Here is a 144179-nt window from a genome sequence, read left to right as displayed (position 1 = left end):
ACATATCTGTCTATCACTAATGCTGGGCATACACTATACACTTATCTGTCACATATCTGTCTATCACTAATGCTGGGCATACACTATACACTTATCTGTCACATATCTGTCTATCACTAATGCTGGGCATACACTATACACTTATCTGTCACATATCTGTCTATCACTAATGCTGGGCATACACTATACACTTATCTGTCACATATCTGTCTGTCTATCACTAATGCTGGGTATACACTATACACTTATCTCTCACATATCTGTCTATCACTAATGCTGGGTATACAATATACACTTATCCATCATATATCTGTCTATCACTAATGCTGGGCATACACTATACACTTATCTGTCACATATCTGTCTGTCTATCACTAATGCTGGGCATACACTATACACTTATCTGTCACATATCTGTCTATCACTAATGCTGGGTATACACTATACACTTATCTGTCACATATCTGTCTGTCACTAAAGCTGGGCATACACTATACACTTATCTGTCACATATCTGTCTATCACTAATGCTGGGTATACACTATACACTTATCTGTCACATATCTGTCTATCACTAATGCTGGGCATACACTATACACTTATCTGTCACATATCTGTCTATCACTAATGCTGGGCATACACTATACACTTATCTGTCACATATCTGTCTATCACTAATGCTGGGCATACACTATACACTTATCTGTCACATATCTGTCTGTCTATCACTAATGCTGGGCATACACTATACACTTATCTGTCACATATCTGTCTGTCTATCACTAATGCTGGGTATACACTATACACTTATCTGTCACATATCTGTCTGTCTATCACTAATGCTGGATATACACTATACACTTATCCATCATATATCTGTCTATCACTAATGCTGGGCATACACTATACACTTATCTGTCACATATCTGTCTGTCTATCACTAATGCTGGGTATACACTATACACTTATCTCTCACATATCTGTCTATCACTAATGCTGGGCATACACTATACACTTATCTCTCACATATCTGTCTATCACTAATGCTGGGCATACACTATACACTTATCTCTCACATATCTGTCTATCACTAATGCAGGGCATACACTATACACTTATCTGTCACATATCTGTCTATCACTAATGCTGGGCATACACTATATACTTATCTGTCACATATCTGTCTCTCACTAATGCTGGGCATACACTATACACTTATCTGTCACATATCTGTCTATCACTAATGCTGGGCATACACTATATACTTATCTGTCACATATCTGTCTCTCACTAATGCTGGGCATACACTATACACTTATCTGTCACATATCTGTCTATGACTAATGCTGGGTATACACTTATACTTATCTGTCACATATCTGTCTCTCACTAATTCTGGGCATACACTATACACTTATCTGTCACATATCTGTCTATCACTAAAGCTGGGCATACACTATACACTTATCTGTCACATATCTGTCTATCACTAATGCTGGGTATACACTATACACTTATCTGTTACATATCTGTCTATCACTAATGCTGGGCATACACTATACACTTATCTGTTACATATCTGTCTGTCTATCACTAATGCTGGGCATACACTATACACTTATCTGTTACATATCTGTCTGTCACTATAGCTGGGCATACACTATACACTTATCTGTCACATATCTGTCTGTCACTAATGCTGGGAATACACTATACACTTATCTGTTACATATCTGTCTGTCACTAATGCTGGGCATACACTATACACTTACCTGTCACATATCTATCTGTCACTAATGCTGGGCATACACTATACACTTATCTGTCACATATCTGTCTGTCACTAATGCTGGGTATACACTATACACTTATCTGTCACATATCTGTCTATCACTAATGCTGGGCATACACTATACACTTATCTGTCACTTATCTGTCTATCACTAATGCTGGGCATACACTATACACTTATCTGTCACTTATCTGTCTATCACTAATGCTGGGTATACAATATACACTTATCCATCATATATCTGTCTATCACTAATGCTGGGCATACACTATACACTTATCTGTCACATATCTGTCTGTCTATCACTAATGCTGGGCATACACTATACACTTATCTGTCACATATCTGTCTATCACTAATGCTGGGTATACACTATACACTTATCTGTCACATATCTGTCTGTCACTAAAGCTGGGCATACACTATACACTTATCTGTCACATATCTGTCTATCACTAATGCTGGGCATACACTATACACTTATCTGTCACATATCTGTCTATCACTAATGCTGGGCATACACTATACACTTATCTGTCACATATCTGTCTATCACTAATGCTGGGCATACACTATACACTTATCTGTCACATATCTGTCTATCACTAATGCTGGGCATACACTATACACTTATCTGTCACATATCTGTCTATCACTAATGCTGGGCATACACTATACACTTATCTGTCACATATCTGTCTGTCTATCACTAATGCTGGGCATACACTATACACTTATCTGTCACATATCTGTCTGTCTATCACTAATGCTGGGTATACACTATACACTTATCTGTCACATATCTGTCTGTCTATCACTAATGCTGGATATACACTATACACTTATCCATCATATATCTGTCTATCACTAATGCTGGGCATACACTATACACTTATCTGTCACATATCTGTCTGTCTATCACTAATGCTGGGTATACACTATAAACTTATCTCTCACATATCTGTCTATCACTAATGCTGGGCATACACTATACACTTATCTCTCACATATCTGTCTATCACTAATGCTGGGCATACACTATACACTTATCTCTCACATATCTGTCTATCACTAATGCAGGGCATACACTATACACTTATCTGTCACATATCTGTCTATCACTAATGCTGGGCATACACTATATACTTATCTGTCACATATCTGTCTCTCACTAATGCTGGGCATACACTATACACTTATACTTATCTGTCACATATCTGTCTCTCACTAATTCTGGGCATACACTATACACTTATCTGTCACATATCTGTCTATCACTAAAGCTGGGCATACACTATACACTTATCTGTCACATATCTGTCTATCACTAATGCTGGGTATACACTATACACTTATCTGTTACATATCTGTCTATCACTAATGCTGGGCATACACTTATCTATTACATATCTGTCTATCATTAATGCTGGGCATACACTATACACTTATCTGTTACATATCTGTCTATCACTAATGCTGGGCATACACTATACACTTATCTGTTACATATCTGTCTGTCTATCACTAATGCTGGGCATACACTATACACTTATCTGTTACATATCTGTCTGTCACTATAGCTGGGCATACACTATACACTTATCTGTCACATATCTGTCTGTCACTAATGCTGGGCATACACTATACACTTATCTGTTACATATCTGTCTGTCACTAATGCTGGGCATACACTATACACTTACCTGTTACATATCTATCTGTCACTAATGCTGGGCATACACTATACACTTATCTGTCACATATCTGTCTGTCAATAATGCTGGGTATACACTATACACTTATCTGTCACATATCTGTCTGTCTATCACTAATGCTGGGCATACACTATACACTTATCTGTCACTTATCTGTCTATCACTAATGCTGGGCATACACTATACACTTATCTGTCACATATCTGTCTGTCACTAATGCTGGGTATACACTATACACTTATCTGTCACATATCTGTCTGTCACTAATGCTGGGCATACACTATACACTTATCTATCACATATCTGTCTATCACTAATGCTGTGCATACACTATACACTTATCTGTCACATATCTGTCTATCACTAATGCTGGGCATACACTATACACTTATCTGTCACATATCTGTCTGTCACTAATGCTGGGCATACACTTTACACTTATCTGTCACATATCTGTCTATCACTAAAGCTGGGCATACACTATACACTTATCTGTCACATATCTGTCTGTCACTAATGCTGGGTATACACTATACACTCATCTGTCACATATCTGTCTATCACTAATGCTGGGCATACACTATACACTTATCTGTCACATATCTGTCTATCACTAATGCTGGGTATACACTATACACTTATCTGTCACATATCTGTCTGTCACTAATGCTGGGCATACACTATACACTTATCTGTCACATATCTGTCTATCACTAATGCTGGGTATACACTATACACTCATCTGTCACATATCTGTCTATCACTAATGCTGGGCATACACTATACACTTATCCATCATATATCTGTCTATCACTAATGCTGGGCATACACTATACACTTATCTGTCACATATCTGTCTATCACTAATGCTGGGCATACACTATACACTTATCTGTCACATATCTGTCTATCACTAATGCTGGGCATACACTATACACTTATCTGTCACATATCTGTCTGTCTATCACTAATGCTGGGTATACACTATACACTTATCTCTCACATATCTGTCTATCACTAATGCTGGGTATACAATATACACTTATCTGTCACATATCTGTCTGTCTATCACTAATGCTGGGCATACACTATACACTTATCTGTCACATATCTGTCTATCACTAATGCTGGGTATACACTATACACTTATCTGTCACATATCTGTCTGTCTATCACTAATGCTGGGCATACACTATACACTTATCTGTCACATATCTGTCTGTCTATCACTAATGCTGGGCATACACTATACACTTATCTGTCACATATCTGTCTATCACTAATGCTGGGTATACACTATACACTTATCTGTCACATATCTGTCTGTCTATCACTAATGCTGGGCATACACTATACACTTATCTGTCACATATCTGTCTGTCTATCACTAATGCTGGGTATACACTATACACTTATCTGTCACATATCTGTCTGTCTATCACTAATGCTGGATATACACTATACACTTATCCATCATATATCTGTCTATCACTAATGCTGGGCATACACTATACACTTATCTGTCACATATCTGTCTGTCTATCACTAATGCTGGGTATACACTATACACTTATCTCTCACATATCTGTCTATCACTAATGCTGGGCATACACTATACACTTATCTCTCACATATCTGTCTATCACTAATGCTGGGCATACACTATACACTTATCTGTCACATATCTGTCTATCACTAATGCTGGGCATACACTATATACTTATCTGTCACATATCTGTCTCTCACTAATGCTGGGCATACACTATACACTTATACTTATCTGTCACATATCTGTCTCTCACTAATTCTGGGCATACACTATACACTTATCTGTCACATATCTGTCTATCACTAATGCTGGGCATACACTATACACTTATCTGTCACATATCTGTCTATCACTAATGCTGGGCATACACTATACACTTATCTGTCACATATCTGTCTATCACTAATGCTGGGCATACACTATACACTTATCTGTCACATATCTGTCTGTCACTAATGCTGGGCATACACTATACACTTATCTGTTACATATCTGTCTATCACTAATGCTGGGCATACACTTATCTGTTACATATCTGTCTATCATTAATGCTGGGCATACACTATACACTTATCTGTTACATATCTGTCTATCACTAATGCTGGGCATACACTATACACTTATCTGTCACATATCTCTCTATCACTAATGCTGGGCATACACTATACACTTATCTGTCACATATCTGTCTATCACTAATGCTGGGTATACACTATACACTTATCTGTTACATATCTGTCTGTCACTATAGCTGGGCATACACTATACACTTATCTGTCACATATCTGTCTGTCACTAATGCTGGGCATACACTATACACTTATCTGTTACATATCTGTCTGTCACTAATGCTGGGCATACACTATACACTTACCTGTCACATATCTATCTGTCACTAATGCTGGGCATACACTATACACTTATCTGTCACATATCTGTCTGTCACTAATGCTGGGTATACACTATACACTTATCTGTCACATATCTGTCTGTCTATCACTAATGCTGGGCATACACTATACACTTATCTGTCACTTATCTGTCTATCACTAATGCTGGGCATACACTATACACTTATCTGTCACATATCTGTCTGTCACTAATGCTGGGTATACACTATACACTTATCTGTCACATATCTGTCTGTCACTAATGCTGGGCATACACTATACACTTATCTATCACATATCTGTCTATCACTAATGCTGTGCATACACTATACACTTATCTGTCACATATCTGTCTGTCACTAATGCTGGGCATACACTTTACACTTATCTGTCACATATCTGTCTATCACTAATACTGGGCATACACTATACACTTATCTGTCACATATCTGTCTATCACTAATGCTGGGCATACACTATACACTTATCTGTCACATATTTGTCTATCACTAATGCTGGGTATACACTATACACTTATCTGTCACATATCTGTCTATCACTAATGCTGGGCATACACTATACACTTATCTGTCACATATTTGTCTATCACTAATGCTGGGTATACACTATACACTTATCTGTCACATATCTGTCTGTCACTAATGCTGGGCATACACTATACACTTATCTGTCACATATCTGTCTATCACTAATGCTGGGTATACACTATACACTCATCTGTCACATATCTGTCTATCACTAATGCTGGGCATACACTATACACTTATCTGTCACATATCTGTCTGTCACTAATGCTGGGCATACACTATACACTTATCTGTCACATATCTGTCTATCACTAATACTGGGCATACACTATACACTTATCTGTCACATATCTGTCTATCACTAATGCTGGGCATACACTATACACTTATCTGTCACATATTTGTCTATCACTAATGCTGGGTATACACTATACACTTATCTGTCACATATCTGTCTGTCACTAATGCTGGGCATACACTATACACTTATCTGTCACATATCTGTCTGTCACTAATGCTGGGCATACACTATACACTTATCTGTCACATATCTGTCTATCACTAATACTGGGCATACACTATACACTTATCTGTCACATATCTGTCTATCACTAATGCTGGGCATACACTATACACTTATCTGTCACATATTTGTCTATCACTAATGCTGGGTATACACTATACACTTATCTGTCACATATTTGTCTATCACTAATGCTGGGTATACACTATACACTTATCTGTCACATATCTGTCTGTCACTAATGCTGGGCATACACTATACACTTATCTGTCACATATCTGTCTATCACTAATGCTGGGTATACACTATACACTCATCTGTCACATATCTGTCTATCACTAATGCTGGGCATACACTATACACTTATCCATCATATATCTGTCTATCACTAATGCTGGGCATACACTATACACTTATCTGTCACATATCTATCACTAATGCTGGGTATACACTATACACTTATCTGTCGCATATCTGTCTGTCACTAATGCTGGGCATACACTATACACTTATCTGTCAGATATCTGTCTATCAGTAATGCTGGGTATACACTATACACTTATCTGTCACATATCTGTCTATCACTAATGCTGGGCATACACTATACACTTATCTGTCACATATCTGTCTGTCACTAATGCTGGGCATACACTATACACTTATCTGTCACATATCTGTCTATCACTAATACTGGGCATACACTATACACTTATCTGTCACATATCTGTCTATCACTAATGCTGGGCATACACTATACACTTATCTGTCACATATATGTCTGTCACTAATGCTGGGTATACACTATACACTTATCTGTCACATATCTGTCTATCACTAATGCTGGGCATACACTATACACTTATCTGTCACATATCTGTCTATCACTAATGCTGGGCATACACTATACACTTATCTGTCACATATCTATCTATCACTAATGCTGGGCATACACTATACACTTATCTGTCACATATCTGTCTCTCTATCACTAATGCTGGGTATACACTATACACTTATCTCTCACATATCTGTCTATCACTAATGCTGGGTATACAATATACACTTATCCATCATATATCTGTCTATCACTAATGCTGGGCATACACTATACACTTATCTGTCACATATCTGTCTGTCTATCACTAATGCTGGGCATACACTATACACTTATTTGTCACATATCTGTCTATCACTAATGCTGGGTATACACTATACACTTATCTGTCACATATCTGTCTGTCTATCACTAATGCTGGGCATACACTATACACTTATCTGTCACATATCTGTCTATCACTAATGCTGGGCATACACTATACACTTATCTGTCACATATCTGTCTATCACTAATGCTGGGCATACACTATACACTTATCTGTCACATATCTGTCTGTCTATCACTAATGCTGGGCATACACTATACACTTATCTGTCACATATCTGTCTGTCTATCACTAATGCTGGGTATACACTATACACTTATCTGTCACATATCTGTCTGTCTATCACTAATGCTGGATATACACTATACACTTATCCATCATATATCTGTCTATCACTAATGCTGGGCATACACTATACACTTATCTGTCACATATCTGTCTGTCTATCACTAATGCTGGGTATACACTATACACTTATCTGTCACATATCTGTCTATCACTAATGCTGGGCATACACTATACACTTATCTATCACATATCTGTCTATCACTAATGCTGGGCATACACTATACACTTATCTCTCACATATCTGTCTATCACTAATGCTGGGCATACACTATACACTTATCTGTCACATATCTGTCTATCACTAATGCTGGGCATACACTATATACTTATCTGTCACATATCTGTCTCTCACTAATGCTGGGCATACACTATACACTTATACTTATCTGTCACATATCTGTCTCTCACTAATTCTGGGCATACACTATACACTTATCTGTCACATATCTGTCTATCACTAATGCTGGGCATACACTATACACTTATCTGTCACATATCTGTCTATCACTAATGCTGGGCATACACTATACACTTATCTGTTACATATCTGTCTATCACTAATGCTGGGCATACACTTATCTGTTACATATCTGTCTATCATTAATGCTGGGCATACACTATACACTTATCTGTCACATATCTGTCTATCACTAATGCTGGGCATACACTATACACTTATCTGTTACATATCTGTCTGTCTATCACTAATGCTGGGCATACACTATACACTTATCTGTTACATATCTGTCTGTCACTATAGCTGGGCATACACTATACACTTATCTGTCACATATCTGTCTGTCACTAATGCTGGGCATACACTATACACTTACCTGTCACATATCTATCTGTCACTAATGCTGGGCATACACGATACACTTATCTGTCACATATCTGTCTGTCACTAATGCTGGGTATACACTATACACTTATCTGTCACATATCTGTCTGTCTATCACTAATGCTGGGCATACACTATACACTTATCTGTCACTTATCTGTCTATCACTAATGCTGGGCATACACTATACACTTATCTGTCACATATCTGTCTGTCACTAATGCTGGGTATACACTATACACTTATCTGTCACATATCTGTCTGTCACTAATGCTGGGCATACACTATACACTTATCTATCACATATCTGTCTATCACTAATGCTGGGTATACACTATACACTCATCTGTCACATATCTGTCTATCACTAATGCTGGGCATACACTATACACTTATCTGTCACATATCTGTCTATCACTAATGCTGGGTATACACTATACACTTATCTGTCACATATCTGTCTGTCACTAATGCTGGGCATACACTATACACTTATCTGTCACATATCTGTCTATCACTAATGCTGGGTATACACTATACACTCATCTGTCACATATCTGTCTATCACTAATGCTGGGCATACACTATACACTTATCCATCATATATCTGTCTATCACTAATGCTGGGCATACACTATACACTTATCTGTCACATATCTATCACTAATGCTGGGTATACACTATACACTTATCTGTGACATATCTGTCTGTCACTAATGCTGGGCATACACTATACACTTATCTGTCAGATATCTGTCTATCACTAATGCTGGGTATACACTATACACTTATCTGTCACATATCTGTCTATCACTAATGCTGGACATACACTATACACTTATCTGTCACATATCTGTCTGTCACTAATGCTGGGCATACACTATACACTTATCGGTCACATATCTGTCTATCACTAATGCTGGGCATACACTATACACTTATCTGTCACATATCTGTCTATCTGTCTATCACTAATGCTGGGCATACACTATACACTTATCAGTCACATATCTGTCTGTCACTAATGCTGGGCATACACTATACACTTATCTGTCACATATCTGTCTATCACTAATGCTGGGCATACACTATACACTTATCTGTCACATATCTGTCTATCACTAATGCTGGGCATACACTATACACTTATCTGTCACATATATGTCTGTCACTAATGCTGGGCATACACTATACACTTATCTGTTACATATCTGTCTGTCACTAATGCTGGGCATACACTATACACTTATCTGTCACATATCTGTCTGTCACTAATGCTGGGTATACACTATACACTTATCTGTCACATATCTGTCTGTCTATCACTAATGCTGGGCATACACTATACACTTATCTGTCACATATCTGTCTGTCACTAATGCTGGGTATACACTATACACTTATCTGTCACATATCTGTCTGTCTATCACTAATGCTGGGCATACACTATACACTTATCTGTCACATATCTGTCTGTCACTAATGCTGGGTATACACTATACACTTATCTGTCACATATCTGTCTGTCTATCACTAATGCTGGGCATACACTATACACTTATCTGTCACATATCTGTCTGTCACTAATGCTGGGTATACACTATACACTTATCTGTCACATATCTGTCTGTCACTAATGCTGGGCATACACTATACACTTATCTATCATATATCTGTCTATCACTAATGCTGGGTATACACTATACACTCATCTGTCACATATCTGTCTATCACTAATGCTGGGCATACACTATACACTTATCTGTCACATATCTGTCTATCACTAATGCTGCGCATACACTTTACACTTATCTGTCACATATCTGTCTATCACTAAAGCTGGGCATACACTATACACTTATCTGTCACATATCTGTCTATCACTAATGCTGGGTATACACTATACACTCATCTGTCACATATCTGTCTATCACTAATGCTGGGCATACACTATACACTTATCTGTCAGATATCTGTCTATCACTAATGCTGGGTATACACTATACACTCATCTGTCACATATCTGTCTATCACTAATGCTGGGCATACACTATACACTTATCCATCATATATCTGTCTATCACTAATGCTGGGCATACACTATACACTTATCTGTCACATATCTATCACTAATGCTGGGTATACACTATACACTTATCTGTCACATATCTGTCTGTCACTAATGCTGGGCATACACTATACACTTATCTGTCAGATATCTGTCTATCACTAATGCTGGGTATACACTATACACTTATCTGTCACATATCTGTCTATCACTAATGCTGGACATACACTATACACTTATCTGTCACATATATGTCTGTCACTAATGCTGGGCATACACTATACACTTATCTATCATATATCTGTCTATCACTAATGCTGGGTATACACTATACTCTCATCTGTCACATATCTGTCTATCACTAATGCTGGGCATACACTATACACTTATCTGTCACATATCTGTCTATCACTAATGCTGGGCATACACTTTACACTTATCTGTCACATATCTGTCTATCACTAAAGCTGGGTATACACTATACACTTATCTGTCACATATCTGTCTATCACTAATGCTGGGTATACACTATACACTTATCTGTGACATATCTGTCTGTCACTAATGCTGGGTATACACTTTACACTTATCTGTCACATATCTGTCTATCACTAAAGCTGGGTATACACTATACACTTATCTGTCACATATCTGTCTATCACTAATGCTGGGTATACACTATACACTTATCTGTCACATATCTGTCTATCACTAATGCTGGGTATACACTATACACTTATCTGTCACATATCTGTCTATCACTAATGCTGGGTATACACTATACACTTATCTGTGACATATCTGTCTGTCACTAATGCTGGGCATACACTATACACTTATCTGTCACATATCTGTCTATCACTAATGCTGGGTATACACTATACACTCATCTGTCACATATCTGTCTATCACTAATGCTGGGCATACACTATACACTTATCCATCATATATCTGTCTATCACTAATGCTGGGCATACACTATACACTTATCTGTCACATATCTATCACTAATGCTGGGTATACACTATACACTTATCTGTCACATATCTGTCTGTCACTAATGCTGGGCATACACTATACACTTATCTGTCAGATATCTGTCTATCACTAATGCTGGACATACACTATACACTTATCTGTCACATATCTGTCTATCACTAATGCTGGGCATACACTATACACTTATCTGTCACATATCTGTCTATCACTAATGCTGGGCATACACTATACACTTATCTGTCACATATATGTCTGTCACTAATGCTGGGTATACACTATACACTTATCTGTCACATATCTGTCTATCACTAATGCTGGGCATACACTATACACTTATCTGTCACATATCTGTCTGTCACTAATGCTGGGCATACACTATACACTTATCTGTCACATATCTGTCTATCACTAATGCTGGGCATACACTATACACTTATCTGTCACATATCTGTCTGTCTATCACTAATGCTGGGCATACACTATACACTTATCTGTCACATATCTGTCTGTCTATCCCTAATGCTGGGCATAATCTATACACTTATCTGTCACATATCCATCTGTCTGTCACTAATGCTGGGCATACACTATACACTTATCTGTCACATATCTGTCTATCACTAATGCTGGGCATACACTATACACTTATCTGTCACATATCTGTCTATCACTAATGCTGGGCATACACTATACACTTATCTGTCACATATCTGTCTGTCTATCACTAATGCTGGGTATACACTATACACTTATCTCTCACATATCTGTCTATCACTAATGCTGGGTATACAATATACACTTATCCATCATATATCTGTCTATCACTAATGCTGGGCATTCACTATACACTTATCTGTCACATATCTGTCTGTCTATCACTAATGCTGGGCATACACTATACACTTATCTGTCACATATCTGTCTGTCTATCACTAATGCTGCGTATACACTATACACTTATCTCTCACATATCTGTCTATCACTAATGCTGGGCATACACTATACACTTATCTGTCACATGTCTGTCTATCACTAATGCTGGGCATACACTATATACTTATCTGTCACATATCTGTCTCTCACTAATTCTGGGCATACACTATACACTTATCTGTCACATATCTGTCTATCACTAATGCTGGGCATACACTATACACTTATCTGTCACATATCTGTCTATCACTAATGCTGGGCATACACTATACACTTATCTGTTACATATCTGTCTATCACTAATGCTGGGCATACACTTATCTGTTACATATCTGTCTATCACTAATGCTGGGCATACACTATACACTTATCTGTTACATATCTGTCTGTCACTATAGCTGGGCATACACTATACACTTATCTGTCAAATATCTGTCACTAATGCTGGGCATACACTATACACTTATCTGTCACATATCTGTCTGTCACTAATGCTGGGTATACACTATACACTTATCTGTCACATATCTGTCTATCACTAATGCTGGGTATACACTATACACTTATCTGTCACATATCTGTCTGTCACTAATGCTGGGCATACACTATACACTTATCTGTCACATATCTGTCTGTCACTAATGCTGGGCATACACTATACACTTATCTGTCACATATCTGTCTATCACTAATGCTGGGTATACACTTAACACTTATCTGTCACATATCTGTCTATCACTAATGCTGGGTATACACTATACACTTATCTATCACATATCTGTCTGTCTATCACTAATGCTGGGCTTACACTATACACTAATCTGTCACATATATGTCTGTCACTAATGCTGGTCATACACTATACACTTATCTGTCACATATCTGTCTATCACTAATGCTGGGCATACACTATACACTTATCTGTCACATATCTGTCTATCACTAATGCTGGGCATGCACTATACACTTATCTGTCACATATCTGTCTATCACTAATGCTGGGCATACACTATACACTTATCTGTCACATATCTGTTTATCACTAATGCTGGGCATACACTATACACTTATCTGTCACATATATGTCTATCACTAATGCTGGGCATACACTATACTAGGGGTGAGCGGGTTCGGATTTCTGAAATCCGAACCCCCCCGAGCCCCCCCGATCCGAGTCCGATCCGAATCAGGCTCGACTTTTCCTGCCTGACTCGGATCTGAAATCGAGGCAAAATGTCATCATCCCGCCTTCCGAGTCTCGCGGGTTTTGGATCCTATATAAGGTACCCGCGTCGGCGCCATTTTCTCACTCGACTGTGGACAGTGAAGAGGGAGGGTGGGAGTTAGGGCTGTGTAGTGTAGTGTAGTGTACTGCTGCTGTTGTCCACTACTTCAAAGTCCATAGGGGCTGGCTGTGTTGTGCTGTGCTGCTGTTGTTAATAGGGGCTGTGTCCACTACTTCAAAGTCCATAGGGGCTGGCTGGACTGTGTTGTGCAGTCAGTTCTCCATAGGGGCTGTGTCCACTCCAAAGTCCTGTGCAGTGTCCCAGTCCTAAAGGGGTGCTGTAGTGTTGTCCAGGGGGTGCTCTGTCCATCAGGGGTGCTCCCCCCAAGTGCTAAAAAAATAATATATTTTCTGTGTTTGTGAATTGTGTGCGCAGTAGCCGCACGTGCATCAACAAAGTAGTGCCAAGCGTGCGCCTGTGTCATAAGTAAAGGGCCGGCTGGCTTGACCGTTAAGGGTGCTGTAACCCCCGAAAGTACACTCCAGTCCAAACCAGAAAAAAAATTATTTTCTGTGTTTGTGAATTGTGTGCGCAGTAGCCGCATGTGCATCAACAAAGTAGTGCCAAGCGTGCGCCTGTGTCATAAGTAAAGGGCCGGCTGGCTTGACCGTTAAAGGGTGCTGTAACCCCCGAAAGTACACTCCAGTCCAAACCAAAAAAAAAATTATTTTCTGTGTTTGTGAATTGTGTGCGCAGTAGCCGCACGTGCATCAACAAAGTAGTGCCAAGCGTGCGCCTCTGTCATAAGTAAAGGGCCGGCTGGCTTGACCGTTAAAGGGTGCTGTAACCCCCAAAGTACACTCCAGTCCAAACCAAAAAAAAAATTATTTTCTGTGTTTGTGAATTGTGTGCGCAGTAGCCGCACGTGCATCAACAAAGTAGTGCCAAGCGTGCGCCTGTGTCATAAGTAAAGGGCCGGCTGGCTTGACCGTTAAGGCTGCTGTAACCCCCGAAAGTACACTCCAGTCCAAACCAAAAAAAAAATAATTTTCTGTGTTTGTGAATTGTGTGCGCAGTAGCCGCACGTGCATCAACAAAGTAGTGCCAAGCGTGCGCCTGTGTCATAAGTAAAGGGCCGGCTGGCTTGACCGTTAAGGGTGCTGTAACCCCCGAAAGTACACTCCAGTCCAAACCAAAAAAAAAATAATTTTCTGTGTTTGTGAATTGTGTGCGCAGCAGCCGCACGTGCATCAACAAAGTAGTGCCAAGTGTGCGCCTGTGTCATAAGTAAAGGGCCGGCTGGCTTGACCGTTAAAGGCTGCTGTAACCCCCGAAAGTACACTCCAGTCCAAACCAAAAAAAAAATTATTTTCTGTGTTTGTGAATTGTGTGCGCAGTAGCCGCACGTGCATCAACAAAGTAGTGCCAAGCGTGCGCCTGTGTCATAAGTAAAGGGCCGGCTGGCTTGACCGTTAAGGGTACTGTAACCCCCGAAAGTACACTCCAGTCCAAACCAAAAAAAAAATTATTTTCTGTGTTTGTGAATTGTGTGCACAGTAGCCGCACGTGCATCAACAAAATAGTGCCAAGCGTGCACCTGTGTTATAAGTAAAGGGCCGGCTGGCTTGACCGTTAAAGGGTGCTGTAACCCCCAAAGTACACTCCAGTCCAAACCAAAAAAAAAATTATTTTCTGTGTTTGTGAATTGTGTGCGCAGTAGCCGCACGTGCATCAACAAAGTAGTGCCAAGTGTGCGCCTGTGTCATAAGTAAAGGGCCGGCTGGCTTGACCGTTAAAGGGTGCTGTAACCCCCGAAAGTACACTCCAGTCCAAACCAAAAAAAAAATAATTTTCTGTGTTTGTGAATTGTGTGCGCAGCAGCCGCACGTGCATCAACAAAGTAGTGCCAAGTGTGCGCCTGTGTCATAAGTAAAGGGCCGGCTGGCTTGACAGTTAAAGGCTGCTGTAACCCCCGAAAGTACACTCCAGTCCAAACCAAAAAAAAAATTATTTTCTGTGTTTGTGAATTGTGTGCGCAGTAGCCGCACGTGCATCAACAAAGTAGTGCCAAGCGTGCGCCTGTGTCATAAGTAAAGGGCCGGCTGGCTTGACCGTTAAGGGTACTGTAACCCCCGAAAGTACACTCCAGTCCAAACCAAAAAAAAAATTATTTTCTGTGTTTGTGAATTGTGTGCACAGTAGCCGCACGTGCATCAACAAAATAGTGCCAAGCGTGCACCTGTGTCATAAGTAAAGGGCCGGCTGGCTTGACCGTTAAAGGGTGCTGTAACCCCCAAAGTACACTCCAGTCCAAACCAAAAAAAAAATTATTTTCTGTGTTTGTGAATTGTGTGCGCAGTAGCCGCACGTGCATCAACAAAGTAGTGCCAAGTGTGCGCCTGTGTCATAAGTAAAGGGCCGGCTGGCTTGACCGTTAAAGGGAGCTGTAACCCCCGAAAGTACAGTCCAGTCCAAACCAAAAAAAAAATTATTTTCTGTGTTTGTGAATTGTGTGCGCAGTAGCCGCACGTGCATCAACAAAGTAGTGCCAAGCGTGCGCCTGTGTCATAAGTAAAGGGCCGGCTGGCTTGACCGTTAAAGGGTTCTGTAACCCCCAAAGTACACTCCAAACCAAAAAAATATATATTTTCTGTGTTTGTGAGTTGTGTGCACTGTGGCTGCACGTGCATCAACAAAGGAGCAGCGCCAAGCGTGCGCCTGTGTCCCATAAGTAAAGAGCCGGCTGGCTCATTTCTTAAAGGGTGGTGTAACCCACAAAGTGCACTACTCTCCAGCAAAAATAAAAAAATATTTTCTGTGTTTGTGTGCGCTTTAGCCGCACGTATATATATCAATATTCCATAAATGGAGGACCAAACTTTCTCCGATAAAAATAAAATAGGGAAAGATTAAGAACCACTTCCTCCTAGTGCTGTTGCTGCTGCTGGGAGTTGTTCATCATCCCAGAGAGGAAGTAGGAACATCACTACTTTTACTAAACAATTGACCCTCCAACAGTCCCTAGTGATGAGGATGAAGTACGACAGCAGTCATCCTGAAGCAAAACGTATAACTGAGGCCTTGACTGCTATGTTGGTGTTAGATGTGCGTCCGGTATCCGACATTAGTGCAGTGGGATTTAGACAATTGATGGAGGTAGTGTGTCCTCGGTTCCAAATCCCATCTAGATTCCACCTGCATCCTCAAAGCAGCAGCGACAAGCGTGCGTCTGTCTGTTAAAGGGTGGTGACACCCTCAAAGTGTGCTACACAAACAATTAAAATATTGTTCTTTTTTTTTCTGTCTTTGTGAATTGTGTGGGCTGTAGCCACACCTGCATCCTTAAAGCAGCAGCGACAAGCGTGCATCTGTCTGTTAAAGAGTGGTGACACCCTCACAGTGTGCTACACAAACAATTAAAATATTGTTCTTTTTTTTTCGGTCTTTGAGAAATGTGTGGACTGTAGCCGCACCTGCATCCTTAAAGCACCAGCGACAAGCGTGCGTCTGTCTGTTAAAGGGTGGTGTAACTCTCAAAGTGCTCCAAAAAATAAAAAAACTATTTTTTAATGTGTTTGTGACTTGTGTGCGATATAGCCGCACTTGCATCCTCAAAGCAGCAGCGACAAGCGTGCGTCTGTCTGTTAAAGGGTGGTGACACCCTCAAAGTGTGCTACACAAACATTAAAAATATTCTTCTTCTTTTTTCTGTCTTTGTGAATTGTGTGGGCTGTAGCCGCACCTGCATCTTTAAAGCAGCAGCGACAAGCGTGCGTCTGTCTGTTAAAGGGTGGTGACACCCTCAAAGTGTGCTACACAAACAATTAAAATATTGTTCTTTTTTTTTCGGTCTTTGTGAAATGTGTGGGCTGTAGCCGCACCTGCATCCTTAAAGCAGCAGCGACAAGCGTGCGTCTGTCTGTTAAAGGGTGGTGACACCCTCACAGTGTGCTACACAAACAATTAAAATATTGTTCTTTTTTTTTCGGTCTTTGTGAAATGTGTGGGCTGTAGCCGCACCTGCATCCTTAAAGCAGCAGCGACAAGCGTGCGTCTGTCTGTTAAAGGGTGGTGTAACTCTCAAAGTGCTCCAAAAATAAAAAACTATTTTTTTAATGTGTTTGTGACTTGTGTGCGATGTAGCCGCACTTGCATCCTCAAAGCAGCAGCGACAAGCGTGCGTCTGTCTGTTAAAGGGTGGTGACACCCTCAAAGTGTGCTACACAAACAATAAAAATATTCTTCTTCATTTTTCTGTCTTTGTGAATTGTGTGGGCTGTAGCCGCACCTGCATCCTTAAAGCAGCAGCGACAAGCGTGCGTCTGTCTGTTAAAGGGTGGTGACACCCTCAAAGTGTACTACACAAACAATTAAAATATTGTTCTTTTTTTTTTGGTCTTTGTGAAATGTGTGGGCTGTAGCCGCACCTGCATCCTTAAAGCAGCAGCGACAAGCGTGCGTCTGTCTGTTAAAGGGTGGTGACACCCTCAAAGTGTGCTACACAAACAATAAAAATATTCTTCTTCTTTTTTCTGTCTTTGTGAATTGTGTGGGCTGTAACCGCACCTGCATCCTTAAAGCAGCAGCGACAAGCGTGCGTCTGTCTGTTAAAGGGTGGTGACACCCTCAAAGTGTGCTACACAAACAATAAAAATATTCTTCTTTTTTCTGTCTTTGTGAATTGTGTGGGCTGTAGCCGCACCTGCATCCTTAAAGCAGCAGCGACAAGCGTGCGTCTGTCTGTTAAAGGGTGGTGACACCCTCAAAGTGTGCTACACAAACAATTAAAATATTGTTCTTTTTTTTTCGGTCTTTGTGAAATGTGTGGGCAGTAGCCGCACCTGCATCCTTAAAGCAGCAGCGACAAGCGTGCGTCTGTCTGTTAAAGGGTGGTGACACCCTCAAAGTGTGCTACACAAACAATAAAAATATTCTTCTTCTTTTTTCTGTCTTTGTGAATTGTGTGGGCTGTAGCCGCACTTGCATCCTCAAAGCAGCAGCGACAAGCGTGCGTCTGTCTGTTAAAGGGTGGTGTAACCCTCAAAGTGTGCTCCACAAACAATAAAAATATTCTTTTTTTTTTTCGGTCTTTGTGAATTGTGTGGGCTGTAGCCACACTTGAATCCTCAAAGCAGCAGCGACAAGCGTGCATCTGTCTGTTAAAGGGTGGTGACACCCTCAAAGTGTGCTACACAAACAATTAAAATATTGTTCTTTTTTTTTCGGTCTTTGTGAAATGTGTGGGCTGTAGCCGCACCTGCATCCTTAAAGCAGCAGCGACAAGCGTGCATCTGTCTGTTAAAGGGTGGTGACACCCTCAAAGTGTGCTACACAAACAATAAAAATATTCTTCTTCTTTTTTCTGTCTTTGTGAATTGTGTGGGCTGTAGCCGCACCTGCATCCTTAAAGCAGCAGCGACAAGCGTGCGTCTGTCTGTTAAAGGGTGGTGACACCCTCAAAGTGTGCTACACAAACAATAAAAATATTCTTCTTTTTTCGGTCTTTGTGAATTGTGTGGGCTGTAGCCGCACCTGCATCCTTAAAGCAGCAGCGACAAGCGTGCGTCTGTCTGTTAATGGGTGGTGACACCCTCAAAGTGTGCTACACAAACAATTAAAATATTGTTCTTTTTTTTCGATCTTTGTGAAATGTGTGGGCTGTAGCCGCACCTGCATCCTTAAAGCAGCAGCGACAAGCGTGCGTCTGTCTGTTAAAGGGTGGTGACACCCTCAAAGTGTGCTACACAAACAATAAAAATATTCTTCTTCTTTTTTCTGTCTTTGTGAATTGTGTGGGCTGTAGCCGCACTTGCATCCTCAAAGCAGCAGCGACAAGCGTGCATCTGTCTGTTAAAGGGTGGTGACACCCTCAAAGTGTGCTACACAAACAATTAAAATATTGTTCTTTTTTTTTCGGTCTTTGTGAAATGTGTGGGCTGTAGCCGCACCTGCATCCTTAAAGCAGCAGCGACAAGCGTGCGTCTGTCTGTTAAAGGGTGGTGACACCCTCAAAGTGTGCTACACAAACAATAAAAATATTCTTCTTCTTTTTTCTGTCTTTGTGAATTGTGTGGGCTGTAGCCGCACCTGCATCCTTAAAGCAGCAGCGACAAGCGTGCGTCTGTCTGTTAAAGGGTGGTGACACCCTCAAAGTGTGCTACACAAACAATAAAAATATTCTTCTTTTTTCTGTCTTTGTGAATTGTGTGGGCTGTAGCCGCACCTGCATCCTTAAAGCAGCAGCGACAAGCGTGCGTCTGTCTGTTAAAGGGTGGTGACACCCTCAAAGTGTGCTACACAAACAATTAAAATATTGTTCTTTTTTTTTCGGTCTTTGTGAAATGTGTGGGCTGTAGCCGCACCTGCATCCTTAAAGCAGCAGCGACAAGCATGCGTCTGTCTGTTAAAGGGTGGTGACACCCTCAAAGTGTGCTACACAAACAATAAAAATATTCTTCTTCTTTTTTCTGTCTTTGTGAATTGTGTGGGCTGTAGCCGCACTTGCATCCTCAAAGCAGCAGCGACAAGCGTGCGTCTGTCTGTTAAAGGGTGGTGTAACCCTCAAAGTGTGCTCCACAAACAATAAAAATATTCTTTTTTTTTTCTGTCTTTGTGAATTGTGTGGGCTGTAGCCACACTTGAATCCTCAAAGCAGCAGCGACAAGCGTGCGTCTGTCTGTTAAAGGGTGGTGACACCCTCAAAGTGTGCTACACAAACAATTAAAATATTGTTCTTTTTTTTTCGGTCTTTGTGAAATGTGTGGGCTGTAGCAGCACCTGCATCCTTAAAGCAGCAGCGACAAGCGTGCGTCTGTCTGTTAAAGGGTGGTGACACCCTCAAAGTGTGCTACACAAACAATAAAAATATTCTTCTTCTTTTTTCTGTCTTTGTGAATTGTGTGGGCTGTAGCCGCACCTGCATCCTTAAAGCAGCAGCGACAAGCGTGCGTCTGTCTGTTAAAGGGTGGTGACACCCTCAAAGTGTGCTACACAAACAATAAAAATATTCTTCTTTTTTCTGTCTTTGTGAATTGTGTGGGCTGTAGCCGCACCTGCATCCTTAAAGCAGCAGCGACAAGCGTGCGTCTGTCTGTTAAAGGGTGGTGACACCCTCAAAGTGTGCTACACAAATAATTAAAATATTGTTCTTTTTTTTCGGTCTTTGTGAAATGTGTGGGCTGTAGCCGCACTTGCATCCTTAAAGCAGCAGCGACAAGCGTGCGCCTGTCTGTTAAAGGGTGGTGACACCCTCAAAGTGTGCTACACAAACAATAAAAATCTTCTTCTTTTTTCTGTCTTTGTGAATTGTGTGGGCTGTAGCCGCACTTGCATCCTCAAAGCAGCAGCGACAAGCGTGCGTCTGTCTGTTAAAGGGTGGTGTAACCCTCAAAGTGTGCTCCACAAACAATAAAAATATTCTTTTTTTTTTCTGTCTTTGTGAATTGTGTGGGCTGTAGCCGCACTTGAATCCTCAAAGCAGCAGCGACAAGCGTGCGTCTGTCTGTTAAAGGATTACATCGGTGACAGCATCCAAGTAGGCATGTCAGACAGTCCGTACCTGTACTGGCAGGAAAAAGAAGCAATTTGGAGGTCCCTGTACAAACTGGCTCTATTTTACCTGAGTTGCCCCCACTCCAGTGTGTACTCCGAAAGAGTGTTTAGTGCAGCCGGGAACCTTGTCAGCGAAAGGCGTAGGAGGTTGCTTCCACAAAATGTGGAGAAGATGATGTTCATAAAATGAATTATCAACTCTTCCAGGGAGACCAGCCTCCAGAACGTACAGAGGGACCTGTGGTTCCAGCAGGGACGAATTAATACTCTGTGAGGATGAGGATGTACACACTGAAGAGGGTGAGGAATCGGTGGATGAGGAGGATGAGGATGACATCTTGCCTCCGTAGAGCCAGTTTGTGCAGGGACAGATAAATTGCCAGCTTGTTTTGTGGGGGCCCAAACGAACCAATCATTTCAGCCACAGTTGTGTGGCAGACCCTGGCGCTGAAATGATTGGTTTGTTAAAGTGTGCATGTCCTGTTTATACAACATAAGGGGGGGTGGGAGGGCCCAAGGACAATTCCATCTTGCACCTCTTTTTTTTCTTTGCATTATGTACAGTTTGGGGCCTAGTTTTTCAATGCCATCCTGTCCGCCACTGCAGTTTCACGCCTAGATGGGTCACGTGTTTGTGCCACCCACTCATGTCGCTTAGCATAGTCATCCAGCTACCTCGGTGCAACCTTTTGGACATAAAAACACTATTGTGAGGTGTGAGGTATTCAGAATAGACTGGAAATGAGTGGAAATTAAGGTTATTGAGGTTAATAATAGCATAGGAGCAGAAAAACCTACAAATTCTGTGATTTTAGCTGTTTATATGCTTTTTTTCAAAAAAATACAGATCCAAAACACAAAACCCAGATCCAAAACACGAAGAAAGATCCAGATCCAAAACCAAAACACAAAACACGAAAAGTGGCCGGTGCACACCCCTACACTATACACTTATCTGTCACATATCTGTCTATCACTAATGCTGGGTATACACTATACACTTATCTGTCACATATCTGTCTATCACTAATGCTGGGTATACACTATACACTTATCCATCATATATCTGTCTATCACTAATGCTGGGCATACACTATACACTAATCTGTCACATATCTGTCTATCACTAATGCTGGGCATACACTATACACTTATCTGTCACATATCTGTCTGTCTATCACTAATGCTGGGTATACACTATACACTTATCTCTCACATATCTGTCTATCACTATTGCTGGGCATACACTATACACTTATCTGTCACATATCTGTCTATCACTAATGCTGGGCATACACTATACACTTATCTGTCACATATCTGTCTATTACTAATGCTGGGCATACACTATACACATATCTGTCAAATATCTATCTATCACTAATGCTGGGCATACACTATACACTTATCTGTCACATTTCTGTCTGTCACTAATGCTGGGCATAAACTATACACTTATCTGTCACATATCTGTCTGTCACTAATGCTGGGTATACACTATACACTTATCTGTCACATATCTGTCTATCACTAATGCTGGGTATACACTATACACTTATCTGTCACATCTCTGTCTGTCACTAATGCTGGGCATACACTATACACTTATCTGTCACATCTCTGTCTGTCACTAATGCTGGGCATACACTATACACTTATCTGTCACATATCTGTCTGTCTATCACTAATGCTGGGCATACACTATACACTTATCTGTCACATATCTGTCTGTCTATCACTAATGCTGGGTATACACTATACACTTATCTGTCACATCTCTGTCTATCACTAATGCTGGGTATACACTATACACTTATCTGTCACAGATCTGTCTGTCACTAATGCTGGGTATACACTATACACTTATCTGTCACAGATCTGTCTATCACTAATGCTGGGCATACACTATACACTTATCTGTCACATATCTGTCTATCACTAATGCTGGGCATACACTATACACTTATCTGTCACATATCTGTCTATCACTAATGCTGGGCATACACTATACACTTATCTGTCATATATCTGTCTGTCTATCACTAATGCTGGGCATACACTATACACTTATCTGTCACATATCTGTCTATCACTAATGCTGGGCATACACTATACACTTATCTGTCACATATCTGTCTATCACTAATGCTGGGCATACACTATACACTTATCTGTCACATATCTGTCTATCACTAATGCTGGGTATACACTATACACTTATCTGTCACATATCTGTCTATCACTAATGCTGGGTATACACTATACACTTATCTGTCACATATCTGTCTATCACTAATGCTGGGCATACACTATACACTTATCTGTCACATGTCTGTCTATCACTAATGCTGGGCATACACTATACACTTATCTGTCACATGTCTGTCTTTCACTAATGCTGGGCATACACTATACACTTATCTGTCAGATATCTGTCTATCACTAATGCTGGGCATACACTATACACCTATCTGTCACATATCTGTCTGTCTATCTCTAATGCTGGGCAAACACTATACACTTATCTGTCACATATCTGTCACTAATGCTGGGCATACACTATACACTTATCTGTCACATATCTGTCTGTCTATCTCTAATGCTGGGCATACACTATACACTTATCTGTCACATATCTGTCTGTCTATCACTAATGCTGGGCATACACTATACACTTATCTCTCACATATCTGTCTATCACTAATGCTGGGCATACACTATACACTTAGCTGTCACATATCTGTCTGTATATCACTAATGCTGGGCATACACTATATACTTATCTGTTACATATCTGTCTATCACTAATGCTGGGCATACACTATACACTTATCTGTCATATATCTGTCTGTCTATCACTAATGCTGGGCATACACTATACACTTATCTGTCACATATTTGTCTATCACTAATGCTGGGCATACACTATACACTTATCTGTCACATATCTGTCTGTCTATCACTAATGCTGGGCATACACTATACACTTATCTGTCTATCACTAATGCTGGGCATACACTATAAATTTTTTCTGTCACATATCTGTCTCTCACTAATGCTGGGCATACACTATACACTTATCTGTCACATATCTGTCTATCACTAATGCTGGGCATACACTATACACTTATCTGTCACATATCTGTCTATCACTAATGCTGGGCATACACTATACACTTATCTGTCACATATCTGTCTATCACTAATGCTGGGCATACACTATACACTTATCTGTCACATATCTGTCTGTCACTAATGCTGGGCATACACTATATACTTATCTGTCACATATCTGTCTATCACTAATGCTGGGCATACACTATACACTTATCTGTCACATATCTGTCTGTCACTAATGCTGGGCATACACTATACACTTATCTGTCACATATCTGTCTATCACTAATGCTGGGTATACACTATACACTCATCTGTCACATATCTGTCTATCACTAATGCTGGGCATACACTATACACTTATCTGTCATATATCTGTCTATCACTAATGCTGGGTATACACTATACACTTATCTGTCATTAATCTGTCTATCACTAATGCTGGGTATACACTATACACTTATCTGTCACATATCTGTCTATCACTAATGCTGGGCATACACTATACACTTATCTGTCATATATCTGTCTATCACTAATGCTGGGTATACACTATACACTTATCTGTCACATATCTGTCTATCACTAATGCTGGGTATACACTATACACTTATCTGTCACATATCTGTCTGTCACTAATGCTGGGTATACACTATACACTTATCTGTCACATATCTGTCTGTCACTAATGCTGGGCATACACTATACACTTATCTGTCACATATCAGTCTGTCTATCACTAATGCTGGGCAAACACTATACACTTATCTGTCACATATCTGTCTATCACTAATGCTGGGCATACACTATACACTTATCTGTCACATATCTGTCTATCACTAATGCTGGGCATACACTATACACTTATCTGTCACATATCTGTCTATCACTAATGCTGGGCATACACTATACACTTATCTGTCACATATCTGTCTATCACTAATGCTGGGCATACACTATACACTTATCTGTCACATATCTGTCTATCACTAATGCTGGGCATACACTATTCACTTATCTGTCACATATCAGTCTATCACTAATGCTGGGCATACACTATACACTTATCTGTCACATATCAGTCTATCACTAATGCTGGGCATACACTATACACTTATCTGTCACATATCTGTCTATCACTAATGCTGGGCATACACTATACACTTATCTGTCACATATCTGTCTATCACTAATGCTGGGCATACACTATACACTTATCTGTCACATATCTGTCTATCACTAATGCTGGGCATACACTATACACTTATCTGTCACATATCTGTCTGTCTATCTCTAATGCTGGGCATACACTATACACTTATCTGTCACATATCTGTCTGTCTATCATTAATGCTGGGCATACACTATACACTTATCTGTCACATATCTGTCTGTCTCAAATGCTGGGCATACACTATACACTTATCTGTCACATATCTGTCTATCACTAATGCTGGGTATACACTATACACTTATCTGTCTGTCTGTCTGTCTGTCTGTCTCATATCTGTCTGTCTCACATGCTGGGCATACTCTATACAATTGTCTGTCTGTCTGTCTGTCTGTCTGTGTGTCTCACATGCTGGGCATACACTATACAATTATCTTTCTGTCTGTCTGTCTCATATCTGTCTGTCTCACATGCTGGGCATACACTATACCAGGGGTTCTTAACCTTTTTTGCTCTGGGACCCCGTCCAACAATAAAAATGATTACAGGACCCCAGCAAGTTACTGCAGAATGACTGCCACACATGCGTAGTCAGCAGACCGCTCATGCACGGTAGCACTATGGAAACTGAAGTGAGGTATGTGCTAATGCAGGGGCAGAACTATGGGAGACAATGGAGGCGCCTCCTCTATTGCCCACAATATAGTCTTCCCACTTTAGGCTATTCTATATTAGTGTTTTTGTGCATATGTCATAGATCGATAGATAGATAGATAGATAGATAGATATGCACCACATTTATTTTCCCTTTTGTTTTCTGGGGGCACAAAAATAATAACTTGCCTCCTGGCATCTGGTATGAACTTACGCCACTACTATAATGCGATCATTTCATTTAGACATTGCAGGGACGAGCTCCTTACGAAGCCCCTATCCCTGCAAGGTGAGGCAGAGAGTGACTGGGGAGACAGTGGGTGACTGGGGAGGCAAAGGGTGATGTAGGAGGCAAAGGGTGATGTAGGAGGCAATGGATAACAGGAAGAAGTGGGTAATTGGTAGAAGCAGTGAGTGACAGGGGGTAGGCAGAGGGTGTTGGGTGACGGAGAGGCAGAGGGTGTTGGGTGACGGAGAGGCAGTGGGTGGCAGTGGGTGAGGGGGAGGCCGTGGGTGGCAGCAAGAAGCAGTGGGTGACAGGGGGGGGGAGTGGGTGAAAGAGAGAAGCAGTGGGTGGCAAGGAGCAGCATAGGGTGTCAGGAAAGACAGTGGGTGACTGGGTTGGCAAAGGGTGACATAGGAGGCAGTGGGTAACAGGGAGAACGAGTGGCTCACATGGGGAGGTAGAGGGTGACAGGGAGAGACAGAGGGTGGCAAGGGGTGACTGGATGACAGGTAGAGACAGGGTGATAGGGGGGAGACAGATCATGGCATGGAAAGGCAGAGAGTGACTGGTGAGGCAATAGGTGACATAGGAGGCAGTGAGTAACAGGAAGAAGCAGTGGGTGACAGGGGGAGGCAGAGGGTGACGGAGAGGCAGTGGGTGGCAGGGAGAAGCAGAGGATGGCAGTGGGTGACAGGAGGTGGCAGTGGGTGGCAAGGAGCAGCAAAGGGTGGCAGGGAAGGCAGTGAGTGACTGGGGAGGTAGTGGGAGGCTAAGGGTGACATAGGACAAAATGGGTAACAGGGAGAACCAGTGGGTGACAGGGGGAGGTAGTAGATGAGAAAGACAGAGGGTGCAGTGCGTTTCAAGGGGGAGGCAGTGGATGACAGGGGGGAGGCAATGGGTTTTTAAGAAATTTGTTTTTTTCTGTTCCCCCCTCCAGTTCCCACACTGTGAGCTCCCCTGTTCCCCCATAGGGTCTGTGCTCAACACTCCCCTCATTCCTCCTCCTGCTGAAGTTTCTTTTCCCTACACAGCAATCAACACACATTCTGTGTCCTCCCACCCTGGCAGCAGCGGCCCCCCAGGCTGCACTTACATAACATCTGCACAGACTGCAGAGAGAGTGTGGTACCTGGCTCCTCTCAGTCTGTCTGCTGCTGAGGCTTGCTGCCTGTGTGTCAGTTTCTGCTGCTGGCCAGGAGGACAAGAGAAGCTGAGCACTGGGGTGGGGGCGGGGCTGCCTGATGACTCCTCGGATCTCTCAGCCAGTGATCCGAAGAGTCTAAAATAACAGACAGTTCAACTGGTTTCACTCTCCTCAGAGGGGTCATCAACCTCACCTCATGTGAGTCGCGACCCCAAGCTGAGATGGCCGCGACCCACTTTGGGGTCACGACCCACAGTTTAAGAACTGCTGCACTATACAATTATCTGCCTGTCTGTCTGTCTCATATATGTCTGTCTCACATGCTGGGCATACACTATACAATTATCTGTCTGTCTGTCTGTCTGTCTCATATATGTCTGTCTCACATGCTGGGCATACACTATACAATTATCTGTCTGTCTGTCTGTCTCATATCTGTCTGTCTGTCTCATATCTGTCTGTCTCACATGCTGGGCATACACTATACAATTACATGTCTGTCTGTCTGTCTCATATATGTCTGTCTCACATGCTGGGCATACACTATACAATTATCTGTCTGTCTGTCTCACATGCTGGGCATACACTATACAATTATCTGTCTGTCTGTCTCATATCTGTCTGTCTCACATGCTGGGCATACACTATACAATTATCTGTCTGTCTGTCTCATATCTGTCTATCTCACATGCTTGGGATACACTATACAATTATCTGTCTGTCTGTACCATATCTGTCTGTCTCATATCTGTCTGTCTCACATGCTGGGCATACACTATACAATTATATGTCTGTCTGTCTGTCTCATATCTGTCTGTCTCACATGCTGGGCATACACTATACAATTATCTGTCTGTCTGTCTGTCTGTCTGTCTCATATCTGTCTGTCTCACATGCTGGGCATACACTATATAATTATCTGTCTGTCTGTCTGTCTGTCTCATATCTGTCTGTCTCACATGCTGGGCATATACTATACATTTATCTGTCTGTCTGTCTGTCTGTCTGTCTCTCTCATATCTGTCTGTCTCACATGCTGGGCATACACTATACAATTATCTATCTGTCTGTCTGTCTCATATCTGTCTGTCTCATGCTGGGCATACACTATACAATTATCTGTCTGTCTGTCTCATGCTGGGCATACACTATACAATTATCTGTCTGTCTGTCTCATATCTGTCTGTCTCACATGCTGGGCATACAGTATACAATTATCTGTCTGTCTGTCTCATATCTGTCTGTCTCACATGCTGGGCATATACTATACAATTATCTGTCTGTCTGTCTGTCTGTCTCATATCTGTCTGTCTCACATGCTGGGGATACACTATACAATTATCTGTCTGTCTGTCTGTGCCATATCTGGCTGTCTCATATCTGTCTGTCTCACATGCTGGGCATACACTATACAATTATCTGTCTGTCTCACATGCTGGGCATACAGTATACAAATATCTGTCTGTCTGTCTCATATCTGTCTGTCTCACATGCTGGGCATACACTATACAATTATCTGTCTGTCTGTCTCATATCTGTCTGTCTCACATGCTGGGCATACACTATACAATTATCTGTCTGTCTGTCTGTCTCACATGCTGGGCATACACTATACAATTATCTATCTGTTTGTCTGTCTCATATCTGTCTGTCTCATGCTGGGCATACACTATACAATTATCTGTCTGTCTGTCTGTTCCATATCTGTCTATCACTAATACGGGGCATACAGTATACAATTATCTGTCTGTCTGTCTCATATCTGTCTGTCTCACATGCTGGGCATACACTATACAAATATCTATCTGTCTGTCTGTCTGTCTCATATCTGTCTGTCTCACATGCTGGGCATACACTATACAAATATCTATCTGTCTGTCTGTCTGTCTGTCTCATATCTGTCTGTCTCACATGCTGGGCATACACTATACAATTATCTCTATCTGTCTGTCTGTCTCATATCTGTCTGTCTCATGCTGGGCATACACTATACAATTATCTGTCTGTCTGTCTCATGCTGGGCATACACTATACAATTATCTGTCTGTCTGTCTCATATCTGTCTGTCTCACATGCTGGGCATACAGTATACAATTATCTGTCTGTCTGTCTCATATCTGTCTGTCTCACATGCTGGGCATACACTATACAATTATCTGTCTGTCTGTCTGTCTGTCTCATATCTGTCTATCTCACATGCTGGGGATACACTATACAATTATCTGTATGTCTGTCTGTGCCATATCTGTCTGTCTCATATCTGTCTGTCTCACATGCTGGGCTTACACTATACAATTATCTGTCTGTCTGTCTCACATGCTGGGCATACAGTATACAATTATCTGTCTGTCTGTCTCATATCTGTCTGTCTGTCTCATATATGTCTGTCTCACATGCTGGGCATACACTATACAATTATCTGTCTGTCTGTCTCATATCTGTCTGTCTCACATGCTGGGCATACACTATACAATTATCTGTCTGTCTCATATCTGTCTGTATCACATGCTGGGCATATACTATACAATTATCTGTCTGTCTCATATCTGTCTGTCTGTCTCATATCTGTCTGTATCACATGCTGGGCATACACTATACAATTATCTGTCTTTCTGTCTCATATCTGTCTGTCTCACATGCTGGGCATACACTATACAATTATCTGTCTGTCTGTCTATCTCACATGCTGGGCATACACTATACAATTATCTATCTGTTTGTCTGTCTCATATCTGTCTGTCTCATGCTGTTCATACACTATACAATTATCTGTCTGTCTGTCCCATATCTGTCTATCACTAATACTGGGCATACAGTATACAATTATCTGTCTGTCTGTCTCATATCTGTCTGTCTCACATGCTGGGCATACACTATACAAATATCTATCTGTCTGTCTGTCTGTCTCATATCTGTCTGTCTCACATGCTGGGCATGCACTATACAAATATCTATCTGTCTGTCTGTCTGTCTCATATCTGTCTGTCTCATGCTGGGCATACACTATACAATTATCTGTCTGTCTGTCTGTCTGTCCCAAATCTGTCTGTCTCACATGCTGGGCTTACACTATACAATTATCTGTCTGTCTGTCACATATCTGTCTGTCTCACATGCTGGGCATACACTATACAATTTTCTGTCTGTCTGTCTCACATGCTGGGCATACACTATACAAATATCTGTCTGTCTGTCTCATATCTGTCTGTCTCACATGCTGGGCATACACTATACAATTATCTGTCTGTCTGTCCCAGATTTGTCTGTCTCACATGCTATACAATAACTCAGTTGGGTGTATATTTTCAGGTAGTAGTTAACTGGAGTAAAATTTTCACCATAAAACAAAAAGAGAGAGAATCTGCAGAATATTACTGTATTCCATAATGACTGACTTCCCTGACCCTACGAAGGAATTTGCAAAATGCCAAAGATTTGTGAAAAACTAGGGTAATCCTCACGAGCCAACCAATAAAGATTGGTGAGTGGTGTTAAGGGCTTGTCTTCCGCACAATACCGATGTGAAAAAGTTTATCACGGATTGTGTATAGGAGGAAGATGCTCCCTTAACAGACGACGATAACCAAGGTAACATTACCCGCATAATAACTCAATTGGGTGTATATTTTCCGGTAGTAGTTAACTGGAGTAAAATTTTCACCATAAAACAAAAAGAGAGAGAATCTGCAGAAGATTACTGTACCCGAGCTCTGCAGACTATCTCCCAGTACACTGGGATAGAAGATATTAAAGATAGCACTCACCATAGGGAAATGGTCATCACGGTACTTATGGATGGTCTTAAAGACAATCTGAAGACCCGAATACAGACCTCTCTACCTGGCTGGAGGGGAGTTACTGTAGACACACTCAGGGAATCTGCTATTGAGCACGATAAAAACATCCTCAAGAAGAGAGAGACCCAGAGCGAGAAGCTAATGGCTGTTAGCATTCAAGCTCTAGAAGGAATGAATATACCATCACAGCCACCAGACACACATGCACAGCTACATGCCCTAACCAATCCTGCACCGCCACAAACACAGCCCTACCTCACTTATCACACACAGCCCATACTACCCTCAGCCACCATATTACCCTCAAAATTCATACCCACACTCATAATCTTTCTCTACCGCCCAACCTATACAACAACCTTTTTGGGAGGGGAGGGTGGGAGGGGTTATAGGCTGGTACAAGACCTTAGAGGGCGTAATAAGGCAGTAGAGAGCCAATTCCCCGTTGTGCCGAATCCAGCTGTCATTCTCATGCAGATCCCACCAAATGCAACCCATTTCACTGTCATTGACCTCTGTTCTGCTTTCTTCTCTGTACCTCTTCATCCTGACTGTCAGTACTTATTTGCCTTTATATATAGGGGTGTACAATAAAGTTGGACACGATTACCCAAAGGTTTCATAGACAGCCCCAGTATCTTCTCCCAGGCCTTACATGACTGTTTACAATCTTATCAACCTGCCAATGGATCTGTTCTAAAACAATATGTGGACGATTTATTGTTATGTTCTGATTCGTTTATCAGACCAGACCAGGAGGATGCACTAGAAAAAGCAAGCGGCCACCCTCATTCAGAGTGAGCTGTCGCTTCTTGCGACCGCCTCTGAATGAGGGCCTTAGTCTCTTCCTCAAAGCCCGATCATGTCATACACACAGAGGAAACAGAGCAGGCTTTCCTTAATCTGAAGGATAGTCTGATAAGAGCACCTGCATTGGGAATACCTGATTATGAAAAACCTTTTGATTTGTATTGTACGGAAGCTGATGGTTGTGCAGCAGGTGTCCTCACACAAAAAAATGGTGATGCCAGTAGGCCCGTAGCATACAACAGTGCACAATTGGACACTGTGGCAAGATCACTACCAACGTGTTTAAGAAGTGTAGCAGCAACTGCTCTATTGGTCAGTAAGGGTGAGGATGTAGTATTAGGCCATGATATGATTGTTTATACACCACATGCTGTATCTGCTTTGCTGAATTCTGCCCAAACCAGACATGTCTCCTCAGCTAGGTTCACAAAATGGGAACTAGCCTTAATAGCACCTGCAAACATCACCATCAAATGGTGCAGTACGTTAAACCCAGCAATGAATTTACCATATTTGCAGCAGGATGCACAAAGGGTGGAGAGAGGTGAGTCGCTGGCGGAAGGTGAGTTCTGCAGGTATATTGATGCACATGATTGTATGGAATATCTGAATCAGACCTTTACTGCAAGACCTGACATACATGACACACCTTTAGAAAATGTAGATGTGACATTTTACACGGATGGGAGTTGTCGTAGACAAACTGACACTGGAGAGTTATGTACAGGTTATGCTGTGGTAAATGACGAAGACATCATAGAAGCCAAACCTCTAGGTCCACCTTACTCAGCCCTAGTGGCGGAGCTGGTGGCAGTAAAAAGAGCTTGTGAATTAGCAGAAGGTAAATCTGCTAATATCTACACTGGATATAGGTACGCCTTCGGGGTGGTACATGATTTCGGTGCGTTATGGCATCTGAGAAATTTTATGACAGCAGCAGGCACACCAGCCGCACATTCCAGACATATAAAAGGACTACTGACAGCGATCCAATTGCCTAAGGCAGTGGTGGTAATTAAGTGTTAAGCCCATACATGTGAGGATGATCCGGTGTCACTGGGCAACAACAGGGCAGATGAAGCTGCCAAATGGGCAGCAGGGTTAAAAGTGAATGTGTCAATTAACCTAATTATGTTTCAAATTAGTGACATGCAGAAATAAATTGAGATGCAAAATTTGTGTTCCATTCAGGAAAAGCCAGTCTGGATGTTCAAGGGATGTGGGCAAGAGTCTTCTGGACTCTGGAGAGATGGACAAGGTAAGCCAGTGGCCCCCAAGGCATACTACCCAAGCCTGGCTGAGGCAGCGCACGGTCTGACTCACTTGGGAAAGCAAGGTATGTGCAAATTAGTGAGAGCATACTGGTGTGCACCAGATTTTTCTTCCCAAGCGGAAAAGAGAGCAATGTCCTGTTTGACCTGCTTGACGAAAAACATTGGGAAAACAATCCCCATTGAACCATCCCGCATTCCTCCGACCGATGGACCTTTTCAGGTAATACAAATTGATTTCATCCAATTACCACCCTGCAGGAATCTCAACTATGTATTAGTGTGCACTGATGTGTTTTCTAATTGGGTTGAGGCATACCCAGCTGCCACTAATACTGCTGCATTTACTGCTAAGAAAATAGTTCAGGAGTTTGTACAGTATGCAGATACGGTATATGTAGAATAATTGAAAGTAATAGGGGTACTCATTTCACAGGTGATGTCTTCCAAAACATGTGTAAGTTGATGGGTATTAATAGTAGACTCCACACCGCTTAACCACCGCAATCCAATGCCAAGGTGGAGAGGATGAACAGTACTATTAAAAATAAATTAAGTAAGATCATGGCGGAAACTGAACTGGGTTGGCCAGAAGCACTACCACTTGTCCTTCATAGTATAAGGACAACTCCCAGACCCCCACTCAATCTGTCCCCTTTGAAATACTGTTTGGTAGACAGCCTCATTTGATTATAAGTCCGCAGGAAGATTTGAAAAGTAACCACGAGGTAACTGTAAGGTATCTTATAACAATGAGTAAACAGTTAAAACAGCAACAGCAGAAACTGAAATTGTTGTCACATGATATGCCTGAAACAAACTGTCATGATGTTGAACCTGGAGAATTTGTTTTGATCAGAAATTTCTTGTGTTCAGGTTGTTTGACAGATCAGTGGGAAGGTCCGTATCAGGTGTTGCTGATGAGTACAACTTCATTCAGGGTGGTGGAGAGAGATACCTGGGTCCATTCCACTCACTGTAAGAAGGTCAACCAACCGGTGGAGAGACAAGGCGGAATTGAGGCAGATAACGTAGACCTGTCAATTGCGAGTCTGTTCCGGGAAGGTTAAAGATTACAGTGAGACACCTGAGCTAAAGAAATTTGTAAATCATTGTTTTCAGCAATGGATTGGTCTGCTGTGGTTGTCTTTGTGTTTTCTTCCAGAGCTCTCATTATCTTGGGTTGTTTTGGGATCTCCGGTTTCTGTGATGGAGGCCAGAGGACCGAGAGGGGAGCTGATGGTGATATCAATGGAGTGGAGTTGGGAGAAGGAGTGCTAAACCAACTGGGGAAGTATCTGACCAAACCCAGTACAGTAATTGTTAAGAGATCTGCTATTCTGGACACTCTGAGACAGTGTGAAGGTCTATCATCTGAGGATTATTGTATGTGTGAGTTCTATGGGTCTGTAGTCAATGAGAAATGCATCCAATGGTGCCAGCCTAATTATAACCAGTATTGGGGTGGGTATCCTTTAGAGGATTATCATACCATGGTGGGCAAAGGTTTAAACCAAACTGACTGTTGGGTGTGCTCGCATGTGCCTCAAGGACAGTATAATGTAGGGTTAGTGCCATTCCGATTGAATGTCTCTGTGGTTTTCGAATCGCAAAGAGGGCATGTACTGGAGAGAAAATTTCTTAAGTCCAAACCACCTCATTTTACACTCCACCAGTACCAAGTAGATAAATCACTTTTATGTTTGAACATCACCAACTCCAATGACCCATGAAGTTGGGAGGTGACAGGGAATAACCAGACGATGACCTTCTCACTAAGAGCTGATAATGAACCTATACATTTTGAACTGTTACACATAATTAGTTTTGGTGGAAGACACTTCTGGTATAAATATACACTAAGTAACATCAAAGAAATGATTGGTAGGGTACCAGAAGGATATTGTGCCAAGATATTACAACAAGAAACTTGTATGAGTCAAATGGGAGAACCTGAAGTAGGATCACTTGCTAGGGAAATGTGTGGGTTACTGATGTTTACTATCCCCGATGAGGTATATTTTATATGAGGTAGAAAAGCATATAAGAGGCTCTCTCTGAGTTCTGAAGGTTTGTGTTACATGGGAAGAGTAGTTCCACAGGTTATGGCCCTTACACATGGTGAAATGCTTGGTATTCATAAAAACACACCATCACCATATCTTCACACACAGTATGAACATAGGGGGTCATTCAGACCCACTCGCGAGCGGCAGTCCGCTCGCAAGTGGGTCGATGGTCCCCACTGTACATGCGCACGACGGAGGGAGCTCCGTCATGCGCATGCGCGAGACCCGGCGAGCGAAGGACTTTCCATCGCTCGGGGTCTCGCACCAAAGGGGGCGTGCTGTCGATGTTGATTGACAGCACGCCCCCTTTGGTGGGTGTTCCGGGGGCGTGCCTGCCAGACGGAGGCGTTCCTATGGGAACGCCTACCATCTGAAGCCGGCCCCACTGACATCACTAGTGATGTCAGTGGGAGTGATTTTGGCTCTGATAGAGCCAAAATCACTCCTGGCCTTGCGGTTGAGAAACCCGACCACAGGGTTTCTCTCGCAAGTCCGATGGTCGCGATGGTCAAGACCATCGTGACCATCTTGTTGGACGCTCGTATATGCTGTGGGTGGTGACCCACAGCTATACGAACATCCAGGAGGATGCTCCTTTTTAATGGAGGTGGGCCCTGATTCAGAGCGAGCGCTCTGGTCAGAGCGTCCGGCTCTGAATCAGGGCCATAGAGACAAAAGAAATATGATACCTGGTGATGTACATAAAGCCACACAGTTAATTAGTGAAATAACTGGCTTTCAAGTTTTGGTAGCATTGGATCCCACCAGGATCACTCGGGGTACACTAAGTTTTAGATATATCCAAGATCTTGCTAAATTAATAGATAATGTCACCAAGATGTATGATGACACGTTTAGCTATACAGGTAGGGAGTTGCAAGCTTACAAGAAAGAACTCGTGCAACATAGACTAGTGTTAAATTATTTAACAGCTGTCACTGGAGGGTACTGCGTAACTTTGGCCACCCGATTTGGAAATGTTGCACTTACATTACAAATGATACAAGTGACCCCAAGGAGGTGATAGACCGGAAGGTGGATGAAATTCTGCAGCTAAAATGGGAATTTCAAAAGAACCATAATGCTTCAGTGGCTGAAGTAGAGGAGAAGGTAGAGGAATGGGTTTCTTGGTTGAACCCAGTGAAATGGTTATCAGGTCTAGGAGAATGGGTCCAGGAAATGATTGCGAGTATAGGTAAACTCCTGATCCTCATACTGGTTGTCATCATAGTAATTGACTTATGTGTCAGGTGTGTTCCTACTGTGTTGAAATGTGGAAAATGTAAAGATAAGGTAAACCGAAAGAATGAAATTATGATGGTGGTCAGTAGTAACAATATGAATACTGAGGTAAATGTAGGACTGCATTACAACCCTGAACTAGAAGGTAGCATCATTTGATGTATAAGATTTAGACATGCATAAAATGTGTTATTAAAATGTTATTTTAAAACATCTTAAATAATGTAAGTCCCTATTCCCCCTCAAGACTTCCTTTATAGGATTGGTGCATCCCCACATCTTTCCCATGATCTTCCAAGATCTGCGGTGTGCTTTTAAGGGTAGTTTTATGTCCACTCCTAGAGACACATTATTGATGGTTTAAGAACCACCTTGTGCCATCCCATAAATTAACATTAAATAATATGTCATAATGTAAGCCTAAATTAATTTTAAAATCAGAGTATGATAGCATGTTGTTTGCTATCAAAGGGTGGACTGTCAAAGCTGGATAATTGGCTGAGACAGGATTGGTTTAAAATTAAATCTGCACAACGCTATTGTGCAAATGGCAATGAGACGCCATTTTGCGACTGGCCACCCAGCGCCATTTTAGTGAATCTCGCCCATTTTAAGTACATACATCGCTGCTATTATTTAGCATCGTGTGATTCCCACGCAATAGAAAGATGTTAAAAGTCCTCATCATATAAATACAGACAGTCACTAAAACATATAAAATGATCAACCCTGCAAAACACGTACCATGATGTACTCCACAAACATGTAGTCGCACAATGCTAACTAGCGTCTTTTCTCAATACCCCAATACTTACACATTGCACACTTACATAAAAGGTTCCCTAGCATTAAAGTGTAATATTCAAGGTTTATTCAGTATTAGTACTGTTGTGAAATAAATGTTATTTGATATCTAAGGTTTAGTACATGGTAAGCAGACCATGTTTGGTGTTGTACTCATCCACTGTGTCTTTGCAGATTTCTGATATCATCTGTGAGAAGATCGCAACATGTGTCTGCAAACTATGGACTATAGAGAGTTAAACATTAAAATGTACTCTGTAATGTAGCCAACTTAGATTTATTATGCAGTGGGAAAAAGGACACAAAGGGCTGTTGGAGGCTGGATTGTGTCCATACGAACTGACCTATGAACTATACTGTAACAGAAGAACCAGGAAGAAGAACCAATGGAATCATGCCAAACTGTTCTATTGTATTGCCTATCTCTGCTAGAGTATATATGTGGGCTCTCTAAACCTGGATTCCAGTCAGCTTGCTTTGCTGTTGACAGAGGTACTTTGATGCCGGTATCTGGGTCCAGAGCGCGTGCGTATGTAACAACTGTACCTTGGGTCTGTATAATTTATTTGCACTAATTGTATTTAGATCACAGCATGTAACCATCTGTTTTTATATTTAATAATAACTTTTTGTACTTTGGAACCACACTCAAAGTCTGAAAGCATTTATTTCTTGTGCGACTCATAACTGTAAATAGCGACAATTTTAGAAGGTATAGACAGGTAGGAATCGATAGTTAGGGTTAGGAATTACCTCTGGCAGGGTTAGGGGTTAGGGTTAGGAATTACCTCTGGCAGGGTTAGGGTTAGGGCTAGGAATTACCTATGGTAGGTCATTAGGGTTAGGGTTAGGAATTATCTCTGGTAGGCCATTTGTTCATGCAAAAAAGTTTTCATGGCATTTTTTGCAGAATTCCTGACTCTCCTTCAGATGTATTATTACTGCACATGGGCATCAGAGTACAATAATGGTAAATGCAATAAAAGATATCCCCTTTTGTAAATAGATAAATAATGAACATGCATCTGGAAATTGCCGTAAATCGAGGCTAGATGGCTGCAGTCACTGAGGGAGAGGTGGGATAGCCAGTCAGACAACAAAGGGACGATAACTATAAGTCGTAGGGTTAGTACAAAACCAAGATGGCAGGTCTCAACAAACACCATAATTGTTCAGTTCCTGTCATCATTGTTGGCATTCTTGAATTGTAAGTACAACCTGTACAATTACTCCTGAACCAATGGAATGTAGTGAAACAGCTTTTGTCTTTAGACGCTCATGTTCGGCATGGAATAGCTACAGGTAAAACAAGAAAAATGTGAAAAAACAACAGGAGGAAAAACTATAAAAATTAGCAGATTGTTATAACACAATTATTGGTAACATTTTCAGCAATTAAAATAAATAATAAAAAAGAGCTAGATTAAACTTAATAAATTAGTCACCTGTGATAAATTCTGTGCTCACTTGAATTAATGATAGCTTTAATGTTTATTCTGTTACTCACAAACCACAGCATGAGTCCACCGATTTGTGCACAAAGGCGCACCATCAACAGTACATTGGCCACATATGTCTTTCAAGCAACCCTCTGACAGCATGCCAGACACCCGCATGCACTTATTTAGGCTCCCAACTATACTCCAGCGTTCCTATGGCTCGTTTCTGACCTTGGCTTGCTCGTGACCTGATTCCTTCTCTTCCTTGGTACTGCGCTTGGTATTCTGGTTTCGACCTTGGCTATTCTCTGTGACCTAAAAAGAGAAAATATGCTGCGCTCAGCTTGCATCTGACAACAACTAAAAAGTATATATGCTGTGTTGGTGGAATAATGAAACTCAAATTGTACCCACCTATACAGGGTAACATGCAACAAGTATGCAAGTATGCAATGTAGTGAAATATAACAATGTCAATGCTGCAATATAAAAAGTCAATTTATTCTAAATAGGCTGAACCATAAAAAGCAGAAAAACTGCACACGCACACAAATAGAGTGCCTACCAAAGTATCACATGTGGAATCTCTGATATCTCAGAATTGCATGGGATATGTATAAGTAAGCAAAGTCTTGTGCACATAGAAGAAAAAACAAAAAGAATGTATAAAAGGGTTAATAGAAGTTTTGCACTAATTGTGCACAGTCCCAAATAAGTCTGAGTGCTGTGCAATAGTCTTTATGATTCCTAAAGCGGCGTCCCGCTATATGAGATAAAGACAGTTGATTGTTGGCATAAATTGAGGTGCCCGGGGTGGTCTTCACGGGGATAGGAGTACGGTGGATTGCCGGGGAGATGTGGCCTCCTGGTGCAGCGTGATCCGCTCACAGTGTGAGTGTCAGAGGCTACCTGAATGACCAGGCCGCCTCCGACCTCTGCCACCAGGGATGACCCTGTGTGTAAACGGGAGACAGCCCGGCACCAACGCTCGCTAGAGTAGCGCGCCGTGTGTCTCCCCTTGTACCGGGGACTTACCTGTCTCAACCTGGGAGGCACCGCTCCTTCCCCTGCCGGCTCTGTTCTTCCAAACGGCTATGTTGCTTGTAGTCCTACACACGATGCAGTCACATGACCGGTGTCTGTCACGTGACTGTGACGATGAATCAGTCCGGATACTCTTGGTAAGCAAAAAGTGCGTGCTGGTGTGTCAGCCAGAATAGACACAGCAGGTGAATGATGTGTGGGATGAACCCCAATGCGTTTCTGCCTGGATGGCCTTTATCATGACTCCTTGATAAAGGCCATCCAGGCAGAAACGCGTTGGAGTTCATCCCACACATCATTCACCTGCTGTGTCTATTGTGGCTGACACACCAGCACGCACTTTTTGCTTACCAAGAGTATCCGGACTGATTCATCGTCACAGTCACGTGACAGACACCGGTCATGTGACTGCATCGTGTGTAGGACTACAAGCAACATAGCCGTTTGGAAGAACAGAGCCGGCAGGGGAAGGAGCGGTGCCTCCCAGGTTGAGACAGGTAAGTCCCCGGTACAAGGGGAGACACACGGCGTGCTACTCTAGCGAGCGGTGGTGCCGGGCTGTCTCCCGTTTACACACAGGGTCATCCCTGGTGGCAGAGGTCGGAGGCGGCCTGGTCATTCAGGTAGCCTCTGACACTCACACTGTGAGCGGATCACGCTGCACCAGGAGGCCACATCTCCCCGGCAATCCACCGTACTCCTATCCCCGTGAAGACCACCCCGGGCACCTCAATTTATGCCAACAATCAACTGTCTTTATCTCATATAGCGGGACGCCGCTTTAGGAATCATAAAGACTATTGCACAGCACTCAGACTTATTTGGGACTGTGCACAATTAGTGCAAAACTTCTATTAACCCTTTTATACATTCTTTTTGTTTTTTCTTCTATGTGCACAAGACTTTGCTTACTTATACATATCCCATGCAATTCTGAGATATCAGAGATTCCACATGTGATACTTTGGTAGGCACTCTATTTGTGTGCATGTGCAGTTTTTCTGCTTTTTATGGTTCAGCCTATATTAGAATAAATTGACTTTTTATATTGCAGTATTGACATTGTTATATTTCACTACATTGCATACTTGTTGCATGTTACCCTGTATAGGTGGGTACAATTTGAGTTTCATTATTCCACCAACACAGCATATATACTTTTTAGTTGTTGTCAGATGCAAGCTGAGCGCAGTATATTTTCTCTTTTTCTGTTGTGATAGGGATCCAGTCAGTTGTCCCATACGGCTGCTCGCCTACATCCCGTAACCCCTGATTTAATTCTTGGTGCGCTAGTATTCTTCTGCTATTCTCTGTGACCTGTTTACGTCTGATCTCTGGTACTATCTTGTCCGTTTGGTTCTGACCCTGCTTGTTGACTTTGGTTGTACCCCTTCATCATACTCCGCTACTATCCAGAGTACATCAGCGCCTGTACTAAGGAACCAAGTCTGGGTGCCTCAACCAGTGTGTCGGACACAGCTAAGTCCAAACCTCCTTGCGTGGGTCCCTGGTGAATGTCGCCATCACGTTAGACTCTGTGCCTCGCTACTGGGTCTCACCAATCTTGAATCATGGGCTAGCATCTTCTATCCATCCGTGACTTGTGACAAACCCTATGGTTGCTCAGAATGTCCATCGGTATATGGTCACCATTGTCGGTAGAACACGCCTGATGCTGTTAGCCACCCCCTCTGATATGCAACAGATATAGGTGGAAATGGCGCTAACAACACATAAAAGTCATAAACATGAAATGCATTAAGGAATACAGACTGCATTATCAATATTGCATCTTGAATATATCATCTGTTCAGCCAGTGGGTTGACCCAGCACCCGGAATTCTTCTGATTATATATCTAACCTCAGCTCTACCAGGTTCGCCTGCTAGCCACGTTATAGCAGAGCGGGGAACACACACGCCGCATCATCTTTCTGGAGAGAGTGACTACAGTGTCGGATATCATGCTGCTAGCATCCACCAGCATTCTTAGCGGTGCCCCTGCCGTGTTTTTGGATCCTTAGAGCGGATAGCTCTCTCTGCACAGACGGGCACACCACTACTCCGTCCCACTCTTCGGCACCCTCCAGCTGCGAACCAGCAATTTTATCATTATTACCGTGAGATGAGCCAGTCTATGTGAGTAATTCATTTACATCAGTGCCCACATGCAATTTGGACCACCGTGTTTACCTTACTGACCTTTTTTATATACATCTGATCATCTATATTAACATTACATACGGCTGTATAACTACTGTCAATTAATAAGGGTACCCTTACTTCTATCCGTCTCCCACTGGCGGCCCCTATATTGAGACGTGAACTGTATTATTTCATCTACATTATTTACTACCTTGGAGTCTAACTTTTTCCACTATTGGGAATAGACACTTCATTTGTTTTATACAATTAATCCATTGCTACATTTGTATCCATGAATACTATTGATGCATAGTGATTTTTATTAATATATGTGTATATTTTACTCAGTTTCTTTGCTATAGCATTGCCTATTTAAATTTATAATAAAAGATTCATACATTTCATGTTTATGACTTTTATGTGTTGTTAGCGCCATTTCCACCTATATCTGTTGTATTTTTTTGGGCACCTTAGTGCTCATTGGGAGTGGTGGCATACTCCCAGGTGGTGGGCAGCTGCTTGCACAGTATTCTAATTAGCTGGTTCACATTTCCTTTTTGGCGCTTGGTAATTCTCTATCTCTCTGATATGCATCCTCCGTGGTATCCGCAGTGGAAAAACATTAATGCTTGCACCCAATGTTTCTCCTCCATCCAATTCTGCTACAATGGTGAAGACAAGAAAGTTGTCTAAGAGCATCAGAAGTGCTATTGTCATGTTTGTATTTGTTTTTGGAACCGGACAGGAGTTTTTGGCTGGAGTGGGATCTGGGATGAGCGGGTGAAAGTTGGTTGCCTAATATAATTCCTGCTCATGGACTAGCCAGGGATAAAGGAGTGTATTGGAGTGCACTGTGTGTTAACTGGTAGGCAAGATATGGTTGCTGGTGACTGGAGGCACTGGTGGGACAGCCAAAGTCTTGATGGGAATCTAAGGATAGGTGCTTGAGGCACACAGGTGCAGGTAGATTGAAATAGGAAGAGCTTTGGTACATCACCCAGACTACAAACAGCAGGATACTGGATCATGTGGAACCCGGGTTCCAGTAGCTCTGGACCGGAATACTGAATGACAGAAGATGCCTGAACATGCTGAAGATCTGCTATGGAGCCAGAACAGGAAGTCAGATAAGTGACCCGCTGGCAGGGTAGAGCGGAGCAGTTTGTGACAGCACCCCCCTTTTGAGAGTGGCCTTAGGACACTTCTAGGGCTTGTGAGGGTACTTGGCATGGAGGCTCCTAATTAGCCGAGGAGCATGGACATCTTCCAAGATGATCCAGGCTCTCTCCTCAGGACCGTATCCTCTCCAGTTGATCAGGTACTGAAGACGATCATAGCGGCAGCAGGAGTCCAGAATCTTTTCAACCTGAAATTGGTCTCTTTGAGTGTGAACTTTGGAAGCTCTAATAAGAGTGGCCTGGAATTGATTTAAAATGAGAGGTTTCAACAATGAGATGTGGAAGGAGTTTGGATCCGAAGGAATGGCGGAAGCAACAGAAGATTTTTTTAATGCCACATGTTCTTCTTTCCGAATCCTTACAAAATCATGGAGTGATGAATTAGCGGCTGGGTCATCAAATACTGGCAAAGACTGGAATTCTGGAACACGGTAATGGTGTCCAAAGACTGTAACAAAAGGTGTGGATCCAGAGGAGGAGTGGTATGAGATATTGTGGGTGAACTCTGCCCATGGCAGACGTGGTATCCTGTCTTCTTGTGAAGAGGAGCTATACAGTTTGCCCATTGGCTTAGAGATGGTATGCGGGGGGAAAACTTCAGTTTAACTCGAAGAAATAAACAGCGAGATCTCCAAAATTTCACCACAAAGTTAACTCTGGGCCTGATTAATTGCGGATTGAAACTGCGAATGCAATAGCGATTACGCACACAGTTGCAATAGTATGCTAATCCATTGCAGTTGCTATGCCATTGCAGCAAAACATAAGGAGGCCCACTTTACCTTACACGCATCAGTAATGTTTAGCAAGACTTTGAAACCATTGGTAACATGGAGTACCATCGCAGCCTCACACACACTTACACAGGCTCTGACCTTACTCAGAAATTGCTAACTGCCGCTCTGAGTACTCAGGCTGCGTACAGCATCGCAGTGGATAATTTATGCACGACCCTGCAATGGAAATCAAATGCACAGGAACACCTTCATTTCACCGACCACCCCCCGTCACCACCTACAAATGGGACTTCCTGTCAATCACTCTGATATTGGTCTGCGTAGTCACTGCAGTCCCAATCGCGGTGGCCGGTTTGCGCATGCGCACTGCGATGCATGCGCAGAACACAACAATCGACTGATTGCACGCATATTAGCAACTGCGTTCCTTGCTGAATCAGGCCCTCTGTCAGATTGGAAGCCCGTGGTGTTGGAATATTTTAGAGATGAATAACTGAGCCAGACATGGAGCAGAGGGAAGACAAACCTTCGGGACAAAATGGGCCATCTTTATGAAGCAGTCTACAATTACCCAGATGGTGTGTGACCTTTGGAAAGTAGAAGGTCAGTTACAAAGTCCATTGAAATAGTCCAGGAATGATGTGGAATGGACAAAGATTGAAGCGAGGTAGCCTGGGAGTTGATGATATACTTTGTGTTGATCACAGTTGACACAAGAGGAAATACATTCTTGTACATGGGCTCTCATAGTCGGCCACCAATAAGCTCTTTTTATTAAATCAATCGTTTTTTGAACTTCTATAAGTCTGGAGAATTGGGAGGTGTGAGCACAGAGTTTTTTACACAGTTTGGAATCTAAGAAAATCTTTCAAGGTGAAGGAGTAGAAAATAATCTGGTAGAGGCAAAAACTGATGGATTTAGCAGGGGATATTGTTCTGTGGTGGCTGAGTCTTCTTCAGGACACATGGGGGCATATACAATTTGGCGCGAGGTTTAGCGAGGTAAAAACTTTGCACCCAATTTAGAAATACGTGGTTATGCACGCTCCCAATACCAGCAGAATTCGATTCCAAAAATACTGGTCACAGGGTTTTCAGATCTGAAAACCCCACGCCGCATAATTGAACAAGAAAAACAAAACTTCACTTACCTTGCCGGGGGTCTACAGTGGTCTCCATGGCTCCCGGTGGCCTCCCCTCTCTCTTCTTACTGGAGAAGGGGCTGCTGGGAGTCCTAGGGGCTCCTGGGAGGCTCCAGTGGCTAGTGGGAGGGGCAAGGGTTGCTGGGAGATGTAGTTCTCCCAGCGCCCATTCTGGGGGACCACACAAACACTACAGGGGAACATTGACAGTGGGACACACACACTCACACACTCATACACACTTACTTACACCACACACACTGACATACTCACCACTGCTGCAGAAGAGCTGACTCCCGACGCAAGATGAAGAAGACAGCGCTTCAGGAGCTAAGCAATTAAGGACTAATTAAGCTAATTGGATACTTCTTATTGCTTAATTAGTCCTCAGGGGGGGTGCCGCGGGGGTGTCAGGGCAAGTCCCGGTGATTTTACCTAAAATCATCGCTTGCTCAGGAGGTGCGTGAGAAAAAACCTCCTGGCGCGTGTTTTAAAAAAAACTTGCACCTAATAGAATAGCAAAAAACCCGCACCTGCAGGAGAAACCTCGCAGGTGCGGGATTTTTGCTATTCTCACAGCCTACTGAATATGCCCCTTGGAATGTGATAGAGGGTGAGCCTTGCTGTTTTGGGACCCAGGACAGAAGGACAACTTAAAGTCAAACCTGGAGAAAAATAATGCCCATCAGGCTTGTCTTGGAGACAGACATTGTGCTGTTTTCAAAAAAAGGAGGTAATCTGTGTCTACAGAAATTGGGAATCGTGCACATTCCAGAAGATAATGCCATTCTTCTAATGCCAATTTAATTGCAAGGAATTATATTTCGCCTATTGGGTAGTTCTTCTCAGCGGGTAAGAATTTTCTTGAGAAGAAACCACATCAATGGAGTTTGTTCTCATCAAGTCTCCTACCCCTTCAGATGATGCATCCACCTCTAAGATGAAGGGTTGGGTGATATCTAGTTGTTAATACTGGAGCCGAGAAAAAAGACTGTTTGAGGAGCTGAAAGGCGGATTTGGCTTCTGGAGGTCACTGAGCAGGATTAGCTCCCTTTTAAGTGAGGGCTGTAATGGGAGCCACCAGAATAGAAAAGCCTCAAATAAATTTGCGATAATAATAGGCGAAGCCAAGGAACCTCTGGATGACTTTTAAAGAGGTAGGTTCAGTTCAGGAAAGTACAGCCTGTAATTTTTCAGGATCCATCTGGAGGCCGGAGCCAAAGATGCTGTATCCTAACAATGGAATTGATGACACCTCAAAGATACATTTTTTAAGCTTGCAGTATAAATGGTTGATGCACAAACTCTGGAGAACCTCTTTTACTTGTACCCAATGTGTTGAAAGATCATGAGAAAAAAAGAAGGATATTGTCCAGACAGACATTGACTGACTGGAAAAGGAGATCACGGAATATCTTGTTAATGAAATGTTGGAAGACTGCAGGAGCATTGCTCAACCTGGATGGCATCACTAGGTATTCATACTGCCCGTCTCTTGTATTAAATGTGGTTTTCCATTCTTCCGCTTTTGGAATATGGATCAAGTTGTAGGCTCCTCTGAGATCCAGCTTGGTAATAGTTGTGGATCCTTTAACTTGATCGAAGAGTTCGGTAATAAGGGGCAGCGGATACCAATTTTTCACCATGATTTCTTTAATCCCTCTGTAGTCTGTAAAAAAGAAAGACAGTGAACTTGGTCCATGTATAAAGAAGAATCCTGGAGGACAGATAAATCCTTTTTCCAGGTTCTCTTTGATGTAAGCAGACCTAGAAGCAGTTTCAGGTACAGATAAGGGATAGGTGTCTTTACTGGAATTAGGTCTATTGGACAATCCCATTTCTGATGAAGTGGAATACTGTCGGCACCTTGTTTACTTAAAGCATCATGAAAAGAATGGTACTGAGGAGGTAACTTCTCTGCAATATGTGTCTCAGAGTCAGAGAGCAACAACTATCTGGAGACAAATTTTAGTACAGGCCTTACCCCAATATGAGAATCTGCATATGGGACCAATCAATTTGTGATTGTGCTTATGCAACTACGGAAGTCCCATAACTATGGAATGGGTAGCCTTTGGAATAACTAAGAAGGAGATTTCTTCTGAATGTAAAGCTCCTATGCAGAGTTTAAGAGAACTTGTCCAGAAGGTAACAGAGCCATGAGGAATTAGATTGTGATCTACTGCAGACAAGGAGAAAGACAGAGGTAACACCTTGATGGGTATGTGATGCTTGAGAACATATTCATACATGATGAAGTTATCTGCTGCTTCGGAGTCGAGGAGTGCTGGAAGTGTATCAGACTTGGAATGCACAAAGGTAACCATAATGATGGAGCCAGGTTTACATGGAGAGTGACTATATACTCCTAATCTTGACTCTCCTTAAAAGAGTAGGAGCATTTGGGACTGGAATCAAGAACATGGCCTACATCACTGCAGTACAAATAGAGATTGGCTTAAAAACATCTCAGATGCTCTTTGGAAGAGAGTCTGAATCTGTTGACCAGCATAGGTTCTTCCCCAAAGGTAGATGGATTGGGCCGAGAAGAGGGACAATATTTGAATAACTCATTTTTTATCATCCTCCAGGGATCGTTCTCTGAGACACAAGTCCACTTTATTACAAAGTGATATCAAGTCATCCAATCTAATGGGCTGGTCCCGAGTAACTAATTCATCTTTGATTTTTTTTCTGAAAGCCATTAGTGCCTCCTCATTCCACTGCAGCTCTTATGCAAGGTTATGGAATTGGACTACATACTGTCCTACCTTGTCTTGTTGCCTTGATGTAACCTCATGATTTGAATGAAAGCAGAAGATCTCCTGGGTTCATCAAAGATTTGCAAAAAGTAGCAATAAACTCAGGATAATTGGACAGCAGTGGATCTGACCTCTCCCACAGAGGGGACACCAAGTCAAAGGCTTGGCCGGTTAGCAGGGACATTATATAGGTGCCTCGCATCTTGGCAGTAGGAAAGTTGGTGGGCAGCACGGTGAAGTGCACATTGTAGTGATTTAAAAATCTGTGGCATAACTTGGGACTGCCATCAAATTTGTTAGGCATAGGTAAATAAAGCTGGGTTGCTGGCATAGGTGGAGCAGAAGCCATGGTTCTGGATGTAGGATTCTCCAGAAGGGAAGGAGCCCAGATTCCTGAGAGATTGATCTGCAAATTGTCCTAGCATACAGAAAGTTCCTGAAGCTAGCTGTCGTTGCGTCGACTCTAGACCCTCTATGTGACCTGCAACAATGTGCAAGAGATTTGTTCCAAGAACTGAACTGCCTGCTGGATCCATGTGGCCAGTGCAAATTGTCATGTTTATATTTGTCTTTGGAAGTGGACTGAAGTCTTTGGCTGGATTTGGATCTGGGACAAGCGGATGAAAGTGTTGGAGTGCACGGTGTTAATTGGTAGGCAAGATATAGCTGATGGTGACTGGAGGCACTAGTAGGACAGCCAGAGTCTTGACAGGAACCAGAAGATAGGTGCTTGAGGCACACAGGTGCATGTAGATATAATTAAAAAGAGCTTTGTTATGTCAACGAGGCTAGAACCAGTAGGGTACTGGATTACATGGAACCCAAAGTAGCTCTGGATCAAATTCTGAATAACCAGAATGGAACCAGAATGCTGGATAATTGTCAGGGTTAAGCCTAGGATTGGCCATTGCTCACCTCTGTGCCGGTTTCCCCTGACTTCTCGTGCGGTCAGACGTCAGGTGCGGCGGCGGGTGATGTGCTGAGGATTCTACCTTAGGCACCGGTGGACTTACATGGGTGGCCCTGTGTCTTGGGTATTGTGGTTAACGTCATGGGTGCCACCATGATAGTCCTTCTCACGTGTCAGTACCTCCAACCAATGGTAGTATGGTTTGGGTCAGCTGACACTGTCCTCCTATCAACTGCTACCCCTGGGTATATAACGGGCCCCAGTACACCAGGAAGTTGCCTGAACAACGTTTGTCATTCTTAGTGTATGCTAGTTTGGTCCTCATTCCAGGTTCCCCTGAGATTACTCCGTGTCTTCTCCAGTGCATTTGACCATCTCTGCCGGAGTGCTAACCTGTGCTACCTCCAGTGCAACAGTGCATCATTTCATCTCAGCCTGTATGGCAATCCGTATTACCATCCCTGCCAGTGAGCCAACTCTGTGCTATCTTCAGTGCAACAATACATTATAACACCTCAGCCTATGTGCAAATCCTGCGCTACCTTTAGCGCAACAGTGCATCATACCACCTCTGTCTGTGTTCTATACCAAGGAGTCCTCCTTCAGCGCAATTGTGCGCTTACACACCTCTACCTGTGGGTACCTCAAGTACCAATTCCTTGCGGCAACTGTGCCTCCTGGAAGGCATATTCCTCGGGCCACCCTCTGTGTGACTTTCTTTTGCCACAGGGATTGGATACCAGATGAAAGGACCGCAATCTGCCTGCTGGGTGCAGCTAAATACCCATATCCCAATAGGTAGGGGTCACTGGTGAATACCTCCCAATACCCATATCCTGATTGGTAGAGGTCACTGGTGAATACCTCCCAGTACCCATATCCTGATTGGTAGAGGTCACTGGTGAATACCTCCCAGTACCCATATCCTGATTGGTAGGGGTCACTGGTGAATACCTCCCAGTAGGTTAGACTCTGCACCATTGATAAGGTCTTGTGGATGAGAAGATCATACATTCAGGCCCCTCACCTCCGATTTCTTCCCCAACCTCAGACCTCTGCTTTCTATCCCTCAGTGGCAAGCGTGACAATAATTGAAATGGAACTAGCTGCTGTAACTTGTACCAAAGGTCCTGCACTATTGTGATACTGATTGGCTGCTGAATGCAGATTGTGGTTGTTTTCACCAGGAAAAAACATTCCTTTACATGTTCTTTATCATATATCTATATAATAAGTAAGAAAGCGTCTGTCTGTCCAGCTGTTTGTCCTTTATGCACGGCCAGAGTTTTGGACCTAGCTATATAAAATTTGGAATGCTGGTGTAGATTGACCAGGATTAGGTTTTTGCCTAGGTTTGAACTTCGTCAGGGCCACACACTGTCACACAATCCCTAAAATGGAGATACTCTTAAATAACAGGTTCTGGGGCCATTGGAAATTGTCACTCTGCCAAAACCCTGCAGTATGTCACAAATCGTGGTCTTAGCCGCCCATACAGGGTTAAACATTCATTCATTGCTGTGTCTGAAACCTCTAACATACTATCCCAGTGATTATTGCTCACCTGGCTGCTCACCTGGCTGCTCACCTGGTCAGCCTGACCAATTATGTATTACCACTCCCTACATATTTCCAGTCCTTGGATAGACTCATTGTCTGAACAACTGTGTTCTTTCCTGGGGATCATTCCAGGCTCAGTGTCTTCTGTGTTTCCAGAGCTTTCTCCTGTGAATACTCTCCTTGCTGAAATGCAACCATTACCTACTTGTACCATTGATGTGTGCCCCTCAGTGCTGCAGCTTCCATGCCACATACAGATAACCACCGGGACTGTTTACCATCACCGCTGTATATCATCTCAGTGCTGCGGCTTCCACGCTGCATACAGACCGCTTCCATGCTGCATACAGACTGATCAGCATTATCTGCATTCCATCTACCACTGTGAGCCATCTATCAGCGGCTTCCACGCCGCACACAGACTGCTTCCAACTCCAGCTCCAGTTCTGCCAGTGTACCTGCGGTGAATACCATCTGCTGTTGCCACACATCTTATCACTGCATGGATTCCACTCTGCATTGTGCGGGCATCATCTGGACTGTGCTGTAAGTATCACTACTCTCTGTGGCTATAGTGGGTTACTGCATATTCTAGGTGACTATTTTGGTTATCCTGTACTGTGTACTCTTGTCTTATGCTGACAGTCAGCGTTGGGGTTCCAGGCCTGGAGGGCAGGATCGGGTCACAGTCTTTTAGCATTGAGGTGTTCAGTACTGTGTGTGCCTGAAGTGTGTCTCTATCCTAAGTTCCCCTTCCGGATTCTGGTCCAGGTCTTGCGTCAGAGCTGTACCAGGGATATAGCTTCATTAGTTCTTCTCTGATTCCTGGTTTGGGGCCTGATTCAGAGCCGGACGCTCTGACCAGAGCACACGCTCTGAATCAGGGCCCTCCTGCATGAAAATGGAGCGTTCTCCTGGATGCTCGTATAGCTGTGGGTCACCACCCACAGCAAATAGGAGCGTCCAAAAAGATGGTCGCGATGGTCTTGACCATCGCGACCATCGGACTTGCGATGGAGACCCTGCAGTAGGGTCTCCCTGCCACAAGCCCTGGAGTGATTTTGGCTCTATCAGAGCCAAAATCACTCCCACTGACATCACTAGTGATGTCAGTGGGGCCGGCTTCAGACGGTAGGCGTTCCCATGGGAACGCCTCCGTCTGGCAGGCACACCCACCAAAGGGGGCGTGCTGTCAATCAACATCGACAGCAGGACCCCTTTGGTGCGAGACCCGGAGCGATGGGAAGCCCGTCGCTCCCCGGGTCTCGTGCATGCGCACAACTGAGCTCCCTCCGTCGTGCGCATGCGCAGTGGGGAACATCGACCCACTTGCGAGCGTACTGCCACTCACGAGTGGGTCTGAATGACCCCCTTGGTTCCCAGGTCTAGACTGTCAGTACTATACTGTTTTGAGTCCAGGTTCTTCTTGTCACTGGAGTAGTTCTCTGGTTGGTCCCTTGGACCATTAGGTGAGAGGCTACAAAGTGGCTTGTGTCCTGTTCCAATTCTAGTATCCTTGCATTGCCCCGGTCCGTGATTTCTAGGGGTATCAGATTCTACTTAACATTTATCTAGCACCTTCTAGAAGATAATAGTTGGAATCAGATTAGTTGCTATAAGCAGCATCTCCACTTCTAAAATTTCCCACGTTAGTAAATATACCTCCTAGTGTCTCTAGTTTGCCGGTACCTGTTGTCAAAGTCAAATATTAAAACTGAGTGAAGTGCAATAAAATACTTTCAGTGTGTTATTATAAATATTATTTTGATTATAGGCATAATTTCCTATTTCTATTGAATTTCTATAACTGTATATTGATGTTTAGACTTATTTCAATCCGCATTTGATATGTATTGTTTTATAGATAAATACTATATTACTGCTATACATATAAATGTAATGTTTCCAGATCCAGCAGTTAAGCAATGTAATATCCTGCCCCTGAAACTTAATCCTCCTCTCACCCATGATACTGTAAAACAAAGGAAATCCAGCATGGAATACTCATTGGTGGGGCCCTCAGGCTTTATGAAGATCCGGCTGCACACACAAAGGAGAAGATCCTGACCTATCCAAAATCGAGTATACACAGATCACTGAATGTACCCAATGATTTTATTCCCTAAGGACTATTTGAATGTAATACTTTATATTGTACGGCAGTGACCTTTTGGAAGTCAGTGAGTTCAGGATTGAATCCTTGTGTTGGTGATAACCGTGCTGGGCAGGGGTGGTACTTTTTGTATTTCTTTGTGCAAATACATCTTTTGGACTTTGGAACTCCAAGTAAGACTTCACAATTATTAGGGGTAAATTTACTAAGAATCGAGATGACCATCTCAGGTGATTTATTGAATTTTTTATTTTTTTTTCCTGCTTGCAAATTTATTAAAGGCAAAGTCAGGTGAGTTAGAGATTTCTCTCACTCGTAAAACTTGGGTGAGATAGCAATCTCAAATCTTATCACCATCGGGCCATATCAGAAATACTTTTCACCTAAAACATAGATCTCTCAAATTTACCAAGAATGGGGATGACAAGCTCGGGTGAGATAGGAGCAAACTCTGTCAAAATCACTTTTCAATCTCTCAACACCCTGAGCTGCAAGATTGTCAGAAACATACACAAATCATTGTGATTTTCTTTCTTTCTTTCTTTCTGTAAATGGATAAAATGGGGTTAATTTACTTAAAAAAAATGACATGAGGTCCCCCCCAAAAACACTAACCAGCCCCGGACATGCCAGATAGTGCTGGTTCTCAACATCACAGGCAAAAAAATGCATAGGGTTCCACTGTAATGTAAGAACCAGCACAAGGCAGCAGGTACAGAGCTGGTTTTAAAAAATCTGAGAAAAAAATGACGTGAGGTCCCCCGTATATTTAAAACCAGCCCTGGACCCTTTCTAATGGGACTGATGCCACAGCCAGGGGAGCCCTATCACCGGGCCCCCAGCCGCAGCATCAGCCCTGACCATTAGTCAGCCCAGGCCAGGGATCCATGGGGAGTTGGTGACAACCCCCCCCCCCCCCCCAATAAAGGAGTCACCCTCTCCAGGGCACCCCTGGCCTAGGTTGATAGCCTGGGGCTATCCCCGCCACTCCTGGGTGGTGAGTGGTGGGTTGATAGTGTAAGGTGTAGTGTAAAAATTTGATTTTTTTTCATCATTCTTTACAGATCCCAGCAAGCCTCCCCCGCATGCTGGTACTTGGAGAACCACAAGTACCAACATGCGGGGCATTAAGGGTCCACTGGTACCTGTAGTTCAGCTGTAAAGAAATGGTTAACACACAACACTCCGTGAAAATAAAGCTTTAATGCATCCATAAACACACTTACACATACTCACCTGTTTCCAGATGTTCCCATCCCCTTGTCAACGTAAAGTATCCATACGAATGACTTGTAAAAAAAAAGATCCACTACTCACCTTTATGTCCCTCGATGTTCTCCGCAGAAATCCAATACGTGGGCCAGATACAGTGTAACACTACGCTTCTGCATGGCATTACACTGTGCTAATGTCAGCTGGTGGGAACAAGTTCACTTCAGTCCCAGGCCGCCGGGTAAAATTATCAAAGGTCTATTTTGCATTTTGAGCGATTTGAGGTGGGATTTTCATTCGATTTGTATTCGATTTTGCTTTTGGGTATTTACTAAAGGCCAAATCGAATTTCAAATCAAATTTTTAGTCAAATCGGCCTCAAATCGACCATCGGAAAACATTGGTACTTTTACATAGCACAACACACAAAACCCTTATTTATTATCATTCGATTTGAAATCGACCCCAAAATCATACTTCACATCGAAATTCAAATCACCAAATGAATAGACCTGCTTTATGCTTTCGATTTGTGCATGAGCAGGTCGGATTGACAGATACATGCAGACATCAGTGAGATGCCTGCATGTATCTAACTTTTAAAAAGTAATTAAACAGTTAAAAGTAAAAAAAAAAAAATTGACGTGAACTCAATGGTGGGAACCACAAGATAAACTTTAGTTAGTGCTGCTTTGGTACAACAGGAACTGGAAACACCCTCCTGGAGCACAAAACTTGAAACCTCCTCTCAAAGTATGGGACTGAAAACCCTGTCCTGGGGGCTGGACACTCAGAAATCCCCTATGGGGCTGAGGCTCTGGAGACCCCCTTAGAGGTTGAGACCTTAGAGACATCCTCTGGGGTTGAGGCCTTGGAGTTACCCCTCCTGTGGCTACAAAGGACTTCCCAACAGGAGGTTTTAGTTGTATCGTTGTCAAAACTTTTGCCCCAAGCACGGGTGTATTCCGCAGTGTTCCTAGACCACTATCAGGGGATAGTGACCATGACAAGGCATCAGTCTTCTGAAGCCAAGACCCTTGACATTCCACGCTCCATGACTGAACCTGCATAGTGTTCCAATCAATTCTGGGGTTGTGCTTATGCAGCCACGGGTATCCGAGTATGACTTAATGGGAAGCCTTGAGTATGATAAAAAAAACTGATATGTTCAACATGGAGGGCTCCAACATGAACTAAAACAGGTTCAGTTTTCTTAGACACCGTTCCATTACAAAGAGTTTTACCATCAATAGAGGTCCAGGAGACAATATTATCCAAGGTGTTGCAGGGAATTTGTAATTTATCTGCCAACTGAGCCGACATTAAATTGCCTGCTGCCCCTGAATTCAAAAGGGCAGACACAAATACAGGGCTAGAATTTAATGTCTAGGGCTATGGACAAGACAGAGTCAATGCGTTTAGAGGACGGATGAATTGCTCCAAACAGAGTGCACCCAGAGCTAGCTAGAAATGGGATGCTCCCCGGCTTGCGGGTACAGGAAGCCACCAGGTGACCTGCGTCTCCACAGTATAGACAAAGGTTCTCTTTAAAGTGTCTCTGTCATTCTTCGTTAGAGAGACTGGTATGATTTACCTGCACAGGTTCTTCCTCAGAAAGGGAGGGAGTGGGATGGGTAGGGGAAGGGAAACGCTTAGCTCTGTGCTTTTCATCTTGGCACTCTCTAAAGCGTATATCAACTTTATTACAAAGGGAAATGAGATCACTAAGATTAGAGGGTAATCCACGATTGACCAGATCATCCTTTAAACGATCTGATAGACCTTGCCAAAAGGCCAGTGTTAAGGCTTCTTCATTCCACTTGAGTTCAGATGCCAAAGTCTCAAACTGAATGATATACTGGCTGACAGGATGGGTCCCTTGTTTTAACTTCAAATACTGGAGGAAGCAGAGGAAGTTCTTCCAGGCTCATCAAAAATCCTCCTAAATGTTTCTAGAAATTCTGAGTAATTATCCAAAAGTGGATCTGAACGCTCCCAGAGCGGAGAAACCCATTCTAGGGCAGAGCTGGATAACAAGGATACAATGTTAGCCACTTTGGTTTTAGGAGCAGGGAAATTAGAGGGTTGCAAAGTAAAGTGCACATTGCACTGGTTGAGAAATCCATGACCATTTTTGAGTACCATCAAACTTATCAGGTGTGGGAAGATACAAATGAGGAGTAGATCCAGAGGAAGAAATCACAGGAGTGGGGATAGGAGTAGCTGCAAGCACACTAGGAGCCGCTGATGTAGCTTGTACAGTATCCAGACGGTGTGCAATGTCTTGCACATCTGTCGCTGTATAGTCTCTAGGTTTTCCAGACGGCCTAAAATTCACCGGAATAAATCTGCTCCAGACTCCTGTTCCGTGGCCGGGTCCATGTGGCCAGTGCAAACTGTGAGATTCTAGTTTTGTTGTAGACCCAGGGTGGTGATAGGAGCAGACACAGAAGCAGATTTAAATGAAAATGTTGAACTTTTAATGAGTGGCTTAGTAGACATAGAAATGGCAAAAGAAAAAGTCCAGGTCTAGGACTGAAGTGCACTTGAGAACTGTAGTGAAGCAAATGGGAGAATGTCCAGATAGTGACAGGCAGGAGACAGTCAAGTATGCAGGTTTTGTGAGGCTGAAGTGAATTTGCAGGTTGAAGTGAATAATGTCCAGAGGAAATGCAAGTGTGGGTGCAGGGTAACAGCTGACACAGGAACTCAGGCAATGGGAGAGGCAATAGGAGGAGGCAGTGGGAGGAGGAAGGGGAATCCAGCAGGGTGTGGAGCAGGTGAGGTTAAGCAGCTTAGGCAGAGATCCAACAGGCAGGCGGACAAGCTCAGGAACTCTCTCTCAGCTTGCGCTGAGAAACACGTTGCACTGGCAATGCAAAGGAGCTCTGAACTCCCTTAAATCCCCAGTGCTCAGCCGTGACTGGTCAGAGAGGAGCATGTGACACACCAGGATAGGGCGACTAGGTCACATGACTGGAGGCAAGATGGCGGCACCCATGCCAGAGCGGAAGCACCACCAGGCCTAACCAGACCAGAGTGACAGTATGCCCGCACAGGACTACGCACAGCCAATGCACCCCGCCAGGCACCAGCACCACCACCAGCCATAGCATCCTCACAAGTATCATCCGCCATGCCGAGAAACCTTGGTTGTGACAGAATATGTTCATTTATGCAACACCCTGCCGACAGTTATTGCCGAACTGTTACACCTACTGTTCATTGGGATATTATCATTTACATTGTGTACATTCCATCTGGATGAACATCCATCACTGACTTTTGTGTTCACGCTGATGAACTTTACCTTCCTACTGGAACTTTCATAACTACAAGGGACGCTAGTCCTGAATTTCCAGCCTCAAGTTTTTGCCCACCAGTCAGTTCACATATGGTCACATTTCCCTAATTTAGACCTATACGGGCCACATTATTTTATATTAGCTTAGATACTGACCATACTTATTTATCTTAATACCATAGAGGGCTTCATCAAACTATCCATTTTCATACGGTCACGTATGTTCATATTTTCATAACTACATGGGCCATATTATCCTTTAACGTCCTAGCTATTGACCACATTTATTTATCTCAATATCACGAGCGCTTTATCAATCTATTTAATCTGTACTATTTAGGAAGTGGGGATACTTCCAGAAAGAACAGCTAGTGGGTAGACACCAATTCCCCTTCTGTGAGTGCCCACCGCCCCACCTTTTCTTCAACCAGACCTGGGTTTGAACAGTCTGGTGCTCGTTGTGTTTTGGGGGGAGAAGGACCTCACGTCAATTTTTTTTTTTTTTAAGTTTTGACTTTATTTACTTTTTATAGTCGGATACATGCAGGCATCTCACTGATGTCTGCATGTATCTGTGTGAATGACCTGCTCATGCTGAAAGTGAAAGAATGAAGCAGTTCTGTTGGGGATTTGCAGATCATTTTGAAGTGTGATTTGCCATTCGCTTTGTACATGAACATGCCAAAACGAACAGCAAATCACTGCTCAAAACCAACTCAAATCGAATTTATTTTGGAAATCGAATAATGGTAAATCTGGCAAAATCACTGGTTTTGCAACATTCAATTCAAAACGACCTGCAAATCGACCATTGATAAATTTACCCCTTAGCGAGTGTGAGACTTGGCCCCGTTTGGACTGGAAAAGTTGGATGCGGTGGGTCTTCACTGACGAGCAGCTGGGGACAGGTCTGTATTGGTATTATGAGACGAGGAGAACATTTGGACATAAAGTTGAGGCATGGGTGCTAGACAGTCACAGTTTGGAGCCAATAATGTATGGAAAGGGATGTCTGGAATGGTTGATAGACCGTCAACAACAAATTCCTGTACAGAGCCGGCAGGTTCAGTTAGGTTTATTGTAAGGGCTAAATATGGTATGTACGCAAGTAAATATTGTGAAAAGTGGTCAAAAGTGACCCAAGAGTATGTGTGAGGCTTGAAAAATGTTAGTGAGAAAATCTGTAGAATAAACTCATGCAAATTGCGAGTTAAACACTGATTTGTCAACGTGAAAGTTAGGAGTGGAGAGGTAAATTGCAAACCAGTAGCGAGGTGACTGGAAAGAAGTTGGTGCATGCACCGAGTACACATCTACCTCCATATAATAATGTAGGAAATAGTACCACCAAAACTGAAACATTGTATCTTGTGTTAGCTGATAGTGTGTGCGGAGTCTCTGGAGGAACAGAATGGTGAGTCCTCCTTAGTAACAGCATTGGCTCGGGTGTTACAATCATATGTGGCTCAGCAAGGGCGGAGGTTGAGGAGCGAGATGTCTGCCTAACCCGGCCACCATTATTGAACCATGAGGTAAAGAGTTAAAATCTAATGCTTTTGATTTCCAGGGATAAATATAGGAGTGTATCTGGTGCGTACTACCACAGTCCCTAATGGTAAACCGGATAGGGATGGAGTAGTTCCAGTACATAATGTAGCAATGCACTGCCCATGGAACAGGTCTGAATTGCAGTCAATTATCAGATTTCCCAGATCCTAGGAATGATCTGGCCAAAAGTCAGTAATGTATTAAGGATCTAGGAAACGTCCATGACCCCACCAATTATGACTTGTGGGTGGTGCTCAGAGCTTGTCTTCCATCAAGTGCTAATATTGCAGCCTTCACCACAAGTGCAAGCCTCGATGACGATCCGATTCAGACTGATATAACTAATAGAACCAAACTAATATAACTGATAGAACCTAACTAATATTATTGCTGAGGTAGCTGCTCATCTCCCTGTGGTATTAGACAGGCATAAAATATTTTCAATTAAACAAATAGATGATGAGGGGGCAGTGGATGACTTTCCTAGAGCATTGGCCGATATGTCCAGATATACTGGGGTAGTAGACATTGCGACTATGTACACCATAGAGAAGTCACTGTGGCTGAATTAATGGATGAACTCAGAGAGCCATTAAAGGCCAGAGAACAAACATCCATTCCCAATTGGTGGGGTATAACAGTGGATGCACTTAAGGCAACTGCCATTGAACTAGGGGTGTGCACCGGCCACTTTTCGTGTTTTGTGTTTTGGTTTTGGATCTGGATCTTTCTTCGTGTTTTGGATCTGGATTGGTTTTGCCAAAACCACCCATCCATGTTTTGGGTTCTGGGTTTTGTGTTTTGGATCTGTATTTTTTTGAAAAAAAGCATAAAAACAGCTAAAATCACAGAATTTGTAGGTTTTTCTGCTCCTATGCTATTATTAACCTCAATAACCTTAATTTCCACTCATTTCCAGTCTATTCTGAACACCTCACACCTCACAATAGTGTTTTTATGTCCAAAAAGTTGCACCGAGGTAGCTGGATGACTATGCTAAGCGACACGAGTGGGCGGCACAAACACGTGACCCATCTAGGCGTGAAACTGCAGTGGCGGACAGGATGGCAGTTTGAAAAACTAGGCCCCAAACTGTACATAATGCAAAGAAAAAAAAGAGGTGCAAGATGGAATTGTCCTTGGGCCCTCCCACCCACCCTTATGTTGTATAAACAGGACATGCACACTTTAACAAACCAATCATTTCAGCGCCAGGGTCTGCCACACAACTGTGGCTGAAATGATTGGTTCGTTTGGGCCCCCACAAAACAAGCTGGCAATTAATCTGTCCCTGCACAAACTGGCTCTACGGAGGCAAGATGTCATCCTCATCCTCCTCATCCACCGATTCCTCACCCTCTTCAGTGTGTACATCCTCATCCTCACAGAGTATTCATTCGTCCCTGCTGGAACCACAGGTCCCTCTGTACGTTCTGGAGGCTGGTCTCCCTGGAAGAGTTGATAATTCATTTTATGAACATCATCTTCTCCACATTTTGTGGAAGCAACCTCCTACGCCTTTCGCTGACAAGGTTCCCGGCTGCACTAAACACTCTTTCGGAGTACACACTGGAGGGGGGGCAACTCAGGTAAAATAGAGCCAGTTTGTACAGGGACCTCCAAATTGCTTCTTTTTCCTGCCAGTACAGGTACGGACTGTCTGACATGCCTACTTGGATGCTGTCACCGATGTAATCCTTTAACAGACAGACGCACGCTTGTCGCTGCTGCTTTAAGGATGCAGGTGCGGCTACAGCCCACACAATTCACATAGACAGAAAAAAGAAGAAGAATATTTTAATTGTTTGTGTAGCACACTTTGAGGGTGTCACCACCCTTTAACAGACAGACGCACGCTTGTCGCTGCTGCTTTGAGGATGCAGGTGGAATCTAGACGGGATTTGGAACCGAGGACACACTACCTCCATCAATTGTCTAAATCCCACTGCACTAATGTCGGATACCGGACGCACGTCTAACACCAACATAGCAGTCAAGGCCTCAGTTATACGTTTTGCTTCAGGATGACTGCTGTCGTACTTCATCCTCATCGCTAGGGACTGTTGGAGGGTCAATTGTTTAGTAAAAGTAGTGATGTTCCTACTTCCTCTCTGGGATGATGAACAACTCCCAGCAGCAGCAACAGCACTAGGAGGAAGAGGTTCTTGATCTTTCCCTATTTTATTTTTATCGGAGAAAGTTTGGTCCTCCATTTGTTATATTGATATATATACGTGCGGCTAAAGCGCACACAAACACAGAAAATATTATTTTATTTTTGCTGGAGAGTAATGCACTTTGTGGGTTACACCACCCTTTAAGAAATGAGCCAGCCGGCTCTTTACTTATGGGACACAGGCGCACGCTTGGCGCTGCTCCTTTGTTGATGCACGTGCAGCCACAGTGCACACAATTCACAAACACAGAAAATAATTTTTTTTTTGGTTTGGACTGGAGTGTACTTTCGGGGGCTACAGCACCCTTAACGGTCAAGCCAACCGGCCCTTTACTTATGACACAGGTGCACGCTTGGCACTACTTTGTTGATGCACGTGCGGCTACTGCGCACACAATTCACAAACACAGAAAATAATTTTTTTTTTGGTTTGGACTGGAGTGTACTTTCGGGGGTTACAGCACCCTTAACGGTCAAGCCAGCCGGCCCTTTACTTATGACACAGGCGCACGCTTGGCACTACTTTGTTGATGCACGTGCGGCTACTGCGCACACAATTCACAAACACAGAAAATAATTTTTTTTTAGCACTTGGGGGGAGCACCCCTGATGGACAGAGCACCCCCTGGACAACACTACAGCACTCCTTTAGGACTGGGACACTGCACAGGACTTTGGAGTGGACACAGCCCCTATGGAGAACTGACTGCACAACACAGTCCAGCCAGCCCCTATGGACTTTGAAGTAGTGGACACAGCCCCTATTAACAACAGCAGCACAGCACAACACAGCCAGCCTGTATGGACTTTGAAGTAGTGGACAACAGCAGCACTACACTACACTACACTACACAGCCCTAACTCCCACCCTCCCTCTTCACTGTCCACAGCCGAGTGAGAAAATGGCGCCGACGCGGGTACCTTATATAGGATCCAAAACCCGCGAGACTCGGAAGGTGGGATGATGACGTTTTGCCTCGATTTCAGATCCGAGTCAGGCGGGAAAAGTCGAGCCTGACTCGGATCGGACTCGGATCGGGGGGGCTCGGGGGGGTTCGGATTTCAGAAATCCGAACCCACTCACCCCTAATTTAAAATGCACCAAAATTAATAACCCGGGTCGACCGACCCGGTATTTCAACCCGGGTTAAAAGAAGGGTTAAACATGGGTTGGACCCGGGTTATTTGGCTCTTAAATGGTACAGACCCAGGATATTCGACCCGGGTCTGAGAAAATAGTACTGATTGGCTTTTTCCAGTCAGCTGACCAGCCTGCACACAGAGCACATTTCTCTGTATTTACATTACTGTCCTGCACTGCACACTTTGGGCCTGATCCAGATCCGGTCGCAAGTGCTGAGCGCTTGCGACCGGGTCGATGTTTGCCCTTTGGGCATGCGCAGAACAGAGCCAGCTCCGTCGTGTGCATGCGCGAGACCCAGCTAGCGACGGGCGCTCCATTGCTCCGGGTCTCGCACCCAAGGGGGGCGAGTTGTCAATGGTGGTTGACAGATCACCTCGTTTGGTAGGTGGGCAGGGGGGTAGCTGGCCAAATGGAGGCGTTCCCGAAGGAAAGCCTGCTATTTGGGTCGGCCCCACTGACATCACTAGTGATGTCAGTGGTGAACTTCCGGCTCTATTTAGAGCTGGAAGCTCACTGGGGCTTGCGGCCAACGAGACCCTACCGCAAGGGTCTCGTCGCAAACATGATGGTTGCGATGGTCTTGACCTTCAACCTGACTGCTCGCAATAGCTGTGGGTCACCCACAGCTATGCGAGCGGCCAGGAGTCCGAACAAAAAAAAACAAAACACCCTGATTCAGAGCGAGCGCTCGTTCAGAGCGTAGGTCTCTGAATCAGGCCCTTTGCATCGGTGACATGTTCTCTGTCGGCCATGATTGCTGCACTGCAAGCATTCCCCAGCCCCTCCTTTTTCTTTACTGAAAACGTCATCATAATTGTGAGCCAATAAAATCCTTTAAAAATTACATCACACTGTTTTAACATGGGCAACCCGGGTTGAGTTAAAAGGCACCAAATCTGCAATAACCCGGGAATAACCCGGGTTATTGTGGCGATGTGAAAGGCCCTGACCCGGGTCCAACCCGGGTTTGCGATGTGAAAGGGGTATAACACTCATTGATATATCTTCACACATCTATGCTTTACACTTCACTATAACCTTTTTTCACCTTTTCATGTGATGGCCTGGGGATGGTCCTTGGCTGGAATTTTTTGGGGTACCTTGCTTCTTGGACATGAACCATTAATGTTAGGGACACCAGTATAGAGGAGCCTTGACTATGCCCTGGCGCTTATTCATATATTTACAAATGTATGTAACTAATACCTCTGATTCTCTATTATTATGTAGGATTTAAGTATTTTTGTTGACATTGCTGCAGTGTGCCGGGGGACAAATTCCTCCTTTTTTTTTTTTTTCTGTGTTCAGTATAAACCCCACCCTTCACAAGCACCTGTACTATGTCATTAAGCTGATATGAGCGACCAACATACATTTTGTTCCCTTAGGAATGCCTGGCGTTTGTTGGGCGGTCCAACTGACATCACTATTGATGTCAGTAGTGGACTCCCTGCTCTATTAGAGCAGGGAGACCACTCGGCCTTGCAACAGCCAGACCCTACCCCAGGGTCTTGTCGTAAGGCCGATGGTTGCGATTATCGTGATGGTCTCCAGCCCGCTCGCACAAGCTGTGGGTGGTCACCCACAGCTTAGCGAGCAGCCAGGGGGCTGGGTAATTTAAAACAAAGCGGCCGCCCTGATTCAGAGTGAGCGCTTGCTTTTTGTAAGTGATTCTCTGAATCAGGCCCCGTGTTTGTTGTGGACCCAGGGTGGAAACCGACCAGACCCGAGAACAAATTTAAACTGAAAGGTGGGTTGTTTAATGTGAAAGTTGGTAGACATGAACAAGAAGATAAACTAAAATCCAGTAATAAACCAACTAATATATGTGGCTAAAGGGAACTGTAGTGAGTGGGAGTAAATGAATGTCCACATCAGTGACCAAGATGAATCCAGATAGACTGTGAGAGTGAATTGGATATCCTGGTTTGCTGAATAGTGGCTGAAAGGGAAATCTGGAAATGCTGTGATGATGGCTGCACAGGAATGGGGTAACTGAGGAGACAGGTTCAGGCAGGAGTGGGACTGGTGGAAGGTGCAGGTCGATCTCCAGCAGGGTGCAAGGCAAGGCAGAGTGGTGCAGGGAGCTGGAGGCTGACAAGGAGCTAGAGCAAGCACCGGAGCACAAGTCTAGGGTTCAGGAGGGCAGAGAACTCTTTCTCACAACTGCCGCTGTGTAACACATTGCACTGGCAACTACAGGGAGCTCCAAACACCATTAAGTACCCAGTAGCGGAATGTGATAGGCCAGAGAGAGCATGTGACCTACAGACGATTGGCCTGCTATGTCACATGGCCAAAGACAACATGTGGTGCCCAGACACCTGTGACGCAGAGACGCCGCTAGACATACCCTTGCTAGGATGGCCCACTGCTGGCAGACCTCTGCATACAGCCAATGCCAATCTCTGCACACCAGCTCCCCCGACAGAAGGACCGCACCACAGTGCCCTCACTGGTAAGGACCGCAAAATTCCACGCCACAAAACAATGATCGTGACACTACCCCCCCTCCTTACGGGTGGCCTTAGGACACCTTCCAGGTTTTTCAGGATGAGCCAAGTGGAATTTGCTGATGAGTTGGGAGAGTGGATGTCTTCAGCTCTGGTCCAACAATACTCTTCTGGACCATAGCCTCTCCAATCAAGCAGGTATTGCAAATGACCATGACTGATATGAGAATCCAGAATCTGAGACACCTCAAATTCCACCCCTTTTTCAGTTTGGATTCTGGGGGAACAAGGAGAACACTGAGAAATTTATTGAGAACTAATGGCTTGAGGCAAGATATTTGAAATGAATTAGGAATCTTCAAATAAGACGGGAACTGAAGATGATAGGAGAGTGGATTGATTATCTCTGTAATGGAGTATGGTCCAATAAACCAGCGGGGGGGGGATTAGGGGGCGAACTTCATAGATGGTACCCTGAGACGAAAATTGCAGGTAGAAAGCCATACTTAATCCCCGACCCGCATCTCAGGAACTTTTCTTCATTTCCTATCAGTCTGGTCCTTGTACCGCAGGGAGGTTTTCACAAGAGTGGCTCGCACCTGAGCCCAAACTGAAGCAAAGTTCCATACTTTACCAGCTGACAGCCCTGCCTGTGCTGGACAGTGTAAAGGGGATTCTATTCGTATAAAATTCAATGCACTGATGAAGCCGCAGGGTGAAACGCGCGTTGTCCATGTGAGGAGAGTGCACTGACGGATGTTTACAGTGCATTGAATTTTATGCGAATAGAATCCCCTTTACACGGTCCAGCACAGGGCGGGCTGTCAGCTGGTAAAGTACAATTTCTCTTTTTCTCCATTATGATCCTGTACAGATGGTGAGGTTTGTCCTCACCAAGGGAATCGTTCCCCCATATCTGTCAATAGAGGATTGTGAGTCTATGTCTCTAAGTAGGGCAGCCTCCTTACTATTTAGACATTCACTGCAATAATGATTGCACATGTCGAGATGGTTTGGTGGGATTGTGCATGGAACTGAGACTTTCTTGTCTCAATTTTCTTTTACTCCTTTTGTACTTTTGTCCGATTACTGATGTACCAGCATCGTCTATGTCATTCTTTCATTCAATATGGGGCATAATTCATGTCACAATAAGATATATGATTAGGATATATTTGCCGTGTATTGACCTTTTTGATAAGAGTAATAAGTGGGGACAATCTTCTTTTTTCTTTTCCTTTCTTTGAATTGCATTAGAAAGTTAATAGATATTGTCTCTTGCAACATTGTTACAAACACAGGGAGAGGGGATTGCAGTGATATTTTCTTCTCTATCATTTATTAACAATCTGTATCTATTGAAGTCTGGATTATCAGATGTATATATGCTCATAAATATTTTCACCCATGAGAAATGGAGAATCAACATATGACTCCAAAATATTGATGTTTTTCAAGTGACTTGAGAACTGAGTGTTTTTCACTAGAGGATTAGGTACAGATAATTGTGTATATTGGAGGGGCATATGCGATGTAATGTGATAGACGAAATCGCTGTTATTTTCCCTTTATCTATACTATTCTTTCTGTACTCTCATCAGCTCCGTTTCTGGGAGCTGACAGCAGATGCAGGGAATTCTGTGCATCATCTGTATTTGGAGAGGGTAACTCTCACTGACCACCTCTGCCGACGGGCATGTGATTAAAAGCAGATTATCGCTTCATTGTAATATACGGATGCTTTTCATCAATATACTGTCACGTTGATGGGTTTTTCCCACACAGTCTACCTTGTACTTATGAAATAAATTTTTTTTTGAACTTCTATATATTAGACAGTATGGATATTGTGATTGGTTTGTAACAATTTTTTACCATCCTCGGCAACAGCACAGAAGGGCATTATGACGATTTAATCTTTTTATAAGACTAAGTGACTTGCATCCTCCACCTGCCTCTAACACTTGAAGTCACTATCTTACTTGATTTGGTCCTTAATCCTGATCCCAGGAGAGTTATACATATCAAGTGGTTTATCATTTGTTCATTGTAGTATTGTGTTGTATGTTTGTCTATATTTATATGTTTATCGTGGTTAGTCCTTTTGGACCTATGATGAGATCATAATAAAGTTTAAATAATTTTTATTAGAGTGCCCCCATAAACAGTTTTCTTTTCTCTTTTCCCTTTAACCATGTTATGTCCTTAACTCTAGGGGAGCACCACCGGTATAACAGCATATTTAAAGCATACGTTTGTTAGGAAGTAATATCACTACAAACGTGTATATCACCGGTTATATCTGTAATATGCCGATTAAGTGTATAAAATAACTTGTGCCTAAGACCATCCCCGATAATCTTATTCCTCACTCCATGACAGAACCTGCATAGTGTTCAAATCAATTCTGGGGTTGTGCTTATGCAGCCATGGGTATCCGAGTATAATTTCATGGGAATATATGGAAAGGTTGACGTGCGCTCATGGGTAATGTGTAGGGAGGGGATGGGGAGAGGGAAATGGTGGGGGGAGGGTTGGGCAGTCAGTGTGTATTGTGGTGGATGTTTTGTGGTGGGGTGCGAATTACAAAAGAATGCTCGGTGAGTGGGTATAGGTGATATATTTATTCAATTCGTGTTTAATTGTGTACTGCATGTACCCCTGCTGGACCTATGGTCTACAGTCTTGGGAACTGGGCTGCTCTATTGTTGGTGGTTAAGGGGTGTCCCCAGTGGCGACCCCCCCCCAAACATAGAGCATCCCAGTTCCCAAGACTGTAGACCATAGGTCCAGCAGGGGTACATGCAGTAGTAAGGACCACATGGTAAGGAGCCCCCTCAAAGGGTTCACCTACCCCCCCATACTGTGAATTGCACCAGATCACCACCATTGGGCAGCACACGCCCCCACGATCTATCCAGAGACCAGGAATTCATGAGGAGCTCTGTGCCTCCAGACAAAGGAAGGAACTTGTGTCCACACAATTAAACACGAATTGAATAAATATATCACCTATGTCACATGACCAAAGACAACATGGTGGTGCCCAGACACCTGTGATGCAGAGACGCTGCTAGACTTATCCTTGCCAGGATGGCCCAATGCTGGCAGACCTCTGTGTATAGCCAATGCCAGTCTCCACATGCCAGCTCCCTCGACAGAAACATTGTGCCACAGTGCCCTCACCGGTAAGGACCGCAAACCTCCACGCCACGAAACCCTGGTCATGACACCTATAAAACGTTGAGTATACACAGATTCTTGTCTGTACCCAATGATTTTATTCCCTAAAGACTATTTGAATAATTGTACTGCAGTAAACTTTGGAAGTCTGTGCATTCAGAATTGAATCCTTGTCTTGGTGCCAACCACGCATGCACATGGTATGGGCGGTACTCTTTGTATTTCTTTGTGCAAATAAATCTTTTGGACTTTGGAACTTCAAGTAAGTTGATCGGACTTCACTATTATTTTACTTTAATACTGTATTACCTATGACTCGTGGTATCTTGAAGCCTCCACATTTCCTGCTCCTCTGTTAATACCCTGGGCCCCGTGCCAGATCTACAGAATATCAGAACAGTTTTTCAGGCCCTATGGATGCAGAATAGGGATTACCCCCAAGAGCATGTCATGTCTGAACTGGCTGAAGGAGTAACCAGACAGGAGACGGTGCTGCATCAAATTATCCAATATATCCGTGAGTTATCTGACGAGATAAAGAAATCAGAATCCAGTGGCTGGGATTGCCACTACTGTTTCCCAATCCAGACTCCAGTTACCTACCCCTGACAAGTTTGATGGTAACCCAAAGAATTGTCAGGATTTTTTTAAACAATGTTGCATTCACTGTTATTTACAAGTTACTAACTTTCCTACTGAAAGAACCAATATTGCCTATGGTATTTCTTTGATAACTGGACAAGCGCTATCCTGGGCTTCACCTTTATAAGAGAAATCTGATCCCATTCTTCCACACATCAAACTTGAGATGCGGCTTTGAGAGCCGATGGCAGCACGGAAGCTGCTGGTGTGGCTGGGAAGCTGATTGTAGTGGTTGATGTGGCTAGGGAGCTTCTACACAAATTGATGTACTGAGATGTGGCTTTGAGAGCTGCTGGCAGTACGGAAGCTGCTGGTGCAGCTGGGAGGCCAATGGAGTGGCTTGGGAAATGGTGACAGCACGGTAGCTGCTGGTGTGGCTGGGAAGCTGATGTAGTGGCTGCTGAGCCGGTGGCAGTATGGAAGCTGCTGGTGCAGCTGGGAAACCGATGTAGTGGCTGGTGAGCCGGTGGCAGCACAGAAACTGTTAGTGCAGCTGGGAAGCCGATAACCGGTGGCTAGGCAATAGCGCTGGAGAACCAGGACACAATGTTCAAGAAAGCACAGAATGCTGACCATGCAGCAGTGCCGAGAGAGCCAAAAGGAATGTTATATTCGGCAAGGCGGCAAAAGGCTAGCGTGCACAAATAGGAGGAGGAACCAATCACGCCATGCTGTGGATAACACGTGACCTCCTGTGGCGTGCAGATCACCTAGCAACTGAGGGAACCAGAACAATAGTGTCATGAGAAGGTAAACTGCTAGTGGGAGACGGGTCGTGACTGCGCCTTGTAACACTATGTTTATAATGTGACAATTCCTGTCTGTTTTGGAAACCCCGTCCCTGTTAGCTGGGAAATGCTGTTTCTAAGACAATAGTGAAGTGTACAGTCTAGGAGTGTCTCTTCGCTCTCCACAAGGCAAAGACTGTATTACACCAGTGCTCTTGAAACTTCCACAAGGTTCTTTAGGCCTGATTCAGAGCCGGACGCTCTAAACGTCTAAATGTTTTTTGCGAAGCGGCCTCTTGGACGCTCGCATAGCTGTGGGTTACCACCCACAGCTTATGCGAGCGTCCATGATGATGGTCGCGATGGTCTTGACCATCAGGCTTGCGAAGAGACCCTTGCGGTAGGGTCTCGTTGACCGCAAGCCCTAGAGTGATTTTGGCTCAAATAACTCCCACTGACATCACTAGTGATGTCAGTGGGGCCGGCCCCAGATGGTAGGAATTCCCATGGGAATTCCTCCGTCTGGACAGCCACGCCCCTGGCACGACCACCGAAGGGGGCGTGCTGTCACTCACCATTGACAGCGCGCCCGCTTTGGTGCGAGACCCATAATGACGGCTTCCCCGTCATTATTCGGGTCTCGCGCATGCGCACGATGGAGGCGCCTCCGTCGTTGCGCACATCGGCCCACTTGCGAGCGTCAGGCCCTTTGGGCAGTAAGTCTACAGTATTGCTGGAATGTACAAACTAAAGTTGTTGACTGGCCTGGAGGGCCTAGTAGACAGCGATGCTTGAAACATGGTGTAGAGGCAGGATATCTGTATGGCCTGGAGGACCCTGTAGACAGCGATGCTTGAATCGTGGCGTCTGGGTCTCCTAGCAACCGGCAACCTAGAAGCATGGTCAGGAGCAGGAGGAATACTAGCAGGAGACAAGCCCTGGACTGGACTTATAACACTGCCAGACAATACGGAGAGCATTTTAATTAGGGATTTGCAGGCTCGGATTTGTTCGGATTATCCCGCCAAAAATCTGGTCTCAGAAAGAGGCAAAACATCATCTTTCATGGACTTTTGTTCTGGAGTGATGTTTGACCCCACGTAATGCAGGGAGTGTCGCAGCGCCCGCCATGTAATGCGGGGAGTGTCGCAGCGCCCGCCATGTAATGCGGGGAGTGTCGCAGCGCCCGCCATGTAATGCGGGGAGTGTCGCAGCGCCCGCCATGTAATGCGGGGAGTGTCGCAGTGAGCACTGTGCATTATATGGTGAGCACTGCGGCACTCTGCATTATAAGGCCGGGCACTGCGACACTCTGCATTATACAGGGAGCACTGTGACAGTGTCATAGTGCTCACCATGCAGGGTTGCCTACCTTTAACATTCTCTTCCCGGGAGAAGCCCGGGTAAGAGATGCAGCAGGGGGCCGACGGGGGCGGGGCTTGACAATTCACGTCATTAAGCCCCGCCCCCTCGCGGTAAAATTGCCGCGATTGGGCACAATTTACATAGGGGGCGGGGCCAAATGCTGTGATTCATGCAGAATCACAGCTTAAGCCCCGCCCCCTTCATGGAGACCCGCGATTGCCGCGGGTATTCTCCTAATTCTGCCCACTTCACTAGGAAGTGGGCAGAATGCGGGAGAAATGCCTACCCTTCCGGGGGGTTACCCAAAAAATCGGGAGCCTTCCGAGAAAACCGGGAGGGTAGGCATGTATGTCACCATGTAATGCAGGGAGTGTCACTGTGACCCCTATATAATGCAGAGTGTCACAGTGCTCACCACGTAATGCAGAGTGTCACAGTGCTCACCACGTAATGCAGAGTGTCACAGTGCTCACCACGTAATGCAGAGTGTCACAGTGCTCACCACGTAATGCAGAGTGTCACAGTGCTCACCACGTAATGCAGAGTGTCACAGTGCTCACCACGTAATGCAGAGTGTCACAGTGCTCACCACGTAATGCAGAGTGTCACAGTGCTCACCACGTAATGCAGAGTGTCACAGTGCTCACCACGTAATGCAGAGTGTCACAGTGCTCACCACGTAATGCAGAGTGTCACAGTGCTCACCACGTAATGCAGAGTGTCACAGTGCTCACCACGTAATGCAGAGTGTCACAGTGCTCACCACGTAATGCAGAGTGTCACAGTGCTCACCACGTAATGCAGAGTGTCACAGTGCTCACCACGTAATGCAGAGTGTCACAGTGCTCACCACGTAATGCAGAGTGTCACAGTGCTCACCACGTAATGCAGAGTGTCACAGTGCTCACCACGTAATGCAGAGTGTCACAGTGCTCACCACGTAATGCAGAGTGTCACAGTGCTCACCACGTAATGCAGAGTGTCACAGTGCTCACCACGTAATGCAGAGTGTCACAGTGCTCACCACGTAATGCAGAGTGTCACAGTGCTCACCACGTAATGCAGAGTGTCACAGTGCTCACCACGTAATGCAGAGTGTCACAGTGCTCACCACGTAATGCAGAGTGTCACAGTGCTCACCACGTAATGCAGAGTGTCACAGTGCTCACCACGTAATGCAGAGTGTCACAGTGCTCACCACGTAATGCAGAGTGTCACAGTGCTCACCACGTAATGCAGAGTGTCACAGTGCTCACCACGTAATGCAGAGTGTCACAGTGCTCACCACGTAATGCAGAGTGTCACAGTGCTCACCACGTAATGCAGAGTGTCACAGTGCTCACCACGTAATGCAGAGTGTCACAGTGCTCACCACGTAATGCAGAGTGTCACAGTGCTCACCACGTAATGCAGAGTGTCACAGTGCTCACCACGTAATGCAGAGTGTCACAGTGCTCACCACGTAATGCAGAGTGTCACAGTGCTCACCACGTAATGCAGAGTGTCACAGTGCTCACCACGTAATGCAGAGTGTCACAGTGCTCACCACGTAATGCAGAGTGTCACAGTGCTCACCACGTAATGCAGAGTGTCACAGTGCTCACCACGTAATGCAGAGTGTCACAGTGCTCACCACGTAATGCAGAGTGTCACAGTGCTCACCACGTAATGCAGAGTGTCGCAGTGCTCACCACGTAATGCAGAGTGTCGCAGTGCTCACCACGTAATGCAGAGTGTCGCAGTGCTCACCACGTAATGCAGAGTGTCGCAGTGCTCACCACGTAATGTAGAGAGCGTCGCAGTGCTCACCACGTAATGTAGAGAGCGTCGCAGTGCTCACCACGTAATGTAGAGAGCGTCGCAGTGCTCACCACGTAATGTAGAGAGCGTCGCAGTGACAGCCATATACTATAGCACAGAGACCATCAGCGGTGACCCACATTTAACACTGATAATATAAATAAACCACACACACAATTTAATACACCTCTCCTCACACAACATTAATAAACCACCCCATCACCACAGACAGTATTAAAACACATCACCTTCGGACAAAAAATAAATAATGAACACACACATTTAGATGGATAGATATATATTATACATACCATAATGTAGGTGCTCCCAGGGATGGTAATGATGACCCTGCGATTTTTGGTGAAATGGGGCGGAGCTAGCCATATTGGCTCCGCCCTTTGCATGTGACCAGTGTAGGGGGGGAGAGGAAGTAGGGGGTGGGGGGTCTTGTCACAGAGTTGTTCATCTATGGCTGCAAGGAGCCCTCCCCCCATGAATCACTGGTGGTGCTTCTGCTACTCACAGATTAACATGCCGGCAAGCTGCTGCACTGTGCCCGGCAGGCCAGTCCGACCCTGGCGCTGCGGCACTTACTAAAAGGTGATGGAGGAAGATTGCTGGGACAATGGAGGAGAGGTGCCCCCTCCAGGGCTGGTGCCCGGTGGTCACCGCCTCTATTGTCTCTGGCAGTTCTGTCCCTGATTACATCAAGGAAAACCTTGAGAAAGGGTTTAGTCACCTCATCTTCTCCTGCAGATTCACGGTTATTAATCGTAAGAAAAAAGATGGAGGGTTACATTGATTATTATTGGCTTAACGATATTGCCAGCAAGAACCAGTATCCTCTGACTCTCATCTCTGAGTTGTTTGATCGCATATAATTTGATTAAAATAAGAAAAGGAGATTAATGGAAAACCGCTTTTAATACCAGAGATGGACACGATTAATACTTGGTCATGCACTTTGGACTGAGTAATGGAGTGTTTTAGAACTTTGTAAATTAGTATATATCATGACTTACTTTATAATAGCTGCACTTTTGTAACTTCTGTGGGGAGTTCTATTCCTCCTGCACTTAAGGTGCATACACACGTAACGATTTTTTGAACGATTTGTCGATAACAACATCATTATCGTTAAATCGTCCAAAAAAAAAAGTTCAGTTTGAGTTATAACGATGAACAATAATCACAAATGCGCACTCCCGTTTGTAGTTATCGTTCATCGTCCATCGTCCATGCGTGAGACCCGCTATGACCGACCGCGCCGGTCGTAGCGGGTCTCGATCCATAGGGGGCGAACTGTCGATGTTGATTGACAGCTCGCCCCGTTTGGAAGGCGGGCCGGGGGGTGTCAGACCAAACGGGGGCGTTCCCATGGGAACGCCTACCGTTTGGGGCGGCCCCACTGACATCACTATTGATGTCAGTGGTGAGCTTCCGGCTCAGACAGAGCCAAAAGCTCTCCGGGGCTTACAACAAGGGAGACCCTACCCTAGGGTCTCGTCGTAAGCCCCGATGGTCGCGATGGTCTTGACCATCGTGACCATCACCTTATGCAGTTGTAAGGCTGTGGGTGTTAACCCACAGCCTTACCACCACAAAGGAGGACGTCTTGAAAATTCAAGAGGTCCTCCCCTCTTTCAGACCGACCGCACGCTCTGTGCGACCGGCTCTGAATGAGGTCCTCTGTCCTTCCCCGGTTCGGGCTGTCCTGGATTCTACTTTTAACCCAGAAGCAGTCTCCTAGCATGAATTGCTATCAGGAAAGTCTGAGTTAATTACTTCTGGAACTGCCGAACAAGGTAGACAAGGACATAAAAACAGGAAGGGTAAGAAAAGACAACCTCAAAGGCATCCGGAATCCACCTTCCAAATGGGGGCACATTAGGACTTGTTTGTGTATTTTGTGCAGTACTGGGACTGTAGGGACTGCATTCACCTATTATTAATGACCCACTGACAGTGTTGGAGTCTTGTAACTGGGATTGGCTCTGAGTCTCATACAGTAGGTTCCAGTCCCAGGTCTGGGGTCAGGGCGAGGTTCCAGAGCTGTGCAGCTAAGGACAGTGAGCAGTCATTGCTGATTGAGTTCTGAGGTCCGATTCCAGACAAGTTCTAAACTGTTCTATATGTGTGGTACCCCGAAAATAGGGGATCCTGTTTAGATATAAATCTGTGCCAGTAAAAGCAGTTATGAGTGCCCCTATGTATGTATGTGTAAATTGTTGATAAAGTACTGTAGGAACTGTCCCTGTAAAAGGGAAATTTTGGTACATTTTGAACAGAAGGGCCCTGGGATACGAAGGGGCACGAGAACAGGACTGCTCCATAGAGCTTTTGATGGGGGGGAGGAAAATACCCTTGTTGTATGTTGGAGAGCAGGAGAAATGAGCGCGGGTGAGTGCGAGTTGAGGTCGGAGAATAAAAGGGCCCTGTACACGCGGGGATTGCGCAGTTGTTCCTGACGGAACGGAGTGAGACAGTCCCTTTCGCGCTGCTGTTACCTGAAACGCTTGGAGGGCAATCCGGAAAGCCAGAGGGTACCGCTGCTGGTAGTCCGGTGACATCTTGGTGGCTGAAGGAGGCATCCCATAGAAAGCGGAAGGAGTCATCCGGAGGGGGTGCGGCAGAGGCGGAGTCTGGTGGCTGATGCTGCAGTGGAGGAGGGGCTAGTCAAAGCAGCTGGGGGAGGCATTGGCTCTACAACATAATCCGCTCCATCTCTTCTGTTAACGGGTGAGCCCGGGTGGTAAGAGGCTGCACAGCACACATCTCTACATCAGTGCTCAGTACAGTTAGCGGCAGACAGTGGGACTAAGCTGCGCTATTGGCATCACCACCTTTCCCCCCAAAAAACCCAGCCTGTTAACAAGCCCTGCAGGGCATTTATGTCCTACCACTGTTCTTTTATATTAAACACCTGTAGGATATGGGAAGATTAGCGGCAGGGTGTTACACAGCTGTTCCGTTTGGCAGTGGTAAGGAGTCAGCAGAGGGAAGAGGCAGCTGGAGAGACTGTTTATCTCACCGCTCCTGGTGCCAATGCAGCTCCGTATTTAGGCAGACTGAAAGGAGCACTGTATGTATAACTACTTTAGTAACAAGCCGACTGCCAGCCGGAAGACTTAACTAGCAGAACAGTCAGTGGAAGTCTAGTGACATTCAGGGGAAAAGAGACAGAAGGCAAGCAGAACAGTCAGTGGAAGTCTAGTGACATTCAGGGGAAAAGAGACAGTAGGCAAGCAGAACAGTCAGTGGAAGTCTAGTGACATTCAGGGGATAAGAGACAGTAGGCAAGCAGAACAGTCAGTGGAAGTCTAGTGACATTCAGGGGATAAGAGACAGTAGGTAAGCAGAACAGTCAGTGGAAGTCTAGTGACATTCAGGGGATAAGAGACAGTAGGCAAGCAGAACAGTCAGTGGAAGTCTAGTGACATTCAGGGGATAAGAGACAGTAGGCAAGCAGAACAGTCAGTGGAAGTCTAGTGACATTCAGGGGATAAGAGACAGTAGGCAAGCAGAACAGTCAGTGGAAGTCTAGTGACATTCAGGGGATAAGAGACAGTAGGCAAGCAGAACAGTCAGTGGAAGTCTAGTGACATTCAGGGGATAAGAGACAGTAGGCAAGCAGAACAGTCAGTGGAAGTCTAGTGACATTCAGGGGAAAAGAGACAGAAGGCAAGCAGAACAAATTAAGTCTATCTGTAAGAACTGACCTACAACAAAGGCACTAAAGGTTAAATTGCAACTTCAGGGACTTCTGGAAGTGTATCCGACCATTTATTCCCCCAGCTTGAATTACATAAAATTTAGCCACAACACTTGTCAGGATTAATAAGGAGACCTCACAGCAGCAAGTTCAGTTTGGCCAACCTATTTACTGTAAGAGAAGGACCCTTATTAATAACAACTTTAAGTCAGTGCTAGCATAAAAGAAACCAACGAATAAAACCCGGGCAACACCGTGTACACCGACGGGACTTATGTTGTATACTAATTCATGAACTTATAGCTTTCTGGCAAGAAAAGTTTAGGAAATAAGTTAATTTACTGTATAAGTTGACCAGTTAAAGACTAATTTATTGTCACTACTGAATGGTTATGATTGTTTGAGATAATATTTTATAGAAAAAGTACTGTGTGCATTAACCTTTGGAATCAGCAGGAGGAGAGGATTCTTTGGTGATTGCAATGCGGCTGTGTTCCAGAAAAATAAAACTTGAACTATTGTTTGTTTCTTTGTGCATTGTAAATGGAGGGGTAATTCTGATTGTAATTGAATTTGTAAATCTAACTACAAGAGTGCAGTGTCTATAATTTAATCTCTTCCATTACAATAAAATACATGATTCGTTCTTTTCAATTGTTGTATACTTACCTCTTGACCTCTCTGTAAATACCTAAGAAAGAACCCAGAAACCCCATTCTTATGTATACCCAGAATTAGGGGGTGTTACATATGTTATCACAAACAGTACTAGGTTCCCACATTTGCAGATTCCAGTTGCACATTCTGGCACAGCTCCTGACCAAGGATTCCATCAAAACCACGATTATGCTCTGGCTATCTGTATCCGCTCCATGAAAAAGAATATTATAAAGAATTGTCATGTCACCTATGCTGCAATCAGGCCCAAGGGTCCCGAGATGGATTATAAAAGCGTTTTATCCATTACACTCCTGCAAATGAGCTGTCTTGGCTTCTTGGGAGAAGGTGAAAAACTAAACAGGATGATGAGATTTGCTGGAATGAGATGAAGGAAGGACTTGTGTACAGCTAGAATCTGAGAACCAAAAAAGACCCCCATAATAGCCCATTGTGAATTAATACTTTACCTTCTTGTTTCTCAAAACTCCTCTGTGGTCTCATTTTATAGTTATCTCTTGCTATATATTTAGCTTTGTTTTTCCCCTTTATACACATTGTAGATTAGTGGAGCTGATGGTGAGAGTAAGCTCTGTTTGATCATCTGTTATTTTCTCCATGACGTACGCTATCACTTAGTATATAAATACAGTTGAGGGCTGAAGTCCTTTATCGGAAAAATGACTTTCCTGAAGCTATCGCTTATTCTCCTTGTTCTGTGGTCGGGGGGAATTGCTGAGGTGCTACAGGACTTCTCCCAAGTCTCAGAATGTCAGAGTTTCTTTTACCAGGGTCAGGAGCCATTGGGACTTGCCTCCAATAGCACTGCCAATATCTGCCAGCGCCTGCAAGGGGGTTACTATTATGCCACCCTGTATCATCGCATAGCTCGTGTGCCCATCTACTCAGCATATATTTTGGAAATATCCACCACGCCACGCCCTGATATCTCCTCAGCCAACTGGTACTTGGAACCCATGGTAAGAACTGAAAGTACTGGTAGGAAATTTTCTTTTAATTAACAGAAACATTGAAGTAATTGTGTTTCATTTTGTCACCTTCATTACTGAAGACATTTCTTTCTGGTTTCTGTTTTTTCTATAGACCTTACATAGATAGCAATACAACTTTCGATATACAGAATGTCGACATAATCTGAATGTCGTCATGGATGTTATGTCGATGATCACATTGTTCACACTGACATAATGTCGACATCTTATATTAGGGTTTGGCTGCGGTTAGGACTTACTTGCATGAAAAAAGCTATGTCAGCATGCTGACTGTAGACATTACATGATGTGGGTGCAGTTGTATATGTCCATTACTCTTCTGCAGGAAAGAGCTGCCCTAAGAAGCATAAAGACAAAGGAGCACTGGAATACGGCTCATCCCAGATCTGGTGATTAAGCAGCTCATAGAAGTAGGTTCTGTACCTACTACAAATTACATACATAAGAAACACACATTCAGTAATAATCGCTATTGCACACGCAATTGTTAATTCACACAGAGTGCAGCTGTGAATGTGTACTAATGCCTGCTATAGCTAATCCAGCATAGAGACCCCCACTACTGCTATCTCACATCTGTAATACCTCACAGTCCTGTGTATACATCTGTAACATCAGCCACAGCACAGCCAGCATAGAGACACCCACTACTGCTATCTCACATCTGTAATACCTCACAGTCCTGTGTATACATCTGTAACATCAGCCACAGCTCAGCCAGCATAGAGACCCCCACTACTGCTATCTCACATCTGTAATACCTCACAGTCCTGTGTATACATCTGTAACATCAGCCACAGCACAGCCAGCATAGAGACATCCACTACTGCTATCTCACATCTGTAATACCTCACAGTCCTGTGTATACATCTGTAACATCAGCCACAGCTCAGCCAGCATAGACACCCACTACTGCTATCTCACATCTGTAATACCTCACAGTCCTGTGTATACATCTGTAACATCAGCCACAGCACAGCCAGCATAGAGACACCCACTACTGCTATCCCACATCAGTAATACCTCACTGTCCTATGTATACATCTGTAACATCAGCCACAGCACTGCCAGCAGAGACACCCACTACTGCTATCTCACATCTGTAATACCTCACAGTCCTGTGTATACATCTGTAACATCAGCCACAGCTCAGCCAGCATAGACACCCACTACTGCTATCTCACATCTGTAATACCTCACAGTCCTGTGTATACATCTGTAACATCAGCCACAGCTCAGCCAGCATAGACACCCACTACTGCTATCTCACATCTGTAATACCTCACAGTCCTGTGTATACATCTGTAACATCAGCCACAGTACAGCCAGCATAGAGACATCCACTACAGCTATCTCACATCTGTAATACTTCACAGTCCTGTGTATACATCTGTAACATCAGCCACAGCTCAGCCAGCATAGAGACACCCACTACTGCTATCTCACATCTGTAATACCTCACAGTCCTGTGTATACATCTGTAACATCAGCCACAGCTCAGCCAGCATAGAGAACCCCCCACTACTGCTATCTCACATCTGTAATACCTCACAGTCCTGTGTATACATCTGTAACATCAGCCACAGCACAGCCAGCATAGAGACACCCACTACTGCTATCTCACATCTGTAATACCTCAGTCCTGTGTATACATCTGTAACATCAGCCACAGCTCAGCCAGCATAGAGACACCCACTACTGCTATCTCACATCTGTAATACCTCACAGTCCTGTGTATACATCTGTAACATCAGCCACAGCACAGCCAGCATAGAGACCCCACTACTACTATCTCCCATCTGTAATACCTCACAGTCCTGTGTATACATCTGTAACATCAGCCAGCATAGAGACATCCACTACTGCTCTCACATCTGTAATACCTCACAGTCCTGTGTATACATCTGTAACATCAGACACCGCACAGCCAGCATAGAGACACCCACTACTGCTATCTCACATCTGTAATACCTCACAGTCCTGTGTATACATCTGTAACATCAGCCACAGCACAGCCAGCATAGACACCCACTACTGCTATCTCACATCTGTAATACCTCACAGACCTGTGTATACATCTGTAACATCAGCCAGCATAGAGACACCCACTACTGCTATCTCACATCTGTAATACCTCCCAGTCCTGTGTATACATCTGTAACATCAGCCACAGCACAGCCAGCATAGAGACACCCACTACTGCTATCTCACATCTGTAATACCTCACAGTCCTGTGTATACATCTGTAACATCAGCCAGCATAGAGACACCTACTACTGCTATCTCACATCTGTAATACCTCAGTCCTGTGTATACATCTGTAACATCAGCCACAGCTCAGCCAGCATAGAGACACCCACTACTGCTATCTCACATCTGTAATACCTCACAGTCCTGTGTATACATCTGTAACATCAGCCACAGCTCAGCCAGCATAGAGACACCCACTACTGCTATCTCACATCTGTAATACCTCACAGTCCTGTGTATACATATGTAACATCAGACACAGCACAGCCAGCATAGAGACACCCACTACTGCTATCTCACATCTGTAATACCTCACAGTCTTGTGTATACATCTGTAATATCAGACACAGCTCAGCCAGCATAGAGACACCACTACTGCTATCTCACATCTGTAATACCTCACAGTCCTGTAAATACATCAGTAACATCGGCCACAGCTCAGCCAGCATAGAGACACCCACTACTGCTATCTCACATCTGTAATACCTCACAGTCCTGTGTATACATCTGTAACATCAGCCACAGCACCGCCAGCATAGAGACACCCACTACTGCTATCCCACATCTGTAATACCTCACAGCCCTGTGTATACATCTGTAACATCAGCCACAGCTCAGCCAGCATAGAGGCTCCCACTACTGCTATCTCCCATCTGTAATACCTCACAGTCCTGTGTATACATCTGTAACATCAGCCACAGCACAGCCAGCATAGAGACACCCACTACTGCTATCTCACATCTGTAATACCTCACAGTCCTGTGTATACATCTGTAACATCAGCCAGCATAGAGACACCCACTACTGCTATCTCACATCTGTAATACCTCCCAGTCCTGTGTATACATCTGTAACATCAGCCACAGCACAGCCAGCATAGAGACACCCACTACTGCTATCCCACATCAGTAATACCTCACAGTCCTGTGTATACATCTGTAACATCAGCCACAGCTCAGCCAGCATAGAGACACCCACTACTATCTCACATCTGTAATACCTCACAGTCCTGTGTATACATCTGTAACATCAGCCACAACACAGCCAGCATAGAGACACCCACTACTGCTATCTCACATCTGTAATACCTCACAGTCCTGTGTATACATCTGTAACATCAGCCACAGCTCAGCCAGCATAGAGACACCCACTACTGCTATCTCACATCTGTAATACCTCACAGTCCTGTGTATACATCTGTAACATCACCCACAGCACAGCCAGCATAGAGACGCCCACTACTGCTATCTCACATCTGTAATACCTCACAGTCCTGTGTATACATCTGTAACATCAGCCACAGCACAGCCAGCATAGAGACACCCACTACTGCTATCTCACATCTGTAATACCTCACAGTCCTGTGTATACATCTGTAACATCAGCCACAGCTCAGCCAGCATAGAGACACCCACTACTGCTATCTCACATCTGTAATACCTCACAGTCCTGTGTATACATCTGTAACATCAGCCACAGCTCAGCCAGCATAGAGACACCCACTACTGCTATCTCACATCTGTAATACCTCACAGTCCTGTGTATACATCTGTAACATCAGCCACAGCTCAGCCAGCATAGAGACACCCACTACTGCTATCTCACATCTGTAATACCTCACAGTCCTGTGTATACATCTGTAACATCAGTCACAGCACAGCCAGCATAGAGACACCCACTACTATCTCACATCAGTAATACCTCACAGTCCTGTGTGTACATCTGTAACATCAGCCACAGCACAGCCAGCATAGAGACACCCACTACTGCTATCTCACATCTGTAATACCTCACAGTCCTGTGTATACATCTGTAACATCAGCCACAGCACAGCCAGCATAGAGACCCACTACTATCTCCCATCTGTAATACCTCACAGTCCTGTGTATACATCTGTAACATCAGCCACAGCACAGCCAGCATAGAGACACCACTACTGCTATCTCACATCTGTAATACCTCACAGTCCTGTGTATACATCTGTAACATCAGCCATAGCACAGCCAGCATAGAGACACCCACTACTGCTTTCTCACATCTGTAACACCTCACAGTCCTGTGTATACATCTGTAACATCAGCCACAGCTCAGGCAGCATAGAGACATCCACTACTGCTATCTCACATCTGTAATACCTCACAGTCCTGTGTATACATCTGTAACATCAGCCACAGCACAGCCAGCATAGAGACACCCACTACTGCTATCTCACATCTGTAATACCTCACAGTCCTGTGTATACATCTGTAACATCAGCCACAGCTCAGGCAGCATAGAGACATCCACTACTGCTATCTCACATCTGTAATACCTCACAGTCCTGTGTATATATTAGGGGTGTGCACCGGCCACTTTTCGTGTTTTGTGTTTTGGTTTTGGATCTGGATCTTTCTTCGTGTTTTGGATCTGGATTGGTTTTGCCAAAACCACCCTTGCGTGTTTTGGGTTCTGGGTTTTGTGTTTTGGATCTGTATTTTTTTGAAAAAAAGCATAAAAACAGCTAAAATCACAGAATTTGTAGGTTTTTCTGCTCCTATGCTATTAACCTCAATAACCTTAATTTCCACTCATTTCCAGTCTATTCTGACTACCTCACACCTCACAATAGTGTTTTTATGTCCAAAAGGTTGCACCGAGGTAGCTGGATGACTATGCTAAGCGACACAAGTGGGCGGCACAAACACGTGACCCATCTAGGCGTGAAACTGCAGTGGCAGACAGGATGGCATTGAAAAACTAGGCCCCAAACTGTACATAATGCAAAGAAAAAAAAGAGGTGCAAGATGGAATTGTCCTTGGGCCCTCCCACCCACCCTTATGTTGTATAAACAGGACATGCACACTTTAACAAACCAATCATTTCAGCGCCAGGGTCTGCCACACAACTGTGGCTGAAATGATTGGTTCGTTTGGGCCCCCACAAAACAAGCTGGCAATTTATCTGTCCCTGCACAAACAGGCTCTACGGAGGCAAGATGTCATCCTCATCCACCGATTCCTCACCCTCTTCAGTGTGTACATCCTCATCCTCACAGAGTATTAATTCGTCCCTGCTGGAACCACAGGTCCCTCTGTACGTTCTGGAGGCTGGTCTCCCTGGAAGAGTTGATAATTCATTTTATGAACATCATCTTCTCCACATTTTGTGGAAGCAACCTCCTACGCCTTTCGCTGACAAGGTTCCCGGCTGCACTAAACACTCTTTCGGAGTACACACTGGAGGGGGGGCAACTCAGGTAAAATAGAGCCAGTTTGTACAGGGACCTCCAAATTGCTTCTTTTTCCTGCCAGTACAGGTACGGACTGTCTGACATGCCTACTTGGATGCTGTCACCGATGTAATCCTTTAACAGACAGACGCACGCTTGTCGCTGCTGCTTTGAGGATTCAAGTGCGGCTACAGCCCACACAATTCACAAAGACAGAAAAAAAAAAGAATATTTTTATTGTTTGTGGAGCACACTTTGAGGGTTACACCACCCTTTAACAGACAGACGCACGCTTGTCGCTGCTGCTTTAAGGATGCAGGTGCGGCTACAGCCCACACAATTCACATAGACAGAAAAAAGAAGAAGAATATTTTTATTGTTTGTGTAGCACACTTTGAGGGTGTCACACCCTTTAACAGACAGACGCACGCTTGTCGCTGCTGCTTTAAGGATGCAGGTGCGGCTACAGCCCACACATTTCACAAAGACCAAAAAAAAAAGAACAATATTTTAATTGTTTGTGTAGCACACTTTGAGGGTGTCACCACCCTTTAACAGACAGATGCACGCTTGTCGCTGCTGCTTTGAGGATGCAAGTGTGGCTACATCGCACACAAGTCACAAACACATTAAAAAAATAGTTTTTTATTTTTTGGAACACTTTGAGAGTTACACCACCCTTTAACAGACAGACGCACGCTTGTCGCTGCTGCTCTTAAGGATGCAGGTGCGGCTACAGCCCACACATTTCACAAAGACCAAAAAAAAAGAACAATATTTTAATTGTTTGTGTAGCACACTTTGAGGGTGTCACCACCCTTTAACAGACAGACGCATGCTTGTCGCTGCTGCTTTGAGGATGCAGGTGGAATCTAGACGGGATTTGGAGTCGAGGACACACTACCTCCATCAATTGTCTAAATCCCACTGCACTAATGTCGGATACCGGACGCACGTCTAACACCAACATAGCAGTCAAGGCCTCAGTTATACGTTTTGCTTCAGGATGACTGCTGTCGTACTTCATCCTCATCGCTAGGGACTGTTGGAGGGTCAATTGTTTAGTAAAAGTAGTGATGTTCCTACTTCCTCTCTGGGATGATGAACAACTCCCAGCAGCAGCAACAGCACTAGGAGGAAGTGGGTTCTTGATCTTTCCCTATTTTATTTTTATCGGAGAAAGTTTGGTCCTCCATTTATGTTATATTGATATATATACGTGCGGCTAAAGCGCACACAAACACAGAAAATATTTTTTTATTTTTGCTGGAGAGTAGTGCACTTTGTGGGTTACACCACCCTTTAAGAAATGAGCCAGCCGGCTCTTTACTTATGGGACACAGGCGCACGCTTGGCGCTGCTCCTTTGTTGATGCACGTGCAGCCACAGTGCACACAATTCACAAACACAGAAAATAATTTTTTTTTTGGTTTGGACTGGAGTGTACTTTCGGGGGTTACAGCACCCTTAACGGTCAAGCCAGCCGGCCCTTTACTTATGACACAGGCGCACGCTTGGCACTACTTTGTTGATGCACGTGCGGCTACTGCGCACACAATTCACAAACACAGAAAATAATTTTTTTTTTTGGTTTGGACTGGAGTGTACTCTCGGGGGTTACAGCACCCTTAACGGTCAAAGCCAGCCGGCCCCTTTACTTATGACACAGGCGCACGCTTGGCACTACTTTTGTTGATGCACGTGCGGCTACTGCGCACACAATTCACAAACGCAGAAAATAATTTTTTTTTGGTTTGGACTGGAGTGTACTTTCGGGGGTTACAGCACCCTTTAACGGTCAAGCCAGCCGGCCCTTTACTTATGACACAGGCAGCACGCTTGGCACTACTTTGTTGATGCACGTGCGGCTACTGCGCACACAATTCACAAACAGAGAAAATAATTTTTTTTTGGTTTGGACTGGAGTGTACTTTCGGGGGTTACAGCACCCTTTAACGGTCAAGCCAGCTGGCCCTTTACTTATGACACAGGCGCACGCTTGGCACTACTTTGTTGATGCACGTGCGGCTACTGCGCACACAGTCACAAACACAGAAAATAATTTTTTTTTTGGTTTGGACTGGAGTGTACTTTCGGGGGTTACAGCACCCTTAACGGTCAAGCCAGCCGGCCCTTTACTTATGACACAGGTGCACGCTTGGCACTACTTTGTTGATGCACGTGCGGCTACTGCGCACAACAATTCACAAACACAGAAAATAATTTTTTTTTTGGTTTGGACTGGAGTGTACTTTCGGGGGTTACAGCACCCTTAACGGTCAGCAGCCAGCGCCTTTACTTATGACACAGGCGCACGCTTGGCACTACTTTGTTGATGCACGTGCGGCTACTGCGCACACAATTCACAAACACAGAAAATATATTATTTTTTTAGCACTTGGGGGAGCACCCCTGATGGACAGAGCACCCCCTGGACAACACTATACAGCACTCCCTTTAGGACTGGGACACTGCACAGGACTTTGGAGTGGACACAGCCCCTATGGAGAACTGACTGCACAACACAGTCCAGCCAGCCCCTATGGACTTTGAAGTAGTGGACACAGCCCCTATTAACAACAGCAGCACAGCACAACACAGCCAGCCCCTATGGACTTTGAAGTAGTGGACAACAGCAGCACTACACTACACTACACTACACTACACAGCCCTAACTCCCACCCTCCCTCTTCACTGTCCACAGCCGAGTGAGAAAATGGCGCCGACGCGGGTACCATATATAGGATCCAAAACCCGCGAGACTCGGAAGGCGGGATGATGACGTTTTGCCTCGATTTCAGATCCGAGTCAGGCGGGAAAAGTCGAGCCTGACTCGGATCGGACTCGGATCGGGGGTGCTCGGGGGGGTTCGGATTTCAGAAATCCGAACCCGCTCACCCCTAGTATACATCTGTAACATCAGCCACAGCTCAGCCAGCATAGACACCGCACTACTGCTATCTCACATCTGTAATACCCTCACAGTCCTGTAACATCAGCCACAGTCTAGCTAGCATAGAGACATCCACTACTGCTATCTCACATCTGTAATACCTCACAGTCCTCTGTATACATCTGTAACAACAGCCACAGCACAGCCAGCATACACACCCACTACTGCTATCTCACATCTGAAATACCTCACAGTCCTGTGTATACATCTGTAACATCAGCCACAGCTCATCCAGCATAGAGATATCCACTACTGCTTTCTCACATCTGTAATACCTCACAGTCCTGTGTATACAACAGTAACATCAGCCACAACTCAGCCAGCATAGAAACACCCACTACTACTATCTCACATCTGAAATACCTCACAGTCCTGTGTATACATCTATAACATCGGCCACAGCTCAGCCAGCATAGAGACACCCACTACTGCTATCTCACATCTGTAATACCTCAGTCCTGTGTATACAACAGTAACATCAGCCACAGCTCAGCCAGCATAGAGACACCCACTACTGCTATCTCACATCTGTAATTCCTCACAGTCCTGTGTATACATCAGTAACATCAGCCACAGCACAGCCAGCATAGAGACACCCACTACTGCTATCTCACATCTGTTATACCTCAGTCCTGTGTATACATCTGTAACATCAGCCACAGCACAGCCAGCATAGAGACACCACTACTGCTTTCTCACATCCGTAATACCTCAAAGTCCTCTGTATACATCTGTAACATCGGCCACAGCTCAGCCAGCATAGAGACACCCACTACTGCTATCTCACATCTGTAATACCTCACAGTCCTGTAACATCAGCCACAGTCCAGCTAGCATAGAGACACCCACTACTGCTATCTCACATCTGTAATACCTCACAGTCCTGTGTATACATCTGTAACATCAGCCACAGCTCAGCCAGCATAGAGATATCCACTACTGCTTTCTCACATCTGTAATACCTCACAGTCCTCTGAATACATCTGTAACATCAGCCACAGCACAGCCAGCATAGACACCCACTACTGCTATCTCACATCTGTAATACCTCACAGTCCTGGGTATACATCTGTAATATCAGCCACAGTACAGCCAGAATAGAGACGCCCACTACTGCTATCTCACATTTGTAATACCTCATAGTCCTGTGTATACATCTGTAACATCAGCCACAGCTCAGCCAGCATAGAGACACCCACTACTGCTATCTCACATTTGTAATACATTACACTCCTGTGTATACATCTGTAACATCAGCCACAGCTCAGCCAACATAGAGACACCCACTACTGCTATCTCACATCTGTAATACCTCACAGTCCTGTGTATACATCTGTAACATCAGCCACAGCTCAGCCAACATAGAGACACCCACTACTGCTATCTCACATCTGTAATAACTCACTGTCCTGTATTTCTGCCACAGTCCAGCCAGCCTAGAGATACCCACTACTGCTATCTCACATCTGTAATACCTCACAGTCCTGTGTATACATCTGTATTATCAGTAACAGCTCAGCCAGCATAGAGACACCCACTACTGCTATCTCACATCTGTAATACCTCACAGTCCTGTGTATACATCTGTATTATCAGTAACAGCTCAGCCAGCATAGAGACCCCCACTACTGCTATCTCACATCTGTAATACCTCACAGTCCTGTGTATACATCTGTAACATCAGCCATAGCACAGCCAGCATAGAGACACCCACTACTGCTATCTCACATCTGTAATACCTCACAGTCCTGTGTATACATCTGTAATATCAGTAACAGCTCAGCCAGCATAGACACCCACTACTGCTATCTCACATATGTAATACCTCACAGTCCTGTGTATACATCTGTAACATCAGCCATAGCTCATCTAGAATAAAGATGCCCACTACTGCTTTCTCTCATCTGTGATACCACACAGTCTTGCGTATACAGCTGTAACATCAGCCACAGCACAGCCAGCATAGAGACACCCACTACCGCAATCTCACATCTGTAATACCTCACAGTCCTGTTTATACATCTGTAATATTAGCCACAGCACAGCCAGCATAGAGACACCCACTACCGCTATCTCACATCTGTAATACCTCACAGTCCTTTGTATACATCTGTAACATCAGCCACAGCTCAGCCAGCATAGAGACACCCACTACTGCTATCTCACATCTGTAATACCTCACAGTCCTGTGTATACATCTGTAACATCAGCCACAGCTCAGCAAGCATAGAGATGCCCACTACTGCTATCTCATATCTGTAATACCTCACAGTCCTGTGTATACATCTGTAATATTAGCCACAGCACAGCCAGCCTAGAGACACCCACTACCGCTATCTCACATCTGTAATACCTCACAGTCCTTTGTATACATCTGTAACATCAGCCACAGCTCAGCCAGCATAGAGACACCCACTACTGCTATCTCACATCTGTAATACCTCACAGTCCTGTGTATACATCTGTAATATTAGCCACAGCACAGCAAGCATAGACACCCACTACTGCTATCTCACATCTGTAATACCTCACAGTCCTGTGTATACATCTGTAATATTAGCCACAGCACAGCCAGCATAAAGACACCCACTACCGCTATCTCACATCTGTAATACCTCACAGTCCTTTGTATACATCTGTAACATCAGCCACAGCTCAGCCAGCATAGAGACACCCACTACTGCTATCTCACATCTGTAATACCTCACAGTCCTTTGTATACATCTGTAACATCAGCCACAGCTCAGCCAGCATAGAGACACCCACTACTGCTTTCTCACATCTGTAATACCTCACAGTCCTTTGTATACATCTTTAACATCAGCCACAGCTCAGCCAGCATAGAGACACCCACTACTGCTTTCTCACATCTGTAATACCTCACAGTCCTGTGTATACATCTGTAACATCAGCCACAGCTCAGCCAGCATAGAGACACCCACTACTGCTTTCTCACATCTGTAATACCTCACAGTCCTGTGTATACATCTGTAACATCAGCCACAGCTCAGCCAGCATAGAGACACCCACTACTGCTTTCTCACATCTGTAATACCTCACAGTCCTGTGTATACATTTGTAATATCAGCCACAGCTCAGCCAGCATAGACACCCACTACTGCTTTCTCACATCTGTAATACCTCACTGTCCTGTGTATACATTTGTAATATCAGCCACAGCACAGCCAGCATAGACACCGACTACTGCTATCTCACATCTGTAATACCCATCCTGATGTTACTGATGTATTCGCAGAATTGTGAGTAAAGTATTACTAAATACTAGAGGAATTTTTGTTTGTATCACAGTAATACTAAATGAAAATTGCCGCTGGTATTTCCCTTCGTTTGTAAATGGGGCCCATAGAGACGCCGAAGTCTGCTTTCTCACATCTGTAATACCGATCAGCGGAGGCTGTACACAAGGTTGGCTGCATGTAAGGTGCGGCACTATCAGAGGAGGCTGTACACATGCTGGCTGCATGTAAGGTGCAGCACTATCAGCGGGGGCTGTACACAAGGATGGCTGCATGTAAGGTGTGGCACTATCAGCGGAGACTGTACACTAGGCTGGCTGCATGTAAGGTGCGCCACTATCAGTGTAGACTGTACACAAGGATGGATGCATGTGAGTTGCGGCACTATCAGCGGAGTCTGCACACAAGGCTGTCTGCATGTAAGGTGTGGCACAATCAGTGGAGGCTGTACACATACTGGCTGCATGCATGGTGTGGAACTATCAGCGGAGGCTGTACACAAGACTGGCTGCATGTAAGGTGCGGCACTATCAGCGGAGACTGTACACAAGGCTGGCTGCATGTAAGGTGCGCCACTATCAGCGTAGGCTGTACACAAGGATGGCTGAATGTAAGGTGTGGCACTATCAGCAGGGGCTGTACACAAGGATGGCTGCATGTAAGGTGCGGCACTATCAGCGGAGGCTGTACACATGGCTGGCTTCATGTAAGGTGCGGCACTATCAGAGGAGGCTGTACACATGGCTAGCTGCATGTAAGGTGCGGCACTATCAGCGGAGGCTGTACACAAGGCTGGCTGCATGTAAGGTGCGGCACTATCAGAGGAGGCTGTACACAAGGCTGGCTGCATGTAAGGTGTGTCACTGTCAGCGGAGGCTGTACACAAGGATGGCTGCATGTAAGGTGCAGCACTATCAGCGGAGGCTGTACACAAGGCTGGCTGTGTTTAAGGTGTGGCACTATCAGCGGTGGCTGTACACAAGGATGGCTGTATTTAAGGTGCAGCACTACCAGTGTAGACTGTACACAAGGATGGATGCATGTAAGGTGCGGCACAATCAGTGGAGGCTGTACACATACTGGCTGCATGTAAGGTGTGGAACTATCAGCGGAGGCTGTACACAAGGCTGGCTGCATGTAAGGTGTGGCACTATCAGTGGAGACTGTACACAAGGCTGGCTGCATGTAAGGTGTGGCACTATCAGCGGGGGATGTACACAAGGCTGGCTGCATGTAAGGTGCGGCACTATCAGTGGAGGCTTTACACAAGGATGGATGCATGTGAGTTGCGGCACTATCAGCGGAGACTGTACACAAGGCTGGCTGCATGTAAGGTGTGGCACTATCAGCGGGGGGATGTACACAAGGCTGGCTGCATGTAAGGTGCGGCACTATCAGTGTAGACTGTACACAAGGATGGATGCGTGTGAGTTGGGCACTATCAGCGGAGACTGTACACAAGGCTGGCTGCATGTAAGGTGCGGCACTTTCAGTGGAGGCTGTACACATACTGGCTGCATGTAAGGTGTGGAACTATCAGCGGAGGCTGTACACAAGACTGGCTGCATGTAAGGTGCTGCAATATCAGCGGAGGCTGTACACAAGGCTGGCTGCATGTAAGGTGTGGCACTATCAGCGGGGGATGTACACAAGGCTGACTGCATGTAAGGTGCGGCACTATCAGTGGAGTCTGTTCACATGGCTGGCTGCATGTAAGGTGCGGCACTTTTAGCGTTGGCTGTACACAAGGCTGGCTGCATGTAAGGTGCGGCACTTTCAGCGGAGGCTGTACACAAGGATGGCTGCATGTAAGGTGCGGCACAATCAGTGGAGGCTGTACACATACTGGCTGCATGTAAGGTGTGGAACTATCAGCGGAGGCTGTACACAAGACTGGCTGCATGTAAGGTGCGGCACTATCAGCGGAGGCTGTACACAAGGCTGGCTGCATGTAAGGTGCGGCACTTTCAGCGGAGGCTGTACACAAGGCTGGCTGCATGTAAGGTCTGGCACTATCAGCGGGGGATGTACACAAGGCTGGCTGCATGTAAGGTACGGCACTCTCAGCGGAGGCTGTACAGAAGGCTGGCTGTATGTACGGTGCGGCACTATCAGCGGGGGCTGTACACAAGGATGGCTGCATGTAAGGTGCAACGCTATCAGCGTAGACTGTACACATGTTGGCTGCATGTAAGGTGTGGAACTATCAGCGGAGGCTGTACACAAGGCTGGCTGCATGTAAGGTGCGGCACTATCAGCGGAGGCTGTACACAAGGCTGGCTGCATGTAAGGTGCAGCACTGTCAGCAGAGTCTGTACACAAGGCTGGCTGCATGTAAGGTGCGGCACTATCAGCGTGGGCTGTACACAAGGTTGGCTGCATGTAAGGTGCGGCACTATCAGCGGAGACTGTACACAAGGCTGGCTGCATGTAAGGTGCGGCACTATCAGCGGATTCTGTATACAAGGCTGGCTGCATGTATGGTGCGCCACTATGAGTGGAGGCTGCACACAAGGCTGGCTGCATGTAAGGTGTGGCACTATCAGCGGATTCTGTATACAAGGCTGGCTGCATGTATGGTGCGCCACTATGAGCGGAGGCTGCACACAAGGCTGGCTGTATGTAAGGTGCAGCACTATCAGCGGGGGCTGTACACAAGGCTGGCTGCATGTAAGGTGTGGCACTATCAGCGGGGGGATGTACACAAGGCTGGCTGCATGTAAGGTGCGGCACTATCAGTGTAGACTGTACACAAGGATGGATGCATGTGAGTTGCAGCACTATCAGCGGAGACTGTACACAAGGCTGTCTGCATGTAAGGTGCGGCACAATCAGTGGAGGCTGTACACATACTGGCTGCATGTAAGGTGTGGAACTATCAGCGGAGGCTGTACACAAGACTGGCTGCATGTAAGGTGCGGCACTATCAGCGGAGGCTGTACACAAGGCTGGCTGCATGTAAGGTGTGGCACTATCAGCATAGGCTGTGCACAAAGATGGCTGCATGTAAGGTGCGGCACTATCAACGGAGGCTGCACACAAGGCTGGCTGCATGTAAGGTGCGGCTCTATCAGTGGAGGCTGTACACATGGCGGCAGCATGTAAGGTGCGGAACTATCAGCGGAGGCTGCACACAAGGCTGGCTGCATGTAAGGTGCGGCAGTATCAGCGGAGACTGTACACAAGGCTGGCTGCATGTAAGGTGCGGCACTCTCAGCGGAGACTGTACACAAGGCTGGCTGCATGTAAGGTGCACCACTATCAGCGTAGGCTGTACACAAGGATGGCTGAATGTAAGGTGTGACACTATCAGCAGGGGCTGTACACAAGGATGGCTGCATGTAAGGTGCGGCACTATCAGAGGAGGCTGTACACATGGCTAGCTGCATGTAAGGTGCGGCACTATCAGCGGAGGCTGTACACAAGGCTGGCTGCATGTAAGGTGTGGCATCAGCGGGGGATGTACACAAGGCTGGCTGCATGTAAGGTTCGGCACTATCAGTGGAGGCTGTACAAAAGGCTGGCTGCATGTAAGGTGCGGCACTATCAAGGATGGCTGCATGTAAGGTGCAGCACTATTAGCGGAGGAGATAAACAAGGCTGGCTGCATGTAAGGTACGGCACTATCAGCGGAGACTGTACACAAGGCTGGCTGCATGTAAGGTGCGGCACTATCAGCAGAGACCTTTACACAAGGCTGGCTGCATGTAAGGTGCGGCACTATCAGCGGAGGCTGTACAAATGCTGGCTGCATGTAAGGTTGCTGCACTATCAGCGGGGGCTGTACACAAGGATGGCTGCATGTAAGGTGCGGCACTATCATCGGGGGCTGTACACAAGGACGGCTGCATGTAAGGTTGCGGCACAATCAGTAGGGGCTGTATACAAGGCAGGCTGCTTGTAAGGTGCAGCACTATCAGCGGATGCTGTACACAAGGCTGGCTGTGTTTAAGGTGTGGCACTATCAGCGGTGGCTGTACACAAGGATGGCTGTATTTAAGGTGCGGCACTATCAGTGTAGACTGTAGACAAGGATGGATGCATGTAAGTTGCGGCACTATCAGCGGAGTCTGCACACAAGGCTGTCTGCATGTAAGGTGCGGCACAATCAGTGGAGGCTGTACACTTACTGGCTGCATGTAAGGTGTGGAACTATCAGCGGAGGCTGTACACAAGACTGGCTGCATGTAAGGTGTGGCACTATCAGCGGATTCTGTATACAAGGCTGGCTGCATGTATGGTGCGCCACTATGAGCGGAGGCTGCACACAAGGCTGGCTGTATGTAAGGTGCAGCACTATCAGCGGGGGCTGTACACAAGGCTGGCTGCATGTAAGGTGTGGCACTATCAGCCGGGGGATGTACACAAGGCTGGCTGCATGTAAGGTGCGGCACTATCAGTGTAGACTGTACACAAGGATGGATGCATGTGAGTTGCGGCACTATCAGCGGAGACTGTACACAAGGCTGTCTGCATGTAAGGTGCGGCACAATCAGTGGAGGCTGTACACATACTGGCTGCATGTAAGGTGTGGAACTATCAGTGGAGGCTGTACAAAAGGCTGGCTGCATGTAAGGTGCGGCACTATCAAGGATGGCTGCATGTAAGGTGCAGCACTATTAGCGGAGGAGATAAACAAGGCTGGCTGCATGTAAGGTACGGCACTATCAGCGGAGACTGTACACAAGGCTGGCTGCATGTAAGGTGCGGCACTATCAGCAGAGACCTTTACACAAGGCTGGCTGCATGTAAGGTGCGGCACTATCAGCGGAGGCTGTACAAATGCTGGCTGCATGTAAGGTTGCGGCACTATCAGCGGGGGCTGTACACAAGGATGGCTGCATGTAAGGTGCGGCACTATCATCGGGGGCTGTACACAAGGACGGCTGCATGTAAGGTTGCGGCACAATCAGTAGGGGCTGTACACAAGGCAGGCTGCTTGTAAGGTGCAGCACTATCAGCGGATGCTGTACACAAGGCTGGCTGTGTTTAAGGTGTGGCACTATCAGCGGTGGCTGTACACAAGGATGGCTGTATTTAAGGTGCGGCACTATCAGTGTAGACTGTAGACAAGGATGGATGCATGTAAGTTGCGGCACTATCAGCGGAGTCTGCACACAAGGCTGTCTGCATGTAAGGTGCGGCACAATCAGTGGAGGCTGTACACTTACTGGCTGCATGTAAGGTGTGGAACTATCAGCGGAGGCTGTACACAAGACTGGCTGCATGTAAGGTGTGGCACTATCAGCGGATTCTGTATACAAGGCTGGCTGCATGTATGGTGCGCCACTATGAGCGGAGGCTGTACACAAGGCTGGCTGTATGTAAGGTGCAGCACTATCAGCGGGGGCTGTACACAAGGCTGGCTGCATGTAAGGTGTGGCACTATCAGCCGGGGGATGTACACAAGGCTGGCTGCATGTAAGGTGCGGCACTATCAGTGTAGACTGTACACAAGGATGGATGCATGTGAGTTGCGGCACTATCAGCGGAGACTGTACACAAGGCTGTCTGCATGTAAGGTGCGGCACAATCAGTGGAGGCTGTACACATACTGGCTGCATGTAAGGTGTGGAACTATCAGCGGAGGCTGTACACAAGACTGGCTGCATGTAAGGTGCGGCACTATCAGCGGAGGCTGTACACAAGGCTGGCTGCATGTAAGGTGTGGCACTATCAGCATAGGCTGTGCACAAAGATGGCTGCATGTAAGGTGCGGCACTATCAACGGAGGCTGCACACAAGGCTGGCTGCATGTAAGGTGCTGCTCTATCAGTGGAGGCTGTACACATGGCGGCAGCATGTAAGGTGCGGAACTATCAGCGGAGGCTGCACACAAGGCTGGCTGCATGTAAGGTGCGGCAGTATCAGCGGAGACTGTACACAAGGCTGGCTGCATGTAAGGTGCGGCACTCTCAGCGGAGACTGTACACAAGGCTGGCTGCATGTAAGGTGCGCCACTATCAGCGTAGGCTGTACACAAGGATGGCTGAATGTAAGGTGCGGCACTATCAGCGGGGGATGTACACAAGGCTGGCTGCATGTAAGGTTCGGCACTATCAGTGGAGGCTGTACAAAAGGCTGGCTGCATGTAAGGTGCGGCACTATCAAGGATGGCTGCATGTAAGGTGCAGCACTATTAGCGGAGGAGATAAACAAGGCTGGCTGCATGTAAGGTACGGCACTATCAGCGGAGACTGTACACAAGGCTGGCTGCATGTAAGGTGCGGCACTATCAGCAGAGACCTTTACACAAGGCTGGCTGCATGTAAGGTGCGGCACTATCAGCGGAGGCTGTACAAATGCTGGCTGCATGTAAGGTTGCGGCACTATCAGCGGGGGCTGTACACAAGGATGGCTGCATGTAAGGTGCGGCACTATCATCGGGGGCTGTACACAAGGACGGCTGCATGTAAGGTTGCGGCACAATCAGTAGGGGCTGTACACAAGGCAGGCTGCATGTAAGGTGCAGCACTATCAGCGGATGCTGTACACAAGGCTGGCTGTGTTTAAGGTGTGGCACTATCAGCGGTGGCTGTACACAAGGATGGCTGTATTTAAGGTGCGGCACTATCAGTGTAGACTGTAGACAAGGATGGATGCATGTAAGTTGCGGCAATATCAGCGGAGTCTGCACACAAGGCTGTCTGCATGTAAGGTGCGGCACAATCAGTGGAGGCTGTACACTTACTGGCTGCATGTAAGGTGTGGAACTATCAGCGGAGGCTGTACACAAGACTGGCTGCATGTAAGGTGCGGCACTATCAGCGGAGGCTGTACTCAAGGCTGGCTGCATGTAAGGTGTGGCACTATCAGCGTAGACTGTACACAAGGCTGGCTGCATGTAAGGTGTGGCACTATCAGCGGGGGATGTACAGAAGGCTGGCTGCATGTAAGGTGCGGCACTATCAGTGGAGTCTGTTCACATGGCTGGCTGCATGTAAGGTGCGGCACTTTTAGCGTTGGCTGTACACAAGGCTGGCTGCATGTAAGGTGCGGCACTTTCAGCGGAGGCTGTACACAAGGATGGCTGCATGTAAGATGCGGCACAATCAGTGGAGGCTGTACACATACTGGCTGCATGTAAGGTGTGGAACTATCAGCGGAGGCTGTACACAAGACTGGCTGCATGTAAGGTGCGGCACTATCAGCGGAGGCTGTACACAAGGCTGGCTGCATGTAAGGTGCGGCACTTTCAGCGGAGGCTGTACACAAGGCTGGCTGCATGTAAGGTCTGGCACTATCAGCGGGGGATGTACACAAGGCTGGCTGCATGTAAGGTACGGCACTCTCAGCGGAGGCTGTACAGAAGGCTGGCTGTATGTAAGGTACGGCACTCTCAGCGGAGGCTGTACAGAAGGCTGGCTGTATGTAAGGTGCGGCACTATCAGCGGGGGCTGTACACAAGGATGGCTGCATGTAAGGTGCAACGCTATCAGCGTAGACTGTACACATGTTGGCTGCATGTAAGGTGTGGAACTATCAGCGGAGGCTGTACACAAGGCTGGCTGCATGTAAGGTGCGGCACTATCAGCAGAGGCTGTACACAAGGCTGGCTGCATGTAAGGTGCAGCACTGTCAGCAGAGGCTGTACACAAGGCTGGCTGCATGTAAGGTGCGGCACTATCAGCGTGGGCTGTACACAAGGATGGCTGCATGTAAGGTGCGGCACTATCAGCGGAGCCTGTACACAAGGCTGGCTGCATGTAAGGTGTGGCACTATCAGCGGATTCTGTATACAAGGCAGTCTGCATGTATGGTGCGCCACTATGAGCGGAGGCTGCACACAAGGCTGGCTGCATGTAAGGTGCAGCACTATCAGCGGGGGCTGTACACAAGGCTGGCTGCATGTAAGGTGTGGCACTATCAGCGGGGGGGGATGTACACAAGGCTGGCTGCATGTAAGGTGCGGCACTATCAGTGTAGACTGTACACAAGGATGGATGCATGTGAGTTGCGGCACTATCAGCGGAGACTGTACACAAGGCTGTCTGCATGTAAGGTGCGGCACAATCAGTGGAGGCTGTACACATACTGGCTGCATGTAAGGTGTGGAACTATCAGCGGAGGCTGTACACAAGACTGGCTGCATGTAAGGTGCGGCACTATCAGCGGAGGCTGTACACAAGGCTGGCTGCATGTAAGGTGTGGCACTATCAGCATAGGCTGTGCACAAAGATGGCTGCATGTAAGGTGCAGCACTATCAACGGAGGCTGCACACAAGGATGGCTGCATGTAAGGTGCAGCTCTATCAGTGGAGGCTGTACACATGGCGGCAGCATGTAAGGTGCGGAACTATCAGCGGAGGCTGCACACAAGGCTGGCTGCATGTAAGGTGCGGCAGTATCAGCGGAGACTGTACACAAGGCTGGCTGCATGTAAGGTGCGGCACTCTCAGCGGAGACTGTACACAAGGCTGGCTGCATGTAAGGTGCGGCACTATCAGAGGAGGCTGTACACAAGGCTGGCTGCATGTAAGGTGTGTCACTGTCAGCGGAGGCTGTACACAAGGATGGCTGCATGTAAGGTGTGGCACTATCAGCGGAGACTGTACACAAGGCTGGCTGCATGTAAGGTGTGGCATTATCAGCGGGGGATGTACACAAGGCTGGCTGCATGTAAGGTTCGGCACTATCAGTGGAGGCTTTACAAAAGGCTGGCTGCATGTAAGGTGCGGCACTATCAAGGATGGCTGCATGTAAGGTGCAGCACTATTAGCGGAGGAGATAAACAAGGCTGGCTGCATGTAAGGTACGGCACTATCAGCGGAGACTGTACACAAGGCTGGCTGCATGTAAGGTGCGGCACTATCAGCAGAGACCTTTACACAAGGCTGGCTGCATGTAAGGTGCGGCACTATCAGCGGAGGCTGTACAAATGCTGGCTGCATGTAAGGTTGCGGCACTATCAGCGGGGGCTGTACACAAGGATGGCTGCATGTAAGGTGCGGCACTATCATCGGGGGCTGTACACAAGGACGGCTGCATGTAAGGTTGCGGCACAATCAGTAGGGGCTGTACACAAGGCAGGCTGCATGTAAGGTGCAGCACTATCAGCGGAGGCTGTACACAAGGCTGGCTGTGTTTAAGGTGTGGCACTATCAGCGGTGGCTGTACACAAGGATGGCTGTATTTAAGGTGCGGCACTATCAGTGTAGACTGTAGACAAGGATGGATGCATGTGAGTTGCGGCACTATCAGCGGAGTCTGCACACAAGGCTGTCTGCATGTAAGGTACGGCACAATCAGTGGAGGCTGTACACATACTGTCTGCATGTAAGGTACGGCACAATCAGTGGAGGCTGTACACATACTGGCTGCATGTAAGGTGTGGAACTATCAGCGGAGGCTGTACACAAGACTGGCTGCATGTAAGGTGCGGCACTATCAGCGGAGGCTGTACACAAGGCTGGCTGCATGTAAGGTGCGGCACTTTCAGCGGAGGCTGTACACAAGGCTGGCTGCATGTAAGGTATGGCACTATCAGCGGGGGATGTACACAAGGCTGGCTGCATGTAAGGTACGGCACTCTCAGCGGAGGCTGTACAGAAGGCTGGCTGTATGTAAGGTGCGGCACTATCAGCGGGGGCTGTACACAAGGATGGCTGCATGTAAGGTGCAACGCTATCAGCGTAGACTGTACACATGTTGGCTGCATGTAAGGTGTGGAACTATCAGCGGAGGCTGTACACAAGGCTGGCTGCATGTAAGGTGCGGCACTATCAGCGGAGGCTGTACACAAGGCTGGCTGCATGTAAGGTGCAGCACTGTCAGCAGAGGCTGTACACAAAGCTGGCTGCATGTAAGGTGCGGCACTATCAGCGTGGGCTGTACACAAGGATGGCTGCATGTAAGGTGCGGCACTATCAGCGGAGACTGTACACAAGTCTGGCTGCATGTAAGGTGCGGCACTATCAGCGGATTCTGTATACAAGGCTGGCTGCATTTATGGTGCGCCACTATGAGCGGAGGCTGCACACAAGGCTGGCTGCATGTAAGGTGTGGCACTATCAGCGGATTCTGTATACAAGGCTGGCTGCATGTATGGTGCGCCACTATGAGCGGAGGCTGCACACAAGGCTGGCTGCATGTAAGGTGCAGCACTATCAGCGGGGGCTGTACACAAGGCTGGCTGCATGTAAGGTGTGGCACTATCAGCAGGGGGATGTACACAAGGCTGGCTGCATGTAAGGTGCGGCACTATCAGTGTAGACTGTACACAAGGATGGATGCATGTGAGTTGCGGCACTATCAGCGGAGACTGTACACAAGGCTGTCTGCATGTAAGGTGCGGCACAATCAGTGGAGGCTGTACACATACTGGCTGCATGTAAGGTGTGGAACTATCAGCGGAGGCTGTACACAAGACTGGCTGCATGTAAGGTGCGGCACTATCAGCGGAGGCTGTACACAAGGCTGGCTGCATGTAAGGTGTGGCACTATCAGCATAGACTGTGCACAAAGATGGCTGCATGTAAGGTGCGGCACTATCAACGGAGGCTGCACACAAGGCTGGCTGCATGTAAGGTGCGGCTCTATCAGTGGAGGCTGTACACATGGCGGCAGCATGTAAGGTGCGGAACTATCAGCGGAGGCTGCACACAAGGCTGGCTGCATGTAAGGTGCGGCAGTATCAGCGGAGACTGTACATAAGGCTGGCTGCATGTAAGGTGCGGCACTCTCAGCGGAGACTGTACACAAGGCTGGCTGCATGTAAGGTGCGCCACTATCAGCGTAGGCTGTACACAAGGATGGCTGAATGTAAGGTGTTGCACTATCAGCAGGGGCTGTACACAAGGATGGCTGCATGTAAGGTGCGGCACTATCAGCGGAGGCTGTACACATGGCTGGCTTCATGTAAGGTGCGGCACTATCAGAGGAGGCTGTACACATGGCTAGCTGCATGTAAGGTGCGGCACTATCAGCGGAGGCTGTACACAAGGCTGGCTTCATGTAAGGTGCGGCACTATCAGAGGAGGCTGTACACAAGGCTGGCTGCATGTAAGGTGTGTCACTGTCAGCGGAGGCTGTACACAAGGATGGCTGCATGTAAGGTGTGGCAATATCAGCGGAGGCTGTACACAAGGCTGGTTGCATGTAAGGTGTGGCATTATCAGCGGGGGATGTACACAAGGCTGGCTGCATGTAAGGTTCGGCACTATCAGTGGAGGCTGTACAAAAGGCTGGCTGCATGTAAGGTGCGGCACTATCAAGGATGGCTGCATGTAAGGTGCAGCACTATTAGCGGAGGAGATAAACAAGGCTGGCTGCATGTAAGGTACGGCACTATCAGCGGAGACTATACACAAGGCTGGCTGCATGTAAGGTGCGGCACTATCAGCAGAGACCTTTACACAAGGCTGGCTGCATGTAAGGTGCGGCACTATCAGCGGAGGCTGTACAAATGCTGGCTGCATGTAAGGTTGCGGCACTATCAGCGGGGGCTGTACACAAGGATGGCTGCATGTAAGGTACGGCACTATCATCGGGGGCTGTACACAAGGACGGCTGCATGTAAGGTTGCGGCACAATCAGTAGGGGCTGTACACAAGGCAGGCTGCATGTAAGGTGCAGCACTATCAGCGGAGGCTGTACACAAGGCTGGCTGTGTTTAAGGTGTGGCACTAACAGCGGTGGCTGTACACAAGGATGGCTGTATTTAAGGTGCGGCACTATCAGTGTAGACTGTAGACAAGGATGGATGCATGTAAGTTGCGGCACTATCAGCGGAGTCTGCACACAAGGCTGTCTGCATGTAAGGTGCGGCACAATCAGTGGAGGCTGTACACATACTGGCTGCATGTAAGGTGTGGAATTATCAGCGGAGGCTGTACACAAGACTGGCTGCATGTAAGGTGCGGCACTATCAGCGGAGGCTGTACACAAGGCTGGCTGCATGTAAGGTGTGGCACTATCAGCGGAGACTGTACACAAGGCTGGCTGCATGTAAGGTGTGGCACTATCAGCGGGGGATTTACACAAGGCTGGCTGCATGTAAGGTGCGGCACTATCAGTGGAGTCTGTTCACATGGCTGGCTGCATGTAAGGTGCGGCACTTTTAGCGTTGGCTGTACACAAGGCTGGCTGCATGTAAGGTGCGGCACTTTCAGCGGAGGCTGTACACAATGATGGCTGCATGTAAGGTGCCGCACACTCAGTGGAGGCTGTACACATACTGGCTGCATGTAAGGTGTGGAACTATCAGCGGAGGCTGTACACAAGACTGGCTGCATGTAAGGTGCGGCACTATCAGCGGAGGCTGTACACAAGGCTGGCTGCAAGTAAGGTGCGGCACTTTCAGCGGAGGCTGTACACAAGGCTGGCTGCATGTAAGGTCTGGCACTATCAGCGGGGGATGTACACAAGGCTGGCTACATGTAAGGTACGGCACTCTCAGCGGAGGCTGTACAGAAGGCTGGCTGTATGTAAGGTGCGGCACTATCAGCGGGGGCTGTACACAAGGATGGCTGCATGTAAGGTGCAACGCTATCAGCGTAGACTGTACACATGTTGGCTGCATGTAAGGTGTGGAACTATCAGCGGAGGCTGTACACAAGGCTGGCTGCATGTAAGGTGCGGCACTATCAGCGGAGGCTGTACACAAGGCTGGATGTATGTAAGGTGCAGCACTGTCAGCAGAGGCTGTACACAAGGCTGGCTGCATGTAAGGTGCGGCACTATCAGCGTGGGCTGTACACAAGGATGGCTGCATGTAAGGTGCGGCACTATCAGCGGAGACTGTACACAAGGCTGGCTGCATGTAAGGTGTGGCACTATCAGCGGATTCTGTATACAAGGCAGTCTGCATGTATGGTGCGCCACTATGAGCGGAGGCTGCACACAAGGCTGGCTGCATGTAAGGTGCAGCACTATCAGCGGGGGCTGTACACAAGGCTGGCTGCATGTAAGGTGTGGCACTATCAGCGGGGGGGATGTACACAAGGCTGGCTGCATGTAAGGTGCGGCACTATCAGTGTAGACTGTACACAAGGATGGATGCATGTGAGTTGCGGCACTATCAGCGGAGACTGTACACAAGGCTGTCTGCATGTAAGGTGCGGCACAATCAGTGGAGGCTGTACACATACTGGCTGCATGTAAGGTGTGGAACTATCAGCGGAGGCTGTACACAAGACTGGCTGCATGTAAGGTGCGGCACTATCAGCGGAGGCTGTACACAAGGCTGGCTGCATGTAAGGTGTGGCACTATCAGCATAGGCTGTGCACAAAGATGGCTGCATGTAAGGTGCGGCACTATCAACGGAGGCTGCACACAAGGCTGGCTGCATGTAAGGTGCGGCTCTATCAGTGGAGGCTGTACACATGGCGGCAGCATGTAAGGTGCGGAACTATCAGCGGAGGCTGCACACAAGGCTGGCTGCATGTAAGGTGTGGCACTATCAGTGGAGACTGTACACAAGGCTGGCTGCATGTAAGGTGTGGCACTATCAGCGGGGGATGTACACAAGGCTGGCTGCATGTAAGGTGCGGCACTATCAGTGGAGGCTTTACACAAGGATGGATGCATGTGAGTTGCGGCACTATCAGCGGAGACTGTACACAAGGCTGGCTGCATGTAAGGTGTGGCACTATCAGCGGGGGGATGTACACAAGGCTGGCTGCATGTAAGGTGCGGCACTATCAGTGTAGACTGTACACAAGGATGGATGCGTGTGAGTTGGGCACTATCAGCGGAGACTGTACACAAGGCTGGCTGCATGTAAGGTGCGGCACTTTCAGTGGAGGCTGTACACATACTGGCTGCATGTAAGGTGTGGAACTATCAGCGGAGGCTGTACACAAGACTGGCTGCATGTAAGGTGCTGCAATATCAGCGGAGGCTGTACACAAGGCTGGCTGCATGTAAGGTGTGGCACTATCAGCGGGGGATGTACACAAGGCTGGCTGCATGTAAGGTGCGGCACTATCAGTGGAGTCTGTTCACATGGCTGGCTGCATGTAAGGTGCGGCACTTTTAGCGTTGGCTGTACACAAGGCTGGCTGCATGTAAGGTGCGGCACTTTCAGCGGAGGCTGTACACAAGGATGGCTGCATGTAAGGTGCGGCACAATCAGTGGAGGCTGTACACATACTGGCTGCATGTAAGGTGTGGAACTATCAGCGGAGGCTGTACACAAGACTGGCTGCATGTAAGGTGCGGCACTATCAGCGGAGGCTGTACACAAGGCTGGCTGCATGTAAGGTGCGGCACTTTCAGCGGAGGCTGTACACAAGGCTGGCTGCATGTAAGGTCTGGCACTATCAGCGGGGGATGTACACAAGGCTGGCTGCATGTAAGGTACGGCACTCTCAGCGGAGGCTGTACAGAAGGCTGGCTGTATGTACGGTGCGGCACTATCAGCGGGGGCTGTACACAAGGATGGCTGCATGTAAGGTGCAACGCTATCAGCGTAGACTGTACACATGTTGGCTGCATGTAAGGTGTGGAACTATCAGCGGAGGCTGTACACAAGGCTGGCTGCATGTAAGGTGCGGCACTATCAGCGGAGGCTGTACACAAGGCTGGCTGCATGTAAGGTGCAGCACTGTCAGCAGAGTCTGTACACAAGGCTGGCTGCATGTAAGGTGCGGCACTATCAGCGTGGGCTGTACACAAGGTTGGCTGCATGTAAGGTGCGGCACTATCAGCGGAGACTGTACACAAGGCTGGCTGCATGTAAGGTGCGGCACTATCAGCGGATTCTGTATACAAGGCTGGCTGCATGTATGGTGCGCCACTATGAGTGGAGGCTGCACACAAGGCTGGCTGCATGTAAGGTGTGGCACTATCAGCGGATTCTGTATACAAGGCTGGCTGCATGTATGGTGCGCCACTATGAGCGGAGGCTGCACACAAGACTGGCTGTATGTAAGGTGCAGCACTATCAGCGGGGGCTGTACACAAGGCTGGCTGCATGTAAGGTGTGGCACTATCAGCGGGGGGATGTACACAAGGCTGGCTGCATGTAAGGTGCGGCACTATCAGTGTAGACTGTACACAAGGATGGATGCATGTGAGTTGCGGCACTATCAGCGGAGACTGTACACAAGGCTGTCTGCATGTAAGGTGCGGCACAATCAGTGGAGGCTGTACACATACTGGCTGCATGTAAGGTGTGGAACTATCAGCGGAGGCTGTACACAAGACTGGCTGCATGTAAGGTGCGGCACTATCAGCGGAGGCTGTACACAAGGCTGGCTGCATGTAAGGTGTGGCACTATCAGCATAGGCTGTGCACAAAGATGGCTGCATGTAAGGTGCGGCACTATCAACGGAGGCTGCACACAAGGCTGGCTGCATGTAAGGTGCGGCTCTATCAGTGGAGGCTGTACACATGGCGGCAGCATGTAAGGTGCGGAACTATCAGCGGAGGCTGCACACAAGGCTGGCTGCATGTAAGGTGCGGCAGTATCAGCGGAGACTGTACACAAGGCTGGCTGCATGTAAGGTGCGGCACTCTCAGCGGAGACTGTACACAAGGCTGGCTGCATGTAAGGTGCACCACTATCAGCGTAGGCTGTACACAAGGATGGCTGAATGTAAGGTGTGACACTATCAGCAGGGGCTGTACACAAGGATGGCTGCATGTAAGGTGCGGCACTATCAGAGGAGGCTGTACACATGGCTAGCTGCATGTAAGGTGCGGCACTATCAGCGGAGGCTGTACACAAGGCTGGCTGCATGTAAGGTGTGTCACTGTCAGCGGAGGCTGTACACAAGGATGGCTGCATGTAAGGTGTGGCACTATCAGCGGAGACTGTACACAAGGCTGGCTGCATGTAAGGTGTGGCATCAGCGGGGGATGTACACAAGGCTGGCTGCATGTAAGGTTCGGCACTATCAGTGGAGGCTGTACAAAAGGCTGGCTGCATGTAAGGTGCGGCACTATCAAGGATGGCTGCATGTAAGGTGCAGCACTATTAGCGGAGGAGATAAACACGGCTGGCTGCATGTAAGGTACGGCACTATCAGCGGAGACTGTACACAAGGCTGGCTGCATATAAGGTGCGGCACTATCAGCAGAGACCTTTACACAAGGCTGGCTGCATGTAAGGTGCGGCACTATCAGCGGAGGCTGTACAAATGCTGGCTGCATGTAAGGTTGCGGCACTATCAGCGGGGGCTGTACACAAGGATGGCTGCATGTAAGGTGCGGCACTATCATCGGGGGCTGTACACAAGGACGGCTGCATGTAAGGTTGCGGCACAATCAGTAGGGGCTGTACACAAGGCAGGCTGCTTGTAAGGTGCAGCACTATCAGCGGATGCTGTACACAAGGCTGGCTGTGTTTAAGGTGTGGCACTATCAGCGGTGGCTGTACACAAGGATGGCTGTATTTAAGGTGCGGCACTATCAGTGTAGACTGTAGACAAGGATGGATGCATGTAAGTTGCGGCACTATCAGCGGAGTCTGCACACAAGGCTGTCTGCATGTAAGGTGCGGCACAATCAGTGGAGGCTGTACACTTACTGGCTGCATGTAAGGTGTGGAACTATCAGCGGAGGCTGTACACAAGACTGGCTGCATGTAAGGTGTGGCACTATCAGCGGATTCTGTATACAAGGCTGGCTGCATGTATGGTGCGCCACTATGAGCGGAGGCTGCACACAAGGCTGGCTGTATGTAAGGTGCAGCACTATCAGCGGGGGCTGTACACAAGGCTGGCTGCATGTAAGGTGTGGCACTATCAGCGGGGGGATGTACACAAGGCTGGCTGCATGTAAGGTGCGGCACTATCAGTGTAGACTGTACACAAGGATGGATGCATGTGAGTTGCGGCACTATCAGCGGAGACTGTACACAAGGCTGTCTGCATGTAAGGTGCGGCACAATCAGTGGAGGCTGTACACATACTGGCTGCATGTAAGGTGTGGAACTATCAGCGGAGGCTGTACACAAGACTGGCTGCATGTAAGGTGCGGCACTATCAGCGGAGGCTGTACACAAGGCTGGCTGCATGTAAGGTGTGGCACTATCAGCATAGGCTGTGCACAAAGATGGCTGCATGTAAGGTGCGGCACTATCAACGGAGGCTGCACACAAGGCTGGCTGCATGTAAGGTGCTGCTCTATCAGTGGAGGCTGTACACATGGCGGCAGCATGTAAGGTGCGGAACTATCAGCGGAGGCTGCACACAAGGCTGGTTGCATGTAAGGTGCGGCAGTATCAGCGGAGACTGTACACAAGGCTGGCTGCATGTAAGGTGCGGCACTCTCAGCGGAGACTGTACACAAGGCTGGCTGCATGTAAGGTGCGCCACTATCAGCGTAGGCTGTACACAAGGATGGCTGAATGTAAGGTGTGACACTATCAGCAGGGGCTGTACACAAGGATGGCTGCATGTAAGGTGCGGCACTATCAGAGGAGGCTGTACACATGGCTAGCTGCATGTAAGGTGCGGCACTATCAGCGGAGGCTGTACACAAGGCTGGCTGCATGTAAGGTGTGTCACTGTCAGCGGAGGCTGTACACAAGGATGGCTGCATGTAAGGTGTGGCACTATCAGCGGAGACTGTACACAAGGCTGGCTGCATGTAAGGTGTGGCATTATCAGCGGGGGATGTACACAAGGCTGGCTGCATGTAAGGTTCGGCACTATCAGTGGAGGCTGTACAAAAGGCTGGCTGCATGTAAGGTGCGGCACTATCAAGGATGGCTGCATGTAAGGTGCAGCACTATTAGCGGAGGAGATAAACAAGGCTGGCTGCATGTAAGGTACGGCACTATCAGCGGAGACTGTACACAAGGCTGGCTGCATGTAAGGTGCGGCACTATCAGCAGAGACCTTTACACAAGGCTGGCTGCATGTAAGGTGCGGCACTATCAGCGGAGGCTGTACAAATGCTGGCTGCATGTAAGGTTGCGGCACTATCAGCGGGGGCTGTACACAAGGATGGCTGCATGTAAGGTGCGGCACTATCATCGGGGGCTGTACACAAGGACGGCTGCATGTAAGGTTGCGGCACAATCAGTAGGGGCTGTACACAAGGCAGGCTGCATGTAAGGTGCAGCACTATCAGCGGATGCTGTACACAAGGCTGGCTGTGTTTAAGGTGTGGCACTATCAGCGGTGGCTGTACACAAGGATGGCTGTATTTAAGGTGCGGCACTATCAGTGTAGACTGTAGACAAGGATGGATGCATGTAAGTTGCGGCACTATCAGCGGAGTCTGCACACAAGGCTGTCTGCATGTAAGGTGCGGCACAATCAGTGGAGGCTGTACACTTACTGGCTGCATGTAAGGTGCGGCACTTTCAGCGGAGGCTGTACACAAGGCTGGCTGCATGTAAGGTCTGGCACTATCAGCGGGGGATGTACACAAGACTGGCTGCATGTAAGGTGCGGCACTATCAGCGGAGGCTGTACTCAAGGCTGGCTGCATGTAAGGTGTGGCACTATCAGCGTAGACTGTACACAAGGCTGGCTGCATGTAAGGTGTGGCACTATCAGCGGGGGATGTACACAAGGCTGGCTGCATGTAAGGTGCGGCACTATCAGTGGAGTCTGTTCACATGGCTGGCTGCATGTAAGGTGCGGCACTTTTAGCGTTGGCTGTACACAAGGCTGGCTGCATGTAAGGTGCGGCACTTTCAGCGGAGGCTGTACACAAGGATGGCTGCATGTAAGATGCGGCACAATCAGTGGAGGCTGTACACATACTGGCTGCATGTAAGGTGTGGAACTATCAGCGGAGGCTGTACACAAGACTGGCTGCATGTAAGGTGCGGCACTATCAGCGGAGGCTGTACACAAGGCTGGCTGCATGTAAGGTGCGGCACTTTCAGCGGAGGCTGTACACAAGGCTGGCTGCATGTAAGGTCTGGCACTATCAGCGGGGGATGTACACAAGGCTGGCTGCATGTAAGGTACGGCACTCTCAGCGGAGGCTGTACAGAAGGCTGGCTGTATGTAAGGTACGGCACTCTCAGCGGAGGCTGTACAGAAGGCTGGCTGTATGTAAGGTGCGGCACTATCAGCGGGGGCTGTACACAAGGATGGCTGCATGTAAGGTGCAACGCTATCAGCGTAGACTGTACACATGTTGGCTGCATGTAAGGTGTGGAACTATCAGCGGAGGCTGTACACAAGGCTGGCTGCATGTAAGGTGCGGCACTATCAGCAGAGGCTGTACACAAGGCTGGCTGCATGTAAGGTGCAGCACTGTCAGCAGAGGCTGTACACAAGGCTGGCTGCATGTAAGGTGCGGCACTATCAGCGTGGGCTGTACACAAGGATGGCTGCATGTAAGGTGCGGCACTATCAGCGGAGCCTGTACACAAGGCTGGCTGCATGTAAGGTGTGGCACTATCAGCGGATTCTGTATACAAGGCAGTCTGCATGTATGGTGCGCCACTATGAGCGGAGGCTGCACACAAGGCTGGCTGCATGTAAGGTGCAGCACTATCAGCGGGGGCTGTACACAAGGCTGGCTGCATGTAAGGTGTGGCACTATCAGCGGGGGGGGATGTACACAAGGATGGCTGTATTTAAGGTGCGGCACTATCAGTGTAGACTGTAGACAAGGATGGATGCATGTGAGTTGCGGCACTATCAGCGGAGTCTGCACACAAGGCTGTCTGCATGTAAGGTGCGGCACTATCAGCGGAGACTGTACACAAGGCTGTCTGCATGTAAGGTGCGGCACAATCAGTGGAGGCTGTACACATACTGGCTGCATGTAAGGTGTGGAACTATCAGCGGAGGCTGTACACAAGACTGGCTGCATGTAAGGTGCGGCACTATCAGCGGAGGCTGTACACAAGGCTGGCTGCATGTAAGGTGTGGCACTATCAGCATAGGCTGTGCACAAAGATGGCTGCATGTAAGGTGCGGCACTATCAACGGAGGCTGCACACAAGGCTGGCTGCATGTAAGGTGCAGCTCTATCAGTGGAGGCTGTACACATGGCGGCAGCATGTAAGGTGCGGAACTATCAGCGGAGGCTGCACACAAGGCTGGCTGCATGTAAGGTGCGGCAGTATCAGCGGAGACTGTACACAAGGCTGGCTGCATGTAAGGTGCGGCACTCTCAGCGGAGACTGTACACAAGGCTGGCTGCATGTAAGGTGCGGCACTATCAGAGGAGGCTGTACACAAGGCTGGCTGCATGTAAGGTGTGTCACTGTCAGCGGAGGCTGTACACAAGGATGGCTGCATGTAAGGTGTGGCACTATCAGTGGAGACTGTACACAAGGCTGGCTGCATGTAAGGTGTGGCATTATCAGCGGGGGATGTACACAAGGCTGGCTGCATGTAAGGTTCGGCACTATCAGTGGAGGCTTTAAAAAAGGCTGGCTGCATGTAAGGTGCGGCACTATCAAGGATGGCTGCATGTAAGGTGCAGCACTATTAGCGGAGGAGATAAACAAGGCTGGCTGCATGTAAGGTACGGCACTATCAGCGGAGACTGTACACAAGGCTGGCTGCATGTAAGGTGCGGCACTATCAGCAGAGACCTTTACACAAGGCTGGCTGCATGTAAGGTGCGGCACTATCAGCGGAGGCTGTACAAATGCTGGCTGCATGTAAGGTTGCGGCACTATCAGCGGGTGCTGTACACAAGGATGGCTGCATGTAAGGTGCGGCACTATCATCGGGGGCTGTACACAAGGACGGCTGCATGTAAGGTTGCGGCACAATCAGTAGGGGCTGTACACAAGGCAGGCTGCATGTAAGGTGCAGCACTATCAGCGGAGGCTGTACACAAGGCTGGCTGTGTTTAAGGTGTGGCACTATCAGCGGTGGCTGTACACAAGGATGGCTGTATTTAAGGTGCGGCACTATCAGTGTAGACTGTAGACAAGGATGGATGCATGTGAGTTGCGGCACTATCAGCGGAGTCTGCACACAAGGCTGTCTGCATGTAAGGTACGGCACAATCAGTGGAGGCTGTACACATACTGTCTGCATGTAAGGTACGGCACAATCAGTGGAGGCTGTACACATACTGGCTGCATGTAAGGTGTGGAACTATCAGCGGAGGCTGTACACAAGACTGGCTGCATGTAAGGTGCGGCACTATCAGCGGAGGCTGTACACAAGGCTGGCTGCATGTAAGGTGCGGCACTTTCAGCGGAGGCTGTACACAAGGCTGGCTGCATGTAAGGTATGGCACTATCAGCGGGGGATGTACACAAGGCTGGCTGCATGTAAGGTACGGCACTCTCAGCGGAGGCTGTACAGAAGGCTGGCTGTATGTAAGGTGCGGCACTATCAGCGGGGGCTGTACACAAGGATGGCTGCATGTAAGGTGCAACGCTATCAGCGTAGACTGTACACATGTTGGCTGCATGTAAGGTGTGGAACTATCAGCGGAGGCTGTACACAAGGCTGGCTGCATGTAAGGTGCGGCACTATCAGCGGAGGCTGTACACAAGGCTGGCTGCATGTAAGGTGCAGCACTGTCAGCAGAGGCTGTACACAAAGCTGGCTGCATGTAAGGTGCGGCACTATCAGCGTGGGCTGTACACAAGGATGGCTGCATGTAAGGTGCGGCACTATCAGCGGAGACTGTACACAAGTCTGGCTGCATGTAAGGTGCGGCACTATCAGCGGATTCTGTATACAAGGCTGGCTGCATTTATGGTGCGCCACTATGAGCGGAGGCTGCACACAAGGCTGGCTGCATGTAAGGTGTGGCACTATCAGCGGATTCTGTATACAAGGCTGGCTGCATGTATGGTGCGCCACTATGAGCGGAGGCTGCACACAAGGCTGGCTGCATGTAAGGTGCAGCACTATCAGCGGGGGCTGTACACAAGGCTGGCTGCATGTAAGGTGTGGCACTATCAGCAGGGGGATGTACACAAGGCTGGCTGCATGTAAGGTGCGGCACTATCAGTGTAGACTGTACACAAGGATGGATGCATGTGAGTTGCGGCACTATCAGCGGAGACTGTACACAAGGCTGTCTGCATGTAAGGTGCGGCACAATCAGTGGAGGCTGTACACATACTGGCTGCATGTAAGGTGTGGAACTATCAGCGGAGGCTGTACACAAGACTGGCTGCATGTAAGGTGCGGCACTATCAGCGGAGGCTGTACACAAGGCTGGCTGCATGTAAGGTGTGGCACTATCAGCATAGACTGTGCACAAAGATGGCTGCATGTAAGGTGCGGCACTATCAACGGAGGCTGCACACAAGGCTGGCTGCATGTAAGGTGCGGCTCTATCAGTGGAGGCTGTACACATGGCGGCAGCATGTAAGGTGCGGAACTATCAGCGGAGGCTGCACACAAGGCTGGCTGCATGTAAGGTGCGGCAGTATCAGCGGAGACTGTACATAAGGCTGGCTGCATGTAAGGTGCGGCACTCTCAGCGGAGACTGTACACAAGGCTGGCTGCATGTAAGGTGCGCCACTATCAGCGTAGGCTGTACACAAGGATGGCTGAATGTAAGGTGTTGCACTATCAGCAGGGGCTGTACACAAGGATGGCTGCATGTAAGGTGCGGCACTATCAGCGGAGGCTGTACACATGGCTGGCTTCATGTAAGGTGCGGCACTATCAGAGGAGGCTGTACACATGGCTAGCTGCATGTAAGGTGCGGCACTATCAGCGGAGGCTGTACACAAGACTGGCTGCATGTAAGGTGCGGCACTATCAGCGGAGGCTGTACTCAAGGCTGGCTGCATGTAAGGTGTGGCACTATCAGCGTAGACTGTACACAAGGCTGGCTGCATGTAAGGTGTGGCACTATCAGCGGGGGATGTACACAAGGCTGGCTGCATGTAAGGTGCGGCACTATCAGTGGAGTCTGTTCACATGGCTGGCTGCATGTAAGGTGCGGCACTTTTAGCGTTGGCTGTACACAAGGCTGGCTGCATGTAAGGTGCGGCACTTTCAGCGGAGGCTGTACACAAGGATGGCTGCATGTAAGATGCGGCACAATCAGTGGAGGCTGTACACATACTGGCTGCATGTAAGGTGTGGAACTATCAGCGGAGGCTGTACACAAGACTGGCTGCATGTAAGGTGCGGCACTATCAGCGGAGGCTGTACACAAGGCTGGCTGCATGTAAGGTGCGGCACTTTCAGCGGAGGCTGTACACAAGGCTGGCTGCATGTAAGGTCTGGCACTATCAGCGGGGGATGTACACAAGGCTGGCTGCATGTAAGGTACGGCACTCTCAGCGGAGGCTGTACAGAAGGCTGGCTGTATGTAAGGTACGGCACTCTCAGCGGAGGCTGTACAGAAGGCTGGCTGTATGTAAGGTGCGGCACTATCAGCGGGGGCTGTACACAAGGATGGCTGCATGTAAGGTGCAACGCTATCAGCGTAGACTGTACACATGTTGGCTGCATGTAAGGTGTGGAACTATCAGCGGAGGCTGTACACAAGGCTGGCTGCATGTAAGGTGCGGCACTATCAGCAGAGGCTGTACACAAGGCTGGCTGCATGTAAGGTGCAGCACTGTCAGCAGAGGCTGTACACAAGGCTGGCTGCATGTAAGGTGCGGCACTATCAGCGTGGGCTGTACACAAGGATGGCTGCATGTAAGTTGCGGCACTATCAGCGGAGCCTGTACACAAGGCTGGCTGCATGTAAGGTGTGGCACTATCATCGGATTCTGTATACAAGGCAGTCTGCATGTATGGTGCGCCACTATGAGCGGAGGCTGCACACAAGGCTGGCTGCATGTAAGGTGCAGCACTATCAGCGGGGGCTGTACACAAGGCTGGCTGCATGTAAGGTGTGGCACTATCAGCGGGGGGGATGTACACAAGGCTGGCTGCATGTAAGGTGCGGCACTATCAGTGTAGACTGTACACAAGGATGGATGCATGTGAGTTGCGGCACTATCAGCGGAGACTGTACACAAGGCTGTCTGCATGTAAGGTGCGGCACAATCAGTGGAGGCTGTACACATACTGGCTGCATGTAAGGTGTGGAACTATCAGCGGAGGCTGTACACAAGACTGGCTGCATGTAAGGTGCGGCACTATCAGCGGAGGCTGTACACAAGGCTGGCTGCATGTAAGGTGTGGCACTATCAGCATAGGCTGTGCACAAAGATGGCTGCATGTAAGGTGCGGCACTATCAACGGAGGCTGCACACAAGGCTGGCTGCATGTAAGGTGCAGCTCTATCAGTGGAGGCTGTACACATGGCGGCAGCATGTAAGGTGCGGAACTATCAGCGGAGGCTGCACACAAGGCTGGCTGCATGTAAGGTGCGGCAGTATCAGCGGAGACTGTACACAAGGCTGGCTGCATGTAAGGTGCGGCACTCTCAGCGGAGACTGTACACAAGGCTGGCTGCATGTAAGGTGCGGCACTATCAGAGGAGGCTGTACACAAGGCTGGCTGCATGTAAGGTGTGTCACTGTCAGCGGAGGCTGTACACAAGGATGGCTGCATGTAAGGTGTGGCACTATCAGCGGAGACTGTACACAAGGCTGGCTGCATGTAAGGTGTGGCATTATCAGCGGGGGATGTACACAAGGCTGGCTGCATGTAAGGTTCGGCACTATCAGTGGAGGCTTTACAAAAGGCTGGCTGCATGTAAGGTGCGGCACTATCAAGGATGGCTGCATGTAAGGTGCAGCACTATTAGCGGAGGAGATAAACAAGGCTGGCTGCATGTAAGGTACGGCACTATCAGCGGAGACTGTACACAAGGCTGGCTGCATGTAAGGTGCGGCACTATCAGCAGAGACCTTTACACAAGGCTGGCTGCATGTAAGGTGCGGCACTATCAGCGGAGGCTGTACAAATGCTGGCTGCATGTAAGGTTGCGGCACTATCAGCGGGGGCTGTACACAAGGATGGCTGCATGTAAGGTGCGGCACTATCATCGGGGGCTGTACACAAGGACGGCTGCATGTAAGGTTGCGGCACAATCAGTAGGGGCTGTACACAAGGCAGGCTGCATGTAAGGTGCAGCACTATCAGCGGAGGCTGTACACAAGGCTGGCTGTGTTTAAGGTGTGGCACTATCAGCGGTGGCTGTACACAAGGATGGCTGTATTTAAGGTGCGGCACTATCAGTGTAGACTGTAGACAAGGATGGATGCATGTGAGTTGCGGCACTATCAGCGGAGTCTGCACACAAGGCTGTCTGCATGTAAGGTACGGCACAATCAGTGGAGGCTGTACACATACTGTCTGCATGTAAGGTACGGCACAATCAGTGGAGGCTGTACACATACTGGCTGCATGTAAGGTGTGGAACTATCAGCGGAGGCTGTACACAAGACTGGCTGCATGTAAGGTGCGGCACTATCAGCGGAGGCTGTACACAAGGCTGGCTGCATGTAAGGTGCGGCACTTTCAGCGGAGGCTGTACACAAGGCTGGCTGCATGTAAGGTATGGCACTATCAGCGGGGGATGTACACAAGGCTGGCTGCATGTAAGGTACGGCACTCTCAGCGGAGGCTGTACAGAAGGCTGGCTGTATGTAAGGTGCGGCACTATCAGCGGGGGCTGTACACAAGGATGGCTGCATGTAAGGTGCAACGCTATCAGCGTAGACTGTACACATGTTGGCTGCATGTAAGGTGTGGAACTATCAGCGGAGGCTGTACACAAGGCTGGCTGCATGTAAGGTGCGGCACTATCAGCGGAGGCTGTACACAAGGCTGGCTGCATGTAAGGTGCAGCACTGTCAGCAGAGGCTGTACACAAAGCTGGCTGCATGTAAGGTGCGGCACTATCAGCGTGGGCTGTACACAAGGATGGCTGCATGTAAGGTGCGGCACTATCAGCGGAGACTGTACACAAGTCTGGCTGCATGTAAGGTGCGGCACTATCAGCGGATTCTGTATACAAGGCTGGCTGCATTTATGGTGCGCCACTATGAGCGGAGGCTGCACACAAGGCTGGCTGCATGTAAGGTGTGGCACTATCAGCGGATTCTGTATACAAGGCTGGCTGCATGTATGGTGCGCCACTATGAGCGGAGGCTGCACACAAGGCTGGCTGCATGTAAGGTGCAGCACTATCAGCGGGGGCTGTACACAAGGCTGGCTGCATGTAAGGTGTGGCACTATCAGCAGGGGGATGTACACAAGGCTGGCTGCATGTAAGGTGCGGCACTATCAGTGTAGACTGTACACAAGGATGGATGCATGTGAGTTGCGGCACTATCAGCGGAGACTGTACACAAGGCTGTCTGCATGTAAGGTGCGGCACAATCAGTGGAGGCTGTACACATACTGGCTGCATGTAAGGTGTGGAACTATCAGCGGAGGCTGTACACAAGACTGGCTGCATGTAAGGTGCGGCACTATCAGCGGAGGCTGTACACAAGGCTGGCTGCATGTAAGGTGTGGCACTATCAGCATAGACTGTGCACAAAGATGGCTGCATGTAAGGTGCGGCACTATCAACGGAGTCTGCACACAAGGCTGGCTGCATGTAAGGTGCGGCTCTATCAGTGGAGGCTGTACACATGGCGGCAGCATGTAAGGTGCGGAACTATCAGCGGAGGCTGCACACAAGGCTGGCTGCATGTAAGGTGCGGCAGTATCAGCGGAGACTGTACATAAGGCTGGCTGCATGTAAGGTGCGGCACTCTCAGCGGAGACTGTACACAAGGCTGGCTGCATGTAAGGTGCGCCACTATCAGCGTAGGCTGTACACAAGGATGGCTGAATGTAAGGTGTTGCACTATCAGCAGGGGCTGTACACAAGGATGGCTGCATGTAAGGTGCGGCACTATCAGCGGAGGCTGTACACATGGCTGGCTTCATGTAAGGTGCGGCACTATCAGAGGAGGCTGTACACATGGCTAGCTGCATGTAAGGTGCGGCACTATCAGCGGAGGCTGTACACAAGGCTGGCTTCATGTAAGGTGCGGCACTATCAGAGGAGGCTGTACACAAGGCTGGCTGCATGTAAGGTGTGTCACTGTCAGCGGAGGCTGTACACAAGGATGGCTGCATGTAAGGTGTGGCAATATCAGCGGAGGCTGTACACAAGGCTGGTTGCATGTAAGGTGTGGCATTATCAGCGGGGGATGTACACAAGGCTGGCTGCATGTAAGGTTCGGCACTATCAGTGGAGGCTGTACAAAAGGCTGGCTGCATGTAAGGTGCGGCACTATCAAGGATGGCTGCATGTAAGGTGCAGCACTATTAGCGGAGGAGATAAACAAGGCTGGCTGCATGTAAGGTACGGCACTATCAGCGGAGACTATACACAAGGCTGGCTGCATGTAAGGTGCGGCACTATCAGCAGAGACCTTTACACAAGGCTGGCTGCATGTAAGGTGCGGCACTATCAGCGGAGGCTGTACAAATGCTGGCTGCATGTAAGGTTGCGGCACTATCAGCGGGGGCTGTACACAAGGATGGCTGCATGTAAGGTACGGCACTATCATCGGGGGCTGTACACAAGGACGGCTGCATGTAAGGTTGCGGCACAATCAGTAGGGGCTGTACACAAGGCAGGCTGCATGTAAGGTGCAGCACTATCAGCGGAGGCTGTACACAAGGCTGGCTGTGTTTAAGGTGTGGCACTAACAGCGGTGGCTGTACACAAGGATGGCTGTATTTAAGGTGCGGCACTATCAGTGTAGACTGTAGACAAGGATGGATGCATGTAAGTTGCGGCACTATCAGCGGAGTCTGCACACAAGGCTGTCTGCATGTAAGGTGCGGCACAATCAGTGGAGGCTGTACACATACTGGCTGCATGTAAGGTGTGGAATTATCAGCGGAGGCTGTACACAAGACTGGCTGCATGTAAGGTGCGGCACTATCAGCGGAGGCTGTACACAAGGCTGGCTGCATGTAAGGTGTGGCACTATCAGCGGAGACTGTACACAAGGCTGGCTGCATGTAAGGTGTGGCACTATCAGCGGGGGATTTACACAAGGCTGGCTGCATGTAAGGTGCGGCACTATCAGTGGAGTCTGTTCACATGGCTGGCTGCATGTAAGGTGCGGCACTTTTAGCGTTGGCTGTACACAAGGCTGGCTACATGTAAGGTACGGCACTCTCAGCGGAGGCTGTACAGAAGGCTGGCTGTATGTAAGGTGCGGTACTATCAGCGGGGGCTGTACACAAGGATGGCTGCATGTAAGGTGCAACGCTATCAGCGTAGACTGTACACATGTTGGCTGCATGTAAGGTGTGGAACTATCAGCGGAGGCTGTACACAAGGCTGGCTGCATGTAAGGTGCGGCACTATCAGCGGAGGCTGTACACAAGGCTGGATGTATGTAAGGTGCAGCACTGTCAGCAGAGGCTGTACACAATGCTGGCTGCATGTAAGGTGCGGCACTATCAGCGTGGGCTGTACACAAGGATGGCTGCATGTAAGGTGCGGCACTATCAGCGGAGACTGTACACAAGGCTGGCTGCATGTAAGGTGTGGCACTATCAGCGGATTCTGTATACAAGGCAGTCTGCATGTATGGTGCGCCACTATGAGCGGAGGCTGCACACAAGGCTGGCTGCATGTAAGGTGCAGCACTATCAGCGGGGGCTGTACACAAGGCTGGCTGCATGTAAGGTGTGGCACTATCAGCGGGGGGGATGTACACAAGGCTGGCTGCATGTAAGGTGCGGCACTATCAGTGTAGACTGTACACAAGGATGGATGCATGTGAGTTGCGGCACTATCAGCGGAGACTGTACACAAGGCTGTCTGCATGTAAGGTGCGGCACAATCAGTGGAGGCTGTACACATACTGGCTGCATGTAAGGTGTGGAACTATCAGCGGAGGCTGTACACAAGACTGGCTGCATGTAAGGTGCGGCACTATCAGCGGAGGCTGTACACAAGGCTGGCTGCATGTAAGGTGTGGCACTATCAGCATAGGCTGTGCACAAAGATGGCTGCATGTAAGGTGCGGCACTATCAACGGAGGCTGCACACAAGGCTGGCTGCATGTAAGGTGCGGCTCTATCAGTGGAGGCTGTACACATGGCGGCAGCATGTAGGGTGCGGAACTATCAGCGGAGGCTGCACACAAGGCTGGCTGCATGTAAGGTGCGGCAGTATCAGCGGAGACTGTACACAAGGCTGGCTGCATGTAAGGTGCGGCACTATCAGAGGAGGCTGTACACAAGGCTGGCTGCATGTAAGGTGTGTCACTGTCAGCGGAGGCTGTACACAAGGATGGCTGCATGTAAGGTGTGGCACTCTCAGTGGAGACTGTACACAAGGCTGGCTGCATGTAAGGTGTGGCATTATCAGCGGGGGATGTACACAAGGCTGGCTGCATGTAAGGTTCGGCAATATCAGTGGAGGCTTTACAAAAGGCTGGCTGCATGTAAGGTGCGGCACTATCAAGGATGGCTGCATGTAAGGTGCAGCACTATTAGCGGAGGAGATAAACAAGGCTGGCTGCATGTAAGGTACGGCACTATCAGCGGAGACTGTACACAAGGCTGGCTGCATGTAAGGTGCGGCACTATCAGCAGAGACCTTTACACAAGGCTGGCTGCATGTAAGGTGCGGCACTATCAGCGGAGGCTGTACAAATGCTGGCTGCATGTAAGGTTGCGGCACTATCAGCGGGGGCTGTACACAAGGATGGCTGCATGTAAGGTGCGGCACTATCATCGGGGGCTGTACACAAGGACGGCTGCATGTAAGGTTGCGGCACAATCAGTTGGGGCTGTACACAAGGCAGGCTGCATGTAAGGTGCAGCACTATCAGCGGAGGCTGTACACAAGCCTGGCTGTGTTTAAGGTGTGGCACTATCAGCGGTGGCTGTACACAAGGATGGCTGTATTTAAGGTGCGGCACTATCAGTGTAGACTGTAGACAAGGATGGATGCATGTGAGTTGCGGCACTATCAGCGGAGTCTGCACACAAGGCTGTCTGCATGTAAGGTGCGGCACAATCAGTGGAGGCTGTACACATACTGGCTGCATGTAAGGTGTGGAACTATCAGCGGAGGCTGTACACAAGACTGGCTGCATGTAAGGTGCGGCACTATCAGCGGAGGCTGTACACAAGGCTGGCTGCATGTAAGGTGTGGCACTATCAGCGGAGACTGTACACAAGGCTGGCTGCATGTAAGGTGTGGCACTATCAGCGGGGGATGTACACAAGGCTGGCTGCATGTAAGGTGCGGCACTATCAGCGGGGGATGTACACAAGGCTGGCTGCATGTAAGGTGCGGCACTATCAGTGGAGGCTGTACACAAGGATGGATGCATGTGAGTTGCGGCACTATCAGCGGAGACTGTACACAAGGCTGGCTGCATGTAAGGTGTGGCACTATCAGCGGGGGGATGTACACAAGGCTGGCTGCATGTAAGGTGCGGCACTATCAGTGTAGACTGTACACAAGGATGGATGCGTGTGAGTTGCGGCACTATCAGCGGAGACTGTACACAAGGCTGGCTGCATGTAAGGTGCGGCACAATCAGTGGAGGCTGTACACATACTGGCTGCATGTAAGGTGTGGAACTATCAGCGGAGGCTATACCCAAGACTGGCTGCATGTAAGGTGCGGCACTATCAGCGGAGGCTGTACACAAGGCTGGCTGCATGTAAGGTGTGGCACTATTGGCGGAGACTGTACACAAGGCTGGCTGCATGTAAGGTGTGGCACTATCAGCGGGGGATGTACACAAGGCTGGCTGCATGTAAGGTGCGGCACTATCAGTGGAGGCTGTTCACATGGCTGGCTGCATGTAAGGTGCGGCACTTTTAGCGTTGGTTGTACACAAGGCTGGCTGCATGTAAGGTGCGGCACTTTCAGCGGAGGCTGTACACAAGGATGGCTGCATGTAAGGTGCGGCACAATCAGTGGAGGCTGTACACATACTGGCTGCATGTAAGGTGTGGAAGTATCAGCGGAGGCTGTACACAAGACTGGCTGCATGTAAGGTGCAGCACTATCAGCGGAGGCTGTACACAAGGCTGCTGCATGTAAGGTGCGGCACTTTCAGCGGAGGCTGTACACAAGGCTGGCTGCATGTAAGGTCTGGCACTATCAGCAGGGGATGTACACAAGGCTGGCTGCATGTAAGGTGCGTCACTATCAGCGGAGGCTGTACACAAGGCTGGCTGCATGTAAGGTACGGCACTCTCAGCGGAGGCTGTACAGAAGGCTGGCTGTATGTAAGGTGCGGCACTATCAGCGGGGGCTGTACACAAGGATGGCTGCATGTAAGGTGCAACGCTATCAGCGTAGACTGTACACATGTTGGCTGCATGTAAGGTGTGGCACTATCAGCGTAGACTGTACACATGTTGGCTGCATGTAAGGTGTGGCACTATCAGCGGGGGATGTGCACAAGGCTGGCTGCATGTAAGGTTCGTCACTATCAGCGGAGGCTGTACACATGTTGGCTGCATGTAAGGTGCGGCACTATCAGCTTAGGCAGTACACATGTTGGCTGCATGTAAGGTTGCGGAACTATCAGCGGAGGCTGTACACATGCTGGCTGCATGTAAGGTTGCGGCACTATCAGCGGAGGCTGTACACATGCTGGCTGAATGTAAGGGGCGGACTATCAGCGGAGGCTGTACACAAGGCTGGCTGAATGTAAGGGGCGGACTATCAGCGGAGGCTGTACACATGGATGGCTGCATGTAAGGGGCGGCACTATCAGCGGAGGCTGTACACAAGGCAGGCTGCATGTTGGGGCGGCACGATCTGCGGGGGCTGTACAGAAGGCTGGCTGCATGTAGGATGCGGCACTATCAGCGGGGGCTGTACACAAGGCTGGCTTTATGTAAGGTGCGGCACTATCAGCGTAGGCTGTACACAAGGCTGGCTGCATGTAAGGTACGGCACTATCAGCGGGGGCTGTAAACAAGGATGGCTGCATGTAAGGTGCAGCACTATCAGCGGAGGCTGTACACAAGGATGGCTGCATGTAAGGAGCGGCACTATCAGCGGATTCTGTACACAAGGCTGGCTGCATGTATGGTGCGGCACTATCAGCGGAGGCTGTACACAAGGCTGGCTGCATGTATGGTGCTGCACTATCAGCGGAGGCTGTACACAAGGATGGCTGCATGTAATGTGCGGCACTCTCAGTGGGGGCTGTACAGAAGGCTGGCTGTATTTAAGGTGCGGCACTATCAGCGGGGGCTGTACAGAAGGCTGGCTGCATGTAAGGTGCGGCACTATCAGCGGGGGTTGTACACAAGGCTGGCTGCATGCAAACATTGCATCATTTTGTGAAGTTATGGCCGACCATGTGGTAGTTGGGTGGCTGGTGATCATAATTCTGTCAGGGTGATGGGCCTATGTTAATTTACAGGCCTGGGGCTGTTGTTTATTGTTTCATAGACATTGCTGTATTTCCATCAGTCTCTGTCTAATTATATCTTTCTTTCTTTCACAGTTAGCGGAAATCCCTCAGCAGGAAATGCTGCAACCATCAAACGCTGCAATGCAGGAAAACATGGAAAATGTCATAGAAAGTCAGGCAGTGAATGATGATTACAGAAACTCTGGTCTTACCCGTGGACATGTCAACCCAAGTGGACACCACAGCACCACATCGCAGCTCTCCACATTCACATATACCAATATGGCGCCCCAAGAGTCCACATTCAACAGCGGAACTTGGAATCAATATGAAACCTTTTTGCGTGAGCAGATTCTGCCCTCCTGTGATCAGACACATGTCATCAGTGGGGTTATTCTCTCTGGGTTCACTCCTGGGGAGGGTAAGTGGCTGCAAGGCCGAGTTAATGTGCCTGACTTTTACTGGAGTGCGTTTTGTTGCGTGAAAGCAGATGGAACAAAGAGGGCAGAAGGAAGACTAGGCCGGAATTCCAGTCCCTTCGATGTAGTTACACAGACGGTCCCGGAACTGGAAGCGGTCCTGGGAACAACATATGGGGGAGAGGTGTTATTATTTCATCAGGGCTGCCAGTGATACAGAAGCATGAAGAAATAAAATGATGGCTTAATACCAAGCGTATCAGAGTTTCTATATCCACCACAGTCCACCTTTACCTACCAAATAGTCTGACACCATTTCTTCATTTATCAACTATTTCAATCTAAAGGTGCCCACACACTAGGCGATATTTTACACCATCAGCCCGATTCCGACGCATCGGGACGACAGATCGTGTAAAATATGTCCTAATCGTGAGTCTCTACTCACGATTACGATGTCGATGCGCGTACCCGCTGGTCGTACATCGCATCTTCAGATCTAAATCTCGGTCACGATGCACTGGAATAGTATAGGATTCACGATAGATCGTGGGTCAATTTGGATAGTTTTTAACACCAAATAGTGCCCACGACTGCAGGTGGAGAAATCGGACACGATATCGGATCTTGACCTAAGCGCCTAGTTGTGGGCACCTTAAGTTATAATATGGGCTCCTAATATTTACCCCCTGCATAATATGATCCATATTGTTATACAGTTATTGGCTATGAAAGTGAATTGGACAAAGTGAGCACACTTAGGTTACATACATGGTGTACTGCCTCTTTACCTAGATTCTTATTACGCATAGACCCCGACTTTACCATGCCTATATCCCAACCTTTCTATGCCGAGATCCCAACCTTTCTATGCCGAGATCCCAACCTTTCTATGCCGAGATCCCAACCTTTCTATGCCGAGATCCCAACCTTTCTATGCCGAGATCCCAACCTTTCTATGCCGAGATCCCAACCTTTCTATGCCGAGATCCCAACCTTTCTATGCCGAGATCCCAACCTTTCTATGCCGAGATCCCAACCATTCTATGCCGAGATCCCAACCATTCTATGCCGAGATCCCAACCTTTCTATGCCTATATCCCAACCTTTCTATGCCGAGATCCCAACCTTTCTATGCCGAGATCCCAACCTTTCTATGCCGATATCCCATCCTTTCTATGCCTATATCCCAATCTTTCTATGCCTATATCCCATCCTTTCTATGCCTATATCCCAATCTTTCTATGCCTATATCCCATCCTTTCTATGCCTATATCCCATCCTTTCTATGCCTATATCCCATCCTTTCTATGCCTATATCCCAATCTTTCTATGCCGAGATCCCAACCTTTCTATGCCGAGATCCCAACCTTTCTATGCCGAGATCCCAACCTTTCTATGCTGAGATCCCATCCTTTCTATTCCTATATCCCAACCTTTCTATGCCCAGATCCCAACCTTTCTATGCCTATATCCCATCCTTTCTATGCCTATATCCCAATCTTTCTATGCCTATATCCCATCCTTTCTATGCCTATATCCCAATCTTTCTATGCCTATATCCCAACCTTTCTATGCTGACATTCTAACCTTTGTATGCCGACATCCCATACTTTCTATGCCGAGATCCCAACCTTTCTATGCCTATATCCCAATCTTTCTATGCTGACATTCTAACCTTTCTATGCCTATAGCCCATCCTTTCTATGCCGAGATCCTAACCTTTCTATGCCTATATCCCAATCTTTCTATGCCAACATTCTAACCTTTCTATGCCTATATCCCAATCTTTCTATGCCAACATTCTAACCTTTCTATGCCTATTTTAAGACATTTCTGACAATATAACAACCTTTCATGTTTAGATTCCAACATTTGTATGTTTATATAATGACATTTCCATGTCTATGGAACAACCTTTTTATGCCTATATTCCAACCATTCTATACCCAGAAACCAACAATTTCGATGCCCAGATCCCAACCATTCAATGCTATATAATGACCTTTGTCTAGATCCTGACCATTCTATGCCTATATAATGACCTTTGTCTAGATCCTGACCATTCTATGCCTATATAACGACCTTCCTATGCCTATATAACGACCTTTGTCTAGATCCTGACCTTTCTATGCCTATATAACGACCTTTCTATGCCTATATAATGACCTTTGTCTAGATCCTGACCTTTCTATGCCTATATAACGACCTTTGTCTAGATCCTGACCTTTCTATGCATATGTCCTGACCATTATATGCCTACATCCTGTCCTTTCTATATCCTTACAAAGACTTATATAGGGTTTATGGTTACCAAAAGGTTTGTGCTACTCCACAAAAATGTCCCCGCAGTGGGAATTAGCATGCAGCTCTGAGTCACGCCCGCCTCCTCTTGTATAAATGTACTAATAAATGACCGTGTTGGATTTTGATGCTTCCAGTGCATTACTCAAGTCTGGATCTGTAGAATGGCCGGCAAGGCCCTGGCGAGAGCTAAAGCAGCACACATTAGTACAGAAATATTTTATATTACTTTGAATTATCTTGTGAACTAGGCAGACTTTTCCATACATTTCATTTTGATACTATGTAGGGTTGCCACCCGTCCAGGAGTACTCCAGACAGTCCGGAAGTCCGGTCCTCTGTCCATTGTCTGGGGTGCAGGTGATCCCACACAGGCAGCATTTAGAATATGAAAACTAACAAGAAATGTGATCTCGCACCAATAGATTTATAGATATATCTCCATTCCTGAGAATTTATCTGATTGATTTTAAAGACCCTCCAACTTCACTACTTTTATTTGATTTGTGGTTACAATTATGTGTGAAGGTGCTACCTTATAATCTTGTAAGTATTATGAGAACTGACAGAAGAAAAAGGACAAGATTTTTATCTGGTGCACTTATAGGGTCAAGATATCCTGTATTTAATTCTCTGGAGCAATAATAAAATATAACTTTTATTTCAATATTCTTAAAATATAATAGCTAAGTCCAAAATATAGGCGAAATATGATTAAAATAGAAAAAGATAAGTAAAGAGTGTATACATATGTAGAATAGTATAAAGTGATTTAAAAAGCCACCTGCTGCCGGTTAATTCAACATATTTATATTACCTAAGGCCTATATGGTGTAACTTATTCACATATAAAGAAATGGTGTTTATGTTGTTGCTCCGTATAATTCACAAATTGTTACACCCGGAGGATGGTTATATGATGGGAGTTACGTGTGACTAGTATTAGAATGAAAGAGTAAGGGGAAGGAAAAGATATTATATTACTTGAAAAATATATCGTTTTACTCCTGCAGTATTTTATAAGTATTAGGAAATAATCCTAATCTTGTATTGCTTGGGAGTAACAGTAATTATTACCGAATATATATTGTATCTTGTCTTCACTATCAGTATTCAAAGGCTGTTAGTATTTGTTGCCTTGATATTTGCAACAAGACTGCAACATATTGCAATAAAGATACAATAATAAGTATACTTCAATCATGAGCTTCCTCACAGTACATATATGCGCTTGTTAATCTCAAGCAAAATGAGCCTTCCTATAATATGATTTAGCTCCTTATCTATATTGCTGTACAGTTTTCATGAGGCTAGTTTAGTTTGTGCTATCATGCACCAACTCATATCCCAAATCTCATTCATATACCCGTGGGTTTCTTATAGCGATTTAGCCCGTCTGTTACAGTCACAGTACAGCGTCACACACTTCTCCCACTACAAACAGTCCCCACAAGCCCAGTTTCACATGTATGTGTATTTCTGGTATTACTGACGTTTTTGCATATGATAGTGCTATAGCCGGCGGCAGCGTGGCATGCCGATGCGCGTTTCGCCGATAGCAGCTTTGTCTAGGCAGTGCAACCAGAATGCCTGCCGGATCGTGTTTTTATCCCATGAAAGGATATCTCATTGGTCAGTTTAAATTTTCTCTCTATTGTTCTCTCTAATTGGTTCTTCTATCTGCTCCATGATCTGGTCACTACTCAGGTGTGCTAATTAGTAATAAATGTGTTTGAATGGGACTTTTTGATATTATTAAAAACTTAACAATAAATGAGTATTTTAACAGTCCCAACCTTATAATTATTAACCATTAGATGACTTATATGATGTTTAAATAGGGTGTGTTAATATCATTTTTAATCTTTAAATTAATGGATATTAAATATTTTAACTTTTATCCCCAATAAAGGATACTCATATTAAACAATCCCTGTCTGTTCTTTCAGCACTGCACATATCCATTTTAGTGTCTCATTTTCTTGTGTCAAACATCCCCCCAAGATATATATACATATATCTATATGTGTGTCCCTTCACATTCTTAGTTCCATTATTTTGATAAAAATCCCTATAGCAATACTTGCTGTTTTTATAATGCTGAACATTTTAATCATATATTAAATATATTGGGCTTTTAGTTTAGATCCATAAATATATAATAATAACATGAAGTGAGACAATGATGTAAAAAGATACGTATATATGCACATGTATGATACAATTCAAATAAGAGATGTTAATTAACATTAGATTACAATAAAAAAATATATCAGAAAATATAAAAATTCCTTAACCATGTTGACTGCAGATAATAAAATTAAGTATAGTAGAACATGTAATATCAATAATAATAATAAAATACATGTCATATTATATGAGATCTATGCATAGATCGTACAAAATTCAACCTACAAATGATATATTATGTTGATATATATTTATATTAGTTGTCCCATCACATTCCCAATCCATTAATGTGTGTTACTTTCAATATAAAAATAATAAAGTGCTGTAGTGTAAGAAGTATGTGAAAAAAACAAAAAACACACATCAACCAAAGACAAAAATATAATTGGTGAAAATAATCAATACGTGAAAAAGTTATTAATTAATTTATTAAGGATAAATAAGATCGGGAGAAAATCATGAGCATTCAAAAATATATATCTCATGGTCTAACCCTACTGATAATACAGTGATATATGACATATGTGATTAAATATAATAAGTGATTTAATAAGTGATATAAGTGATATGTGATGCTTATTCTAATCATATAATAGGATAAGAAATGTGTTAAATAAAAACTATTGTATCTCTATATGAGACTATCCTCCAATTTTGAAATATACATGTCTCTATATACAATGTGCATCATTAAACTTATACATTCCTCATATTATATATATGACTGTCAAGAATATCTAAGAATGGATTCCCCATTTAGCACTATTAAGTACCATCTATAATCCTCATGATAGACAGACTTTTATATAATTCAGATCATAATATGAGGAATATGTGAATAAGTTACACCATATAGGCCTTAGGTAATATAAATATGTTGAATTAACCGGCAGCAGGTGGCATTTTAAATCACTTTATACTATTCTACATATGTGTACACTCTTTACTTATCTTTTTCTGTTTTAATCATATTTCGCCTATATTTTGGACTTAGCTATTATATTTTAAGAATATTGAAATAAAAGTTATATTTTATTATTGCTCCAGAGAATTAAATACAGGATATCTTGACCCTATAAGTGCACCAGATAAAAAAATTTTTTTCTTCTGTCAGTTCTAAGCATTTAGAATATGTTAATGATAAAGTGTTTTATTCTTCAAATACAACCTCATCCTCACAAAGTTGGCTGGCGCTATCTTTCCTCCCACGCCCTGCATCCATCCTCCTTTGCTGTGCAGCCATGGTTACAGTGAGGTCGGCCATTGTTCTCTCCTCCCACGCCCTGCATCCATCCTCCTTTGCTGTGCAGCCATGGTTACAGTGAGGTCGGCCATTGTTCTCTCCTCCCACGCCCTGCATCCATCCTCCTTTGCTGTGCAGCCATGGTTACAGTGAGGACGGCCATTGTTCTCTCCTCCCACGCCCTGCATCCATCCTCCTTTGCTGTGCAGCCATGGTTACAGTGAGGACGGCCATTGTTCTCTCCACCCACGCCCTGCATCCATCCTCCTTTGCTGTGCAGCCATGGTTACAGTGAGGTCGGCCATTGTTCTCTTCTCACCCGTCCTGCCTCATCTCCTGCTTCTGCCTGGCTGATACTGTATGCTCAATGCGGCGCTGAAGCCAGTAATGAACTGGACCCTGCCATTGTGATAGGTATGTCAAGAAAGTCTGATGGCCCAAGGGGCACGTTCGGGCACTGATGGCCAAAGGGACACATGCTGACACTGATGGGTAAGTGGGCATTTGCAAACACTGATGACTAAAGCGGCATGTGTGGGCACTTACAAAAAGAGGCATGTACTGGCACTGATGGTATATGATATATAGGGGCATGTTGGGGATCTGGTCTGATATATAATGGCATCAGAGAGCTCTGGGGCATATAAAGAGGCATGTAGTGGCACTGATGGTATATGATATATAGGGGCATGTTGGGGATCTGGTCTGATATATAATGGCATCAGAGAGCTCTGGGGCATATAAAGAGGCATGTAGTGGCACTGATGGTATATGATATATAGGGGCATGTTGGGGATCTGGTCTGATATATAATGGCATCAGAGAGCTCTGGGGCATATAAAGAGGCATGTAGTGGCTCTGATGACATATAAGGTGCAGATGACATATAAAGGGGCATATTCCAACCTAAAATCTGAAAATTAAAAGGTTGTATCACTACTGCGGTTTTGCCCATAACCCTTATCACAGCTCCTGTCAGAGAATCTGAACATGGAAAGGTTGTACCCCTAATATCATGGAAAGTGGGAAAGAAATAGACCAAGGTGGGTAAAGAATCAGAAGACAAGCTTGGTTTAATCTGGAAATGTGTCCATATAAAACATCACTCATGTGTTAGCTGTGTTATAGAACCCCATACTATCAGTCATCTAACTCAGCCACTATGTGCCACATATATGAACAGATGAATTGGTTTTGAATTAGAACTCACTGAAACTGTAACAAATAAAAGGTATCTAGCCCTTCTCCCATCTTCTACCCTCTTTCCTGGACTCACCTTTTCCAGATGTCCTTCTCAGCACAGTGTCTGCAGAGTTGGTATCTGTCCTCAGCTTGTAGGTCCTTGCAGATTCCATCATAGGTTGACACAGCAAAGTACCTGGCTGCCTGCAAAAACACACTCACATCATATCTACCAACTGCCCAACCTGATAGATCTATTCCACCATTACAGTTGGGACTGCATTATCTTCATCTGAGTGGCAGTTGGAAGGTAAGTCAGTGGTGAATGGGTGCAGTACAGGAGGGGGAGAAGGGGAAGAACAACACTTTTCAGTGCTCAGTGCCTCCCCGGTGGTTGTGGCCATGCTCACTTCATGATACAGATACGCCCCTTGTGACATGGCCATGCCCTATCCCCAGATCCAGCTGCACACAATGATGGAAGGTATACTTACAGGTAAAGGGGATAAGCCACTTGGCACGGTATCCAGTCAGACGGTCTGAATATCGATAGAATGTTGACATGAACTTTAGGTTGACAACCAACATGTCAAAATGAATTAAAATGTTGACATGTTAATAATGTCAACACCAGAATGTCAAAATATGGTTTTTGCTTATTACCTATGTCAACCTTTTACATGTCGACATATTAGAACCTAAATTCTTTGTCAACATTTATAACCTTTATGTACAAAAGAACACTTGGAATACATGTATCTGACTGAGGAAGCGACAGTGAAACGCGCATCTCAGACCCGCGAATCTGGCTGTGTACAGGCGGGATTCATCATGGCAGCATACTGACAGGCTCTTCTAGTGGCAGATTTTCTATACTACACACCAGCTCCCTGGAGGAGAGCGCTCAGGTACTTTTCATACTACACTTTCTTTAGCGCACTGAGTGGCTTTATTTAACAGAGACAAGTTTGTGACCCTGCAATACCTTTAGGGCAACAGAGCTCCTCTTGTCCTGTACTAGCCATAGTGCAGCTACACTCATACTCTTTCTTCCTATCACTGCATATGCCATCTGGGTTTCCCACCACTCACCACTACCTTTGGTATATGACCGGCAGCAGCACAGATCACAAACCTATGCTGTGTTATTTCATTACGATAACTATTGTCTCTATGAGTACTCTCATTGGGGTGCGCCTATTAGAGGTTCCTGCAATGTTTACACCAGGACCTTCTTTTTAACGCAGTCCAACAGCAGATACTCATTGTACTTATTCCCTACCCTGGGAGTACCTTTAAAGTACGCTCACATGCCATTCAATGGTTATACAATGGCATGCAGCAGCTGCTATTTTGTAAACTCCACATAAAGGAGTAGCTTTACTTTTTCCTATAACCTTACTGTCTACAAGTACCTGGGTGGCATCACAGGCGACCTACGTGTGATCTGCCTCTCATTACAACCTGTGATTTACTTATATTCATTTTGATATTTGCAGGGTCAGCTATTATTTCATCTGACCCCCTTATCATTGTATTTCTCTGATTACTGTTCAGTGTTATTATGCTGTGATATCTCACGTAACCTATATTGAATATTGTATGGTTATTATCACATTCTTTTCTAGAAGATTTCCTTGTATGCTTCTGCCGTAATGCTGATTAGCCATTGTGCTATGACGACATTATGAGGTCATTGAACTAGTAAATGTTTTATATAGGTCTCAATATTGTATGAGACAGAGAATTATAGACCTATTAGTAATATTTCACTTAGCTTCACATAATTGTGATAAGTATTGTATTATATGTTGTCTTATGTTCTATGTATGTTCGTGTTCTGCTTGTGATAATTTATAGCTGTTATTCCAACAATAATGCCAATAAGTAACAGGCTCAGACTTGTTTTTGGTATTTTAAAATATATCTAATAAAAGTTATTTTTTATATATTATTCTTATTATAACCTTTACATTCGAGTGCCCCCAACAAGAGAGTTTTCTTCTTCTCCCCCATACTACGTTTATCTATACTCTCATGGGGAGCACCTCCACACTTTACAATATTTTTGCTTGACACCTATACTAGGGTTTGATATTTATAATTGTGGATTTTCATTATTCTTTTGACTAATTATATCCAATATATTATATCCTGTGCTCAAACTATATCCCCCTATTCCCCCCTTCCCTGGTCATTTATGAATACATGTAACATGTAATATTCATAGCCTGCTGACATTCTTCTGGTATGACTGTCGCCTTTTCATACTACACCCACTTTGCACATTTATCTTATAGGTAACAGTGGCTGGGGTCTGTGTATGCCTTTATGTACAAAGAACAATGGGAAAACATGTCACTGTTATGAGCTGTAGCGGCTCACATTCCCCTGCCAGGTCCCAGCTGCTACCTAGTAACCGGGCCACTGTATGATGCGGTGATATCAGCCTGGGGGTGGTTTTGGTCCTGCTGGTTGCCACAGCAGCCAGGATGCCTGTCACCGGCTCTCCCATCCCAGCAGCTGCAGCATGTCTCCCTGACTTGGGGGCTTGTCCCAGCGGGCAGCCTGATTGGTCCCTGCTGGTTATAGAGTCCATGCCAGCCATAGAGGTGACCAGCTCCCTGTACCTTCCTGCTTGTTTGTTTGGATTCCTGCTACAGTTCTGCTGCAAGTAGCCTTCAGTTTACTCCAACACTAATGTTCTCCCTGCAACTTACACAAGGCTCATAGGGGTCTAGTTACTAAGCAGTGTTAGGGACACATGAAAAGTGATAAGAAAGTGATAAGGTGCCAGTCAATCAGCTCCTAACTGTCAATTTTCAAACACAGCCTGTGAGATGACAGTTAGGAGCTGATTGGCTGGCACCTTATCACTTTCTTATCACTTTTCATTCTGGCTCCTCACACTGCTTAGTAAATAGACCCCATAGTCCTGTCCTTCAGGATGTACCTGGATCTATTCCCTGCCTGTTTGTACCTGATATATGCCCTTGTTCAGAGCCGGCCCTAGGCATAGGCATTATAAGCAAATGCCTAGGGGTGACTCAGAATGCTAGGGGCATTCCAGGGCTGAGCTCTGCCTGTCTGTCTGTGTCCCCCCCGCCACCGCCGCCTGCCGCTAGCCGCTACTCCAACCAACCCCAGAGCCAGCGCAGCTACCCAGTGACTCTCTCCCCCATCGCACTGCTGCGATCGGAGCTCTCCGATCGGGCAGCACAGCGGATGGCCAGGCCGGTAATGTGACCCAGATCCGCATCTGCCTGGCCCTTAGTCAGAATGAGCTTCTGCATAGAAGCTTATTCTGACAGTCTACAGGAGGAGGATATATATACTATGTTGAATCATAAATAAACCTTTGGTACATTCCTGCCTATAAACCTCTAAGATTCACCTGCCTAGAACCTCTAAGACAAAACCTGCCTATACCTTCTAAAACCATAAGGTGTTGCTAATTAGCGCTGTGTTTAATTATACCATTAATAAAACTCTAAAACAGTTGAATAGCGGTCCAACGCGCTAAAGATTAATATTCAGGTAAAAGTACAGATGTTACCACGCTATGATCTAACAATGAGTGCAAACTAAATTGTACCAACATTAGGTCATAAGGTACAGTCAATAAGATACCGGCATCAATAATGAGACCTTCGTCGAACAGCATAACAGGAACACCGCAGACTGGCATCTGGTTTCAGAGCACTCACATATATAGCCGTACTGGGATAAGCAATACAATAGAATACGTTGGCAGGTTCTCATTGGTTCCTCTTCTTGCTTCTTCCATTACAGTACAATTCATAGGTCAGTGCAAATACTCAACCCAGCCTCTAACAGCCTGATTGTGTTCACCTTCCCGCTGCATAATAAATCTAATCTAACTATGGCATACAACATTTCAAGAAGTTATTCTCTCTAAAATTCATATTTCATAGCCGCATGTTCTGATCTCCTCACCGATGCCACCGGAACGCTGTGGGAACAGAGTAGATCAGTACGGCACCAAATACGGTCCAGTTGTCATTTACTAAGCCATAGTTACAGAAAACATTAATTTCTTTATATGCTGACATTGCGATTAAACCAAGTAATAATCATTCCTTTCACGCTGCGGGACCATTGCTTTTAAATGTGTATGCGGGGAGAAATGACACAAAATTGTGTTGTGTGTTTGAGGGTCTGTGGGGCACTTAGCGACCAGCACTAAGTTGGAAAGGCTTCTGTGTATGTGTGTGAGCATGCCTGTATGGGTTTGGGAAAGGTCACTAAAAAGCTGGCTGTACATCTAAATAGCTATTTTGCGTTGTCCTATGTTTAACATGAAGTGCAGGGAAAACACCACTAATTTGCTACTTTTTGCTACATCGCGTATGTGTTAATGTGAATGCAGGGGCAAACACCACTACTTTGCTACTGCTCAAATATAAGTCTGTGGTGATTTTAATGTGTTGCAAAGTTATTTTATGTCTGCTAAACACCGTCGGTCGGTGTTAGGGGAAGATTGTTAAAAAGCTGTTCGTGCTACTTTTTAGCAACTTTGCGTTGTGAGTAGCAAAATTGCTACTTTTATCAATTTTGCACTGTGGATTGTGTACTATGTATTTTTGACAAAATGGCGCTTGTGCAAGCTTTCCTTTCTAAAATGGAGTCTTGCTGCCATTCACAAGATGGCGTCGTGCAGGTTTTCCTGATTGGCAAACAGATTCTATCCTACCCAATTATTCGGTTTCGACAGTCCGCCCTTTGATAGCCAATCAAGCGCTATCAAAACCTATTCTGAATCTGTTTAGCCATGCATGAGAATATACCGTTCAATGTTATTATGGTATGACACAGTATGGTCATTTGAACAATTCAGATAATGCATCTCTGGGAGGGACATAAAACTGCCCTTATACGCACACCACGGATCCTTAAGGGATCAGGGGAAAGATGTGGGGATGCACCTATCCTATAAGGAGAGCCTTGGAAGGGGTTGGGACTGCATTACCTAAGATGACTTAAAACAACATAAATGTTATATCCATGCACGACCACTCAAACTCAGGCTACATTGTTATACACTACATCATAACTCAGGATTGTAATACAGTTCTTCCTTATTATTGTTATTCACTTTTTCACAACAATTTACTGTACTGAAATTGGACCAGCACTCCCCTGATTTGGTATAGCACTCCTCCTCCTGACTCCACTCCATCAGCTCTGCCATCAGCTCACATCTCCTTTATCGGTCCCCCATCACAGATACTGAGTATCCCCAAACAGATCATCATGACAAAAACAAAAAACTCTGGAAAGAAAAAGAACTAGGATGACCACAGCAGACCTCTCCATTGCTGGAAGCACTGATCTACACATTTCCTTAGCTCATATATCTCACCGTCACCTTTTTAATCCTTCCGGCACAAGCTCGCAATTGACAGGTCCACGTTATTGGCCTTGTCTCTGCCTTGTATCTCCACCAGTTGGTTAACCTCCCTATAGTGAGTGGAATGGACCCACGTATCTTCCCCGGCCACCCTTTGAGGATGCTGTATCGTCAGATATGGACCTTTCCACCGATCAGTCAAACGACCTGAGCTAAAAAAATTTTGGATCATAACAAATTCTTCCACATTTGACATCATGACAGTTTGCATTAGACATGTTAGTTAATAACACTTTCAATTTTGGTTATTCTCATTCATCTTCGTGAGACCCTGCACAGTAACCTCATTATCAATTTTTCACATGAGGCTGCCTGTTTGAACAGTATCTCAAGGCAAATAAAGGAAAAGACAGTCTGGCATAATTTTAGTGTTGTTACCCATCATCTTACACATGTTCTTGGAAACGTCACCTGTAAAATAAGTCCCCTATCATTTTTAATAATTCTAGGGATATAGTATCTGCATACAGGTTCCTGCAATTAAATCTTGTTATTAATAGCTACTGCTCTAAATAATGCCTGGGCCACTGGCTTGGATAGTATTCCGAGTAGTCGACCTCAGCCTGGCATGGCAGCCATTTATCCTTAGCAACCTTGTGTCCTATGAGTGGGAGATAAAGCACAACAGTTTAATATCATTTAAACATGACCTAAAACACAACAATAAATCATCCACATTTTACATTAGAACAGATCCATTGATAGGTTGAAAAGATTATAAACAGTCATATAAGGCCTGGGAGAAGATACTGGGGTTACCTATGTGAACCCGTGGGAAACTCGTGTTCCTGTGTGGTGTTATTCACTTTGCAGTACTTACTTATGTGTCCCACTTGGTGACAGTTAAAAAAACATAATTTTGAACGGGGTGGATGAAAAGATTGTTGTGGGATTTGAGCAAGAGGGAAAGATGGTGGGTATGGGTAAGGATAGGGAGGGTAAGGATGTGAAGGATAAGGGTATTGTGGGAGGTATGAAGTTTGTGGGTAGTATGAGGCCTGTGGTTGTGTATGATATGTGGGGTAAGGATGTGTTTGCTGTGGTGTAGGATTGGTGAGGACGTGTAATTGTTCAGGTGCAGGTGTGTGTGTGGGTGCAGGTGTGTCGGTTGGCTATGATGTTATTGTCATTCCTTCCAGAGCTTGGATACTGACAGCCATTAGTTTCTCGCTCTGGGTCTCTCTCTTCTTTGTGATATTTTTATCATGTTCTATGGCAGACTCTATGAGGTTATCTATTGTGAGTCCCCTTCAGCCAGGTTGTGAGGTCTGAACCCGAATCTTTAAATCGTCTTTCAGACCATCCATGAGTACCGTGACTATCATTCCCCTGTGGTGAGTGCTATCTTTAATATCTTCTATCCCAGTGTACTGGTCTCAATAGTCTTCTGCAGTTTCACTCTCCTTTTGCTTAATTGTGAAAATTTTGTTCCAGTTAACTACTACTGGAAAATATATACCCAATTGAGTTACAATACGGGAAATGTTACCTTGGTTTACTTGGTCTGTTAAGGGAACGTCACCATCCAATACACAATCCGTGATAAATTTTGTCACATCGGTATTGCGTGGCAGACAGGCCCTTAACACCACACGCCAATCTTTATTAGTGGGCTCATGTGAACTACCCAAATTTCTCAAAAATCTTTGACATTTGGCTAGTTCCTTTTTGGGATTGGGGAAATCATTTATGATGGAATTCAGTTCTGCTCTTGTCCATGGACAATGCATTACCACTTCCCTCGTGGGTACTACAACGTTTGCATCTGCATTTCCATTCGGAACAGTTATTGTCCAAATGGGATGCAGACTGGTAGCGCTGCTACCTTTGACCTGGTTACCTGGCTGGGTGTTTAGTCTGCTGCTGCTGCGTACTGTATGAACAACTTCCTCTATGGGTGCAGAGGGCACTAACACTTCCCTTGCTGTTACCGATGGAGATGGCGGCACCACTCATGATTGTGGTTATGCAGCATCTATCATATGCACAGCATGGGAAATGGCAGACATTACAATAGGCTCATTATCCGCATCATGAACATTTTCTTTATAATTGCTTAAGAGAGGGTACAAGTTGCTTGTTACATTTTTATGGTTTTTTTTTACATTTACTGCACCTACACCCCCATCCGCATAGGGCGGCGGTGGTGCGCGTGAACCATCTGTACTACCTTCTGCAATGCTACCTTGCAGTGCATGCACGCTATCAAGCGATGCATCCGCAGCGCTATTTAGCGTCACCGGCGCATTGCCCGAGACTGTGCCCGCGACACCTGTTTGCGTCGCGGGTACCTCCTTCAGCAACATTTCCCCCTCGTGCTGCCATAGTTTTAAACATTCAAAATATTTAACCTTTTTCTCTCTGGATCGCACCATACTGATGTGATCCTGGACATTGTCTAACACATTTTTATCAAAACTAGCAATTCTGGGAAATGGTCTAACACTCTTCCTCGTCATATTAAACCATAAATCACAATACCTTATTGCATAAGTATCGTACTTGGTATGCATGATGCGATCGGTGCCTCCATTAGCAGCACATCATTGTCTAACATCTCTACTGTTTGCATGGCTCCCATTCTGGGACAAAATCCTATGCTTTTCAATACAGATTTAAACTGGTGAAAGACAATCTAGATACTCTCACTTACCTACGGAAGAAATTCTAGATGCCCCCGCTCACCTGCGGAAGAAATTCTAGATGCCCCCGTTTACCTACGGAAGAAATTCTAGATGCCCCCGCTCACCTACGGAAGAAATTCTAGATGCCCCCGCTCACCTATTATCTCTCAGCTCACAATCACACCTAGTGCGGCTCAACTAAAATGCTCAAATTTTATTGAACATTGCAGTCACACTGAGAGCCGGTCCCTAACAAAAATAACAAACCATACACCTGCTCTGTGTACTGAATGGTAAAGCTGCTTACCGAGCGGCTAGGCTAACCCTTGCACCTAGCCCTTAAGGATCATACGATACCCTTAACTTTGTTCAACAAGTATTCACTGGTTCACACTTTTTTCCTGCGCAGTAAAATACACGTTAATCCAGATTTTGGAAATAGAAAAAAAACGAAAACCTCAATGGCTTTGTTCAAACACGTGGCAGCACAACCGGAAGTATGTGTACGCAATTGTGCGACTAGTCGCATACACAGTGATGTGACCAGGCCCACATGTTATTACCTTAACGCTATTATGCTACTCCCTCTAAACTTTTATCATCGAGAGAAAACTACTTTTCTCTTCTTGTCCCTGGATTCTGATCAGCGCTTCCTCTACACAATAACCGGCAGTACGCTCTCAGCAACACTGTGGTAATGAAAGACTAATGCGTCTCACAAAAGGCGCCTCCACCCTTTTGCTGAGAGGGAACTGACCGAGTGTTAACGTGTATCAGATAACGTGATAAACCTACGAGCCCCCAACTGTTGAATCGTAAATAAACCTTTAGTACATTCCTGCCTATAAACCTCTAAGATTCACCTGTCTAGAACCTCTAAGACAAAACCTGCCTATACCTTCTAAAACCATAAGGTGTTGCTAATTAGCGCTGTGTTTAATTATACCATTAATAAAACTCTAAGACAGTTGAATAGCGGTCCAACGCACTAAAGATTATTATTCAGGTAAAAGTACAGATGTTACCACGCTATGATCAAACAATGAGTGCAAACTAAATTGTACAAACATTAGGTCATAAGGTACAGTCAATACATACGCGTGCGCTCTGGGACCAGATACCGGCATCAATAATGAGACCTTCGTCGAACAGCATAACATGAACACCGCAGACTGGCATCTTGTTTCAGAGCACTCACATATATAGCCGTACTGGGATAAGCAATACAATAGAATACGTTGGCAGGTTCTCATTGGTTCCTCTTCTTGCTTCTTCCATTACGGTACAATTCATAGGTCAGTGCAAAGACTCAACCCAGCCTGATTGTGTTCACCTTCCCGCTGCATAATAAATCTAATCTAACTATGGCATTCAACATTTCAAGAAGTTATTCTCTCTAACATTCATATTTCATTTCATAGCCGCATGTTCTGATCTCCTCACCGATGCCACCGGAACTCTGTGAGTAGATCAGTACGGCACCAAACACGGTCCAATTGGCCTTTACTAAGCCATAGTTACAGAAAACATTAATTTCTTTATATGCTGACATTGCGATTAAACCAAGTAATAATCATTCCTTTCGCGCTGCGGGACCATTGCTTTTAAATGTGTATGCGGTGACAAATGACACAAAATTGTGTTGTGTGTTTGAGGGTCTGTGGGGCACTTAGCGACCAGCACTAAGTTGGAAAGGCTTCTGTGTATGTGTGTGAGCATGCCTGTATGGGTTTGGGAAAGGTCACTAAAAAGCTGGCTGTGCGTCTAAATAGCTATTTTACGTTGTCCTATGTTTAACATGAAGTGCAGGGAAAACACCACTAATTTGCTACTTTTTTGCTACATCGTGTATGTGTTAATGTGAATGCTGGGGCAAACACCACTACTTTGCTACTGCTCAAATATAAGTCTGTGGTGATTTTAATGTGTTGCAAAGTTATTTTATGTCTGCTAAACACCGTCGGTCGGTGTTAGGGGAAGATTGTTAAAAAGCTGTTCGTGCTACTTTTTAGCAACTTTGCGTTGTGAGTAGCAAAATTGCTACTTTTATCAATTTTGCACTGTGGATTGTGTACTATGTATTTTTGACAAAATGGCACTTGTGTAAGCTTTCCTTTCTAAAATAGAGTCTTGCTGCCATTCACAAGATGGCAGCAAGACTGTTTGCCAATCAGGTTTTCCTGATAGGCAAACAGATTCTGTCCTACCCAATTATTCGGTTTTGACAACTATATTTATACATATATTTATTCCAGAGACAAGAAACCTTACAGTTTCATATGTCCCATTAAGGCTGCTTAGACATGATCTGAAAATTCACAAAACCTATTGATTTTCTGCCACTCAAACTTCAAAAAGCAATGAAATTATGATCATTAAGGCTGACGCCTTAATGGATGTGTTCCTTACGCAATACAGATATGGTATGCCATCACACCCTGTGGTTAACTGCAGATTTAGCACACTCACAGAATGAGATTGCTGTCACTCACAAAACTGAGCTGCTAATTCACAAAATTGTGTGCTCATTGGAATACACACATGCAGTCTATGCAACTAAGGTCACAGCAGTTATGTGACTCCCACATCTCACTCAGGGCCTGATTCAGAGCCGGACGCTATTTGCGCTCACTCGTCCAGAAAAAGGGGCTGGCTATTTAAATTGAGAGCTCGCTCTTTGCGGTCTGTTGATGCCTCTATGTCTGAGCGAGCATCCGAAACATGCGCTCGCTATTTTGTAAAGACGCCCCTTGGCCGTTCGCATCATACGTCATGCGGCTAAAAGTCAACAAAGTGACGTGGTCGATGACGCTGCTTTTTTAATTATGCACACCCTTAAAACACCAGTTTTGACCATTTGGCACGCCTGCGTTCGGCTCTCCACTTCCCGTTTTCAAGCACTTTCCCCTGTTACCACCCACAAATGCCTCATCCTGTCAATCAAATTAGCAGCCCCTAATTTTGCGAGCACAAGATTTCTGACCGCACTGACTGGTTGGCGCATGCACATTATGACCCATACGCATGCGCAGATGTGCGAACATCGCTCGGGGCGAACGAGCGGCCGCTTATGAGCGGCTCTGAATCAGGCCCTCAGTGCCCACAATCCTCCCATTCAGTCACCACAATAATCTCACTGGCTTCCAGCATCCTTCTCACTGCATACATTTATCTCATTTAGATACACGTTCAGCTCCCTTATTTTTAAAACTATCATACTCTGTCTATACATGTACAATATCTTCCCCTATATGCCTCCATGCTGCTATATATACCCCAATCCCTACTGCTGTCTGGTCCCCCAACTGTGATAGTCTGTGTTTCCTCATCCGCACCAATGATTTTCCCCAGCCGCACCGCCCTGCATCCGTGCCTTCTCCACAGCCACGCTGCTGTGTCTCTCTCATCCCTGGCACTCTTTCTTCCTCCATCTGCACTACTCTGACCCCCCCAACCATTGAACTCTGTCTCCCCCCACCACCCACTCCAATCTGTCTTCCCCAATCCCTATTGCTGTGTGGTCTCCGAACTATGGTAGTCTGTGTTCTCTCATCCACACCAATCTGTCTTCCCCAATCCCTACTGCTGTGTGGTCTCCGAACTATGGTAGTCTGTGTTCTCTGATCCACACAATCAGTCTTTCTCCATCTGCACTGCCCTGCATCTGTGCCACTCTGTTTTCTTCTGCACCACTGCCTTCCCCTAAGCCACGCCGCTGTCTTTCTTTCCTCTGTGGCACTCTTTCTTCCTCCATCTGCACCACTCTGTCCCCCCCAACCGTGCAACTCTGTCTACTCCCACCACCAGCACCACTCTGTCTTCCCCAATCCCTACAGCTGTGTGTTCTCCTATTTGTGTTAGTCTGTGTTCTCTCATCCGCACCAATCTGTCTTTACCCATCTGCACTGCTCTGTCTTCCCATGTCCATGCCACTCTCTACCCCCATCCATGTCACTGTCCCCCCAATCTGTGCCACTCTGTTTCCCCATATCTGTATTGCACAAGGAACACGTCCATTAAGGCGTCATAATGTCATTGCTTTTTGAAGTTTGAGTGGCAGAAATTCAATAGGTTTTGTGAATTTTCAGATCATGTCTAAGCAGCCTCAATGGGACATATGTAACCGTAAGGTTATTTGTCTATGGAATTTCATAGCTTTTTCAAAATGTATTAACTATCAGGGTTTGGATGAGCAAACTGGGCCACCTGCAGGGGAGAAGGGCAACAAAATGGTGCTCTAACGCAGGTGGAAGAGGGGACAGCACACAGGAGGTGGTATGGGAGGTGCAGAGTGTGAGACGGCTGTAGGCGTGTGGGGTAGCGGCAGCAGCAGTGGTGCAGAGCAAAGGGGGCATCAGTGGGCAACAGAGGGCTCACTGGTAGTGCGTATACACCTGAGAAAATCAAATCAATAAGTCACAGATGGACGAATGCAGCAGTGAGATCTACGCATCTATGTTAAAAGTTGAATGTGTAAAAAAAAAAAAAAGCATAGCCCCCCCCAGAAAACAACCAGCCCCGGGCTTTGGAGCCCCAGTACTGGTTGTGCTAAATACAGGGGACAAACGACATAGTGGTCCCCTGTATTAAGCACAACCAGCACCAGGCTTTTGAGAACCTGTCCTGGTTGCCAAAATACGGGGGACAAATGACGTAGGGGTCCCCCGTATTTAGTGCAACCAGCACAGGGCTCAGAGCCAGTCCTGGTTCTGGAAATACAGGGGGGAAAAATGCATAGGGCTCCCCCGGTATTTCCAAAAACCAGCACCGGACTCCGTCTAGCAGGGAGGGGGAGATGCCACAGCCAGGGGAGCCCTTTCATTGGGCCCCCCAGCCACAGCATCACCCCTGACCACTAGTCATCCCAGGCTGGGGATCCCTGGGGAGTTGGAGACATCCCCAATACAGGGGTCCCCCTCCTCAGGGCACCCCAGGCCCAAACTGATAGCCCAGGGATATCCCCGGCACCCCTGTGTGGTGGGTCCCGGTTATATATAGTGTGGTGCATAAGAAAATATAAATATTGTCTTTTTCAATAGTACTACAGGTCCCAGCAGGCATCCACCGCATGCAGGTACTTGGAGAACTACAAGTACCAGCAGGCAGGGTATTAAGGGCTTGCTGGCACCTATATTACCCCTGCAAAAGAAATATTAAAATAAAATACACAGACACAGTCTTCTAAATCTTTTATTTACTGGGACCTTCACCTGGAGCACGGCGGCCAGTTAGCTCTTTTGCGTGGCCTGGAAATACAGGGGGAACAAATGAGTAGGTTCCCCCTGTATTCTCCAGGACCAGCACCGGACTATTTCTAATGTGGGGCTGATGCCATAGTCAGGGGAGCCCTTTCACCAGGCCCCCCAGCCACAGCATCAACCCTGACCGCTAGTCAGTCCAGTCCGGGGATCGGTCCATTATGACTCTTTCCAAGATCTGTGGTCCTGTCAGCATCTTGGGCTGTAGCCATTTTGTGGTTAGATGGATGAGGTCATGCATCTGTGAGTGTAGAGGCTTTAACATTTGGAACTCCCAGCGGTGGACTCGTTGGGCCCGAACAAATGAGGTGACTCCCAAGCGAGTTAGGATCTCCCATTTTAACTTTGCATAGTCCTTGGCATCAGCCAGGCACAAATCATAGTAGGCCTTTTATGGTTCTCCAGACAGGAAGGGTGCCACAAGACTTGCCCACTGTTCTTTGGGCCAACTCTCCCTTTTTGCGGTTCTCTCAAAGGCCGTAAGATACGCCTCTATGTCATCACTCGGGGTCATCTTCTGCAAAAAATGACTGGTGCGTATGGAGCAAGTGTGGGTTGGAGGGTCAGTGGAAGCATCTCCAGTCCGGGCTACTAGGTGTTGTACCACCTCTTTTATGGCCTGGCTGTTCTAAGACAAGGCCTGGTGGGTTTCCTCGATGGTAACTTGTTGTTGCCTCAGGGTTGCCTCCTGAATTTTGTTGGTTTCCTGCTGAGCTGCCGTAGCCTGGAGCAAGGTCTTAACAATGTCATCCATGTTATCTTTAGGTGTAGGATTAAAGCAAAACCTGGCTTCTCTAAGCAGCTATCGATGCCACCTTCATGGACTTCACAGAACACGAGTTGATATCCAACACAACAAATTGGTATCTGTCACTTTAAATTTTAAATGTAGAATTTTTCCTCTTGCTGCAATTTTCAGTGTGCATTGCCCGCATTCTCCACTACTTGTGATATTATTGGGGTAGGGGGTCCCTCTCCTGGTGTAGAAGGACACCTCCTAACACGCAGCAGCCAGGAAATAGCACTCCAGTCGTGGATTTTCGTGCAAGCTGGTCGGCACCAGTTTTTATTGTGCAACATCAATAATTAAATTAACAAACATAAAATAAATCCTAACCCGTCTGGGCTTTAACTAGACAGTAAATTCCCTCACTAACCAAACACTAAAATAAGCTCATGTCCACAATACCTTCTGGTTTGTAGCAAACTGTGTCTTAGAGCAAGCTAACCTGCGGGCCTGCTCTCCCATGTATGAGACACTCA

The 144179-nt window shown here is 46.1% G+C and overlaps 1 protein-coding gene across 1 annotated transcript; it reads left to right on the top strand.

The window, feature by feature from the left end:
* Positions 1–78087: 78087 nt before the first annotated feature.
* On the top strand, positions 78088–122898 carry LOC148443396 (endonuclease domain-containing 1 protein-like). Its single transcript, XM_088462883.1, has 2 exons — positions 78088–78387; positions 122359–122898. Exons 1-2 carry the CDS (start codon positions 78088–78090, stop codon positions 122896–122898), a joined length of 840 nt encoding a protein of 279 aa, XP_088319009.1.
* The last annotated feature ends 21281 nt before the right edge of the window (positions 122899–144179 follow it).

The sequence above is a fragment of the Taudactylus pleione genome, unplaced genomic scaffold (genome assembly GCF_031769625.1).
Source record: "Taudactylus pleione unplaced genomic scaffold, aTauple2 ptg001283l, whole genome shotgun sequence".
In the NCBI taxonomy this organism is placed as follows: domain Eukaryota; kingdom Metazoa; phylum Chordata; class Amphibia; order Anura; family Myobatrachidae; genus Taudactylus; species Taudactylus pleione.
The sequence above is the reverse complement of the archived record's forward strand: the minus strand, read 5'-3'. Positions and strand labels throughout refer to the sequence as shown.

What these genes read in the sequence shown, in the direction of transcription:
- LOC148443396 (XM_088462883.1), top strand. Translation starts at nt 78,088, where the DNA reads ATGACTTTCCTGAAGCTATCGCTTATTCTCCTTGTTCTGTGGTCGGGG. An exon ending in ACTGGTACTTGGAACCCATG is followed by an intron (nt 78,388 to 122,358) that starts GTAAGAACTGAA and finishes TTTCTTTCACAG; the next exon opens with TTAGCGGAAATCCCTCAGCA.